At 47.2% G+C, this 138,800-nt stretch overlaps 7 protein-coding genes across 7 annotated transcripts; 5 read left to right on the forward strand and 2 right to left on the reverse strand.

Annotated features, from left to right (window-relative positions):
- Positions 1 to 4,430: 4,430 nt before the first annotated feature.
- On the reverse strand, positions 4,431 to 7,212 carry LOC119440114 (cuticle protein 14). Its single transcript, XM_037705053.1, has 3 exons — positions 7,195 to 7,212; positions 5,421 to 5,561; positions 4,431 to 4,802 (listed from the first exon to the last, which is right to left on the reverse strand). The coding sequence occupies exons 1-3, from the start codon at positions 7,210 to 7,212 to the stop codon at positions 4,431 to 4,433; spliced, it is 531 nt and encodes a 176-aa protein (XP_037560981.1).
- A 37,540-nt stretch (positions 7,213 to 44,752) lies between these two features.
- Positions 44,753 to 47,433, forward strand: LOC119440116 (adult-specific rigid cuticular protein 15.7). The gene is made up of 3 exons (XM_049663093.1): positions 44,753 to 44,807; positions 45,635 to 45,811; positions 47,075 to 47,433. The coding sequence occupies exons 1-3, from the start codon at positions 44,790 to 44,792 to the stop codon at positions 47,417 to 47,419; spliced, it is 540 nt and encodes a 179-aa protein (XP_049519050.1). The 5' UTR covers positions 44,753 to 44,789; the 3' UTR covers positions 47,420 to 47,433.
- A 12,228-nt stretch (positions 47,434 to 59,661) lies between these two features.
- On the forward strand, positions 59,662 to 62,342 carry LOC125943634 (adult-specific rigid cuticular protein 15.7-like). The gene is made up of 3 exons (XM_049663092.1): positions 59,662 to 59,782; positions 60,395 to 60,571; positions 61,906 to 62,342. The coding sequence occupies exons 1-3, from the start codon at positions 59,765 to 59,767 to the stop codon at positions 62,248 to 62,250; spliced, it is 540 nt and encodes a 179-aa protein (XP_049519049.1). The 5' UTR covers positions 59,662 to 59,764; the 3' UTR covers positions 62,251 to 62,342.
- A 9,154-nt stretch (positions 62,343 to 71,496) lies between these two features.
- LOC119440117 (cuticle protein 10.9) lies at positions 71,497 to 78,098 on the forward strand. Its single transcript, XM_037705055.1, has 3 exons — positions 71,497 to 71,538; positions 76,776 to 76,925; positions 77,793 to 78,098. Exons 1-3 carry the CDS (start codon positions 71,497 to 71,499, stop codon positions 78,096 to 78,098), a joined length of 498 nt encoding a protein of 165 aa, XP_037560983.1.
- A 7,764-nt stretch (positions 78,099 to 85,862) lies between these two features.
- On the forward strand, positions 85,863 to 87,619 carry LOC119440118 (cuticle protein 10.9). Its single transcript, XM_049662767.1, has 3 exons — positions 85,863 to 85,925; positions 86,531 to 86,680; positions 87,314 to 87,619. Exons 1-3 carry the CDS (start codon positions 85,914 to 85,916, stop codon positions 87,617 to 87,619), a joined length of 468 nt encoding a protein of 155 aa, XP_049518724.1. The 5' UTR covers positions 85,863 to 85,913.
- Positions 87,620 to 95,332: 7,713 nt separating this feature from the next.
- LOC125943445 (cuticle protein 10.9-like) lies at positions 95,333 to 102,453 on the reverse strand. Its single transcript, XM_049662768.1, has 3 exons — positions 102,415 to 102,453; positions 96,517 to 96,666; positions 95,333 to 95,638 (listed from the first exon to the last, which is right to left on the reverse strand). Exons 1-3 carry the CDS (start codon positions 102,451 to 102,453, stop codon positions 95,333 to 95,335), a joined length of 495 nt encoding a protein of 164 aa, XP_049518725.1.
- A 23,101-nt stretch (positions 102,454 to 125,554) lies between these two features.
- On the forward strand, positions 125,555 to 126,644 carry LOC119440119 (cuticle protein 10.9). The gene is made up of 2 exons (XM_037705058.1): positions 125,555 to 125,725; positions 126,339 to 126,644. The coding sequence occupies exons 1-2, from the start codon at positions 125,555 to 125,557 to the stop codon at positions 126,642 to 126,644; spliced, it is 477 nt and encodes a 158-aa protein (XP_037560986.1).
- The last annotated feature ends 12,156 nt before the right edge of the window (positions 126,645 to 138,800 follow it).

Here is a 138,800-nt window from a genome sequence, read left to right on the forward strand (position 1 = left end):
TCTTACTGGATAGCGGGTCTAAATATTAAGGGAGCTTACGACAACGGAGACAGGCAATTGCTATGGGATATTCTCAAGCAAGAAGGCATAGACGATTTATTGGAGTAGTTGAGGGATATATATTAAGGAGAAGCTTTGTATGTCTCACTAATTCGGCCGTGAGCGCCGAAAACGCACTGCACGGAAGCCCACTTACAAAATAGAACTATCGGCGCACACAATCGTAAAACACTACAGTTTACATTCGCAGTTGTACCGATAACAACAATGGGAACTGCAACGCCACGATACCCAGACGAACTGTATATATCTGCATTGCGTTACGCGCGTCAGGCAATGCATTGCCGGCCGTCACCATGGTTAACCCGCAGGTGCAGCGCACGGCAGAAGAGGCTACCATACGCGAACGTAAGCGCGAGCGCTATCGTGCCCGTAAGGCCGATCCCGTGTATCGGCAACGGAATGCAGTCCGGGAAAGTGTGAGTGTGTGCGTGTAATCAACGAATACATGATCTAAAATAAAGGCTATGCAACTTAACAAAATGGGTCTTCATTCAACTTCAAAGTAAAAAAAAAATGCAGTACTAAACAAGTAGTCAAATCACATATGCCTCGCGTCGGGTCGCTCAGCATTTCTCGGTGTCGTTGATAGGGGCTTTGATTTATATGGACAACCGAGTACAAATTGTATAGGAAAGGCTGCAATGCAATGGATTTGTAGAAATTTACCGAGGACTGAATCAAGGCTTTCCTCTGTTTCCATTGCTCTTCATGCTTTATGTTAAGGGCATTTAAAGGCGACTAGAAACATTGAATTCTTCTTCTTCTGTCTGGGGTTTTACGTGCCAAAACCAGTTATGATTATGAGGCACGTCGAAGCGGAGGGCTCCGGATAAATTTTGACCATCTGGGGTTCTTTAACGTGCACTACAACGCAAGTACACGGGCGTTTTTGCATTTCGCCTCCATCGAAATGCGGCTGCCAAGGCCGGGATTCGATCCCGCGATCTAGTGAATTAGACTTTGGTCTATCTCACATCCGTAATCGAAAAAATGAATAACACAAAGTGTCCGGGCTGATGTATTCGAACGACATAGTCCAGAGTACATTCAATTTACAGACGCGAATATAAGTGGCAATGCAGCGAATCTAGACTTTATGTTTAGCACAGACACATCGGAAATTTTTTTTGTTTGTGAAGAGACGAGTTATGACGTCGTATCAATTCAATAGGAAGTCATATCCATCGTCGAGAAATATAAATACCTTGGTGTATACAAGAACTAAAGAAAGACCTAATCAGGCATCCACCAAGATCATTTAAAATTGAAAGGAATGCAGCAATAATGAAAAGCAAAGCAGTTTCTAGCTACAATAAATATGAGGTGGTGCGAGACTCCTTGTCATAGAGTGGCTCCAGCGACATGCAGTGATAACTTCAGGTGTTGCGTAAGGCGGTCCTCTAGAGGCAAAACAATTAAGTTGCCACTGAGCTCTCTTGAGAGCGCTGTCGTCGCTGTTGCGGGCGGATAGCATTGTAAGTGCGAAGCACTTTAAGCACCCTGGCTGTCGGCGTCTGTCACGCGTGAAATGTCGTGATCACGCTCAAAAACAAGTGCTCAAAACAGGGTCAAAACAAGTGGAGAATTGATCAAAACCAGTTCAAAATAAACTAACATGATTAAGAATAAGTTAAAGAACAAGAATCAGGAAATTAACAGAAACTCGTTAAAATCGGTTCCGAAACGCCAGACTGTTATCAGCCCAGCACAAGAGAGGGCGCCAGCACTCCACAAACGCTCAATTGCGGCTCCCTTACGCGCTACTCCAGCACTGGCGCATCACTGCTTCGCACTTCTCCATGTTTCACGTTCGTGGCGGTGCATTAGCGCTGGATTTGAACTACACAAGCGAGGGAATTTTTGTGTTCTTTAGTATTTCACGGACTTTCTCTTAAACACAGAAAAAGGAGTTACGCAAACGATGTAGCGCACCGCAAGCAATTGAGATCGACATTTTTGATAGTGCTCTAACACGTAATGGTCAGTGCAGCAAGTGCAATAACTAAGAAGCTAGTTAAAGTAGTAATGCCAGCTAATTAGTTAGGAAGAAGACAAAACAAATACGCGACGGTTTTTCTTGCTCTTAACAACATACAATTATTTGGATCAGCATAGAAGGATTATTTTCTAATGCTCGATGCATAATAGCTGGAACACTACAATATGTAATTTAAGAAGACTAGAACATGTCGTATGTGTGTGTGTGTTTATTTTAAGTATATATAGCACGTATGTGGATGTCATAATTATTTATATGTCTGAATACAAAAGCGTACACTCTAAGAAAAATGCTGGGGTAAACGGGAGTAACTGGGCTCTTAGTCCGACAAACGGCGATTTCGTCCCTCGAAGGACTAACTGCAGGATTGTGCGTGTCGTGAGAAAGTTTTGGGGAGTAAGTGCTTAGTCCGTGGTCGAAAAGAGAGTAACGGCAGGACGAACAGCAACAGTTACTCCCCATGCACTTCGCTGTTTTCGTCCGTGTTGTTTAGTGGTGCGCCGGAAATGGTATTGTCTATAAATCGTGAATAATGTGAAGTTCGTGCACTGTCTATTGAACTACATGCAAAGCAGCACTTTGTCTCTTCGTGAGAAAATTGCGTGACATTTAAAATGTGGAGTTGTGGGGGAAAGAACCGTGCAAGCCATAAGTGAACGACACACCTTCAATGCGCAAGTCATTGATGGACTGCCACACGTTCTTGGTCAATAGTACCAAAGTTCCTTCCGTTCCAAGAAGGTTAGAAAATGAAGTGAAACAATATATTTAGCTCAAAAGGGGTACGCTAAGCTACAGATAAGTTCGCCTTCTCTGTCGTCTTGCGTGACCCGTATGCGCTCGCTACACGCACATACATCGCGTAATGTCTCATCGCGTAATGGGGCAACATTCTTTCTGCGGTCGCATGGTTCCAAGTATACGCAGCGTTAGACTCTCGCCGCATAGCATACACAAAATGCCGAGTATCTTCCATTGCCGGAATTGCATTTCGATGCTTAACCTTGTGTCAGTATCCTCATTGGACAAGCGAGCTCACGAGGTGTAGCGGGTAGGGTACCTGACTTGTTAGGGTACGTTCCGTGAGTTGGAATCCTACTTTCAAGCGCTTTTATTTCTATTTTTTGTCACCTCAATAGCTTTTTTCTTATCAGCGTATAAATGGCTAATTTCGTTAATTCCATCCTTGCGGAGCATCGGAAAAGAGCAACACTTAGTCTTTGATGCAGTAACCTCATGGGTGTGACAGTTCATGCCCTCGCAGCTACTCCCTAAAAGAACGAATGGTTGTGGCAGGTTAGCTACTCCCCAAAAGGACTAATCTCGATACCTCATTTCATCATTTTTTTCTTAGACTGTAGAAGAATAGCTCCTAAATAAAACAGAGTAGGCGGTGCCACATTTGTGCGACCTTTATTTTGATGCCAAAGCGTCATATGGCTCATTGAGCGAAAAAGCTGGCAGCTGTAGTCTGTAGCAGCGAAGCGGCACCTCAATTACCATTGACTGCGACGCCACGGCACGAGCGCGCCTCGACAGAGCAGGGCAGGCGAAAGGGTACACTTGCTGCACCAGTAGAGCGTCAGGTGTTGCGTGAGGGGAGAGGACATCGTCGCGACGGAATTCACCCTCACTCTCGGAAGCCTGTGTTATCCGCGCTTTCTTGTCCACGCAACCTCTCGCCTGCGTTCGAATTGCACCTAGTTCAGGCCAACTCATCACAGCGCCAAGCGTCTCGGAGCACTCGCTTGCCCGCGAGGAGTCCTATCACCCCCTTTCCTCTTTCCTCAAACAATTAATACATAGTGCGGAGCAGTGGCCGGCCGCCTTGCACTGCTCGAGGCCCGACCTTCAGAGGCCATCCTGGAGCGGGCTCAGATGGTAATGGAGGCCTACTTCAAGTAGTTCCTCCCCCACCCTCTATCCCATTGCCCCTACCCTTTCAAGAGAGAAAGCTAAAGTATTTCACTCATTCATTAACTCGAAGGACTGCTCAGCGGCGTTCAATTAGGCATTAATGCTTTCCAATTCACAACTCACAAGAGGTGCTTATGTGTCCTCGGATTTTTTTGGTCATGTTAATAAATATTGTTACGTACTCAGACATATAGGTTGGCCGTAACACGCACGCCGGCAAAAAATTCTTACTTTTCGATTAAGAACTTCTTTCTCATTCCCTCAGTGCGTAAATAACAAGTAGGCTTTGTGCACCAACAATGGACAGGCTCGAGTAAGTATTTTCTTTGAATTTCTTTTTTTTATTTTGCTGAATGTTTTCACGAGCACATTTCCTCCGTGGTATTTGTTTATTATTTCTTCTCGTTTTGTGCAGTGCAAAAGATTACGGGCGACTATTTCTAAAGTGCGTCTAGCCGGCCCAAGGTCCCCCAGCGGCACCAGCGGCACCAGCGGTGCCATATGCGCCACCAGGTCTGGCTCCGACGTAGCGGCCGGGTGTCACTTTCCCTGCTCCAGGTGCTGTTGCAGGCGCGGCGACAGGTTTAGCGTTGAACACAGCATCGGCGCTGGCTCCAGGCGCGGTGCCGGGCTCGTTAGTGTCCACGGTAGCACGGAAGCCATTCGCGTCAGCCACGTACGTCACGGTTCGGTAAAGGCCGTTGGCGTCTCGGTAGCCGTACGAACCGGTCTTAGCATTGCTGGCGTCGCCTTGTTCCTTGTGGAAGAGCTGGGTGCCAAACTCGTCCGTGCTGTCATAGCCGAAGCTGTATGGCTGAGGGGGCTGGTGAAATGAAAATAGAGACAACAATAATCGAAATTTTGTTAACCAGTATTATCTTATGACTAAGTGCACAATACGGCATATGATGAATCACTGGTTAATAATTCTTCTACGAGCACGAAATGTCGAGCAGGTGAGATGTGCTACGCTCGTAAAGTTACCACCGACGCACATGGTTTCAGACTGCTAAGTGATAGTGTCGTTTCTCCCAAGCGCTTCTTGAAGTGCGAGTATGCGGAAATATAAAACTACTAATACTGACTCGAGGCCAGTTCTAACTAAGCGTATTCCGACTATCGCAGGTGCAATACTACAAATTCCAAGTTAGCGCGGGAATTTTTGGAAGACCTAAAACAAAAGTAGGTGGTGTTGGCTTCTTGGGCTTGTCTTAAAAAATAATGTGCTACAAAGCTAAACATCGCAACTGTTTTGGCTGCACACGCTCACATAACAAATTACTGCTAGTTATTATTGTGTTTCAGCTTCTTCATTTACCGTAAAAAGCATACGTGACAACAGAGTTGACCTTATATTTACTGATGTTGCGAAGTGCGACTAGGAGTGCAGCTTTCTTTAACAGAAGTGACAGAGCAGGATTTTGCAAGACGAAGCACATACGAGTGAAAGGCCTCCAGCACCGCCTCCTGCTCCTGCACCTCCAGTGAACACAGGGCCACCAAAGGCTCCTCCGGCAGCTGCTTGGGCACCGTAGCGGTTCTCCGAGGAGACGCAAGCGGCGGCACCGAGGAGCACGAGGGCCTTGATTGCAGCAACAGAACCATAACATAACCATTTGAAGAAGAGCTCTCGACTGAGACTTCATACAGAACAGTAAAATGAAGTTCCAACGTTTCACTGCCATATCGCGCTTGCCTCACAGCACAAACTTGCAATTAGGGTACTCTTCGACAACTAGTCACGATTTGCTTTTCTGGTCACCTGCGACGCGCACTCCTCATGGCTCAACTGCTAGGTTGCCTAAGCGCATTTTTATTCCTCATCAATATTTGTTTTTATTTTACGTTTCATGCATTAACTACTCTGCACTCAGCATCTCACGGAAAGACGAAGCTACTAGACCTATATGTTCCTCGATTCTGTAGACATGAATGCTTTCGAATGAATTCACTTTTGTCGCTGCAGGATATGCTTTAGGGAAATGCTACAGAGAAATAAGGGTTACGGTAGTGAAGCAGGAACTACGTTTGGCAACCATAACGGGTCGGCGAAATAGCCAGCGCTTTAATCTTGCGTCGATGAACAGGGAATTTGTTGCAAAACGTACCCTAGCGTTCCGTATTATGTTTAACGCGGCTGAGCTCAGGCGTATAAGGTCATACAATGAAAGTCAAGGCCCAGTGAATTTTCAGACTTCGTCCCCAGTCAATAATTCTTCCCAGATATCACGTATACTGCGGAACTGGGCTATTACAGAAACGTGGACATATTTCATATGCATATGTCCCCTCCCTACGGTCCTCCCTGTTGCCCCACCCCCAATGATGTCTAATTGCCGAAGCGGGACTTATGGAATAAAGAATAAAGTGGACAAGGGCCCGATTGAATGACGAACGTTAACACGATATATACTCGGCAAGTCTCGCGTGCATTGGTAAGCGCAACGACAGCACCAAGGCAGTCATGCTACGGCCACTACGACACGGTGACAACGACGACAAATGCGATTTCACTGCATTGGGGCGACCGCAATGTCCATAAGGTGACAAGGACCGCACATTATGGGGGAACATGACCGTGGTACGACAATGACGACAACGTCGACTGCGTTATGACGACGATCGCAAAACAATGACAAAGTCCAGAAAATGGGACGATATAACGACGACGACGCAGGTGTCATCACGAAGGCCATTCCAAAATAATGATGACAGTGTTATGTAGGCGATGACAAAAATGCTTCATATAACGACATCCGGCTGCGAATAACTCAACTGGACGGATGCTGAGAAGGACAGCAGCGATCTGACCGCGGGGTCGACGGCTCCGCTGCGACCTGGCGAGGTGCTCCTCCCATTGTATATGCCAATTTCGGAAAGTAAAACCGATTTTGCCAATTTCACCGTGACCTAATGTTTTACGAATAGAATCTACAGTTGGACGCATCCGTCATCTTCTTTCTTCATTTCTCCTAGCCAGGTCATGATCACGATATAAAGGGTCGTTTTGAGCACTACACCACATCGTCAAGTTAGGGGCACTAAAACTTCATTTTCCTAGGACATTACATAACTAAGTGAACGAATGACCTTGGTACATTAACATTGCTTATCATCAGCGCATAAAACTACATTAGCGGTGTTAAAACTCCTACGCTCAGACGACCGCAATGAACGTTTGCTCTGCCTGCCTTGAGATCACCGTAAATACTTACCTTGATTGTCGTATCCATTATTTCAATACTATCTAGCCCTGCGAGGTGTTGTACACGCTGTGAAACGAGCGCCAGCAAGTGAGTGATTTCCGGAGAGCCGCTGTCCCTTTATATGCAGCTCGCGTAACTTGACGCAACCAGTGCTGTCAATGTAAAGAGCGAATGCGAGCCGCCGCTTCTTTCTCCTCCCTTCAGCGTGGCCATTCAGAAAGAACCGCAGTCAAAACGAGATATTCTTGCTCTTCGCTACTTGTGAGTCGTGCATTCTTACGTGATGACACGCTCTTTCGGTCAGCTAGCGCTTTCGGGAAAACAGGAGGCGTTCATTTGCCTGCAAGCTTCGAGCTCGACGGTACGAGAGTTTCAAAAACAGAATATATATCGAAGTTCGCACGTATTTATTTTTCTGAAAATGAGTCTTGCGAAAACTGCAAACGTTGAAAGGAAGTGAACTTTCAATTTACAACATCATTTACTTGGTCCGAGCTAGAAGCTAGAGAAAACGTCCCAGCCGGTTTCCGTTGTAAGCGTGTACCTGCTACCGTACGGACAGGGAATGTTATTTTTTCCCCGTGATGTTTCAACGATGTGTGACTTTTTATTTCAGGGCTACTCATAAGTGCGTGTGTTTAGATAATATAGTACTGAGAATCTAGGTCACTGTTGCGAGGAAAAGTTTCTGCGCATTGCATATTTGCGTTCGCAAACAAACAAAAAAAGCAATTATAACCAGAAGTCGAGATGAGCAGCATTAGAGCAGTTGATAGATGTGTTCAATCCTCCTTACTTACCGCGGGGCAGAGGTGTGTAGTATCGAAGGCGTAGCTTGCCTAAATGTGGTAGTAATTGAATGCGTCCTTCATTCGATATTCATTTGTTCCCGCACACATTAAAAGCTGCCTTTTCACTTCAGGCATCACCTATTAAGCAAGGATTAGAAAATGGTTGCAGGCATCACAAGCATATACGGTAATATTTTAAACAGCCAAATATATTTAAAAGACTGCAGAGGAATACAAACGGTCAGCACGTAAAAGATACCAAGGTGATAGAAAAGCTATTTTGCAAAAACTTAACGCAAACATCGGCTTTGAGGTAGTTTCGAATATTCACCGAACATGACATTATAGCTGACCGTTGGTTGCAGAGCGCTTGTTTGCACATCAGCTTTTTTGTTCATAAGTTCCTATATTCTAGAGATACGAATACTCACAGAGTTGATTGGTTGACATGCTACACACCGAAGGTGTAAATGCTCCGTTTCTCATACAAGACAAAACAAATCCCAGATGAACAAATCGCATTATTGAGCCGTAAAAGCTTGGCATTAGGCATATAAATTGATTTGTACGTCGTCGGTCCCTTCCCTAGAAACGTTCACCCACAGCATAATGCGGGCAGGCGAGCAGCTCGTGCCAGGACGATTTTAAAGACAACGGTCGGCATGGAAACCTTCGTGGGAGCTCAATATGGGCGCTCCGGTAAATTCGCGGTCATGGCGGTTAGCGAGAAGGGCGAGCTCCTATCTGCGGCCTCGGTAGGCGCTGTCACGGCCGGCGTGGCAGAGCAGGTGGCGGTTGCGCTGGCGATGCAGGATTCTAAAAGGCCGTATATCTACACTGACTCAGGCGCGGCCGTCAGGGCTTACGCTTCAGGAATGGTTGCGAGACAGGTAGAGACGCTTCTGAAGAGCAAGTCCAGAACTAATTCTGACCCCGTGCATTACATTACGTGGTTCCCCGCTCACGTGGGCGACAACGTGCTGCCGGGCCGCCCGAACCACAATGAGATTGCTCGCCGGCGTGCGCGAGAATTCACGCGCCGCGCCGGTGGTGGGGCTTCATTGGATCCGGAGGATATCGGCCACAGCGACCCCTTATTAACCTTCCATGAGATCGTCTCACACTATAAAGAGGAATGCAGGTGCTTCCCACCTCCACGCCCAAATCTATGTAGATCTCAATCGATCACGCTTAGGATGCTTCAGACGAGGTCATATCCCTCGCGAGGTTTCCTAAGCAGGATTAACACAGAAATTAGCCCACAGTGCCTGGATTGTGGGGAGGAGTTTAGCACTCTAGCTCATTTGCTCTGGCAGTGTCCTGCGTTACGGGATACGTCACTCACCAGCGAACAGGCCTGGGACGAGGCCATCTCTAGTACGGAACTCAAGCTCCAGTCCATGGCCGTCACGAGGGCCCGCGAAAGAGCGGAGAGGCTTGGCCTCGCGCTTCCGACATGCGAGCAGCCAGCGGCGAGTCGGGGGCCCCAACGGGTGTCCGCCGGCTAGTCCCTCAGGACCTTAATAAAAGTTAATTGTCTGTCTGTCGAAGGCTTTTGACTTAATTATTCATTCCATGCTTCTTAAAAACTCTGAAAATTACGGTGTGCGCGGAAGCACCCTTGGGCTTCTGAAACGCTATCTTTGAAACAGAACACAACATGTAGCTACGAATAATGCGACATCTACGAGGGAGCCAGTCATCGCTGGTGTGCTGCAAGGAAGCAATTTAGGCCCACTGCTGTTCTGGTTTACATAAATGACATTGTACTCTGCAGAGACAATGCTACAATTGTTTCTTTCGCTGATGACAAACTAGTTATAATCACAGGTAACTTAAAACAGATATAGAAAAAAATACTAAGACGACACTGTCCGATTTAGAAATCTGGGCCGCGGCACGCTGTTTAAAAATAATGCCTAAGAAAACGCATGATAATTTTGCGCACGCCTAAAGGTACAACGTTTACAAAGCTGATGAATATATTTCTGTTATCACACCAGTCAGATATGGTGGACTTTGTTAATATCCTTGGTGTACGTTTCTCAAAGCCCCTTACTGGAAATAAGCACGTAGACTACTTTCAATCTAAGATGTCATCTGCTATTGTTGTCATAGCTCAAATACGACGCATTCGCCTAAGATTCCATCCGAGGTGAAAATTACGCCATACAGAGCTTTAGCCGTATCTCGCATGCAGTACAGCAGGATGGTGTGGTGCACAGCTGGTGTGACAAGTGTGCGCTAGTTACATTTGCTACAGGTCAGAGCTGTACGTTACATAGCTGATGTACGTACAACTTATCCAACAAAACGTTTTTTTTCTTCAAAATATATAATTCCTCCGGTGTTTCGTTTTTACAGTTATACGTTGCATTGTGTTTCAAGGGCTTTGTTGAATTTGGTATTGGTTACATAATGGATCTTGCAAAACAACAAGTAAATAATAGTATTCGTCTGCATGGGCGCAAAGAAATCTGGTTCGTACCCACTGCTACAACTTCTTATGACAATCTATCTTTGTTTATCACCCTGCCTCCGCTCTAAACTCGTTAAATCGTTAAGACCTTCATGCCTTCAGTAATGCAAACTATATTAGCAGCTTCTTCCACCTTCGTTATATAGCAACCTATATTGTTTATATTTTTGTTGAACACGGATGCCATGTTTCTGGCTGAAAATGTTCATGCCAAATATTTCTTATTTAGCGTTATCTGCCCTTTTCTTCCGTATTACTCGATGCACGGTAATGCCACCCATGTACGCGTATTGCATATTTATTGTTGTAAGACTGGCCGGCATCTTGCTGTATTATCAACTTGTAAGGGGTCGTGACCTCGTCAAGCTTTATGTACTGTACTCCTGCTTATCAAATGAAATAAAATTGATTAATCGATTGATGGAGTGACGTTATTGAGATTAGCATTCAAAGCATTGTAACGATACACCGTTTTTCCACTACATAAACGCGTCACGTAAAAGCCGGGTACAGCATCGGGGCTTCTCCCTCGTGTTTCCTTGTGGACAGGCAGCGCCATATTGCGGCATAGTAGCGCGCGAAGTCCCCCTATATTTGAGAAGTCTGCGAGGTAGCGTCGGTGGCGCACCGGTGCGTGCTCTCCTCTGAGAATTACTGCTCTCTCACGCTTCCTCTGATGATGATGATTTATTGGCATCCCCTTCGAAACGGGGTGGTGACAAATAGTCATCTAGCCTGCTTAATTTATTCAGGTATGCTATACATATTTTTCCTGAGCATTTTTATACATCCTAATCTTTTTTTTTTCATTTCAAAATCTACTTTGTACCGCTACCTATGACTGCAACAGATCCGGTAGTATCAATTTCTTCCCTGCTTTTCATGCACCAATACTCTACACGTCTCTTGCTTATCTCCACTGCTGATCGGTTGATGATTTCGTCCACTTTAAACCCAAGCGCTTCCGGGAAGTATACATTACCCACGGTTCTCACTGGGTGAATCCGGTGGCATTCCATTGGGGTGTGCTTAGTGGTCTCCGGCTTTTTGCGGCAGCGTACACAGGTCTCACCTAGTTCCGAATATTTCCTCCGGTATGTACTTGTCCGTAGGCAACCATCTGAAGCTTCAAATATCAAGGCACTGCCCTTTGTTTTATCCTACATATTGTCTCTTCTAATTTCTTTTTTCTCATTCTTTTAAATCTCTATTCCATTTCTATCTATTCCATTTCTATCTCTATTCCAATTTCCATTCTTGGCATGCAATTCATTGTCTCTGTTTCTCTCACTTTCTTTCTGATGACTGCTGGTTGTGCATTTACACTTTTAATTACCATGCACTTGGTTGCCAGCTTTCTTGACCTTGTGCTCCATTCTGTATACACGCATTTCAGGTACAGATACTCGTGCATTTTAGCCGCCCTTTTTTTCATTCATGTTTTGGAGTCTTTCTTCAGAATTAATTTTGCTCTGTGCTTCTCTGACTTCAAAAGAGGCCCAACCCATGTCACCCTGCACTGCCTCATTTGAGGTTTTACCGCTTGCTCCCAAAGCCAACCGGCCTACTGATCTTTGGTTAACTTCCAACCCCTACAATATATCTGATTTTAAGCTTAGAATGGCATTTAAATGGCACACCTTTCCAGACTCCACGCACCACATCGTAGTTATTGTGGCCCCAGAGTGCTTTATGTTTCATTATTGCTGCATTCCGTTTGCCCTTTATTTTCTGATTATTTTGGTGGGTGCTTGAGCAAGTCTTTCCTTCGTTTATGTACACGCCGAGGTACTTACATTGCTTGACCATGGGTATGACTTGCTGTCGAAATGACACCATGTAAATACTTGTCTCTTCATTAAAGATCATTATTCCCGATTTCTCGGTGGTAAATTTATGGCCTAGATTTGTAGCTGCACAGTTACTCGCAAGTGTCTGTAAATCTCTTGTATCAGTCCAGGGAACTTCTGTTGCACCACTTGTCCATTACGCATGCAGAATTACGCATGCGTAATCCTGCATGCGTAATGGAGAAATGGTGTAAATGGACAAATGGTGCATCAAGGCCGTAATGCCACTACGCATGCCCCATGCGTGGTCCTCTGGACACAATGCGCCATCTAGAGACGCGCGCACGATGTCCCGCTGAAAGTTCCCCTATGCTGAGAATGAATGCATCAATAAACTTTATTTCACTTCTTTAAGAAAGGAGAGAGGCCAGGGAGGAGAGAGGCAGGTCTATGTGCTCCAGTCCCACCACCTTATGTGGCTAGACGTCAATGCTGAGAACTATTTTCTTAGCGGTACGCGGGCATTCTTGGTGCAGCGTTAAAGTGTCGGGCTGCTTTGATTCAGGAACGCGTGCGACGCGGGTTTCAATCCGCCCAGCGCCGCAGGAATTTGAAAGGCCCCGTGTCGCCGAAAATCCGGTGTCGGCGTCGAGAGAGAGAATAAGCATCTTTATTTTGTAAATGCTGCTTTGGAGAGGCGTCCTCATTCCAGAATACCTCGAACTCGGGCCGCATCCTGGGCCCTCGCAATCAGCCGATGTTGATCTTCGAGGTCGGAGCTGGCCAAGGCTCTCTCCCAAAGCTCGTTGGCGTGGTAAGGGTTCGGGGGATTGAGTGGTGCCTCTCTGTGACCCCCTACTATATGCCTGAGAGACCCGGGCTCTGCGCAGAAGCGGCATTGCGGAAAGAATTGTGTAGGGGCTATGAGGTGGTTTCTGGTTGGGTGGGGGAATGTATTAACCTATAGAGCTCGGAGGAATCGCACCTGCTGTCTAGGTAGGGACTTGTGTGGGGGTGCATAAGTTCTGCGGGCTAGCTTGTAGTGTTGTGTGATGTGTTGGTACGAGAATAGAGGGTGCATGCGCTCGGGTTCAGATTTCTCGGCGTCGGCTCGGTGGGTCAAATCTCGAGCCACGTGGTTGGCGACCCTGTTGCCAGGAATGCCGTGATGAGCTGGCGCCCAGATGATCATGACTGATCTGGTTGGCGGCTTTTGATTGATAATCTTGAGCGTATTGGCATGAATTATGCCGCTAGCGAAGTTGCGGCGCGCCTGTTGGGAGTCGGTCACTATAACTTCAACCTGTGTTTGGGAGAGCGCGAGGGCTATGGCCGCTTCCTCGGCTTGGAGGGGATTGTATCGGGTGAGCGAAATGCTGTTCCGATGTTCTTTGTTGACGATTACGGTGTCTGTTGTGGCTGCGCGTCTGGGGTAAGACCCCGCATCCGTGTAGGCTGTAGAGCGTAAAATCCCGTATCGCTTGTGTAGGGTCCGGGCCCGAGCCTCCCTTCGCTGTGCACCACGCACTGAGTGCATGTTGCGAGGTAGAGGAGGTACGGTGATGCTGCTCCGGATGGCATGGGGTAAGGTAACAGTCGGAGGCGGCGGATGGTTGAGAGGAGCAGATAGCCCCAGGCGTAAGAGGATGGACCTCCCCGCTTCCGTAACCACCAACCTTGCTCGCTGGCTGGATAAATGTGCCTCGATCAGCTCCTCGGCCGTGTTGTGCACGCCTATAGTCTTAGTAGGCGTTCTGTGGACGTACTGATCGGCAGGCCCATCGCCTGCTTATATGCCTTCCTGATCATTGTGTTGATTTTCGTGAATTCCATCGCGTCGAGCAGTGCGTATGGAATAGCGTAGGTTATTCGAGACACGACGAAGGCTTGGACAAGCCGAAGGGTGTCCGTCTCCCCCATGCTTCTTGTCTCGGTTGTTATTCGCCGAATCGTGTGGGTAACTTGGGCTGTTGTATTCTTAAGCTTGTTAATTAATATTGTGTTGGTGCGATCCGACTCGAAAACCATTCCCAATATCTTTACGCTGTGAGACGGAACGATCGTGTGTCCCTCCAGTTGTATGTTGATAGTGGGCGAGTCGGATGCGTGCTTCTTTCGCGGTGAGACCAGGCGTAGCTCTGACTTTTGGGGGGCGCAGCTGAGGCCACATCACTTAGCCTAGTCACTCACCACGTCTGCCGCTTCCTGCAAGCGGCTCTTCATTGCCCCGATGGACCCTGTGGACGACCAGATGGTAATGTCGTCGGCATATAGGCCATGCCGGATCCCTGGGATGTTATCGAGGAGCGGCGAAAGGCCTATTATGGCGATATCGAAAAGGAGAGGGGATAACACTTCGCCCTGTGGTGTGCCGCGTCCACCCAGTAGAAAGGGGTTTGTGGCTTGGTCTCCGACCTTTAGGACGGCTTTTCTATCTGAGAGGAAATCTCTGATAAAGGAATACGTCCTGGCCCCACAGCCCAACGTGTTTACCCTCTGTAAGATTGCTGTATGCTTGACGTTATCGACCGCCCCTTTAAGATCTAAGGCGAGGATAGCCGTGGGGGAGTTGCATGTCGCTGGTACAATCACCACTCTTTCAGCTGAAGTAGGATGTCTTGAGTTGAGAGGTGTGGACGGAATCCTGTCATCGTTGTTTGGGAGTTTCCATGAGTCCTCCAGGAATGGTTGTAGCCGGTTGAGAACGATGTGCTCTAGGAGCTTTCCTACACACGAAGTGAGGGAGATCGGTTGTAGGTTCTCAATGGCTGGTGGTTTGCCTGGCTTCGGTATCAGACGAACCTCGGCCATTTTCCAGTCGTCGGGAAGGTTACCTTCCCTCCATACTTCGTTAAGGTGAGCGGTAAGCTCTAGTAGCGAGGGGTTGTCAAGATTGACAAGTGCCTTATTGGTGATTTGGTTCATTCCCGGGGCTGTGTGGCGTCTCAAGCCCATTATCGCCGCTGCTACTTCATGTAGATGAATGTCCTCATCTAGGAGCTCGTTTTGGGTGCCCGTGTGGGGTGGCAGAGGCTCCGATGGCTGTGTGGGGAAGTACTGGGCTTTGAGAGTCAAAAGGAGGTCCGCCTCGTTTCCTGAAAATTGGTGGATTACTCGGGAATTATTGTGGTGGGATTCCGTTTTGCTGCTGGCCGGGTTCATTAAATGCCTAATAACTCCCACGTCTTGGAAGTGCTCAGTCTTCCTCTCAAGCTGTCGCAGAGGGATAGCCAATTTTCGCGGCATACTGTGTTAGCGTTTTCCTCAGCCTCTCGTGTGAGTAGTGCGATTCGCCTCTAGAGCTTGCGATTTAATCTTTGCCTTTTCCACCGCTTCAGCAGGCTACGCCGGGCTTCCCACATGTGGAGTAAGCGAGCGTCGATGCTCGGAGTGGTGGTGGACGTTTCAAGTATTTTAGTATGCGCCTTCACATCCTGGTGAAGCTGAGTGATCCAGTCCTTAATTGACTGAAACTGCTGGTTCTGTTCGTTTGTAGCTCTTTCTTTTCTTGTCTCCCGCAGCTTGGTCCAATCCGCGAGGCAAGCAGTGCCTATCCTGGCTTTGTATTCGAGGCCATGGATAGTGGTGGCTAGCAGCGCGTGGTCGCTGCCTAGGTACTCCTCCAGATTGGTCCAGCAAGCTTGGGGGATATTTCTGGTGAGGGTTAAGTCGGGGTTCGTGTCTTTGTAACACTTGTGCCGAGCCTCGTGCTACTCCTTGGATCGTTTACGAGTGTGAGGTCCGTGTCCTCAATAACTTTGTGACGCAGGTTTCCCCTGGGGTTGGTGTACTTATAACCCCAGAGGGGGTGGGCTGCATTGAAGTCGCCCGCTATTAGAAAAGGATGGTTGCCTGCTGCGTGCGTGGCTTGCTCCAAAACCTGTTTGAGGACCGATGCCGTGCTTTTCGGCCGACAGTAGGCGTTTAGAACGAACATGGAACCCTTCTTCTTTGTTGCCTGTGGGATAATTTCGAGCAGAATGGCAAGCGGTTCGGATTGCTGGAGATGGTGTTGAACGGCCACTAGCTTCTTATTAACCGGGGTGTGAAGGCTGTCACCCGTATCGGTTCCATACGTGACGTATCCGGGTAGGCGGGCGTGTGTGTTCGTCTCTTGCAGTGCCATGATTTCAGGTGGTTTTGTTAATGTGGCGATGTATTGTATCAGCGATCCATGCTTTTTCTTGTAGCCCCGGCAATTCCACTGCCACACCGTGGTTTCGCCTGGGGAGCCCCCGCGCTTACGGCATATATGTTGAGGAGGAGCCATCTTGGTTATTAAGGTGTGGTGATGCGTGCACTAGGTGGGGTTATGGTGAGCCTAGAGAATCTGGCAAATCTGGTAGGGTCTGATGAGCTGCTTTCTTGGAGCGCCGGCTTTGACGAGCTTCCAGTGCTAGTATGCGTTCCTCTAGTCTCATGATCCGTTCCGCCATCTGAGTGTCAGAGTGCTGTTGTTGAGTGGCGAATTGTTGTTGTTGTGCAGCTGACTATTGCATAGCTGTGAGTTGTTGTTGCATAGTAGCTTGTAGGGATGCCTGAAGGTTCTGATTGGCCTTTGCTACTATCTCCTCTAAATTCAGGGGAGTGGCATATTGGACGGGAATGACTCCCTATGGTGTAGTGGGTTGCGAGGTTCCTCGTTGCGGTGTCGGATTTGAAGTGACTGTATGCGCTGGTTGCTCTTCCCGTTTCCGCTTCTCCGGGGTGAGGTTGAAGTGCTTTGTGCAGGGGTAGTGCTGTTTGTTCCTAACAATTCATCTTTAAGTGCTACGAACTCTGCGTGTGTTACGAACTCTGCGGGCAGACGTCCTCTCTGTGGCCTGTCTCGTTGCAGGTTCGGCAATGTGACACGGTCCTCTTGTAGAGGTAGCACCGCAGAAGAAGTCCGGAAAATTCGATGTAATATACTGTTTTTCCCAGGAATGTGATCACCATGGTTGTTGCGTTTCCAAGTACATGTTAGCGCCTCTTATCCGGGAGATTCAATGCGTTTAAGTAGCATTTCGGGCATGGTGTCATGATCGATGTTGTATATCACCCCTTTGCACGAGTTATCGGGGGATATTCCTTATTATGCAATATCATACGTTGTTGCACCAATTGTAATTTTCTGCATCTTGCTTAGTGCTGAGGCCGTAGCTTCTGAGGCAGTGCTCAAAACAAGGATGTTTGGTCTTCGTCGATGCGTATTTCGAATCCGGTGGAGCCGATTTATAGCTTTGTCTCGTTTGTGATGGCGTCTACTAACTTCCCTCGGCTCACCTTGTTGAGCTGCAGGCCATTCCGTGGACGAACCGCCAACTTGTAATCGTCGGCAGGTAGGGGTCGAAGCCGGCTTGGGCACCGAAGAATATTCTATACTACACTGAAGTTCTTCTTATATTACTAAAGTTGCTCATGCCTTGTCTTACATTCCTTACAAAGTATTCTTCCGAATTTTAAGAATGACAGCCCACAAACAAATGCCATGAAACAAAGCATCAACAGCGCATGTCTTTCATGTTAAATATCCTCTGACTAAAATAATAAAATTCCGAAACGCTAAAAGAGATGGGCCCACAGAAGAGGCCGCGTTTCTACCAGAAAGCTCGCCTTCGTGCATACCGTTCGCCGCTAGCATTTTCCGGTAGACATAACGGTTACATAGGGTGCAGTTGCCGGGAAGCGTGAGAAGCAGTCAGGGATCATTGAATACTATCACGTACCACTCTTAAAGGCGAAGCTTAAACGTCGTTCATTTTTTTTATTGCGACAGCAATTGTACGGATGCTCGGGGTGTTAAAGCTCTGTCACCGTTCTTGTGCTGCCCCGCTTGACTATGCGCGACTCGCGCGGCGGCTGGAGGGCTTCCAGAGACGAAGAGTGCCTTTGGCTGCAACAACAACGAAGCGACGTCGGCGCACCGTCAGTGCTACTATCAAATGTTTCTGGCGCTGCTAGGGCAGCCTGCTGCGTTCTGCGCACATGAGGGTTGTGCGCACGCGATTATATAAACACTTTAGCGATCCTGCTGGTGTACTGTGTGTATGCGCTGCTGTGAGCGGACCGGCGAGGTAATGTGAGTATCTCTGGGCGCTGAGTAAGGCCGTCAGTCTCGTGTCGTGCAGACTCGAGGTGCGATGCCTGCAACGCCACTGGCGACGCTTCCCATAACACTAGCGTTATGAGGCGCCTGGTAGCAGCGAGGGCGCCGTTCCTTCTACACAGCAGGAGTTGTCTATCAGGAGTCGCGGCATCGCCCCAACATATCGCACGCGCGTATAGTTAGAACACTGTCCGAGGAGTTCAAGTGCAGCGCTAGACATTAGTATTGATGTCATTGTTTCCCCCTTTGGGCCAAAATGCCTCTATGTTATCCTCGGCACTCATGTACAACTGCGCTATCTACCGATGTAGTAAAAGTAAGCTTCTAACTTCAAATGCAAAGGTCTACGGTCAATAGCTGAAAAATCTATGAAACATAATACCCAGTAGAACAACAAATATCGTTCTCACATGTGGCGTCGCCCTATTTCTTGATCATTCAGATAACGCCCAAGTTGCTAACGGCGTAGGATGAGCAGAATATATCACCAGTTTTGTGACGCTCTTGCATTTATTGAGCTCTAACAGTTTCTTGCTACAGCCGAGGTGGGTAAAATTATTATTCCCTATCAAATTTTTTCAAGTGTCCGTCGCGCCACGCATATGCAGATGTATTCTTCTCAGATGTATAAGAGTTAAATAATACTTCTCGACCACATAAAGCGCCGTGGAGCCGCCCGGAGTGCGCATGACAAGTTGGCGTCCTTGAAGATAGTCCGTAATCCATGCCCAAAGCTGTACTGTAAGGCCAAGCGCGTCAAAGCGTCAAGTTTTTCTGTATGAAACACGGAGTCATACGCCGCTTTAATGTCCAAAAATATTGCACTACGTGTATTTCCACAAGCCAATTCTTCTTCAATTGATGAGACCAATGTGATGACACTATCAGTTGCGCACCTATGTTGATGTAAGCCATTCATTTACTCCGGTTAAACAGTTCTAGTTTCCAGGCACCAATTAAGTCTTTTATGAACCATTTTTTCCATATAGCTTCCCCATGCAACTAAGCAGAGTTAGGGCTGTGAAGGAGGCGTCAGTTGTTGTCTGCTTGCTTGGATTCAATATACGTTTCCACCTGGCCATGACGGTGCGAAATTGTAAGCCCTCGCCAATCTATCCCTCACATCTCGTCTGCCTCTTTTTTAAGTTATAACACGCCTCATTGATGAATGGAGATGTTCGTACATAATGGAAGCTTGGGAACGTAATTGGTATATTTCAGTCGAAAGGTACTTTTTTTACGGGTTACAGTCATACACATCGTTTTGATCGTGTTCATATGCTTACATCATTTGTTGCGCCAATTGACAGTGTTTTCCAGAGCCTTATACAGCTTTGTCTGCTCATCGACAGTTTTAACTAGAGCATAAATGACGCAGTCATCTCCAAAAAAAGTCACAGTTTTGCCCAAAAGTCGAAGCATCGATTGCAATAGCAAATTAGTCGACAGCTATAGGATGTTAGGATAGTGGTTTTATAGGCCGTATAAACATGTAAACATAGGCATACTTACTAGCTAAACGCCCACAAGCAAATCTGAACACATCTCTCTCGATGACCGCGGCAACTCGCTATCAAAATGCTGGAGTGAGAAAGCGCGGCTGCAGCATCGAGCGAATTTCACTTCGCGCTGCGGCTCGCATCAACGGGAACTCAGCCGCGAAAACACAGCGCACGGCGGACTGTGTCGTCTACGCAGATAGGTTTAAAAACACAGTGGCCGGGCCGGGCACGCGCGCTCGTCCAATGTAGAAGGCGTCCACCCCTCCCTACCCTCCCCCCGAAGTGTTGTGCGCGATGAAAGACGCTTGCTTCCTTCCCGCTGACTTCCTTTGCGTGCGCGAGATTTAGCCGCGATCTCTGGCTCACCCTGGCACGCTTTCACTTGCACATGCAGCATACGGTGGGCGGCGACAATTTTATCGCCCTGGATTTTACACGGAACCTCACGGTGACGGCGACGGCAAAAATTAGCCTGGAAGGTCCATATAATTGCTATCGCAATAAAAAGGCTAATTGTGATCCCTGGTTTTATACATGAGTAGATGCCGTTAATACATTACAGAAACAGTGGTGGATCAAGCACCGATCCCTGCGGTGCACCAGAAAGAACACCCCAATATGGTCTCATTCGGCATTATTTACGCCAACGCAATGATATTGATTGGAAAAATAGGATTCAATCTATGAAACATATTTGGAGTTATTACCAAGTGACCCGATTTTGAAGACTGGTAATATGTTTAGGACACGGTCTACAGACTTAGAAAAATGTCTAAAATTGCGTCAGCCTGAAATTTTGAGTCGAGTGTTATAGCAAAGTCCTGCACAATTTCCAGAAGTTGGGTGACGGTTGTAAGCCCGTGTCTGAGGCCGTGTTGTGTGAAATATAATAGCTTATGTTCTTTCAGTTAACTGATCACAGTATTATTTGTTACATGTTTTTTTAATATGCAACATTTTCTTGTCAGTGGTATTTGCATGTGTGTCTCTAGAAGCTGCTTGTTTCCAACTCACGATTAGCACGACTTTGGAGCGCAATCAGGCCGTGGGAAGCGCGGCCGTTTAAAATAATACAGTGGGGATTTTGTGATGGAAGGAGGATACCTTACCCGTGTATCGCTTGAGGAAAGTGGCAAGTCATCCAGGCCGGATGATTTTTAATCTCTATTTGTAGCAGAAGTTTCAAAATAGCGGGCTCAGTTACTTTCATTGTTTTCACAATGGCTGATTCATTTAACAATGCACACTTGAGTTGTTTTAATGCTAACCTTACATCGAGTACGAGGGTGTTTTGTAACCATGCCAAGGTTGCCAAACGTAAATTTTATGGTTAGACGCCCCCTTTTGTATGGTAACGTCAGAAGTTGAAGTGCACACAAAGGTAAGGTCTAGTATTAAGTACATTTGGCCTTGAAGGCCTTTTGGCTGATGCACGAGTTCTGCTAACGAGAAACTATGCATTTTATCAAAAAAGTCACAACGTTTCACTTCTTTATTTCAATGAACAAGATGTTACAATCAATTTACCCCAATGAAAGTCTCCTGCTAGAATTGCATTAGTTCAATTACATATGTACTTGTGCAAAAATGACACAGGTTACCTTTACTACTCACATTTAACTACTACACACATTAACTAGAGCGAAAAAGACATCGGTCGACAGCGAGGAGCACACATGTCTTGAAACCAATTTAGGCAAGCAATCACACAGCCCTCACTAGTACTGCACCTCTGGTGCAAATTGCAATCAACAGCCCTCATTAGGAAAGTGCACTATTGTATAATTTGTTTCAAATAAATGGGCACTGACTAGCCATAACTAAACCACGACAGTTACAGAGCATTGATATAACTGTTACATTCGACATGTCATATGGCAGATGTAGGTAGGTACAATTTTATTCGACAAAAGGTGTCTTTCAAGGGAACACTTATAGCTATGGGCTAAATATTGTTCTACCTAATTTTTTCGCAATCGTATTTCTAGTGATGTCATCCATATTTCCTTTGGATGCAAATAACGCATCGCAGAAATATGGACACGTGTTTTATTTTTTGTCGTGTTTTCTTTCTTGGATGTATGGTCAAATGTTTTGGTAAACAACAACAATCTACAACGTGAAAAAAACACCAACCAATGCTGATGCGCCCTGTGCTTTTAAGGCCACTTTCACTTCAGAGCCACATCAATCGCTGGTGATCAAACGGGCAGTACATCCATCTGTGAGATATAATTGGCGACGTTACAGCGATTACCAATACTTGCTATGATAGGTCTTTAATTCGTGATGATATGTTTTGTATGGCATGATGGTTATTACGATGATTAATTTGAGGAAGCAACGACGCACGACACAGAAACAGAGTTGTGATATTTATAAGTGCAGTGAATGAAGAAATACGGGCTTGACGTGCTATTTTATTTGTTCTATATAGAATTTTATTGTATAGCCATTCCAATTTACACATTTTATTTATCGACACCTATATACATACGCACTTTAAGATGGAGTGCTTTACGATCAAACGTTTAAAAGTAAGCGCCGGTGGTGCTGCGCTGGTACTCGCTCTGCGCTCTTGTTTCAAGCAGGCGGCTCTTCGTCCGTTTCGGTGGCGCAGCGTTGATAATTCTCGTCAGCATTTGTTCTGAGTGAGCGGCACGAGCCTCCGCCCAATAGTGGCGGGGAGCAGTTCGGGCACGACGGCGCTTGCGCTCTTCAAACTCCTCATCACTAAGCAACTTCTTAGGGCGAGGCATGCAGACGGCAAGATGCTTTACCGAACATGGCGCGTCTCTTCGTTTCCCTCTCTTGCTTCCCTTTGGACAGGCTGCGCCGTCTAGCAGCCCCGCCACAAGATGCGTGATGTGCGATATGACTCCGACATGCGTCGCTGATCTGCTTGGGGAAACCGTGTGACGCGTGTTTGATTGCCCCAGCACTAGAGAAATTTTAAACGATTTCTTTTTCTTCATTGAAGAGCGGTGACACAAGTTGGCCTGAAAGAGGTTCACTGAAGAACGGCACACACCCAGTGACCCAAGCTGACGTGAATAAATACACGTTATTTCAGAGACCAAGCTGTTATGACCTAAGGTCAAAAGGTAATCAACAGCTCGGCCTTGGATCAACAGCTTGGTCTTGGATCAACAGCTTGGTCATCCGAAATAACGAAAAACGAACTTTCTTCCAGGCAGCCGTGAAAGTGGGTTATTAACGAATAGCACATGCCCAGCCACCCAAGTTGGCGCAAGATATTTTTCACTGACGAGCGGCAAATGCCCAGTGCGATATTCCAAGTCACCCAAGTTGGTCCGATGGTTGGTGCGGAACCCGGTTCCCTAAGCACAGTAGCCCGGTGCACTCAATCCATTAAACCATAGCCCCAAGTTGGCGTGACAGAGATTAGCTACGGAGAAACAAACAAATAGACTAACAAACGTACGATAAAGGGGGGGGGGGGGGGGGGAGTTCTTCAATAATGCTTATCGCGCGAAAAAAAAAAACGGACAAGCACGATGGACAGGACAGGCCAAACTACCAACACAGAGTTTAGTTTTGCGAGCACAAAATAATTTTCTCTCTGAAAAATAAACGCTTTGCTGGTAGTCAGCGCCTGTCTAGCTCATCTTTTGTCTCGTTTTTTTTTTTTGTCGCACTGTTTCCTCCGTAACGAAGCCGTAGTAACTAGCTCAAGTTCAGACCCTTTTCATGTTAATCGCATTATTATCTGTACAGGTTCATCTATACGAAAAATATCGTTTGAAACCCTGCTTATTATCTTATGCATTGCAGAGTGCCTGTGGCAAGCACTACATGATAAACTAGAGCGGTGTATTATGCGTTTTTGAGATGTCAAGTATATATGCCAGTTTAGCCTCGAGAACAAGAAAATATGAGTAAAAGCTGTGCACTTCATATTACGTTTTTGAGGCGTACAGCATCATTTCACTGTTCTCCTGAGGACCATGTCAGAAACAAGTGCAAAGTGTTCCACGTAGCAGTAAGAAAAAGAATTTGCTTTCTCACAAGATAGCCTGGCAGTGAATATCACGTTCCCTGTGGTCCCTGTTGCATGAAGTTAGTTGTGCCTTCTTTCAAAACAGCTGAGCTACAGGGGCCGCATGAGTAAGAGACCGTAAGGTTACGTATAAAAACCCCATAACAAATAAATGTGGCAAATAGCTCCTCAAACAAACTCTTAAAGCATTTACACTGACGGCTGTTATAAAACAGTGCAAGAAGGTTCACTTCAAGATAATATACATAGATTGAGGCGAATGCCTTCTTGGCGGAGGTCTGGATAGTCTTCACCAGGAATAGGCAGCAGCGGGAGCCTTTGGCTTGGACAAAATGCTATTTTACAAACTGGCCCATACTGCGGGTACATCAAATGAAGTCATAATTACATAACAAACTTGCCTGCTAAGCTAGATTCACATGATCAACTTAAGTCACGTAGTCACATCTCAGAGGAGCTACAGCGGATAACTTCGCAACTTCCATTCACCGGACAATGGAGAAAAACAAATTTCAACGCATATGGCATGACCTCTACTGTGACTTTAATGCATAAGCGACATAAGCGACCTTATAAAGCCATCGAAAGGATACGCGCTTTCGGTTGTAGCCACCGAGCTAACAGTGCGAGCTACCCATCGCTTTTTCTCGTTTGAATTCAATGACCACTTTTTACTCGGTCGAAGATGGTTGCTGCCAGAGGGTCTGCCATCAGTATACGTATTTCTCGTCGAAAATTGAACGGTGATATGGCTTTTGTCCGTATTGTGAATCGCTTCACGGGGACCGAGTGAGCTCAGCGGGGACGGGTCACTAATGACCGCGTGATGCAAACCGCAAGGTTAAATCTTGATGTCGTCCATTGTGTGAATACAACTTGGTTAAGCTGCAAAAACCATTAGGTCAAGCTACAGCTCGAGCTGGAAAGTAGGCGACCAGCCATCGTCACCGAGTGCTGAGTGCTTAACCTTGGCCGCGGTGAGGCACATGCCTAACGCACACGCTCTTACTGCAATGGCCTGTAGCAACCGCTGCGCTGATTTTTAACGGAGCTGTTATACACTAGTTTCCAGCGGATCGCTGCGTGCGTAGACCGACCGCGTAGACCAAAAATGCCGTAGCCACGATAGAAAGCAAAAGCGTATCGCCGATGTGTGCCCCAGCTGCGCTTACTAGCCAATGCGTGTGTCTCTTTGGCTGGTGACGTCACGCACTGCATAGGCACGTTATATCAGTTGCGTTCCTGTCGCGTAATGGGTAGGCCGCGTATTGTGCGGACCGAGGAAGAACAGCACGCCCACGAAGAACCACGGCGCGAACAGAAGCGGGAATGGGCGCGAAGGTGGCGGGATGCTGCTAACACCTCGCACCGCCTTCGCGCCCATTCCTGCTCAAGCATCGTTTCAGAACCCATGACCGTATACCATAGCGGCCACAAAGCTATGGTTACCTTACTGACAAAATAATAAAGACGGTAGAAAATGACAATTCATGTGGTATGTGTCTTCATTTAAATCAGTATACTCTATCACCGTATATACAGCTCCGCTGGCCATCCACTTTCACAGAGTGGAATGGCACTGAGTTTTTTTTTTCTTGCGCAGAGTTCTTGAATACCTGGCCACGTTTGCTCACAGATTCACAGGCCCTTACTTGACCATGGGATATCGCTGCCGATGCAACACATCATGTGGCTCCGGCTGCTGACCGACCATTTCGGCAATCGACGGCACCTCAGCGATCCTGTCGCAGTGAAGAGGGACCATTATGGCAGGCATAGCATGAAACCCATGTCATAAATCTTCACCACATATTAGAACTAAACAACACAAAAATGAACATACAAGGCAGAGTAAAGGGTTGAGCACTTCAACTTTTCGTTCTTGGAGACATTGCTTGCATTGTTAATTCTTGTCCATAGTAATTGAGTGAAATCACTGTTCTTGTCCGTGATTATAAAACTCCTATGCCCATTTACCACAACTACCCATGAAAATGCAACGTAATATACATGAGGCCAAAACAAAGACAAATGGGTCCTAATGTTGCAGAAGAAAATGTAGAATCAAGAAATCTCACTTTTCGGTGGGAAAGAGAAGATATTTAGAAGTCATATTTGTCGGCACTAGTTAAATGTGAAAACAGTACTGTGGACGAAACATTAAATACCGTCATTACAAAAAGAAAGGAAAAAATCAAAGAAATAAAGATTATCAACACAGCATGCCACTCTTTGGAAAACCATGGATGCGTTAAAGTTCAGAGGTCTGTCAGTATAGTGCCACAGAGTAAAAAGTCACCCGGTTATTACAAAAATGCACGGACCATTTTTGCAGGCTTGTGCCTTGCACATGCCCGAAATTGTCATGCGCTGGACCACCTAAGCACGGCGCAGTTCAGTCCGGTAGCCCTTGAGCCTAAGCGAAGCATGGTGCAGTTCTCGCTTATTGTGAAGGGACCAGACGCACAGAGGTCCTTTGGAATAGAGACAAAATTGACTGTGTCAGGAATTTCACTGCAGCTAGCTGCTACTGACAAATAAACAGGTTAAAGAGAAACATACAATGACGCTATCGGTTCATTACATTCATGCAATACCATGTATTATGAGCGTCAGTACTACATTTGCCAAATATCTGTACGACTATTTTTAACGCAGAGGTGTCTACACTTGTACATCATAATCATCTTCATTATCAGCCTATATTTATGTCGACTGCAGGACGAAAGCCTCTACCTGCGATCTCCGATTACCCCTGTCTTGCGCTAGCGTATTCCATTTTGCGCCTGCAAATGTCCTAAATTCATCACCCCAGCTAGTTTGCTGGCGTCCTTGACTGCGTTTCCCTTCTCTTGGTATCCATTCTGTAACTCTAATGGTCCACGGTTATCCATTCCACGCATTACATGACCTGACCGGCTCCATTTCTAAGTGCGAAGCATTTCTTCGCTAATATTTGCCACTTTGAGAGTATATCTATCTATCTATCTATACCGCTATGTATATTTTAATTTCATTTACTATACCGTAGTGGGCAATTGCAATCATGTTTTAAACCTTCTGTTTCTGCTATACCACTGATTTTTTTTTACTTCTCAGTGCATTGTATACTTGAATTTTACTTTTGTCTTGCATTCAGTGTAATTGTAATTCTGCATTGTATACGGTTTCCTTGATTCATGATGTACGCGAAATTGTATTTTTTCCCTTCACTGCTGCCATTTTGTAAATGGACCCCGGACCCCGTCAAGCTGCTTCAAGGCAGCTTTTTGTCCCGGGCCTTTTTCCCTTGGAGAAATAAAATGAATATTCAATCTTGGAGTCTGTCTATCTATCTAGCCACCTACGTCTTGGTACTCTCATGGTCGTTTTGTTAACTTGGTATGTACCAAAATTGGCATAGTATGACGAGAGAATTATGTTGAACGTAAATGATAGGTCATGACATTAATCATGTTTGAAGATTTCTTCGCCAGAGTGCAAATGCCAGCGTGCTATCGACCAAAAAAGTTTACGATCCACGGGATCTCAGAAAGCGCTAAATATCCTAGCAGCATTTAAATGTAGCAAGTAAAACCGTAAATGACACTGTTGTTCGCATATACCAGTACAGGCTGGAAATGGGAATACCAGGCTGCGTTTTCAGGCTGCGGAGATGTTCACATTTTTGTCAGATCCCTTGGTCCTTAAACTTTTTGGGTCGATAGTTCGTTTTAACATACACCATACCACGTAGGCACCACGTAGGCACGTAGGTACGTACCACGTACGTACGATTGCATAACACGTAGTCACTGTTGACGTCACATTCCGTGTTTCTTTCGCATGCGCCCGTTGACTACCTATCTAGAGTCCAACAATTGCAATGTCGTAAGCTCGCGTTGAACAGCAGGCTAAAAATCGTGCCATATGAGGCCTAACGATCGTCTTCAACGTTATCGTCGTCGTGCTGCTCTCGTCAGAGACACGTACGTTCGCGACCCACACTGTACACACAGACCAACTATTCAATTAACAAAAACAGTGTGGTCCACCTGGTATTGCTTTGCGGAAGCACAAACAATGGTAGACAGCCAAGCACCTGCAAATGTTTGGCATAACATCGATTCCCAACAGTGCTTCAGATCTGCATACTTTTTTTTCTCTTAATGTCAATTAGAATATTGGCTATCCCTGTTTGCCCTCTGATCCACACCGCACTGTTCATGTCGCTTAAGGTTAGGCTTAACATTTTTCGTTCCATTTCACTTTGTGCTGTCCTTATCTTGTACTTGAGCTTCTTTCTTAACATCCAAGTTTCTGGCGCATGTGTTAGTACCGGTAGAATGCAATGGTTGTACACTTTTCTTTTCAACGACAGTGTTAAGCTCCCAGTCAGGATTTGGCAGTGTATGCCGTATGCACTACAACCCAATTTTATTCTTCTCTAAATTTTCTTCTAAAGATCAGGGTCTCCTGTGAATAAGTGACCTAGATAAACGTACTCCTTTGCAGACTCTAGCCGACTGGCGATGCTTAATTCTTGTTCCTTTGTCAGGCTATTGAACATTATAATACCATGTATTATGAGCGTCAGTACTACATTTGCCAAATAGCTGCACGACTATTTTAAACACAGAGATGTCTACACTTGTGCATCATAATCATCGTCATCATCAGCTTATATTTATGTCCACTGCAGGCCCACGTGTGACATGTGCAACAGTGATGAGAGAACTCGCACACATTATCTGTGTCTGCTCGAGCTATAATGCCGAAAGACAAGTTATACAAATTGGAGAATCATGCACTAACGGAACAAAAAGATTTCGGTCAGTGCTCCGACAGAACATCCGCGCTGAAGGCCTTACTCGCATTACTAAGGTTCCTGAGGTCTACGGGCCTTCACCATAGACTTTAAGAACGCCGCCCCCTACCGCTCTATAGTATCCGCGATTTGTTTGTGGGCGTCTCTGTTTCTCTCTCTCCCTCCTACCGGTATCTTTCTGTTTTTATCCCCCTACCCCTTCCCCCTGTGCAGGGTAGCCAACCGGAACTACATCTGGTTAACCTCCCTGCCTTTCTATGCATCCTTTCTCTCTCTCTCTCTCTCTGCATATTAATGTTCAACCCCACTTTTACACTTTCTCGGTTAAGGTCCTCAATCATTTGCTCTCATTCGTCCCCATTGTTGCTGAATAGGACAATGTCATCTGCCAACCGAAGGTTGCTGAGATATTCGCCGTTGATCCGCTGTTTAATCTCGAAGAACCATTGCAACGTACAATGCTAGAATCCGAGACGCGCTGCGGTAAGGCAGTGGCGAGCGCTTTATGCTGCCAATCTTGTTGTTGTTCAAGTAAGATGTAGGCGCTACAGTACTGTCTAAAAACTAGCTAATACTGTCTCCGTTGTGTGCAGTAGAAGAAGCATTGTTCAGGTATCTTAGTACGACTGCGTGTCACTGTTTAAGGAAGACGTAAAGTGCAGTAACCTACAGGCGGAGTCGGCCTAACTAATGTGACCAGCCAATAAATAAACGGAAAAGTCCCGCATGCTCGGTAACAGTGCTGATATCGGTTTATTTCCTTCCTTTTCATTACGTCAGATGTGCGAGCAGCACCCCGTTCAAACCACCATAAGAAATAAATATGATCGAGGGAAAATAATTGTGACACAGGTATTTTTCAAATGGGTGCGAACGCCGAGTAACGGGTGCCCATCTCGTAGGCTATGCTTGCAAGTGTTGCAAGTGTCTGAAGCAGATACCGGAGCCGGAAATACGTTAAGGATGCCATGTTTCGGACGCCACCAATAGGCTTAGAATGTAGCAATGCGAACAGGTGATTTTAAAGATCCGGGTGTACGACAGTCAGCTCAATTATCCCCAGAGCACTGCATTGCGTTACACTGCTGGTTTGCACAATTACGCTATGTGCCTTGAACCCATTGCGGTTGTATGATTTTACATGTTTCGCGCCTTTCGAAACCTTGAAACGGCCAGCAGACCTTGTAAAGCTTTTAAAACCGTTTCGACATAAGACATTAAAAACGCTAACAAAAAAGTGCCAGTGGAGGTTCCGACAGCGTCTCGACGGCAGCAACGAGCTCTTCATTGCTGAGACGTGCCCGCCACAGCAGTTGCCGTGGCGGGAGGAAGCGTCCTTCGCACCGGTTGCCGACACACACGCGGGCAGACAGCGGCGCAAATGGGCGGTTGCCCGAAAGAGGTCGTCGCGGGTGGCCCCATCCTGTCCGGAGGCGTAACGATGCCACGCGTCGAGGAAGAGGGCGCATTCTTCTTCCGCCCCCGCACGCTCGCGGAAGTAAACTAGACCAGCTGCCGGTGATGACGGCGGCCGACCTTGTTCGCTTTGCAAAAGCAGCGCTCGGAACCCCGTATACGCAAGGAGTGACAGCGCTGTAGACTTTTGTTTTGGAAACGACCTAACCCTTTTTCTAAAGCAATCGTGAGCGTCGTCTGACTCCGCGATGTCCGACTCGCCGCGGAGAAAGTAATCGAGAAGAAACGTTGGGACTGGATGGTTGGGCTTCAACCCACCTGTCTCTGTGCCAATTTCCGCGCCGGTGGTATTTTCGATTTACAACTGGTCATCAGCTTTTATTTTTTTTTTTTTTTTTGGCGTGAGCGGAGATTGCAAGTCCATGACGGTCTAATGGCACAGCTAAGAGCTTTGTACTTACGCTACTTTCCTTTGCTCCTCCGTTAGCAATGCAGAATGTAACGAGTGATGGCGGCAAGCTGGCTCTTACTTTCAGCTCGAAAATAAAATAGCAGCACGCTTCTCGAGGCACGTATTGGTGTTTTATTCTCAAGGAGCGAGAGACAGGAACAAAATAACAGCCATTACATGTGTCATCGACTGCAGCGGTGCAAAGCGGCAGTCTGTTGCAGTAATGTAACTGGGCAGCTTAAAATGGCAATCGATTATCGTAGCTGTGGACATTTGTGACAGGTGATGTTTATGCAATAAACGTTGTTGGCTACTCAAGAATACACGTAGATAATAGATTATCACGCTGTAGCTACGTGACCATGTTCCCCTGTCTGTGCTGGACATGCGCCATGCATCCATCGTCATATTGTATAACCTTGGGATGTTGAGGCGACAAGAAAATCCTGTGCACAGTTTCGTCCGCATGTCGTAATCTGAAAGCCATTACACTCTTCCTCTGGGTGTGGCGAAATGACGCCGCTGCCGTTACGAGAAAGGATGGTTGCAAAGAGTGTTCGACTTAGAGCAGTCATAAGCGGACTACGTCTACAACACCGCGAATTTCTTGCAGCAGTATATATTGAGCTAGCTCCACGTCACTGCTTTTAACTTCGTGCAAAAATTTAATTTATTTTTTTATTCTGATGATCTGCTCTGTATGGAACTATACCCGATTTGTTCTTTCCTAGTTCAATAAAAGCCATAAGTATTATCCACTGCCAGGACATTTTCGCAGAAAATCACATCGATCAAGCCTTAGCCATTACGGTATTGCATAAGCGATTTAGAGCCTAATTGCAAATGTAGTTATAAAAAATTCTCGCGATGCTTTGTATGTAGTCATCTTAAGGAAGAATTAAGGAAGTGCGGCTTCCTTTTTATGTTTACAGAAAAAAAAGAAGCGAAACCTAGCGAGTGAGTGAAAACCTGCTAAGTTATTATCAGCCGTGAAGCACACAGCATAAACGTAAAAGTTTTCAGTCTATAGGCACTTCACAACTTTTTCTGTCCACGTCTTTAAAGTATAAACGTCGCATCTTTCAACGTATTTTGCCCTCCGTAGGGCATGCCTGGCTCTGCCTTTCATCGAACCTGTTCTGTGTCGAAATTGTTTTGTTCTTCTCAGACAGACGCCTTGCAGTTCGTACCCCCTCACCTCTCCCGCATAGTGAGGTGGACAGACAACCGGATATTCAGAGAAATTCCTGAGAAACACTGTCCCACGCCGCTCGCTTTCAGAAGACACGGCCGGAGTTCTAATACACGCGGCTCATCCCGGCGGGCGTCGCCAAATTACAGGCACTCGTACCGTTACCACGCATCCCGTGACTGGGTCAGCATTGTTATTGCCGCTGCGATGCGGCGGACTGGGCGTTGTTGCCGCCGCGCCACTATAGAAGTAAAAGTCAGGGCGTGGTTGTCGGCGTCTCTTTCTGACACAGCTGGTAGAAAAAAAAAACAAATGAACTAAAGAAGACAAAGAAGACGGCGTCGTTGAATTACAAGGGGGTACTCGCCTTAGCTTCAAGGCATCTCACCCCGCTCGCGTGCGCAAGCACGCACGCACGAACACGCATACACATACAGAAACCCGCGCAGATAGAGAAAGAGACGGGGCACAAAACGAAACACCGTTTGCTAAGTCGAATGTCGCCGATAACACTCTTCATGCACTCTTACATGAAGCCCTCTAAGAAACACCTTTCATTAAAAGAAAAAGACGCAGGGCTTCAACATTTCTTTTTCTATGGCACGAGAAAACCGCCTATTTCAGTTTGGTCATTGTATTTTTTTAACAGTGAAGCTGTTTAAGCCAGCCGTAATTTGGGGTTCGTATCAAGAAACTATGATCATCAGCAATGAAGAAAAAATAAAGGATATAGACTTTCTTGCCGAGGTGGGATTCAAACCCGCGTACCCACGGTCCCAAGGCGAGCGTCGTAACCACTAGGCTATGCAGCCAGGCTTGCAGAACATGCTGATGGTGATGATGATGATGAACCTCTGTCATGGCTCGTACCCACTAAGGGTATAGGCTAAGAATCGGGCGGCAGTGGGAATGTGAAAGAAAATTCGTATTTGAAAACAAGAAACGCAAAGTAAAACATAAACGAAAAACAATAGCAGATGTTGCATTTATGCGACCCATATTATTGCGTTCGAGCTTCGTCGTCTTCTTCCACAGCGGGCGCGTTCGCACGCGCTCGTGCCAGTGCTCTGCGAGGTGAAGAAGAGGTTTTGCGCACTATGCTCGGGAGAGAGATGAAGAAAATGAGAGGGAGAGAGAGAGATGCATTCACGGAGCGGGTCTGCTCGAACGCTTTGTCGGCATTGCAACGCGTTGGAATGCGGTGTCGGCATTGGGACGCGGTGTCGGTGTTGCAGGCTGCGCTAAACAACGCGCGTAACGGCCGCAAGTCCGAGACGCGGGAAAACACATTATCATGATCATGAGTAATAAGATGAACGCGCGCACTTCCGGAAAATGCTGGGCTACGATCGCCCAGCCTCGCTGTTTCAAGCCTTGCGCGGCCGAGTGCAAGGTTTTTCTCACCGTCGGAATAGAACCACTTTTATTTTTAAACTGGTATAAAGAATAATCAGGATGTCTAAGTTATTGAATAGATATATCTCTATCTCAGATATTGAAGAGAGAGAGTCAGTCTCTTTAGGATGAGGAATACATCTATTGATTAAGCTGCCCAAGCACAGAAACAACGCAAGAATATAGGCTATCAGCACTAAAGATCACTATGAGCTATATGTTAGGCACTATGAGAAACAAGTGCCAAGCAGGAGACCGTGCGTCGTCTCCTGTAACCCGGCCATAGCTGCGCATGGCTGTCCATGCTGAGCGCAAACGGGGCATACGTGGCCCGCACGCCGTACGTTGGAGGTCATATGCGGCGGCCGCCAGGGGGCAAGGCTAAGGGTTGGCCGAGATGGGTGCTGGGTTCATGCGTGCTGCCTACTTGCGCGCTTCGTGTCAGAGTTCGATTAGCCAGAGTTTTCAAAACGTGGCACAGAGTCGAAAACTTGAAGCGAGCGGCACGACAGCGAGTGCTCGCGGTCATCAAGTCAGATTTGTTCATGCTTGTAGCTGCGCGCGTGAAGCCAGGACTGCTTAGAGTTAATACGCGAATACGTCCTGCAGTTTGTAAAGCCTACAAAACTGTGAACTTTACATACTGCAATTTGTCGAATTATATTGCTGCCGCTATCAATGCTTGTTCTTTAGGGCGAAACTACAACTGTATTTCACGTAGTATTGCTTTTCTTTTTTTTTTGCGCTCGCGCTTATGACCGTGTTGAATTTATGCGAGTCATGCAAGTAACGGTAAATGGTGGCAGCAATAATTTAAGTCATTTTTTGAGAAGAGACTTGGAAAACGACGTGCATATTACAAAATACAAGACTATTGCATATTACAAGAATATTACAAATTTATTTTTATACGACCGATTCCATGCCAAATTCCCCAGCCGTGCACCCAATCATCTTCCTTTTTTTCTTTTTTTTTAGAGTAAGATAATTAGTATATGCGGAGAAACCGTGCCCGAAAATTTGATAGGTGGAGTATGTCCGATGATTACGATACTCCCTAACGCGAAACATGGGCGTATCTTTATACGTGTTTCATTTCGTGATATATTGAGCCAAAGATTTTGATACAGAAATCACCACACCGACTGGCAGTGGGCCAGTGCCGTCAGCGCCTTTTCAGAGGGAGGGGCAGTACGGCCACGCTGGCATGATGAGCGGCACCGGAGCCAGCTGTGGAAGAAGACTGCGACGAACGCGCGAGCAGTGGCACGAGCATGTTCGCGCGATTACGCAGAGGGACGCCGACGCTCAGCCCAGGAACGGGCGCCTAAGAGCTGCGCTCTAAAGCATCTTTCGTACATTTTGCTTTGCACATGGTACATAACGAGGAAGAGCCGAGCGGAGTAGACGTGCTTCGCATGAGCTCTGTCGACTTCCCTTATTCTTGCAAGAAATTCACATCGGAGGACCAAAGTGTTTGTCAGAAGGCCTTCCTGAAGTCATCCGGAACCCCCATGAGAAGTTTGAAGACCGTGAGTGCATATTATTTTGCGCTTTTGGACTTTGAAGTTCTCCGGGGCGGCGCTGCCGTGTTAAGCCTGACGCCGCCGTACGTGGCAGCGAGGAGGTAGGCGAGGCGTTCCGCCGCCTTTGCCGCCGCTCGCTCGCTTGCTACGGTTTCTCGACGCTCACTATGGCGCACATCGCTGGATCCCAGCCGGTCGCTTCTACTTCTACCGGAGGGAGTGGAGATGGTGCTGTTATTACAGCCCCACCCGCCCCCGGCGCTATTGTCCAAGCTACCGCCGGGCCTTCGTCGCAAGAAACCACTGCCATGGACTTCCAAGACATCTCGGAAGATCGCCATGACGACTCTGCCATTATGGATGAGGACCTTTCGCAAGGGACGCCATCGGAATGTCCTTATTCCAATTGGTCTCTACACCTCAAGCGAAGAACGAAGAAGAAGCTCGCCAGAGGCGAGCAAGTACGCGTGGCAGGCAGGGTGATCTCTCCGGTATCACCCTCCTCAACCACCGCGTTTTCATCAACATCCTACGCAGCTGCAAGCGCTGGGGCATCAAAGAAGCCTTCTTTTAAGAAGAGGCGACGACTCCCCCCCCTGCCACGTAGCGACTTCAAAATCATCATCCGGCCCAAGAAAGGCCTTCAGGTGAAGAGCTTCACCAACCACCAAATCTCGAAAGCCGTCTCGGCCGCCTGCGGAGGAAAAGTTGACGATTCGCATTTCCTCGTGCGCTTGAGACCCGGTTCCAACATAATCATTGTTAGTACCCCAGATCAGGAGGTCGCCGATATTGCTTGCAAGATCACGCGGATTGTGTTAGGCGGCAACCTTTACGAAGTTAACTCTTACGTTGCGGCACCGGACGGAGTGGCCCGGGGCGTCATTCATGGAATCGACCCGGATACCCCGCCCGAGGAGCTTATGACCCATCTAAGGGTGAGGACCCAAGGCGTGGAAATCGTGCAAGCCCGCATGCTGGGAAAGACCAAGACGGCCGTGATCACGTTCAGCTCTCACGTAGTTCCACGATACGTCTACTACTACGGAGGGGAGACCGAGTGCCACCCCTACAAGCCCACAAAACAAATCTGCTACGTGTGCCAGCGCATGGGACACCGATCGGACGTTTGTCCTACCCCGAACATCAAGATATGTCTAGCTTGCGGGACGCACGACCCCACGGACGACCACGAGTGCTCGCTCAAGTGCGCAGTCTGCGGCGAAGCCCATGCCACGGGGTCTCGCGAGTGCAAGCAAAGGCTGAAAACAACAGTACTACCACCAAAAAGCATCCTCCGCCCGGAAGGTGGACGGAAGACTACGACAATGGTGGAGGAAGGACAAGGCGAAGCCACCTGCGGTGGTTCAGCTCGGAGTCGTCGGCGAGCCGTTCGAGGTCCCGGGCCCAGTCCAGGTCGAGGTCCCGGTCCAGGTCCCGGTCCAGGTCGCGATCCCAGTCCCAGTCCAGGTCCAGGCCCCGATTCCGCTCGGAGTGGCCAAAGCCAGGAGAGAAGCAAGGGCAGCGGCCGCCTTCTACCTCGTCATGCACGTCTAAGCAGAAAAACCATTCGGGCAAGAAGAAACAAGCCAACAACAAGGTGAGCCGGAATCAGTCTAGTACCTCCTCCGCTCAAAATACCAGTGACAATAGTAACTGCTCCCCAGAATGTACGCGCATTAGGGAAGAAAATAAAAAACTCAAAGCTCAGGTTAATGACCTAAATCAACGCATGCAACGCTTAGAAGCGATGCTAAGCAAAACAAACAACAACACACAGGCAGGGCCGCAAAGCGGAACGAAAGGCTACCAGCCCACCATTTCCATTCCTCCCCCCTCAAGAACCACCACGCCCTCCTCGCTCCCTGGTGCTGTCTCGGCAGCAGCAGGCCTGTCAAGTGTAGTCACCCTCGAAAGCATTTATGCTACGATGCAGCAGATGCTTTACCAGATGGGCGAATTGAACAATAAAGTCAAGGAGAACACACTAAGCAGTGAAGACCTTGAAAGAAGAATACGCAAGGTTGAGTTTGGCTCGCGCAAGCGGGTTGACGACGAGAACAACAACACACGGGTCAAGGCTTACAGGCGCATAAACAATACGGGTGACGTCAGCGACGCCGACAACTGCGACGGCATGAACGTCAGCAATGGCTAACACCACACTCAGCGCCCACGAACACCTCGAGATCTGGCAGTGGAATTGTCGCTCTTTCAACAAGAAGGCAAGTTCGCTCCAGCTCTTCATCCAAAACCACCCATACCCCCCCGACGTCATCTGCCTTCAAGAGGTCGGGAACCAGCCCATCAAGCTACGGGGTTACTACGTAATTAGACACGTGGGATCACCAAAGGTTGCGGTTTTAGTTCACAAAACGGTGACGGCCGTGGGTCAACATTATCAACATCATGACATTAACCACGTGCTAGTGGAAGTCCTCCCGCAAAAGAGGGGTAGACGTAGCACTTTCATCTTGAATTTGTACAGTCCGCCGAGGGCTCAAAAGGACGACTTCCGCAACATCATTTACGACAGCGCGAGAGCCGCTGGCTGCAACCAGCTGGTAGTGGTGGGCGATATGAACGCTAGACACACGGCTTGGGGCTACCAACAAGACACGCAGAAGGGGAGGTCGCTCATCGATGCGGTTGACCAGACGGGACTCGAATTGATAACCAACCTCCTCCAACCAACCCGTGTAGGCAACAGTGTTAGTCGGGACACGTTTCCGGACCTGTCATTTATCAAAAACGTAAGAGAATACTCATGGACGCACCTGGGCGAAACACTGGGCAGCGATCACTACATCCTCAGCATCTCGGTGTCCACCCCGAAACTCAAGAGAACAATTGGAGAAATTAGGCTCACGGACTGGGAGGCGTACAGGCAGTACCCCCCACCCGAAAGCGGTATAACGGACATAGCGGAATGGATGAAGCACCTCCGAGACGCCCACATCCAAACCACCAAAACCATCCAGCGCACGGTCGAGACACCCGAAGTCGACCGCCGGCTTTTACACCTGTGGGAAGCCCGTGAGGGCCTCCTCAAACGGTGGAAGCGACAGCGGTTAAACCGGAAACTCCGTCTACGAATCGCGCAAATAACAGAAGAAGCCAGAGATTACGCGACCGAGCTGACGCAGCAAAATTGGGTCCAGTTTTGCACCTCGCTCAAAGGTACCCTGAGTACGGCGAAGACGTGGGCCATCCTGCGTTGCCTGATCGAGCCCGACAAGGCCAAATCGACAACCAGTCGGACACTTCAAGAAATCGCTCACAAATTCCCCGGGAATGACCAGGATCTGATTGACACCCTAAAAACCAGATACCTGGGTAGCGACCCCATACGACCCTGCCTCCTAAAATACGAAGGGGAACCAAGACCAGAACTGGACGCTCCGATCACGGAGGAAGAGGTGTATGCCGCGGCACGAGCCTCACAGCGCAACACTGCTCCCGGGGCTGACAAAATCACCAATGCCATGATTAGAAACCTGAGCCCGAAGCACATCCTGGACTTGACCGAATACCTAAACGAGGAACTCTGGAGCAAGGGCCACGTACCGAACGAGTGGAAACACGCGGAAGTCGTGACGATTCCCAAGCCAGGCAAGAAGCCCGCGATCGACGCCCTACGTCCCATCTCGCTGACTTCGTGCCTCGGCAAGCTGTACGAGAGGGTCATCGGAGCTCGCCTCCAACACTACATAGAGGACGGTGACCTCTTCCCGCACACCATGCTTGGCTTCAGGCCGGGACTTTCTGCGCAAGATGCTTTCCTAATCCTGAAGGAAGAAGTTCTCAAGGGCATCCCGAAGGGAGGAGAACACCTCCTGCTCGCACTCGACCTGAAAGGGGCCTTCGATAACATCTCTCACGAGGCCATTCTCAAGGGACTGAACGACATCAGCTGCGGAGAGCGCATCTTTAATTACGTCAAATCGTTCCTGACGGGCCGGACGGCAACCATCGGAATAGGCCAGACTCGATCGGATACGATCGACGTGCCGAACAAAGGAACGCCGCAAGGGGCGATAGTCTCCCCGATTCTCTTCAACATCGCGATGCTAGCGCTGACCAAAGAGCTGCGGAAGATCCCGGACCTCGGTTACGCCCTATACGCGGACGACATCACGCTCTGGGCCACCAAGGGCCCCCTCGCGCAAAAAGAGGCGACCCTTCAGGAGGCCGCGACGGCCGTGGAGAGATTTGCGGCAGCGAGCGGGATGCGTTGCGCGCCCGAGAAGTCCGAGGTGATACGGGTGCACGGAGGAGGAATCTATAAGTCACCCGGCCCTATCGAACTCTATCTAGAGGACCACAAGATCACGGAAAGCAAAAAGACTAGGATTCTGGGTTTTTGGATCCAGAGCAACTTGAAAGCATCCCACACCATCCAAACCCTAAGGTCCACCACCAACCAGATCTCGCGGGTTATCAAACGAATAACAAGAAGCCGCAAGGCCATGCGAGAAGAGGACACGCTCCGCCTCGTCCAGGCTCTGGTGATCAGCAGAGTAACGTTTAGCATGCCGTATCACTACGACTCGCTAAACAAACGCGACCAAGAACAAGTCGATGCCATCATCAGAGGCGCGTACAAAACGGCCCTGGGTCTCCCTGTTACCACCTCAAACGAGAGGTTAGCGGCTCTCGGCATCCACAACACCTTCGCTGAGCTGTCGGACGCGGTTATGGCTTCGCAAAAAGCCAGACTACAGAACACGGCGGCGGGCAGAGCCATCCTCCACCGGACCGGCACGGCCACGGAGCTTCGTGCCCTCGATGGGCAACGATCACTCCCGCCCGAGGTCAGAAGCAAGATCACGGCGAACCCCATACCAAAGCACATGAGTCATGAACTCCACGAAGGACGACGCAAGGCGCGGGTCAACAGACAGCGCCGACAATTCAAGAGTGACCCGTACGTACAGTACGTGGACGTCGCGGCGTACCCCGCAGGGGGCCTCTTCGCGGTAGCCGCCGTGAACGGGAGAGACAACTCCTTAACCCTCGCGGCCTCCGTCAGGGCAGAGACCCCAGCTGCGGCTGAGACCATAGCCGCAGCGCTAGTAATAAAACAACATGACAGGGTGGGCAGGGAAGTTCATGTCGTTACCGACTCGCAACAGGCCTGCCGAAACTTTACCAACGGACGAACACCGGTGCTGGCGGCTCAAATTCTAGGCCCGAGGCTACAAGAAACCCATCAAATCACTTGGACGCCGGGTCACGCGGGACTGGAGGGGAACGAAAGGGCGAACGCCTTAGCTCTAGGGCTAATTAACCGAGCGGGGCAAAACCAATCGTCTTATCAATCCCCTCCCTTTACCTTTGTGCCCCTGCCATCAAATTACTGCGACCGACTCGAAATCCAGCGGCTCAACCGCAGGATTTATCCTCCCCCTCACAAAAATCTCAGCACTGAAGAGGCAATAGCCCTCAGACTTATCCAAACAAACACATTCCCAAACCTACACAGATACAGCAAAATATACCCACAAACATATCGCGGCATCTGCCCCTGGTGCGGCGACACACGCCCTACACTCTTTCACATCTCGTGGGGGTGCGGGGGCAAACCTCAACATTTAAAGACGCCTAACACGTCATTTGAGCGGTGGGAGGTACAGCTGACCGGCGATACCCTGGCGGGACAACAAGCTCTCGTCCAGCAAGTACGTCGAGCAGCCATGGCCAGTGGAGTCCTGGAATGAGGACACCACCCACTCGTCCTCAAGATCAACGATCTGAATGGTCTAAATAAATGTTTTTCTCTCTCTCTCTCTCTCTCTCTCTCTCACTTGCTTTGCACATAATTCACATTATTGTGCGTTTAATTGCTAGCTCCAATCATTTTAGTAGGTATGCCTCTGTGATAAAAGCAATACAGAGATAGTCGCGCGGTCTCATCACATCTTTACGCTAAGCGGGATTCGAACGCGTTGTCTATAACGTAGTGCACATCGAAAATTTAACGGGTTCACGGAACGTCAAGTGAAACGACATTATATGCTACACAAACGCATCCTTTAGGCCTTATTTCGGACGCAGCGAATACACATCCGACATTTCAGTGCCATGTGTGTCAGTGTGCTTGTATATCCAGCCACATGAAGGAAAGTGCAACAAACTTTTGCGATGTCAGGTTCAACTTCAGTTCTTTTTTCTTGGTTTAAAACAAAGATTGTTCCTTTAGAATTCTCGGTACAAATAGCTAATGCTTTCTCTATGATTCCCGTCATTTTCGAGATTTTTACGAGGACCAATACAGCCTTCTGTCGATGCGTAGACATTGGCCAAAATGCCGTGTTTCAAGTTCAGCTTTGCCTTGCGGGGCTGCTGCCGAACACTGTGGCACAACTTAAGTTTTGCGCATACAACGACATACTATCCGGACATTTATATAAAAGTAGTTTTTGGCTATTGCATATACGTATTGGATATAGTTTCTAGAATTCGCAATATTTTTGTCGTACGTAGGAGGCCATTACAGAAAGAAAAATAAGGTAATTAAGCCTAGAATATTTTATAATGAAGAACAGCTCTGTCTACCAGCTATATTAAGTAATTATTGTGACATTTGAGAAAACATTCGATTTCTGGAGTAAAAAAATGTCTCAGCTGATTTGGCGCCGTTTGAGTAAAATCCATTGGCCCTCAAATGTTTTGCTTTTTCTTTCACCAACAATATTTGGGGGAAACGTTTTGTCTTGTCCAGCTACTACTTCTTTACAAAGTGTGTAGTAAAACAAGGAAATGTTCTAGATCACGACTGGGACAGTTGGCATAGAATCACCCATACTGAAGGTGTTGTATCGGTAGTGGTCTCAATCCCACTACCAAAACAATGGTAGAAAACAACCTTCGCAATGCAGCGCCAGTTTCCGCAACGGTGTACCCATTTAGCTATAGAGACCGCAAGACAATTGAAGAAGTCGCAAGGATTACACAGTTCGAAGACGCAGCGTAAAGTCGAGACCTCTCTGGATGCCGCGGTCCCGATTCTCCTCGAGGTTAAACGTTTCGCTCGGAAAGCGCGTTGATTTGTGTGCGTGGAAGCACGACACCGAAGCTGTTGGCCCAGGAGAATCGGCGAAGCGCCGTACCGCCGACTTCCGCCTGGGGCGCAAGTGAAGAACAATGGAGCGACCCACCGCTTTTGCAGTATCAGGCGGAAGGCTGCACGCACCGCATCATCCAAGATCTCCACGAACAGCGTTTTTGATCTTTCTCGTCGCCAGTCAGTACGGGTGCGGCGACGGAAATGAGCGCAACTTCTTGGCTTAGATTCAAATATGCCGTTGAAAATTTTGTCACAGAAGACGTCACTTTACACAAGCAGCAGCGAGATGTTTCAAGTGCAGTTGTGTGTTTTGTTGTACAAGAATACCGGAAAGATAGGCGATACATGAGCAGCCATGCGAGAGTGCAATTAACATTGATTTCGATGGCAACAGGACACCAAATCGCGGCCACGCGCCATCGCCGCGACAGGGTGGACACACATAGAGGGACGCCTAAAGTAATAAAGCTGAACAACAAGGAGCAGACAATGAGGGAAAGAAACAAAAGAAATCAATAAAGGACACAATGCAAAATGAAGCTAGTCGCATTTATTAAAATTACCTCTTTCATGTGCTTTTTGTATACGCTCGTTAGGTGTCACTGGGATTCAAATATTATTTAGTGAGTGCGTTAAAGGAAGACTAAGAAGGCTACACATGGACGAATTAGAGGCACAGGACTTCAAAGATTGCTGAATAATACTTCGACCACTTTTTTATTATATCGTAATCAGAAAGGCCGTCCCTATGAGACGCTACCTCTCAGACCTGAGGATGGTTGGCCGGCAAGGCGACCACTCCAATTTTGTTAAAATATGTAAATTACGTATCAGCCTAGGTTAAGGACCAGATACATCAATACAATGTCAAAGCAAAAGGCCTTTAAAAAGAGCGGTCCCTAAGGAGGTTTTTTTCTAAAATTTATGATGTCAATGAAAGCTTATGATGGTCTTGTACTTCGCACTACATAATTTCTATGATTTCGTTTTGTTTTTATTCTCTTCACTACTGTCACTCGCATCTACAAGGGTAAGCTGAAGGACCAACCCGTATTATTCATTCACACCAGCGTACTTTACTGTTTAGAGGGAGGCTGAATATATAAATAATGTCTGTACAATGAATTTGAGTTCTTAATGTTGAAGAACTCAAAGCAAGCTTCACTCCTGGGTTAAAGAATTTTAACTGTGCCAAAAATTTCACTGGTCATTATGGTTTATCCTATCATCTTAATCTGCTATACGAACACCTATTGAAGGACAAGTCGAGGATGCATTTTGCAAAGATGCTCGTAATTCTTTCAAGCATAGAAGACTCTTTCGAACGAGAAAGTTGAACAAGTTTGGGTAAGTTTTTATACATAAAACGAAAAAACCGTCGAATAAAATCAATTTCGGGTATGTTCATATGCCCTCAATTCATAAAACAATTTTGGAAGTCAGGTGTATGTCATTACCAGCCTATAATGACTTCTACTCCCCTGTAGAGCATCGCAAAACCGTTGCGTGTTCTTAAGAGATAGCCACCCTTCAGTTCTGTGCTCATACTTCTTTGGAGGACCCATATTTCAGTACGAGGGTTTCTTTGCATGCCCTACCGGGCATGGCGTGCCAGTTGTCTGCTGCTTAGGTGTTCGGTATCTCAGTAGATGTATTTGAGGGTATATATATATATATATATATATATACGAAGCTTACGAGAGCACCGAAAGCATGCACCTGCAAAGGGGTTTATACCATGTCCCAGCAAATTTTAGGCAAAGTTAAAAAATATGCCAAAGCAGTGTAGGAAGGCGCGACCCAATGCATATTGCTGGCTATTGTACGGAGCAAAGTGGCACTATTTTTATTTCGAAGGATTCCGCGTATACTTTAGGCAAATTGAGTCTATGTAGCTTCTTACACCGATTCATTGACCTGAGTTCTCTACTAGATAGCGCCGCTGTATGTAGTCGTGATCCTTCATTATTTATCCATGTCATTATACATGACATGCATGCCTTACAATCACGCCATGACAATGACATGCGTGACAATAATACCATGACATGAATGACAGGACATGAATGAAACGATGGGATGCTTTGCGGAACACCAAGCAATGCTGAATAGCCAGCTACATGAATAATGTATCGCATAGCATTGAATCCACAGTGCATAACATATACGTATTTATTTTGTTAACTGATTAATTACATAATTATTAACCGACATCACAAGTAATAACTTGAAGTAAAAAATTCCAAAGAGAAAGTAGTTAGGCGTTATCGATGATTCTAAAGTGCTGCTCCACTTGCAACATGTGACTGCGATATGTCATACAAAACACACTGCAGAAACCTGTCACTTTAGTGGTGGCTAAGCATGAACATTTTATGAGACTACACGTTGCCTAGTATGCAGAGAAATAGAAGTATTTGTGTGGAATTTCATTACTCGCTTTGCTAAAGCTCTGCTTCTCATAGATTCGAACATATTCGTTGGATGTCCAATCTTTTTCCAGTGTTTTCACTTCACTTCCAGGAGACGAGGCGCTGCATGGCTGGTTTCAAAAGGTACGTTTTTATTAAAGACATCAAAGAACCATAACCGAGAATCTGCTGCATCGATTTGGGCGCATCAAGAAATAATGTAGTGCTCCCCATTGCAATGAAAGAAAACCAGCCAAGGAAAAAAAAACTGATTCCTATAATGTAGTTCATATCTCCTAGCTACGCTAGTTGAAAAAAGTTCACAGCGGTCAAGCTGAGAATATTATTACAATCACGCCTTGGCGTAAACGGATTAGGAGCCAGCAGTCGGTGTCATCACGCAGTGGCTTCGGTAACGTAAAGAACTTGAAACGAGCGGAATTGCTCATTTCGGCGACTTCGCCGGACAACTCGTCTAACGTTCCCTCTCCGTGACCGGATCAATTACGAAGCGGAGAGTGAAACCGCCTCTCTTCGCCCGTCACGGGAAAGTGTGGCGGTTGCACAGAGTTAGGTCAGGTGTATAAAAGCGAGGACCGTCCACCCAGAGCTACGAGAATCTTGCAGGTCTTCCGCCGTACACACCACAACGTGAATACTCCTCCCATGGATACGATACTTAAGGTACAAAAACAATGTAATACTGATTTATTTATTTCGCCGAAACTCTTTATTACAGCTATCTCTATTCGTCCCGGCATCTCCTTATTGTATAAGGGCAAATTCTGATAATGCTTATTTCAGAATGCTGGGCTGGTGACTGTGGATGTGTAAAGTTAGAGTTGGCTTTTTCATAGAACTGAGGATTCGAGAACCTATCGCAACAGTGTATTAAAGCTCACAATTCGGTAATATGTTCTTCGTAATTAGTAACCTATTGAATCCGGTGTTTAATTTCCCAATAACAAAATTCTAAGAGAAGCATAGTGTGTGATGAGCCCGCTATTAGGCACCGCTTCTGATGCGCTTAGTCACATGCGCAGTTCTTGCTGGTGTAGACTAGACTCTAATAGCGCAGGGAGGTCTCGTTTGGCTCGCTTCCTCTAAGTTATTATTTGTGTTTTATTTTGTCGGGATCTCCATAAAATCAATGAAAAGTCACGATGCCTCAATGTGCGGGATGTATGTACAACCCTGAGCAAAAGTATACGGACCACAGGGTCCCCGAAAAAGTGAATTTCTTCGAATTTCCAAGCATAAACTGGAATTGATGAGTACACTGAAAAGTCCGCAACGCCAAGTTTTGAGTGCAGTTCTCAATTTAAAGTTGCGTTCATAGGCAGAGGAAAAATACTGCCTTTTTCGCGCAACCCCTGGTCCGCGTACTTTTGCTCCGGGTGTACGTACACATGAAATTGTTCTGAGGATATCCATCGTAACTATCATTGCACTTTGCGCTCGTACAGTAATAATCTGCAGGTGACGATAATGTCTACCGTATTTCTCACCAGACTGTCCTCCTCCTGTCCTTCACCGCCTTGGCAAGAGCGGGAAATGTCTTCGGCGGCGGTTACCAAGGATTTCAGGGTGCCGGTTTCCGAGGCCCGGGATTGCAGTCTGGCGGCTACCGTGGTCCCCTCTTTACCGCGGCTGCTACTCCTGGACTGTCCGCCGGAGGTGCCTCTTACGTGAGTGTGCTGGCGTTCGTGAAGACGCAGTGGCTCACGGTTGTGAAATTGAGGTCAAGTTTAGAGCAGTGTTCTTTCGCCTTTGCAACTCATTCAGCATAAACAGTCATGTTGTGACAATTGCTCCAAAATAAAGTAATGATAAGCGCGAGATGATTCCTAATAAGAACTGTGCATCACTGCTAGTATCTCCTCGTCTCTTTCTTTTTTTTTGAGCACCTTAATCCTATCTCCCAGCTCCAGGACAACTGCTGGTCTGCTGCATGTACGCAGATGTGTTGTCGGTACGTGGTTAGAAAATGTACTGGATCAGATTTGATAAGATGTAAGTGCCAGCTCATTGGAAATAACGCATTGGCGTGGTAAATCACGCAACCATTTAAACAAGTGGACATCGATTTGTTAATGACGTCCAAACGGTTTCCTAAATTTCAAGCGCTACGGCAAAATGAGCCCTAATATTGCCCGATATCATTCTCTTGAGCATGAAAAACGGTTGCCGAAAGTATTAGAGTTTGCTTGTGGGAAGCCAGCTAAGCTGTCTAACCTGGAAGCAATTTCTTACGAGTGTTCTAATAAATTGATTAATAAATTGAGGTACAGTAAGAGCTGTTATCTCATGAAATGTTAAGGGCTCACTGCAGTGCACCTAATTTATCTGCCCTGCATTATTTCCTTCTGACGACATACAGTGTTAGCTCCCTTTTTATTTTTGCTTTCGACATCCTGTATTGTATAACTTTCTTCCTTTAATTGTACTCGGCCCACGTACGAAAACATGATTACACACATTTTATTTATCAAAGGGAAACGCTGTCATGCACACGCGAGTAGTAGGTATAAAAAGAAGGCACAAAGGTTCCTCAAAACAAAAGCTCCGAAGCTAAAATATTTTTTTGCTTGGAATAATTCTCTCTGAGTTGCGACGATTTATTTCCTAGCAAACTGCGCAGGTTTTCATTGTAGCTCTGTGCTTGCCTGGGGTGGAGGACTATTTCTCGCCTTTAAAAAAAGTACCTCCGTCTTGCGAATTGCCGCAAAACTGGTTTGAACGTTCAATTCTTCTACGCTCGTCTGGAATTAGGCTTAATTTTTCGAACGGGTGTTCACATATCTTGCTGTATATCTTTGTGAATGATGGTGGTGTGGCGTCTGCCGTAGCACTGTGGATCTCGCATAGATGATCAGTTATCTATCTGTTACCACAAATTGGATGGCATAGTTGTAAAGTTATTTTAACGACGTATGTGTAATTTTTTCCAGCCTCCTCAACCTTACAGCTTTGGTTACGACACGACCGACGAGTTCGGTACCCAGCTTTTTCACAAGGAGCAAGGCGATGCCAGCAACGCCAAGACCGGTTCGTACGGCTACCGCGATGCCAATGGGCTCTTCCGTACGGTGAAGTACGTAGCGGACGCCAACGGCTTCCGAGCTACAATTGACACCAACGAGCCGGGAACTGCTCCGGGAGCCAGTGCCGATGCCGTTTTCAACGCGAATCCTGTTGCCGCCCCAGCAGGCGCCGGAAAAGGTGGAGCAGGTCGTTATGGAGGAGCGAAGGCTGCCGCGTATGGCGCCGGTGCTGGAGGTCCTTGGGCCGGCTAGTCACCTGTTTTGTTATAGTGATGGACAAATACATTTAATTGTTTCGTGCAGTTATACCTAGGGGAAAGTAACGACAGTGATTGTGCTTGAAGAGTCTCTATGAAACCTGTATGCAATAAATGACTTACGTTATGAGCAAATGTTTCGTGCAGTGTTTAATATATGCGGCCTAGTAAGGTCACTCCGTCGCAATGATGTAGCTATTCATTTCGCACAATCTTATTTCTTTCTGTTCATCTACCGTTCATGGCAAACCGATCTCCGTGATAACGTCGGCGGAGGCCTGTTTTAAGCACGGACGAAGCGCAAGAAACTACCACATTGGAATAGAATCGTTATGTTATAACTAGCGGTTTATAATGTCTGTCAACTCTATTTACTCTTTATAGAGAATTCCTGAAAAGAGTCCAGCCATAGCTCATTTGTCACTCCTGCAGCCTTATCTTAAAGAAAGTGTTGAGGTATGCGAGCTTGCAGTTTTTGTATGGCGTACTCTTAAATCTACTTACATATGCCTCGAGAACCTTCAGACTAAACGTATGCATAATTGCGTTTGACAGTAAGTGAAAAGTAACTGAAAATAAATTTGTAGAAGTACAAAGATTCCCTGATGCTTAAAAGCTAGCATAGTGAAAACAGCGAAATGACCCTATTTATTTCATTAAAGAGGCTCAACGAATTTCTCACTTGTTCTGGCAGTGCATCAGTTCTAGTTAGACGACGCATCAACAATTGATAAGTAGTTTCACCAAGGCACCTCGAATGCTTCTATTCACTTTACTGATGAAATTAGTGTGGTATAATGTGCTAGTTTTACCTGTAGCGTAAAGTACACAATTGTCCAACACATTTGTTCGGGTACTTAGGATTTGGCCAAGCTCTTGAATTTTATTATATTCCATTTTCCATTTCAATGAATTTCATTTTGTGCTTGTTGTGCCATTTAAACTGGAATATTTCAAACAGTTCAGCCTATACATGGTAACGATAATTATTTGTAAAAAGTAGCAGACAAGAAATAAACTCATTAGCTCTAAATTTGTAAATACAAGGCTACAGGTCCGTCATTAGACAACATAGAAACTCGGAATGCACCATGCCTTTGCCAAGAAAACAGAATAAAGCCACGAAGAGCGTGAACATTTATTTCTTAATGTATTGGGTTGGGTCCCACCCGTGGATTTACGAGCAGCGTTCAATACAAATTTCCCCCGGCCCTCTACCTCGAGGCTGAGGAGCACGAAAATCGGAATATTTATTTCTCTTTATCAACATAGCTGCCACGGAGAAAGCAGAAGGCAGGCGATTGTCCAAACGCGCGGAGAGCTTTTGCATGTGCACGTCTTCATGAATAATATTTTCTAGAGAGCGTACAGCTATTGTTTGGTTTAGTTCTTAATCACCCGCGGAGCGCCTTGTTATTGAAAACCAACTAAGCGAAATGCTTGCGCGTGGAGTGGTTCAACCCTGTAATAGTCCCTGGGCGTCAACTACACTGTAGTACTGGTTAAGAAAACAGATGGCTCCGTTCGATTTTGCGTCGACTACCACCGTATTAATAAGATAACTTGCAAAGAGGTCTACCCTTTACCGCGCATCGACGATGCTCGGGATTCTTTGCAAGGCGCGGAGCATTTTTCTTCGCTCGATTTACCCTCAGGCTATTGGCAAGTGCCTATGACTCCCGCCGATTGCCCGAAGACAGCCCATGACCCCAGACCACCTATATGAATTTAATGTTATGCCGTTTGGGCTTTGAGATGCCCCTGCTACCTTCGAACGAATGATGGACAATGTCCTTCGTGGGCTAAAATAGAAGACATGCCTATGTTACCTTGGCGATGTCGTCGTCTTTTCTCCAGATTTGCCCACAAATATGTACCGTCTCGTACAAGTCCTGCAGTGCATCACCGAGGGAGGCCTCCAGCTCAATTTGAAGAAATGTCGCTTTGCAGCCGAGCAGCTTGCAATACTCGGCCACGTCGTATCGAAAGATGGCATGCTACCTGATGCTTCCAAACTTCGCGCCGTCGCCGAATTCCCGAAACCCACGTCCCTAAAAGAACTTCGCAGCTTTATCGGGCTCTGCTCCTACTTTCGTCGTTTTATCCGGAATTTCGCTTCTATCATTGCTCCGTTAACTCAGCTGCTTCGCGCCGACACACGACTTTCTACTTGGGCCAGAGCTTGCGACGATGCCTTTGAAACAATGCAGCGTTTGCTCACTTCGCCTCCCGTACTGCGCCATTTCTACACCACGGCACCCACGGAAGTACACACCAACGCCAGCGGCGTAGGACTTGGAGCCGTGCTTGCAAAGCGAAAAAGTGGGCATGATGAATACGTAGTAGCCTACGCAAGCCGAACACTAAGGAAAGCGGAATTCAAGTGCTCCGTCACCGAAAAGTAGTCCATGGCTATCATCTGGGCCCTTGGAAAATTCCGACCCTACCTTTACGGCTGCCCCTTCGACGTCGTTACAGATCACCATGCTCTGTGTTGGTTAGCGACTTTAAAATATCCGTCTGGCCGTCTTGCGCGATGGGCTCTACGGTTACAAGACTCGACATATGCGTCATTTACCGCTTTGGCCGTAAACACACCGACGCGGATGCCCTCTCTCGGTCGCCTACACCAAGTGACATGACTAGCATTTCCGTCATCGAATCGGTGTTTTTTTTCGCCTGTGCACGTCAACATGGCTGTGGAGCAACGCAAAGATCCATGGGTTGCGGCACTTATGGATTGCATTTCTGACGCTTCAACAACATGCCCTTCACGCTCTATCTGCCGCCAAGCTTCTCATTTCCAGTTGCGGGATGGTGTTCTCTATCGTCGAAATTATGCTTCCGACGGCCCCAAATGGTTGTTAGTCGTTCCCCGCCATCTGCGCACAGATGTATGCTCCGCTCTCTATTCAGAACCGCAATGCGCCCATGGCGGCCTCTTCAAGACTTACGCCATGCTTCGCTCCCGCTTTTATTGGCGTGGCATGTATACTTTTGTGAGAAAGTACATTCGCTCGTGCACCGCGTGCCAACAACGCATGCTTCCTGCTCCTCGCCCTTCTGGTCCTTTGCAGCCCATTCCTTGTCCGTCGCGACCATTCGACCGCGTCGGCATCGATCTCTACGGCCCTCTTCGCTGCACATCAGCTGGCAATTTCTGGATGAATGTCGCTGTCGACCACCTCACCCGCTATGCAGAAACTGCGGCACTGCGAACAGCGACAGCCCGCGACATTGCGTCCTTCCTCCTGCATCACTTCTCTGAGTGACAGAGGGCGTGCGTTTCTTTCCGAAGTTCTTAACGCCTTTATGACCGCGTGCCATACCATCCATCGCACCACCACAGCTTTTCATCCGCAAACGAACGGCATAACAGAATGGTTCAATCGTACTTTGGGCGACATGTTATCCATGTACATTACATCGGATCATACCAACTGGGACCTCGTTTAGCCATATGTTACGTACGCCTATAACACCGCTTCACAGGCCATAGCGGGATTTTCGCCACTCTTTCTCGTATATGGCCGTGAACCTACCTGTACGCTCGACACCATTCTCTCCTACCTGCCTGACCCATCAGAGGGCACGCCTCTGTCTGAAGCCTCCAAGTATGCCGAGGAATGCCGTCAGCTGGCCCATTCGTTCACGGCGGAAGACCAGAGTCTCCAAAAATTCCGTCGGGATGATGACCAACCTCCCTGCCCCTACCAGCCGGACTCACTAGTCTTGATGTGGATACCGTCAAGCACCCCTGCTCTCTCCTCTAAACTCCTCGCTCAATACCGCGGCTCCCACCGCGTCGTACAACAGACGACGCCAGTCAACTACGTCGTCAAGCCGCTAACGCCATCTACTGACTTGAGGCGTCGCGGACGCGAGACAGTGCACGTCCAGAGGCTTAAACCCTATTACGACCCCCTTGTCCTCTCCTCTCCATGAGTCGCCAGGATGGCTCCTTCTCCAGGAGGCAGTTGTAGCGAAGGAGACTGGCGCGCCCTATGGATGCACTATCATCGGACCGCCGACGAAGAGGGGCTCGCGCTCTCGGTGTCTGACGTTTGACTGAGACGGTAGCGTTTCTGAGTTATCAATAAAGCGCATTACAGTACTTCAGTTTGGGTGAGTTGGTTCGACAGATTACAAATTTACCGAACGCAAAAAAAAACGAGGACTCAAAAAACACAGGAAGGCGCTGGTCCGGGGTTTTGTGTGTTTTTTGCGTCCGCGTTTATGCACGCTCGTTAAGTTCCCTTTTTTGACTCTGTGCCCTACAATTGCCGAAAATGCTACATGAGAAATTTTTGCCGTTTTCACCGAGTTCCAATCACCACCGGGCGTGGCGTGCCAGCTGTCTGCTGCTTAGGTGTTCGGTATCTCAGAAGATGTATTTGTGGATATATATATATATATATATATATATATATATATATATATATACGAAGCTTACGAGAGCGCCGAAGGCATGCACCTGCCAAAGGGGTTTCTGCAATGTCCCAGCTCCGTTTAGGTAAAGTTACAAAAATATGTCAGAGCAGTGTAGGGAGACGCGACCAAATGCACATTGCTGGCTATTGTACGGTGCAAAGTGGCACTATTTTTATTTCGAAGGATTCCGTGTATACTTTAGGCACTTCGAGTCTACATAGCCTCTTACACATATCTGTTGACCCAAGTTGTCTCCTAAATAGCGCCAGTGTATGTAGTAGAGATCCTTTATTATTTATGTATGTCATCATACATGACATGCATGGCAATAATCCCATGACATTAATGAAACCAGGGGCCGTATTCTGTAATGCTTCGGTTTTCGAAGAATTCGGTTTGCGTGCCACCATTGGTCACCGCCTGGGTGACACCATCGCCTCAGGGCGCAAACGTATTTTTGAAGACGTCACGCACATGCTATGACGCGGAAACCGAATTTGTCGCCTGATACGAAGCGAAGCAGCACGCGCTGCATCAGAAGCGCGGTGTGCCGTCTGGAGAGCCTGTGCGTGCCGTGCGCACGGGCGAGATCGCGGCACACAGAGCTGTAGGGTCTCACACGTGATCTTGGGACAAAGGAACGACAACGCACTAGCGTAAACAATCAAAAGGGCATTTATTGCACCTTTCATACACTAATGCACGCTAGCCGAATAACTACGCATGAAAATTCAAATGGGCGCGCGACAAATCAAGGAAGTCCGACTCACCGGAACCGTATAGCGAGCGAATATGTTCGCCCCATGCTATGACACCATCGCCTAGTCATTCACGTGTACGATCACGCGAACGGTGGCGACTTTGAACGATCCGTGTTCGTCCATACCGGTGTTCTGCTCCTAGCCTCGCGAGACGGTCTCGCCAAGCGATCCGGCGCACGCGCGAAGCGTCCGTGCTGCTTGCCGACCCCAATGTCAAAGAGGAAGCGCCTTCTTCATTTTGCGCCCAAGTAACCCCGCCACTAGGTGGCGTTAGCAGCGCAACACGAGCGTCATCTCTCGTAGGATGCTGCCGCCGTAAAGCCACGCGGCGAAGCCGCATTACAGTAGACGGGAGCCATGCGGGGAAAACACCATGAGGGTGCGGGTGAGAGTCGCGCTTCCCCACATCCCCACAACCTTAATTCAATACACATACTGCTGCGTATTCGGATCCTCCACGCATTCGGATCACGATAATTCGGAGTAGGGCAATGGCGTTGGATAGGGATGAAGCCGGCCGAAGGGTAAATGTCAGGACGGCTTACAGAGCAGATGTTTTGAAGGCCCACATTTGCCAGTTCTTGACGAAGAACGGATTGTATCAATGAAATGGTCGACTGGGTATCATTGGGCTCCCCTCGCATGAAATGTGCAGGCGATGCGGCTTCGATTTCGCGTCGAACGATTCGGATGATAGTCTCCGACGTGGAAGGCTGAGGCGTCATACGAACGTCCTCACAGGTTGATGTCGCTGCCGTGTTAGGGAGGTGGGCGAAGTGGTGGGGAGCATGTCGGCTTTGAGCTTCTTCCAAGTGTCGGCATTCAGTCAGATCCTCGGTGACTGTCGAAGAGTTTTTAAACACGAACAGCTGAAACGCATCGTCCGCGAATCCTTTCAGCACATGCGCAGCCTTATTGGCTTCTGTCATGTTGGCGTCAACATTCCGGCAAACGGCCAGCAAGCAGATCCTGAATGTACCTCAGGTACGACTCAGTAGACGTCTGCGCACGCGAGGCAAGTTCTTTTAGGGGCGAAGCTCCTTAGGGTGTGGGTCTGTCCCTCCTCTGTAGTATGTACTAGCAGTAGTCGTCGTAGTAGGTAGCCACGTCTACTTCTATGAAAAAAAAATCACAGCATATCCACGAGGTGAATGTTGATGAGTGGGCGAAGCTCCGGAGGGAATCATCGGATCTCCCGCTTAAGGGAACGCTAGCACAAACGCGTTAGAAACGTGCAGTACTCTCTAGTAAGGGGGAGCGGCCACAGCGTCTTACGCAGCCATTTACACATGCCGGAACGCGCACCGCGTTTGCCGACGCCATCGTAAGACTGCTGAGAGAGTATACCCTCCGTATTCGAAACGCGTTGAAGGTAAGGCGGAGAGCCCACAGCGTCTTACACCAGCTTCTTACACGGGCCGTAACGCGCTAGCACAAACGCGTTAGAAACGCGGCCTTTCGTTAATGTTGGGTATTTATTGCCATCGTGGTGCGTGTGTCTATGTGCGCTTCCTGGCGTAGTGGTTAGCGCCGCGCGTTCGGAAGCGAGGGGTCCCTGGTTCGATTCCGCGCTACGGACACAACTTTCGGAATTTTTTTTTTCATAAAACGCCGGAAGCGTTCTCCGGAAGCCGGAAGCTGGCTTCCGGAACCGGAAGCGGAAGTCGGCTTCCGGTTATACTATACGTATACATATATATGTATATACATACATATACGGACACACGACGCCACCTATTGAGCAAATCATAAAACTAGACGTGGCTACCTACTACGACGGGGACGAACGGGTGCCGCTATAAGGAGCTTCGCCCCTAAAAATTCCGAAAGTTGTGTCCGTAGCACGGAATCGAACCAGGGACCCCTCGCTTCCAAACGCGCGGCGCTAACCACTACGCCACGAAGCGCACATGGACACACGCACCCCGATGACAATAAATACCCAACATTAACGAAAGACTGCGCGTTTCTAACGCGTTAGTGCTAGCGCGTTACGGCCCGTGTAAGAAGCTGGTGTAAGACGCTGTGGCCTCTCCGCCTTAACCCCGTATTCATAAACGCTGATGGCGTCGGCAAACGCAGTGCACGTTCCGGCATGTGTAAACGGCTGCGTAAGACGCTGTGGCCTCTCCCCCTTACTAAGGAGTACTGCACGTTTCTAACGCGTTTGTGCTAGCGTCCCCTTAAGCGGGAGATGGTGCATTTATAATGAAGGGCGCTGTTATAAAATAGGAATGACGTCACATATGGCGCGTGTCATTGGTGGAAGTCAATCGTTCGATTAAGTGCGGCGAGACTGGGCGAATTACACGGAAGATTCACGGTTTACCGATGATTCTCTCCGGAGCTTCGCCCACTCATCATCATTCACCCCGTGGATATGCGGTGTTTGTTTTTTTGGCGGCACGCTGGCAGCCTGCAGGTCGGCCACACAACTCCCAAAGTTGAGTCTTACATAAGCTGCAGCTCGTGATGACCTCTTCGTTGTTATGAAACCAGGCGTTCGCAGTTCCCTTCAAATAAAATAAGGTGTTCGCAGTATCAAGGGAGGGTCCCACCTGTAATATGCGCTGATGCATTCATACAGGCGAATCCACTCGTTGACGTCCTCCCCATCAGTACCAGAAAAGGTGCCAGGGTCGCAGTACGGTGGGTAGATGGGTAGGTGTGCCGACCGGCGCGTCTGGAGCGTAGTTCACCGCTTCTCCGCGTCATGACGCAAAATTGGCGCTGTGGTCAGTAGAACGGTTCCGAAGCGCGCGTCGTCTGCTACAGGGGGCTGGCGGCGAGCAAAATAAATAAATAATAAAGAAATAATAAATAAAGCCCGTATTGGAATAGTTGTCTGTCGTCTGTTAGTAGCAGTTACAAAGGTGAAGAGCTCGGCGTCTCTCGTACTGTTTCCAAGTTCCTAAGCGATGTGGAATGTTTCAGGTCGTAAAAATGACCGGCGAGATTAGCGGCGGCATTGCCCCACCAAATACCACCACCAAGGAGACTTACTGCTTCGCTCCAAACTGCAAGTCGGGCTCTAAATTTGTGAGAAAGACAGCGGAAATGTTCCGCTGTCTGACAGCGGAAATGTTCACCCCGGGCTGCTCAGTAGCTTGCTCAGTATCGGCGACGTTAATGAGCAAGCCGTACATCGAAAAGCGTACGTCGATGAGCTCCTCGACATTCGAAATTTGCAAGCCGCACATGAGGTGCTCAGCGCCTGCGACATCGAGCACCGCTGCGCTGCTACAGGGAAAAGAAACTGACTCTAGGCTTATATTCTATATAGCAGGCTATGTAGCAAGGAAGTCCCTGCAAAGAACCAAGTGCTCCGATTGCTCAGGGACATTACTGAATTCAACAGAATGAGTAGGTCAGGGCTGTTGCTCCCTTCTGAAGCACTAAAAAAACTGGTAGCATCGTAGCATCGCTCGAAGACGCCTTCAAGCTGTGCTTCAGCTTAAATGAGTTACGAAGGAACAGTATTGCCGATTTTGCATCCTTTCTGCTGCTGAATCCTTCGAATTTGATCGGCTGTGGTCGGCACAAGAAACAGATTGTTGGGACGCGAGTACGCGAGGAGGAGAGAGAGAGACGACTCGACGGCGTCAATCCCAACTGTCAACTGGTTTTATTTTTCTTTTACTTCAGCCGCTCTTGGGGCTGCTCGCCCTTTCCACTCGTCACCATTGGTGGAGAGTGGGGGACAAGGGCGCGGGGTGCAACCGGTATGGTGGCTAGAAAGGTTTCGGAGCTGCGCTCACTGCTCGCCCTTTCCTGCACGTTGTGGCCCTCTCGCGGTGGCTACGAGCTCACAAAAGATGTTCTGAAGTTCTATGCAGCTACACTCATTTACTTTCTTGTCAAGGCAAATTGCAAGAACATGGCGCGCGAAAGCAACAGCTAGGGAGAAGAGGAACCACCTGAAGCGGAGGCGTGTGCTGTGAATAATGTTACGATGTGGTGGACCAACGTTGCGACCTTGCTGGCGCTAGGCTATTTATGTTGGTGGGTCTGCTCACTCAAGTTATGAGAGCGTTCCTTGTATTTTAAATATATTCATGAATCTAGCCCAAGACGTATTGCTTTATTTTATTGCAACCAAACAGTGAACCATGTGCACTTACCAACAGAATTCGTCTCGCAACTATTTAAATACCGTAACTGAGGCAGCAATAAACACAATAGCTGGATTTATCGAAACTGAAACATTAGAAGTAACTAAATATCACGTAAACACGTTTCCATATACCGTATAAAACCACTGCAGTATTGTTTTATGCATGGAAAAAATGCATCTACGTATTTATTGCAATGGGCTGAGCGCCGCGTTTATACCAGTAAATGTGACCAATCGCCAAGCTAGAAAATTGACTTGAGCATATCGTGTCGTCTGAGTAGACGACAGTAGCAAATTATCCATTCTAGCTTTGCTTACACTGCTCAAAACGGCATTGTATAATGTGTACTTCAAAGCTAGAGCAGAGGCACCGATACTACCAAAAACGCTGCTCGTCTACACAGTGCAGCCGACGTTGCGCGCAGCTCAGAAGTTATACTGTCCACAGCGCCACTTCTGCGTCATGATGCGGAAAGTGGGGAACTACGCTCGGTCGGCACACCTACCCATCTAGCCTGCGTAGTCACGGGGTGGAGCCAGGATGACGGCTGGCTAGGCGGCCGCCGGTGACGCAGTTTCACCGCCAGTAGACATGCCGAGCGTGGCGACTTGGCGGCCGCTGCGGAGCTCCGTCTTGCGTTATACCCAGCACCTCCACCAAGATGTTACGGGGAGGCAGACACAACCGTAAAACGTATTTACAATATATTTACAAGGCAAAGAAGCGCTGAACCATATCGGCGAGAGCGCGCCAGATCAAAAACGTCTTCTTCATCGACGCTCCTCTTGAGGAATAGTCCCGTGACCATATCGCACGATCTAAGAACGCGTGCGACGCCAACAAAGGGCAGTGGCCGCGCCGACGAAATGTCAACCGGTTGTCCACAACCTGCGCGCCGATAATGTCTCTGGGGCACACCGCTGCCGTTTGTTGGTCACAGGAGCAGCTCTGCAGACTCGACGGCACGACTCCAGGCCAACATCCGGAAACAGCGGCGCAGAAGTTGGCACGAGCAAGTGTCGCTCGCGCCGACGCGCTCTGTTGGCGATAGCCGCAGTAGCCGTTGGTGACTGCCGGCTCTTTTCCCAGGCGCCGAGGGTTGCGAGCCGGACACAGGCGGCCGCCGAAGTCGCTGCGCCGAATTGGCCACAGGCATGTCCACCGCCTGGGGTTGTTCGATCGTAGTCCGAGGCAGAAGCGCAGACAATGTGCGAGTGACAGAAAACCAGGGGTGACTCCGCTCACGCTGCGTACACTCAACGCACTCGACAAACACCAAAGTAATGCAAGGGGGAAGAATTCTGCATGCGCATCACCCACCTGGTACGATGTTCACTTCGGCAAGCAAAATTTCGGGCGGCATTTCAGATGCTAAGTTTACGTGAACAAAGCTTGCTTTCTTGAGCCGAACGAGTAATTTCAATTCGTGCGAGGCTAACTAGAATTAGGGAAGCAAATTGCGACACGTGAACACATCAAAATGGCGGCGTATTGCGGTGCCTTTGGCTATAGTGCCTACAATACTTTGGCGCCTGTTCTCGTGCTATGAGCGAGCCTCCGTGATAGACAGCGACGACCTCCACATCGAAAGACGCCTTTAAGATGACCGACTAGGAATTCTGGCGACAATTCAGACTCTCAAAAGAGACAGTGTACCGCTCTTTCGAGGAATTTCTGGGAGCAGCGGAAAGCCATGTTATTGTACGACGTTCCACCCTGCGTCATAAATGGGTCAACCGAAGTAAACAAAATTCACTAAGTCACTCACCGCCAGTACAACACACACGCGTTTCATAATAAAAAATATAAACCTCATCAATGCCATCACCAAATTATTTTTTATTTACCAAGAAGCGTTCGTAATTTGCTATATTTTGAATCGGTTTGTGACGTGCACTTCCACAAAAGAAAGCTGCGCGCTGATTGGCCTCTGTCCTTCCACACGTTTTCAGTGAGTCAACGGTCCGCCCCAATGGGACGCCTTCGCCAAACCGAATTCTTCGAACACGGAAGCGTTACAGATTACGGCCCCAAGTGATGCTTTGCGGAACACCAAGCTATGCTGGATAGCCAGCTACGTGAAAAATGTATCGCATGGCATTGAATCCACAGTGCATAAGATATACCTAATTTATTTTGTTAATCATAAATTACATCAATATTAATGGTCTTCGCAAGTAATAATTTGAACGCAAAACTTCCAATGAGAAATAGTTGGGCGTTATGGGTGATTGTGAAGTGCTGCTCAAGTTGCAACATGTGAGTGCGATATATCATACAGGACACACTGCAGAAGTCTATCGCTATAAGGTTGGATAAGTATGAACATTTTATGAGGTTACACATTGCCTAGTATGTAGACAAAACAAGTATTTCTGTGGAACTTTATTACTCACTGTGCTAAAGCTCTGCTTCTCATGGATTCGAACGATATTCGTTGGATGTCCAATTTTTTCCAGCGTTTTCACTTCACTTCCAGGACACGAGGCGCTGCATGGCTGGTTCCAAAAGGTACGTTTTTAATAAAGGCCTCAAAGAACCATGACCGAGAATCTGCTTCATCGATTTGGGCGCATCAAGAAATAATGTAGTGCTCCCCATGGCAATGAAAGAAAACCAACCAAGGAACAAAAAACTGAATCGTAAAATGTAGTTCATATCTCCTAGCCACGCTAGTTGAAAAAAGTTCACAGCGGTCAAGCTGAGAATATTATTACAATCACGCCTCGGCGTAAACGGATTAGGAGCCAGCAGTCGGTGTCATCACGCAGTGGCTTCGGTAACGTAAAGAACTTGAAACGAGCGGAATTGCTCATTTCGGCGACTTCGCCGGACAACTCGTCTAACGTTCCCTCTCCGTGACCGGATCAATTACGAAGCGGAGAGTGAAACCGCCTCTCTTCGCCCGCCACGGGAAAGTGTGGCGGTTGCACAGAGTTAGGTCAGGTGTATAAAAGCGAGGACCGTCCTCCCAGAGCTACGAGAATCTTGCAGGTCTTCCGCCGGACACACCACAACGTGAATACTCCTCCCATGGATACGATACTTAAGGTACAGAAATAACGTAATATTGATTTATTTATTTTGCCGAAAATATTTATTACAGCTATCTCTATTCGTCCCGGCATCTCCTAGATATATAAAGGCCAATTCTTATAATATTTATTTCAGGGTGCTGGCCTGATGACTGTGGATGTGTAAAGTTAGAGTTGGCTTTTTCATAGAACTAAGGATTCGAGAACCTAGCACAGCAGTGTATTAAAGCTCACAATTCGGTATTATGTTCTTCGTAATTAGTAACCTAATGAATGCCGTATTTAATTTCCCAATAACAAATTTCTAAGAGAAGCATAGTGTGTGATGAGCCCAGTATTAGGCACCGCTTCTGATGGCTTATTCAGATGCGCAGTTTTTGCTGGTGTAGACTAGTCTCTAATAGCGCAGAAACGTCTCGTTTGGCTCGCTTCCTCTGAGTTATTATTTGTGCTTTATTTTGCCGGAACTTTTCAAAATGAATGAAAAGTCACGATGCCTCAATGTGCGGGATGTACGTACGTGCACATGAAATTGTTCTGAGGATATCCACCGTAACTATCATTGCACTCTGCGCTCGTACAGTAATAATCTGCAGGTGACGATAATGTCTACCGTATTTCTCACCAGACTGTCCTCCTCCTGTCCTTCGCCACCTTGGCAAGAGCGGGAAATGTCTTCGGCGGCGGTTACCAAGGATTTCAGGGTGCCGGTTTCCGAGGCCCGGGATTGCAGTCTGGCGGCTACCGTGGTCCCCTCTTTGCCGCGGCTGCTACTCCTGGACTCTCCGCCGGAGGTGCCTCTTACGTGAGTGTGCTGGCGTTCGTGAAGACGCAGTGGCTCACGGTTGTGAATTTGAGATCAAGTTTAGAGCAGTGTTCTTTCGCCTTTGCAACTTTATCTTCAGGTTATTGAGCAACCGATTGCCCTAATGTAATGCACAATTTACATCCCATTATTCAGGATAATCCGATTGTTCTGTGCAAAGATGAATAAAGAGTCATGTTGTGACACTTGCTCCAAAATAATGATAAGCGCTACATGATTCCTAATAAGAACTGTGCGTCACTGCTAGTCTCTCCTCGCGTCTTTTTTTTTTTTGAGCAACTTAATCGTATCTTTCAGCTCCAGTACAACTGCTGGTCTGCTGCATGTACGCAGATGTCTTGTCGGTACGCGGTTAAAAAATGTACTGGATCAGATTGGATAGGATAGCTCATTCGAAACAACGCATTGCTGCGGTAAATCACGCAACCGGATAAACAAGTGTACATCGATTTGTTAAGGACGTCCAAACGGTTTCCTAAATTTCAAGCACTACGTCAAAATGACCCCTAATATTACCCGATATCATTCTGTTGAGCATGAAAAACGGTTGCCGAAAGTATTAGAGTTTGCTTGTGGGAAACCAGCTAAGCTGTCTAACCTGGAGGCAATATATCTTAAGAGTGTTCTAATGCATTTATTCATATAGTGAGGTACAGCAACAGCTGTTATCTCATGAAATGTTAAGGGCTCACTGCAGTGCACCTAATTTATATGCCCTGTATTATTTCCTTCTGACGACATACAGTTAAGCTACCTTTTTATTTTTGCTTTCGGCATCCTGTATTGCTTAACTTTCTACCTTCAGTCGTACTCCATGTACGTGCGAAAACATGATTATACACACTTAATTTATAAAAGGCAAGCACTGTCATCCACACGCGGATAGAATAAAAAAGAAAGGCACAATCCTTCCTCAAAACAAATGCTCCGAAGTTAAGTAATGTTTTTGTTTTTTTGCTTAGAACAATTCTCCCTGAGTTGCGACGATTTATTTCCTAACAAACTGTACAAGTGTTCCTTGTAGCTCTGTGCTTGCACAGGGTGGAGGACCATTTTTCGCCTTTGAAAAAAGTTCCCCCGTCTTGCAAATTGCCGCAAAACTGGTTTGAACGTTCAATTCTTCTACGCTCGTCTGGAATTAGGCTTAATTTTTCGAACGGGTCTTCACATATCATGCTCTTTGTCTTTATGAACAATGGTATTGTGGCGTACACCGTACTACTGTGGATCTCGCATAGATGATCAGTTCGGTACACAGTTTCGATGGCATAGTTGCAAGGTTATTTTAACGACGTATGTGTAATTTTTTCCAGCCTCCTCAACCTTACAGCTTTGGCTACGACACGACCGACGAGTTCGGTACCCAGCTTTTTCACAAGGAGCAAGGCGATGCCAGCAACGCCAAGACCGGTTCGTACGGCTACCGTGATGCCAATGGGCTCTTCCGTACGGTGAAGTACGTAGCGGACGCCAACGGCTTCCGAGCTACGATTGACACCAACGAGCCGGGAACTGCTCCGGGAGCCAGTGCCGATGCCGTTTTCAACGCGAATCCTGTTGCCGCCCCAGCAGGCGCCGGAAAAGGTGGAGCAGGTCGTTATGGAGGAGCGAAGGCTGCCGCGTATGGCGCCGGTGCTGGAGGTCCTTGGGCCGGCTAGTCACCTGTATTGTTATAGTGATGGACAAATAATTTTAATTGTTTCGTGCAGTTATACCTAGGGGAAAGTAACAACAGTGATTGTGCTTGAAGTGTCTCTATGAAATCTGTATGCAATAAATGACTTACGTCATGAGCAAATGTTTCGTGCAGTGTTTAATATGTGCGGCCAAGTAAGGTCACTCGGTCGCAATGATGTACCTATTCCTTTCGCACAATCTTATTTCTTTCGGTTCATCTACCGTTCATGGCAAACCGATCTCCGTGATAACGTGGGCGGAGTCCCGTTTTAAGCACGGACGAAGGGTAAGAGAGTATCACATTGGAACAGAATCGTTATGTTATAACTAGCAGTTTGCAATGTCTGTGAACTCTATTCACTCTTTATGGAGAATTCCTGAAAAGAGTCCAGCCATAGCTCATTAGTCACTCCTTCTCTTTAAAAACGTTTTGAAGTATTTGAACTGGCAGTTTTTGCATCGCGTACTATACATACATATGCCTCATGAACGTTCAAACTAAACATATGCATAATTTCGCTTGATATTAAGTGAAGGGCAACTGAAAATAAATTTGTAGAAGTACAAAGCTTCAACAAAAAATATTTCCTGTTGCTTAAAAGCTAGCAATAGTCCGGGTTCACGCGCACTTTCTGTCTGCTTTTCCCTGCTTTCACACCACCCCTGTGGAAGCAGGGAAGCTTCCACAGGGGTGGTGTGATGCCTGTGGCAAGAGCGTAGCAGACGAAACTTGCGCTTCGAGTGAACTTTGTGCGCATGCGCTACTATTGCTGATCTCGTTGATTCGAGCCGTTAGAAGGCGCTGACCGGCTGGCCAGGGAACGCTCGCCCGGTACTGTTAAAGAATCGGTTGACTGTACATTAGACATCTCGAATGGGATGCCGAAGAACGTCTTTTGAATGGCCACATAGCACGAAGCACAGATGGGACACCCCTTAAATGTTCATAAAACGCCGTTTTTTGTCTTGGACATTTCTACCTTACCATTTCGTCTTATGGACATTCGTGGTTTACTGGGACACTATATAATTAATTGAAGTATATTCACCCTTAGATGAGATTTTGGGCGACCGGTGATTGCTTGCCGTTATTGTTGTGCTTGAATGCTACTTGCTTTCTGGGGACAACTTCAGCCAATAACGAGGTATTTTTGTGACTCGACATTGTGCCACTGTTGTTCTCTACCATCACTACAACGGGACAGTATTCTTTTTTATAAAAATAAGGAGGCAGGAACTAAAAGTTATGGTTCCGTTTGGCTGACGTTCTGAGCTGCTGTTGCGGCAACATTGCAGCAGGAAGGCAATCAATACATTTTAACGCATAGGGTAGCACGAAAAACACGTACATTATATGTGATATTCCCACTAGGGCTAACTATTCAAACTGAGATTGTGAAGTAAATAAGACGTTTATAATAGTTTGACATGTGTTCGCGCCGGTGGCTCCGAATAGCCAAGGCCGGGCGATGTTCTAGCCCTCGTTTTCTATTTCTATTATTATTATTGGGCGCTACGGCTCCAAGAATATTTATTTGTTGTCTTATACAAGTCAGGCCGTTTCCCCAAGGATGCCGACTGCCTCCCGTCATGCTGTCGACCGCCCGTAATATGATGAGCATGACACGGACACTTGCGTCCTGGCCATTTCTGATGTGCGTGACATTCTAACTGAACACCGCCGTCATCATTGCCTACGTTTTCTCATCGATCGTCTCAATTCTGGCCATTCGGAGGCCGCCCTGCGCATGTTTGTACTCCGCGACAACGTTCTCTAATGTCGTCGCTTACGCCCTGAAGTACCAGAATTTTTACGCGTTGTACCAAGCCATCTCTGCACATCAGTTCTTGATGCTGATATAATCTCGACCGGGTGAGGTGGGTCGTCACCGCAGGAATCAGGAGACGACGATGAAGGCGGGCATCATGATGATGAAAAAATAGAAAAGATTGTATTCACTTCATTGGTACATGGTTTTGACTCTATCCGAGTCTCGAGCGGTTCTGATTAACACGGTGGCCAGGACGGCCTTAAATCCCCTCGTGGTGGCCGATGTTCCCTTCGGGGAAGTCCTCTCTCCGGTGGTCAAGTTGACGACCTCCTCTCCCTCGGGTCCTCCTTCTTGGTAGCTCGCCGTTTTCGTCTGCTCCGTAGAGGTGAGACGCTCTCTCGGGGATGAAAGGGATTATCTCGTCACGGGAAAAGTGCTGGGGCTTGCTTCCCACATTGGAGAGATACAGATTCCAGGAAGATCATAACCTGCCGATGACTCCTGCGGGGAACTTGTGGAAGTGTCGGAACTTTGTCGGGCGGTCAAGTTGACGACCTCCTCCCCCTCGGGTCCTCCTTCTTGGTAGCTCGCCGTTTTCGTCTGCTCCGTAGAGGTCAGAGGCTCTCTCGGGGGTGAAAGAGGATTATCTCGTCATGGGAAAGGCGCTCGAGCTTGATTCCCACATTTGACAGGTGCAGTTCCAAGCCGATCATAACAGCCCGTCCACCGCCACAGGAGGTCTCGAAGGGGTTGCAGCATCCAAGCACCTCGAAGAGACCGTAGACCCCGTGCCTCTGCTTTGTTTCGCCGTTCGTTCCAAGGCAGGCCGGTCGACACCCTCTGGAAATAGACCACGCCAAGCCCAAGGCACAACAAACGGAGAGCACCCAACTAACCATGAGAACTGCCAGGTTCACACATTCTTCACGCAAAACCTTATCAGAATTAAACCTGCAGCCCTCGTTCGAGCTTCCCGAAAATTAACAAAAGGAAAAAACCAGACTTAAGTGCATTTTTCAATGAACCTAATACCTAACGTTTTTGTTTCTCCTGCCCGGGAAAGCCACATTTATTCAGAGACCGAGAGTGCATTGAAAATGATCAGACGGATAAATGCTGCGCAGTGAGTTAGTTACTCGTTGGGTCAATAGTATCTGCCAGTATCAGCGCTTCTAAGGCAAAATGTACTGCGCTCTGATGACCGCCTGAACTCCTAATTAAGCTGATTTATAAAGTGGCATTTAAAGCCAGAAAACAAAAAGCCATACTCTATCTGCACTGGTAGCCGATAAACGCACCTACGCTGTAAGCATTGAATTACCCAAAATGGTTTGTTTCTACAAACCTCCATATCAATGCCCATCTACAAAACAGCGCGTTCACGAGCCACCACCGTCGCAAAACCTGCTTCGCAGTTTTATTCGCGTAACTGGCGCGCATAACAATCATCACAACGAATCACCGAGATTAACGCGGAACCTTTGAAATTAAAAGAAATAAGGTCTTAATAACTAACAAATGAAAAAGAAAATGCAACGTGCTCTATTTACAAATTTACAAACGGGAACCTTATGGAGGCGCCCAATTCGACAATTACTATCTCCTAATGCGCACTCGACTAGGTCGCGATCTCAAAGTCATTGGGCCTCGCCATGGGCAATAAAGGGTGCCAGGCATACACTGCCCCCTCCCGTCACCTGTCAATTCGTGTGGCCGCAGCTTTCTTTTGCGTCTCAGGGAGGGAGGCCGTAAACGCGAGGAGAATCGCCATTCTTCCTTTGTCCTCGCTCTCGCGTCGCATTCCCCCTCATTGACTGTTTGACTGGCCCTGTGCTTGCGCGCGTACCTCATCCAGGTTGCCCCTTTCAGCCGCATTCCTACTCGCGGAGACGCACCCTGTTCTATTGTCAGCCGCCTTTGGCAACGTCTCCGTTTTCTCAACCACCATAACGAGCCCTTTGAAGTTCTGCATGGTGGCCTCTTCCCTTCGCTTACGGGCTGTGGTGTGTCTGTCTCGAATTTGCGCTGTGCTAAATACTTCGCTCGTTTGCGCTCTCTGAAAAATTTTTGCCTTGCCAGGCGGCCACTGAATGTGTCTCTGCTATCCCCGAGTGTCATGTTCCTGCTCTGCTTGGCCACCATGTCAGTCTCCTCTCCTTTGCGCGGTTCAGGCCTGTCGCTCAAATGCGGAAGTACAAGGGAGTTTTTCAGCGCCTCCTTGACATTTTAGGGCTGCTGAAACAAGTCTTGTCTTCGCAAGGAACGGCCTCCGGAAGAGCCACTGTTTCCACTTTCGTGGCGCAATCGTTCTCTGCTGCCGCGATTTCCTGAGCCGTGTTACGCGGAAGAGCTTGGACCGTAGGGTCGCCAAAACTGAGTCCCTTCTTCTTTAACAGCATCTCCGAGCGATTTGAAAATAAGTAGGGGTATTGCTTGGACAGATTTTGTGATACTGCGGCTTCAGTCAGCAATATTCCGAATGGCCCCTCGATCTTTACGCTAGCTATGGGCAAACAAACACTATCCTCCTCAACTACCTGCCGGATCCACGCATGTTCCCCGGTAAAATCCTCAGGTTGCACATACGCAGGGTGGACGATGTCCATTGTCGCAGCCGAGTCCCTAAGTACCCTACATGGCGTTCCATTCACTCTGAGGTCGCGAAGGTAGGGTTCTAGGAGCGCTAAGTTGTCGTCATTCACGAAAGAAAAAACAATCCTAGGCTTTCTACAGCCGATCGCAAGGTGTCCAGGCTCCTGGCAACGGAAACAGACGACCGGTTTTCTAGCCTCAAACGCCTTTGTTGTTTTCTTTTCATCTTTCGCTGCGCTGTTATTTTGGCCTAAATTATTGGTCGGCACGTCTTTGGTCCCACTTCCAGCTTTCTCGTTGTGAAAAGGGCGCCTGTTTTCCTCTTTGCTGAATTTCGTTAATGGCCTGACGCGCGTTTTCTCGGATTCGCGACGTGCGGCGAATTCATCTGCTAGTACTGCAGCACGTTCTAAGTCCTTTTCGCCCGACCTATCTTGAATCCACAAGCGCATCTCTTCGCTCAAGGACCCATAGAACTGCTCCTTGCAGATTAGCTCCACAACCTTGTTGTGACAACCGAACGCATCTACCCCTTTTAGCCACTCAATTAAATTGGCTTTCAGCTTATAACTGAAATCTTGAAAAGACTCGCCCGGTGTCCTAACTGCCTCCCGAAAACGGCGGCGGAAAGCCTCCGCTGAGAGCCGATATTTTCTTAGCAGCGCAGCTTTTACTTTCTGATAGTCCTCTGACTCGTCCTTCGTTAGCCTCGCAATTATTTCGGTTGCTTCGCCAGGAAGAACGGTCAGAATCTGTTGTGGCCAACTCTCTAGTGCCAACCCGTTTCTCTCGCAGGTTCGTTCAAAAGTAACGAGAAACAAACCCATGTCATCGTTCACCTTGTACGACGGCATGAGATCCCTTATCTTCACTCCTACTTCACCTGAACGTCTTTCATCTATTGAGAGGTTATTTGCTGATTGCCTGGCCAGATCCCGCTGCACGTCCAGTTCTTTTAGCTTTAGTTCGTGAGCTCTCTGTTCCTCGCGTTCCTTTCTTTCTGCAGCTTCCCTTTGTTTAGCTTTCTCAGCTCTTTGTCTTTCCTCTGCAGCGCTTTGCTCAGCTTTCTCAGCTCGTTTCTCTATCTCTTCCCACGCTTCTGAAATTTCGTCCTCAAGAGCCCCGCACTTCTCAATCGCCTCAACAAGCTGCGGCTTTCTCTGACTTTTCCCGACCACAATTCCCAGCTCTTCACAAAGTAATAACAACTCTGGCTTTTTCCGTTTGCCCAATATCCATGGTCAATCCCGAACGAGGACTTTCTTACTCTACTGTGACGTGAGGAAGCTTTCAACAGGAGCCTGCACGTACAGAAACTAATTCACCGTTTTAGAAAACACACAAGCTAAAACCTGGCAAATTCTCAAAGAAAGTCAAGCGCTCACCATTCTGCTGAAGCCAGGACGAAGGGTGGAGTATCCCATTGCTGCCAACCAGCTGATATAATCTCGACCGGGTCAGGTGGGTCGTCACCGCAGGAATCAGGAGACGACGATGAAGGCGATGATTTCATCATGATGATGAAAAAATAGAAAAGATTGTATTCACTTCATTGGTACATGGTTTTGACTCTATCCGAGTCTCGAGTGGTTCTGATTAACACGGGGGCCAGGACGGCCTTAAATCCCCTCGTGGTGGCCGATGTTCCCTTCGGGGAAGTCCTCTCTCCGGTGGTCAAGTTGACGACCTCCTCTCCCTCGGGTCCTCCTTCTTGGTAGCTCGCCGTTTTCGTCTGCTCCGTAGAGGTGAGACGCTCTCTCGGGGATGAAAGGGATTATCTCGTCACGGGAAAAGCGCTGGGGCTTGCTTCCCACATTGGAGAGATACAGATTCCAGGAAGATCATAACCTGCCGATGACTCCTGCGGGGAACTTGTGGAAGTGTCGGAACTTTGTCGGGCGGTCAAGTTGACGACCTCCTCTCCCTCGGGTCCTCCTTCTTGGTAGCTCGCCGTTTTCGTCTGCTCCGTAGAGGTCAGAGGCTCTCTCGGGGATGAAAGAGGATTATCTCGTCATGGGAAAGGCGCTCGAGCTTGATTCCCACATTTGACAGGTGCAGTTCCAAGCCGATCATAACAACGCCCCTACTACAGGCCACCTCGGCGTTTCGCGTACTTACGGCCACGTACGGCGCGGCTTCTACTGGCCAGGCCTGTAGCACTCTGTGCACCGCTACGTTGTAGCCTGTGCGCTCTGCCAGTGCCGCTGGATGCCTTCACCCCAACGATGAGCCCTTAGAATTATTCTTTCGAGTCGGTCTCAATCTTCTTTGCCCTTTTCCGATTACAAAAACTGGAAATAAGTGAGTCGTTGTCACGCCTGACTACGTGACCTGTTACGCGATCACTCGAGCTTTGTGCACAAGCTCTCCAACTGAGGTGGCGGATTTTTTTTACATGACGTCATCCTCCATCACGGCGCACCCCGGCAGCTCCTCACTGATCGCCGCCGCACATTCTTGTCCCGAGTTGTTGAAGACTTACTTCATGCCTGTTCTGCCGAGCACAAGATTTCCGCCGCCTACCACCTGCAGATAAACGGACTCACGGAGCGGATCAATCGTACGTTAACAAAAATTCTGTCCAATGTACGTTTCTGTTTACCATAGTGATAAGGACGAGTTACCGTTCGTGACCTTCGCTTACAATTCGTCCCGTCACCAGACCACTGGCATTTCTCTCTATTACCTTCTGCTCGGCCATCCTACTTTGCCCTTCGATACACTGCTTCCTTCGTCGACAAACACTCCCACTGAATATGCTCAAGACGTCTTCGCCAGCGCTTACACGGCGCGCCAGATTGTCGGCTCCCGCCTTACCGAGTCTCTGGCCGCGCAGAAGATCCGGTACAATAGCTGACAACGGGACGTTCAGTTTCTCCCTGGCTCTGTTTTCCTCCTATGGACGCCATGTCGCCGCATCGGCATATCTGAAAATCTGCTTCCGCGCTAACCAGGGCCCTGCACGACATTGCGGTAGCTTGGCGATGTTAACTACGAGATCGCTCAGCTGGAGGACTGGCGTGTCCCCACTGACATTCAGCATGTGCCTCGGCCGAAGCCTTACTATACCGCTAGTTCACCTCCATTATAGGTGACGCCGAGACGGTGCCTTTACAGGCCTGGGTTATGTTACGGCGCAACTACGAGTGGCGCCAAAGTTAGAGAAATACGGTTTGACGTGTCGAGGTGAAATCGTTCTCGGCAGCCATCTTGTTTGTACATCGTGTCCTTTCTTGTTAATCTTGTAAATACATATTTATATGCTACTTCCGCAACGTAACAATATCGAGCAAAATGCATAATTATATACATTAGCTGGAGTGTAATGAGGTCTGGAACTAATAGAAAACGCGGGCTAGAACATCGCCCGGCCTTGGCTATTCGGAGCCAAAGGCGCGAACACAAGTCGAACTACTGTAAACGTGTTATTTACTTCACAATCTCCATTTGAATAGTTTGCCCTAGTGTGAATATCACATATAATGTACGTGTTTTTCGTGCTACCATATTCGTTAAAATGTATAGATTTGGCCCAATCGTCCAGTGGGGTCTTTAATTGACGAAAGCTAGCACAAGGCATGGTGATCGGTAACCACGCAAAATATGCGCCCGTACAAGTAGGCGCGGAATTTCGCTACTGGCCAAACTAACGCTGCGGACTCCCGTTATGTGATTGAAATGTTGCAAAAAGTGCCCGCAGCCACGCACCCCGAGCATCGCGTTTCAATCGCTGAGTACTGTACATATGCATTCGAGGGATAACGTCTATGCAGAAAAATAACGATGACATAACCGAGACAAAAAAATGAGATTTATCTTGAAACATTTCTCTCCGCGGGTGAGAGGACGCAGCTGGCGTATGCAATTACGCGCTTTGCGTTACGATGCGATTGAACGTATACAGCCCCAGTTTTATGGCCTGGCAGTGGCATCGGTGGCAAGTTCAGTGGCAGCAGATGGGTCATAATTAGCCAGCGATGGGGGAGCCGTTAGAAAGCGTACGAAGGCTGAGAAGACTTCGGTTTGAGCAGAGCTCTACATGAAGAAAACGTCCTTCATAAGTAAGTCAGTGAGGGCGCGAGCGGTGTCGGCGAAATTCTTGATAAAACGGCGGTAGCATGAGCATAGCCCAACAAAGCTTCTTACGTCTGCGGTAGAAGACAGAACAGGAAAGTTCTGGACAAAGCGAATCTTGTCCGGGACCCCTTGAACACGTGCGGCATTGACAAGATGGCCAAGAACGGTAATTTGACGACGTCCAAAGTGGCACTAGCCTGAGTTCAATAGCAGACCGGTGCGTCGGAAAACAGCAAGAACGGCCAACAGACGCGTTAGATGACTCGCAAGGGTTGGTGAAAAGACTATCACGTCGTCCAGATAACACAGACATGTAGACCACTTATTGCCGAGAAGTTAGAAGTCCATCATTCCTTCGAAGGTTGCGGGAGCATTACAAAGTGCTGACGGCATAACGTCGAATTTTTAGAGGCCGTCAGGTGGTAATACGAAGGCAGTTTTCTCGCGGTCCATATGATCTACCGAGTTTTCCCAATAGCCTGATCGAATGTGTATGGACGAGAAGTACTTGGCTCCGTGGAAGAAGTTCAAAGTGTCATCAATACGAGGCAAGGGGTAGACATCTTTGAGTGCGATTTTATTGATGTGCCGGTAATCGACATACAAGCGCCAACTGTCGTCCTTCTTCTTCACAAGGACAATAGGGGACGCCCACGGACTTGAAGATGGCTCGATAACGCCTTCAGTCAAGATCTTATGGGCTTATCGTTGTATGACTTGTCGTTCGGCATGTGAAACACGATACGGACGGCTTCGTATCGGATTTGCGTCTCTGGTGTAAATACGATGGGTGACCAGAGACATCTGGGGCAAAGGGCGGCCGTCAAGGTAAAAAATGTCGCGGTAAGGTGGCAGATGTCAACAGATTGTGCAGGAAAGAGGTCCGGAGGTTAGGTTCCCCGCGATTTCAATGCGACAGAGCACATGCCAAGCACGGTAGGCGCTCCTCCATCGGTGACGCAGAGGATGCATGATGAATTGGTTGCGAGGACTTTGTTCAGCCGTCGGGGCAATTTGGCACTCGTTACGGATATGTGCACGCAAGTGTCAATGAGTGCTCGGACACTGACGCCATCGACAACAACGTCCATCAAGTTCTCGTTGGCCAGCAAAGTAATCAGAGGGTATTGCGGTCGAGTCGTCAACGCAACATCACCTCCGGGAGCTGCATCACTGAGTTTTCCGGAGACGGACGTCGGGGCTGGATCGGGGACAGTGGGCGACGAGCCTGCGGCGAGAGGGACCATAACCGACGAGCTGGTGATGAACGGGACTGGTGACGTCGGAATGACGACGAGGGACATGAGCATGAGCGTCATTGTTTGGCTGTTGCACTTGAAATGGAGGCTGGTTACGACGAGGGCTCCGTTCCGGGCGATAATAACTGGTGAATGGCGGTCGCTTAGGAATAAGACAGTACGGGTTGTTACAAGGGCAAGAAACGTGACCAATACGCTGGCAGGCTAAACAGATTGGCCGATCGTCTGCGGCTTCCCGCTCGGCTTGACTTCGGTAGCGTGCAGGATATCGCTCACATTACCAGGAATTGGGGACATTGCCGAACAGCGCCTCTAGCGGCCCCCTCTGAAATCATGCGCGTTTTCTATGGGAGAGCTTCGTTTTTCTCAAATAACTAATCATATAAGTCATCTTTCAAAATATTCCCCGTGGAAATAGGTATAGGCGCTCAGCCCGACATCTCATGCAAGCGGTACCATTACTTACGGCAGAAAAACCGTTCGAAATTGCGAATTAAATTTGAAGTATGGGAGTCCATGGAAAAGGCCAAATTTTGGAGGCTTTTTTGGCCGGTAAAAAGCAATTTGCGATGAACCTATTGCATCGATCGACGTATTCCCGAGTACTTATCAACTTCAATGACTCAGCTTTCAACTAGCAGCAGCAGCAGCAGCAGCAGCTCTTGAAATGGAAAAAAGTCGTTCCAAAGTCGCAGTTTTCATAACAAGGTCACAAAATTTATTCTGGTAGATATATAAACCTAATTTTTGCCTACAGAAGCGTGTCGAAGTGACAGCCGAGCGTTCTGAGCGACTATAGATGAAGATCACTGATACCACGGTCGTGAGTTCGCAGCTGCGCCGCGCTTTCTTTTTATCACTTTGTCGCTGCTTAGTTTGGCGGTTTTTCGCCAGATGGCGTATTCCGACATGCAGGTCGTTTAGCTACGGTTCTCGTTACGTTTCTTTCTACTGTACCAACGTCTTCGTAAAAAATAACTGGCTGGTTTCGTGAACATGCGAACGTGCTTCCAAACTTCTTTTGCACTTTAGGTGTAAAGTATTTTAGACAATAAACCTAAATAACGCGTTTTAAAAGTTCATTTCTTTCTTAAGGCGAATATTTATGAAGACATTACTAAGAAATATTTTTGTCACTCCAGCTATGCCATGGTAAAGGCGTGCGTGTGCGACTCTTGTGCAGCTTGAACCTTAGCACAAAATAAATAGTGTCCAGTGTGTGCAATTGAAAGACACAGAAGTAGAAAAGTTGGCTGCAGCCCAAGACGTAGTATTCCTACAGAGAAATACCGTTGAAGCTATTTGACTTAGTATATTTGCAATATATCAAAGCAGAATTTTTGCGTACCTGATCTTCAGTGCAAATGAAGGCTGTCCGAATTATTTCCCAAGCTTGTTTGCTTAGAACAAACCGGTACCTCGAAACATAAACATTCTTTCCTCAATACGTAGCGCGGGTGTCTTATCATTTGAACCATTCACATATACCTTCACGAAATTCCAGAAATACTAAAGGTCTTCATATCCTTTTCCCACGACGCACGCAGAGGGGTATTGGAAATTCTGCAAAAAGACACCGGGACGTGTTAATGTAGCCTGTCGTGTGAAAATAGAGAGCGATTCCAATCACAGACCACACCCTTTTTGAGTTATGCCCACAAATTTGTGCAAGAAGACATTGTTTTCGGCTACCACCACCAAAGTTGCTATAGCATTGTGCTGTTTTGTTCTTGACTAACTCTATTGCTCAATGAGGTCGCAGCACCATGGTGTAATTATTGGTGCAATTCTTCAGTAAATCTGTGAGAATATTCTCCTTCTTATTTCTGGGATTTTTCGTTCCAAAACCAGTTGTGAATATAAGAACGCCGTAGTGGAGGGCTCCGCCTTAATTTTGACCACCTGGGGTTCTTTAACGTGCACTACAACGCAAGCACACGGGCGTTTTTGCATATCGCCTCCATCGACCAATATGCTGTAGAAGATAAAAAAAGCAAACAGGTTTACGTGTGAGCTCTTACAACAAATGTGAAGCTTCTACAAAGGATGACTTGCATACAGTCATTTCTAATGTGTTTAATATTTAATGAACAATAATTAAAATATTTACCAGTGAACAGCGCTAACTGTTAAAGTGGAGTATTAAACGTGCGTTTTAGCTAAAATAGGTGTCTAGAAAAGAAGAGGTCCTTTAAGATATTACCGCTTTATTATTTTGCTGTACAGAGCTGCGGTGCAACAATTTCAAGATGACAACCTCATTGTGATCGAAAATCTCTGAGAATGCACACTATGAGTGTGCACTAAGGCAACTACGGAAATGATGAAAAAGGCAGAACTGTCCAGCGAATGAATAACAGCTGCAGAGATTAATTGTCGGCAGAGGGATATAAGTGGGACTTATTATAGACTTATAGTCAACATTGAGGCCAATCAACATAACATTTAAGCCAGTCGGCTGTAGAGGTAAATTGAATACGTAACTTTAAATTACTATCTAACTTCCTGTTTAGTATTAAACCATGTCGTGATTGATATATCACCGTTAGTGAGGTTCGGTTATGAACCCAAGTAACTCTGCGCAGCGACACGGTTTTGGCTGGCCCCTTTGACAAAATATTCAAGCACGTTATTTACTCGTGTAGTGACAGGACTCTTTGATGAAGTCTCCTAAGACAAGCACTTGCACTCCTTAGTTTATACTAGTCTTCATATTTTAATTCCGAAAAGAGATAACCCAGTTAAACTTAGATGAGTGTTCTGGGTAGACCCAATAGGTAAAAACAAGAAAGGTTTGGTGAAAACAGTTTGTTCGGCAATAATATTGTGGGACCCCACCAGACTTAGGCAGTTGAAGGAATAATAATTACAGCTAGCATGCTAACAACAAAATGCAGTATAGAAATGCTGTGATGCACTGCGAGAAAGCGTATGCGACGTTTTATAACGTGGCGTATGATATGCTATTTCATATTTCAATTAAATAATGCACGTCGTGCAATTAGGGCACCTTAGGTAATGGCGTATGTGGGCTGCAGGACACGTATACAAGTGAATAGTTTGTCGAAAAACTTACTAAAATGCAGTGGCCCGTGCCCCCGGTATGCACGCTTTCTCCGGTACTCTTGTAACTTTGCACTGAATCCTGTTTTTAAAGGTTCTGAGATAAGAAACTTTGAAATGAAGTCAGCATGTTGGCATTTGCTAGTAACTTCTCTGTATGTTGCGTAGGCTCATGGATAGGGCCAGTGGATGATATAGCAAGCTTTCGTGCAAGCGAAGCGATAAACTAAGTAAGCTAGGGCAGATGCCTAGGTCGGAGGCATGGAAATTGGGACACGACCTCAGTAGCGCGTTCGCCGACTTTTCCCTTGAGACAACTTCATTGTCATATTGCGATTTGCCACAGGGGGGTAATATTGAAGTCTACAAGACACGTGGTTTGGTTGTACTTTCCTCCTTGAACGGATTAAAAATAAATCAATAATTCTGTGTATAATACCCAGAAACCGTTATGCCATAGTTAACACTGCCGCGATTTCATCGGGTATAATTTAGGCTGGGAGAGAAAAATCGAATATCGAGGCAGAAAAAGAAGAACATTTCATTTTCATCAATGCAAGTCGCTACGAATGCTAGCCGTGCTAGTTGGGGCAGCAGCATTTTATCCAGTAATACAAATCAGTTAGCAATCAACCTAGAGAGGTTTATCGAACAGATAATTAGTGAAAGAGTGCGAAAAATTAGACTAATTTCATTAAAGTGGATGAAAAGACAAGTTGACCCAGAACCCACATTTTCCACCTTCTTTTATTTTTGCCGGTACACAGCCGCACAAGGCCAGTGATGTAAACTTATTCCGCATGGTCCTCGATGTCAAAGAGCAACAGTGAGAAATGTTGCCCCAGAGAGTTTAAAGCAACTCAGCGAGGGTAACGGGCGCTGAGTCAGGGCGTGTTTTTCACGATTTCGCCTCCTTGCAAATTCATTGTGCATGGCCCAATAATGAGACAGAATCTGGGGCGAGCCCTCCCTCACTCGCCGTGATGAGGGAGGGAGATAGTTGCGTGGAGTTAGGTGAGATGTATAAAAGCGCGATTCGACGTGTTATATCATGCACTCACAACTCATCTCTCGGGTTAGACGCTGTACAAAGTAGTCATCAATCCTTCGATATGATATTTAGGGTAACGGCTGAAGAATACACCTTGAACATATGCGGACGCAATACTAGGAACCAGTATCTGCGCTTCCTATTTCGTTTGTGAAGAGAATGGTTTAAGAAAGCTTTAGCTGTTGCACACTTTGTGATGACGTGACTGTAGATTAAATATTTTTTCGTTGTACTTTAGTTAAATCTATTGTCCTCGTGGATTGCTCTAGCTGCATGCATCGTTTATTGCTCGAGCATTTTACCGAAAATACTCATTGCTCTCATTCATGCCGCTGAACATTCTCCTTCCATATAACCGCCAGCCAACTATGCCGCTCACAATACGGGCAGAACGGAAACGTAGCTGGTCTGGCTAATAACAAAATGTTGTGCTTAGGCCTCATGATATCAATTAGCAATATGGATTTATCGCGTTCGAGCTGCATCGCCAGTCTAATAAACCTCAAGCCACAGTTAAAATATATATTTGTATGTATGATGCCTCGGGAGGTTAGACACTCGAGGAAAAGAAGGTTTACATAAAAAATAATCTCAGGACAGACGGGAAACATACTGCACCATAACTTTGGAAGTATAAGGCCATCTCTAAATGGTGTATAAGATGGTCTTGATGCCGCATCTGCCCCCCACAGGCTCCTGTCCTCCTTGCGATAGTCGCAATTGCGAGAGCGGGAAACATCTACGGCGGTGGCCAGCAGTATGGTTTTCAAGGCGCAGGTTTCCAAGGTCCACTTTACGCGGCGGCTGCTACTCCTGGTTCCTCCGCTGCTGGTACCTCCTACGTAAGTAATTACCTTTCCAAGTGTCAGGTATCAATTTGTTAGAATTGTTTACGTATATTATAAAGAACAAAGTAGCACAGCTTTTAAAAAATAAAAAAAGGTAGCCCGTGCTTTTAGACCTACGAGAAAGACAGATTTTCGTACCTCTTTAAATCACTCTAAGAGAACAAAACACATAATTGTCACCTGACGACAGACGTTCTCGCCTATTTCCTAATTCAAGGCATTGGTAAATTTGCGAATGTTTTGTATTAAGGTGGGCTCAGATAAAGAACTTCACACAGCTATAATATGTTACAGCAAATATGCTCTACAACGTGAGCCTTTGGAGGCAGGATTTTTCGCTTATTCTCTCAATCAGTGCGTAGTTGTAATGTAGCATTCTCAATATTTCTAACAACAATCAACCAATACCGCAAACATCCCAACACGCCGTGGAGAGCGTGAAACGTAGGCATGCCTTCACGTAATATTCGTTTTGTCCTAAGCACTAGCTCCTAATACTGCCTAGTCGACAACCTCTTGTTACAATGCGCGTATATTGGTTATACAGGCCCCCTGATGGAGCCCAGCTCTTTCTACCAGAAACAACGTGTCCTTAGCTGGGATTTGCCCAACCAGAGAAAACGCGGGTTTTCTTCCGTTGTTAGCTTGCTCACTGTACATAAAAGCAGCTTCGCTATACCGTCAAGATATATCTGGTTATTTTACAAGCAGGAAGATCAACGGCGTCATAGGCCGGAGAGAAAGTCAGGCTCAATTGCATCTGCGCTTCCTCAATTTGAGCTATGTTCACTTATGTTCAGCCTCAACATATCAGATCACCGAGCCACCTCTTTTGATAATTCTTGGTTGCTTCATCATCAGCCTCCCCAACCGTACAACTTCGGCTACGACAGCACCGACGAGTTTGGTACCCAGCTTTTTCACAAGGAACAAGGGGATGCCAGCAACGCAAAGACTGGTTCCTATGGCTACCGGGATGCCAGTGGCCTGTTCCGCACAGTGAAATACGTGGCCGATGCCAACGGATTCCGTGCCACCGTCGACACCAATGAGCCTGGTACTGCTCCGGGTGCTAGCGCAGACGCTGTGTTCAACGCTAATCCTGTTGCTGCTCCTGCCGGCACTGGTGGGGGCTACGCGGGAGCAGGTGGTCCCTGGTCTGGCTAGCCAGCGTACCTGTTGTATTTCGGGACATATTGCTTACCAAATGCTAATAAACACATTTATCTCAGTAAAGATTGTAAAAACGTGTTGTGAATTAAATCGTTCCAAGGACAGCGCTATAGCGAAATGTAACGTGTATCACGTGAAAACAGGGTTATGGTGCGACATTGGACTAGTCATAGTTCATTATTCAGTGTGTGGGAAAAACACTGAAAACATGGCGAGAGACCAGCGGCTCTCGGTTGGCACGTTTTTCGTCCAACCGTAGGTATTGAAGAACGACGCTTTCAAGATATACGCTCATACTCCTACTATGACATTAACTTTTGATATCAAGGGGGGCGGCTTGTCTACTTGCACTGCCGCGACGATTCTAGGAGGACTTTACCGATGACCACGGCTTTGATGACTTTCGTCTACAAGCGCCGCAGAACGTCAATATCCGAAGTTTTTTGGATGTCTATACATCTCGACTCTCTCAGACTACCGCTCGCGGTTACGTGATTAGTATCATTAGTTTTCTTTATTAGGGATTATTTCCCTTAAATTATGTGCAGGCGCTCTCGAAAGGCTCAGGCTTCGTGCTGTAATTATGGAGTTCATCACTACCCTGAAACATAAGGCACAATACTTTTATCATCGCGACCTCTGTGAGCCGGATCCCAGAAAGAGGGATTTATTTATTTACCGAAAGGTAGAGTGAACGGCCTGAGCTGTAGCTTGCTCTGGCTGCTACTCTACACTGGAGACAATGGACGGGGATGAGAAGGAACGATTATAATGATCACGGGGGAAGGAGGTGGGTATTTTCAAATCCACAGCGTTTCAACGTCACTAAAGGCCAGTGTCTAGCCGAGTTTCTTGTAGAAAGGCTATAGCTGCACTTGTAATGAAGGCTGCTCATTCGCATCAGTCCAAGGGCCCACAAGAAGCCCGCATGATAGCGGCTATTATCAACGTGCGCGAGGGAAGAGGTCAGTTTCTGTCGTTCTTGTTCGTACTCGGGACAATTGTAAAATATGTGAGCAAATGTTTCTGGCACCTGCCAGGCGTTCACAATTTAGACTAGTGTCACCGCAACCTACGAGGTGCGTGTAACGCCTCTTGGATGCGATACCAAGGCGAATCAGATGCACCGTACTTGTCTGGCTTCCTTTTAGCTTGTGAGGCATACGGGGAGAAATTTCACTTCTGGGTCCCACTTATGTAATCGCCTGTTTCGTAGATCTGGTTGCATCCATTGCTCAAACGAAGAGTTGTGTATTACAAGACGAAGAAGCGCGTTTGTTACTGCTAGGGAGAATGCAATTCGTATTTCTGAAACAGTATTTGAAGCTGTTTTTGCTTCAGCATACACCTGTTCGTTCCCAGTCAGACCACAGTGTGCAGCTATCCACTGTAATGTGATTATGTGACCATTTCTATATGAAAAGTCCAGAAGCTCTGTGATTTATAGATTTAAGGTATAATGCTGGCCCAACCTTAGGGCGCAGTCAATAGTTTGAAGAGCTGGCTTAGCATCCCAGATTATCGTCGATGCGCGAGGAGGTCCTCGGAAAGAAATGGAAATGCTTTCCGGATTGCAACAAGTTCTGCGACAGTTGACGTTGACCTATGGAGTGTAAACGCAGGTATCTGTTTTCTGTTAACGATTATCGGATACCCTCTCATTAGTTTCCTCGTGATGTGAATCAGGCAACATTTTTCTGTTGATAGGTGGGGGCCCTGACTGGAATGAATAAATAAATAACTTATTGAATAAATAAATATATCTAGAAATAATGAATAGTAATAGATGAAAATAATGAAATTAAACAGTGAAAGCCACACTCCTGCACAGAATGTCTAAATGTTTGGATCGATCTGATCTGAATAAAGTAACGCTTGATCATTCAACGTTACGCGTGCTTTCTATAATGCGGAGTACGGAATGAGTATTACGTACTGCCCCTGTTTGTTCATACCTGCAGCCCATGGGTTAGTGCACGTATCCCCATGTCTGCGGGCCTGAACTAACGGCGCTGATTTTGGTCTCTCGACTACAGTCTAGCTCACTTCTGCCTATAGGGACACGAAATGGACCGGTATTGAGTTCGTAGAGTTCGCACACAAGCGCGACGCGGACGACGCGACACGAAAAGCGACAACCTGTTACTAAAATCAGCAGCAGAAGCCGTTTTCCAAGCCCGGGCGCTCATATCATATCATCTCTGTGTGATCCGACGCTGATTGTAAGCGCAAAACCTTATGTTTTGCCACCGTTTGGTCTGTATTTAGGTCAGCGCTGCATGGTTCCCACAAGAACGTTGGTTTCTAAACTATTTGATGCAAACCCCCGAGCCGCCACAAACATAAAGAAATGGCGCCTTTTGGCGCCATCTACGGAGCAAACAAACAAGCAAGCATTCATAATGTATGGCCTCTGAGAGCTTACAGCCCCATAGTATCTCAAAACCTATGTCCAGCTTTTATAGCTGCCTTTGTTATGCCTGACGGGCATAGAAACCGAGAATGGATCTCGAAAACAGCGGTCAGTTGTCGCTAATAGTATTTAGCTAAAATTTGAATTGCTTTTGTGCACATCTTGTAAAACACGAATTGAAGGCAGTGATTTCACAAGGTATATTCACTTGGAACATAGTTTGAAAGTCATATCAGCTTTGAAAAAACGTACTGCGAGAATTGCTGTAAAAATGCACTGTTCTTTCGCTTTCTTTTTTTAAAATAACCGCCTGGTCATACATTGAAGCTGGAAAATTTCTGAAACACCAACGCACTATGTCGCAAACTTTGAGAACACATTTCTCGAAACTGGTGTCATGGTAAGAATTATTTATTAGTGGATATGACGTGTGTTGGTAAGTTAAATTGCGAACAGAAGTTCAAATTCGCAAATCTTTTTCCTGCCTACCTGGGTCTCTGGGTAGTCTGCTGTGCTGAGGGAACAGGTTCGAAAACAACCATCGGACCAACTTGGGTCTCTGAGCATGTGGCAATATGTACAGCTGCACTCAGAAGATTTCGGAGCACGGAAAATTAAGATAAGTAATATTTTCTTGCGACTTCGCCACACAGTGTGAAATGTATGTCAGGAATGTAATGATTGTACGGAGACGTATCAACTCTACCTTTCGGTTGAAGGACCTGTGCCTAGGCTGCGATGGAATTTAGATTTTAGTTGGATCCCGTGTTCCGAAAACTTTTCAGGGAGGGGGTACAAGCATACGGCACTACAACGAACCTCTTTCACGCCGACATTGGCCACTGTAGATGCAGGTCATGCCTTTAGAGCAAGTACCGCGAGAATCTACGTTCTCATTTATTTTGTGGTGAATGGGGTAACAAGCAGGCGCAAGTAGCAGGCTTGCAACTTACGCCTGCTAATTCCAGTTTGCCACGATTTGAATAAAGACAAGAATAATTTTATGGCCGATTTTTACAGTACGTTCCAAGAAACTTGTTGCGAGGGGTCGCTATATGAACGTTTCGCACAGAATAAAGAGAAATAATTTTATGTAATTATCTTCGTTACCACCGCCTTTACTAATTATGCCTACCAATATTCACTCATTGCGCCTGCCAATTCTGTGGCAATACATGCCATACCGCGATCTGAAGAGGGAGGGACGTGAAATTCATTTTGACCAGCTGGGTTTCTTCAAAGTGCACCCAAATGTAAGTACAAGGCCAAAAGAAGATGCGCAGAAAATTATATAGTGTAATAGCTTTTCCGACTAGGATGTGGTCCAATGCAAGAAGGGGACTGTCTAGGTCAGCCACATGCCTAATAAATACAGACATTTCCAAGAAAACTATATATATATATATATTGAACAATACACAGTGTATTCTAAAAGCAAGAGTATGGACAGTTATTTTGATGAAATAATTTCTGATGCTTAACTACCGAACTGAACGGCGTTTCCAAGGAAGCTCAAAGTAACCGGTAATGTTTATTTTAGTGGGAAGAGAATTCCAGCTTAATGCACCAAAAAGATCCAGAAGCACACGAGCGTTTTTGGGTTTCGCCCCCATCGAATTGCGTCCGCCGCGGCCGTGATCAAACACACGACCTCGAGACCAGCAGCGCAATGCCATAGCCACTGGGCTTCCGCGGCTGGTAAGCAATGCGAAACACTTCTAAGTAAACTTTAGCTTGTGAGCAAACCCTCTTCGAGGTCTAACCCACAGCAACGGTGAATCTCGATGGCCAAACAAAGGAACGGCGCCAGAAACACCGCCAGAGAAACTTCGATTTTCCAGCACACTGTACGACTGCACTGCAAAAGTTCATCACTTGAAGTATAAATAAATATCGTTGGTGGCTACTTCTGGCCCCTTGGGCGGGGTCTGACTGGTTGGCAGCGTTCATATTTTATTTTTGTTTTGTTTTAATATTACATTACCTTTCTCCAAAATTTATCCTATTTTGTTATTTATCGCAAATTATACTAAATGGAGCGCTTCCTTTCTTTCTTTCTTTCTTTCATTCTTCTTATCCCCCCACCTAAAATTTTCGACCTAAGTAGCGACGTTCTTTCCTGCAGAATTTAAAAGCAGCGACGTCTCTTCCGCATGCGTGTAGATTTCCAAGCACTGCTGTAGCGTTTGCTTGGGTGCCTCCGGTAAATCCCGCGATTAAGGTTTTTCGTGGTTCGGTGTGCGCATTCATGCCATGGCATCTTCCCACTATTGACAGCACATGCGCCGTTGACGTTTGGGTAGACAGAGGGTCCTCTGAAACGCGAAGCGCGTTTGAATGCACAAAAAGGGCGAAGCGGAGCGGACTCACTGTCGGCGCTCAGCTAAAACGGCTCGTTAGGCGAGCCACGACCGAGTTGTGCCTTCTATGGCTAGCACGAGCGTTTGGCGCACGCACACTGCAAGCACACTTGCGTACTTTCTGAGCTGCTGTGTGTACGCACTGGTGTAGCAAGACAGCCAATAAATGTCAAGCTGACGTTATCCCACACTCCACTGGACACCGACTTGCGCAGACGCTTTCCATACATAAATACAGAAGTCAACCGATTACTTCTTAATCAGCAAACGTTGAATCACCAAGGAGAATATATTTCCACGGAATGCGCTACATTGTATTGTTATGAAAAAAAAAACTACCGCATTATAGCTGTCGCAATTTGCAGATTATAATGCGGAGTTATGCGAAGTCCGAGCGGTGCTATGAGAAGTATGGAGACGATTCAAATGCAAATAACATCTGTGCAACAGAAATCATTGTTTTTTTAAATGTGTGATGCTACCGTGGCAGTTAAAATGCCTGCTTCTTATAATTCTTCTTTTGTTTCTGAATATTTCAATGCTCTTCAATAGGATCGCGATAATTCAGTCGCCTGCTCAGATAAGTATACTTATGTGTAAATAGGATGTTATTGTTAGCACGTTTTCTTTTCTTTTTTTTAGAGGTTGGGTTTACGCAAGCCACCGTTGCGATATTACACTCCGTTATTGAGGCAATGCAAGGCAAGGTCAACTGAAAAGAATGTCGTTGTTGCACAAGGGGGATAAACGAAATACCAGCAGGCAACGACGTGCTGACATTTTGTTTTGTTTGTGATATGCGGTTTAGAAAGCGCGCACTCCAGAGAGAGCGAGCGTGAAAATCTCGTAGAGAGACGACGCAAGATTTGCACGCCCATAGCGCTATGACTGCAGTGTCTGCGGCGTAGAAAGGCGGCACGAATCTATCTGCGCACTTCCGCATGTAGCACAAGTGAAGCACGATGCGGCCTCGTGCTCACTTGCACTGTCACGCTTCAGACAGTATGCGAACGAAACGCTCGTCTTCGTACGCTGTGCCTGCGACCGAATCAACTGCTTCCGGTCAGACGCGGACGTGGCGCGAAGCGTCTGGGCAGACCAAGGTCTGCTGCATGCGAGCGTGACTAAAAGAGAGAACAGCTTGTTTCTCTATACACTGTAACGTCATATGCAATATTGGTAACAAAATATGACCTTTTTAATGTATGAACGCAGTACCATGCCATCATACTGTGCCATTTATTTAGCGTATAACTCGTACAACTGAATTGAGCAAACGTAACTTCACAAAAGTTCGCCTGTGAAAAGCCGAGTGTCATGACAGTAATTGCACAGTGAATCGCGCAAGTGAACACGCTTTTATTTAGAGTGGCAGCAAAAAAAGCCACTGACTGATGTTCAAAACCTGTAGAGAAGAGCTAGAAAAATTCACGTATATTCCAACGCAATTGAACAAGTACTATGAAATTATAGAGCTCACCTGTTGGTTAAAAATGCCTTCCCCCCAAGTGGGAGCGTAATTAAAAAGCATTGCTTCAGAAAATGTTGAATTGCTCGCTTCGATCAGCTGAGAAGTATGGAGACGTTCTCTTGTTAAGACCAGCTGAGAAAACTGTGCATATCATGGCTTTTTTAGCAGAAATAGCAATAGCAGCGATAACTATTTCTTTCAAGGATCCTATACTTTTTGATGCAGTGACCCAAACGAGAACGATGAAATACTAAATAGGCATAGGAGCACCGGTAGTAATTACAATGAATGTAAAATCTAATATGAGGTGATGTCACCTAGGGGAAAAGCCGGAAAGCTTGTAGCAACCCGTCACATGTACGAGTATTAGCATAACTATTTCACTACGATCAACCATACTCACCATCCATCCGGATATTAAAAAAAGCATAAACAAGATACGCATTACGGCATTTTACACTGGTTAACCTTAAAACTCAGTGAAGGGTTGAGACAGGGTCTCATATAATTAACAAAAATAACAGTAAAAACAGCCGTGACCAGGAGACATTGATATCATATCAATAAATGGTGCATAAATGAATCTGATCATTTAGGCTTTATTGTAAGAATTCAAGAAATATAAAATGAACGGGCAATAAAGTGTCTTAAAATTATAATCAACAAGCATGACCAAAAAAAGGTAGCAAGGCGAATTCGACAGGTGAGCTAACGCGTGCAGCAGATAAACGCTTATCCGTTCGAGTAATGGAACGGCAGCCAAGGCAAGAAAACCTCAGAAGATAGTTGGGCGCAGTGAATAGATAATGAAATTTCCAAGCATAATATGAAGCTGGCTCACGCAGTACACATAAAGGGTGATCGGTGAGTGAGACTATTTTCCTGTAGTAGGCCTAAATAGACTGATGATAAATTAAAATGGCTTAAACTTATTCCTATTCATTTCAATGCGAAACCAGACTTCCTTTTTACCGCTAGGGTAGAAAAGAAAATGTAACAATCACTTTTGGTTGTTGGACTGTACTGTCCTACTAAACAACTTTACGCAGCAAGCAGCAAATAGATCTTCAGTACATTTTTTGCCATATGGAAAACAGCGAAAAATATTAGCCATCAAAGGTGTTTAAGGGAAGTTATAACATCAGTTGTTTCTGTGGTCATCGTACGGCAGTCCACCAAATCATTTCAGGTGTCTTTCTCAGGGATACAGTGGTAAGTCAGTAAAAATGCAAGCACTTTAACTTTCTTCCTGTTTGTCGTTGACATCTGCAAGCAACAAAAACAAAATCAGTCATGGCATCATAATATAACACAGCGGGTCGTTGTGGTGTGAAGCCTGAGCCGCATCTCATGACGATTATTCCTCCTCGCAGCATGGTTCTCTATGGCCCAATCATTCAAGAGACGTCAGGACGAACCCTCTCTGGTTCGCCGTCACGGAAGAGAGTGATGGTTGCGTGACGTCAGGTCAGGCGTATAAAAGTAAGGAGCGGATTTCTCCAATCCACAAGCATCTCCTAGCTCCAGTGCCCGACGCATCACGAGGTGAACTCCCACCCGCGGATATGATATCTAAGGTAACCGTGGAGAAATAGTCGACGTTCTACGTGCCATCATTATTGCTTGAGTGATCGTAATATTGGTAGGCCTAATGAGGGAAGGTGCTGGTAATGAAGATAATTACATCCAATTCTTTCTATTGGTTGTGCGCAAAACGTTCACATAGCGGCTCCTAGCAACAAGTTTCTTGAAACGTGCTGCAAAGATTGTGCAGAAAATTATTTCTGTATTTATTCAAATCGTTGCAAACTGTTACCTGCAACCTATGCATGCTACTTCACCCTCATTCACCAGGAAATCAATGAGAACGTGCGCACTCGCGGTGCTTGCTCTAAAGCATGAACTTTTCTCAGGCATGCTCGTTTGACTGTGAACGATCTCCTCAGTTCTATGCTAGTATTCGACATTTATTTAGCTGAACCTTGTTGCAGCATTATCTAAGGCACGGAGCAGCGACACACACTCCTTATGCCATTTAGGCACAAAATAGGCGGGAAAGAATAAGTTTTGCATCTACATATTCTGACTGTAACAAGAGGATTATGCAGCTCAATAAATTAAATAGAATACAGCCAAAGAAAGGCGCATGAAATGTCTCTGATGTCAGCAACTCCCGGTACAGGCCCCTGTCTTCCTCGCCCTTGTGACTTTCTTGAGAACGGGTAACGTGTTCGGTGGTGGCCGGCAGTATGGTTTCCAAGGTGCCGGGTTCCAAGGACCACTGTTCGCTGCGGCTGCTACGCCTGGCTTCTCCGCTGCTGGTGCCTCCTACGTATGTAGTATATTATTTGTAACGAGGCACTCGTTGCTTTCATTTGGCAATTGTTTTTAAACGGACTCGAAGCAACCGTGTATTAATATTTTATTACGATACGACTAGCATGGGTTTTCTCTCTGTACGCATAGTCCGACTTAAGCGCAGGTTTGGGAATATCAATATTGAAATAAAAAATCTGAAATAGCTTTCCGGGCTTAGGTAATTCGGGTCCAATGTTCTAAATGCCTTTGGTGAGAACTGGAGGGCGTGCTATAGGACGAAAAAAATTCCTTGTCGAAGTTTTCTATGTGGCACGTAGACCCATTGCTTGCAGAAAAGCCTATTACGCCGCAGAAAAACAAAGATGGCACTGCAAGAATACTTCTACAGAATGCCACAGAGACCATGAATTTTTCTATTTTTAGGTAACTCAGTGAAGATCTGTGGAGCTCCATATTGAAAAGAATGCGCGGTTGTATTGAGCAAGTACTATATAGCTATGACTCTCATGAACAAACATTGGAAGAAAACGTAAACATGAAACATGATTCCACATTTTAATGGTTTCGAGATATTGTACTATTCTTTGCCATAATTAGCGTATGCGCTTATGTCTAGCTATCTGTTTATTTATTTCTATTCTATCAGCCTCCCCAACCGTACAGCTTCGGCTACGACAGCACCGACGAGTTTGGCACCCAGCTTTTTCACAAGGAACAAGGCGATTCCAGCAATGCGAAGACCGGTTCCTACGGCTACCGGGACGCCAACGGCCTCTTCCGCAAAGTGAAGTACGTCGCCGATGCCAATGGCTTCCGTGCCACTGTCGACACCAATGAGCCGGGCACCGCTCCGGGTGCTAGCGCAGATGCCGTGTTCAACGCTAACCCTGTTGCTGCACCTGCAGGAGCAGGTGGTCGCTATGCGGGATCTGGTGGTCCCTGGGCTGGCTAGTCACCTAACCTATTGTATATCTTTGCGCATTGTGCAGCATAGTAAGCTAAGGTTCTGTGCACAAAGTGATGTGACTCGGTGCGAAATAAACCTTTCAACCTGACTTATTTCCTCTTCCTAATTTAGATTGCTCATTTGGTAAATTTATTAATCAACACAGTTGTTTGACCAGCATTCTTGGGTTTTGAGTAAGCCGGTCTGCCAGTGGGTCGATGATCGCGTTTTCATCGCACGAACGTTTTCTTACTTTGAAAATCAGGCAGAACCCATCTCACGATGACTGAGGACGGTAATGCGTTCAGCATTGAATCAATAGAGCGACACAATGTATTTCCACAGACGGAACGCGTTATGCATGAGGGGTGTACCGCTGCGGATGGATGGATGGATGGTACGAGTGTCCGCTATGAAACGGGGCGGTGGGTTGCACTACCAAGCTTTTGTTCTTATTTTATCCAACGTCCTCCCTATCTTAAAAATATGAAAAATTCCCAGCTTTAAACTTTCTGAACCAGTATGGGGAACGTTGTTGTTGCACGCCTCCGTTGCTTGTGGTCTCCCTACTTTTCTGCCGCCAAACCTCCAATCGCCTTTTACGTGTCGTTCCCTAAGCAAAGTCGGCACCATCTAGCGGAGTAGCCGCGAAGCCTGTGCGTGCCTCCGAAATGCACGGCACGCCGGTGCGTACGACCGCTGAGAAAAGCGTAATACGGCAACTGGGCTTCTCTATCGTGCTTCTCTCTCGACACACCTGCCGTGGTGGCATAGTGGCTAAGGCGTCGCGCTACTAAGCCGGAGCGCGCGGGAACGAATCCCGGCCGCGGCGGCCGCATTTCGATGGGGGTGAAGTACAAAAACGCCCCTGTACCGTGCATTGCGTGCACATTAAAGAACCCCAGGTGGTCACAATTACTCCGGGGTCCCTGACTAAGGCGTGCCTCATAGTGAAATCGTGGTTTTGGCACGTGAAAACCGAGAATTTAATTTGAAATTTTTGTCTGACGACTCCGCGCCATCTGGTGACGCTGCCGAGAAGCCCGTGTGAGGCCTCCGAGACGAGAAGCGTGACGCGACGGTGCGTGTAAATGCTGAGAATTGCCCCCTGGCTTGCGCACACCGAGTGTCACATACTCAGGGACACAAGTGGGCGAGATAAACACTGAAGAGTGGCACATACACAGTGCAGTTATGGCGCAGCTCGCTTTAGCGTTGGCGTGAAAAACGCCAGCGCTAAAGCCAACGCCAACGCGTGAAAAACGTTTATTGAAAAGCGGCACGTACCCATTGTATTTGTGGCGCGGCCTGATAAAGCGTCTGGCTGTTCTTTTTGAGGAACCCTTGAGACGTGTGTACGATTCCGCCGAGCATACAATAAAATTAAGGGATCTTTTCTGTCATTACAGAGTGGCACATTCCTAGTGGTAATTACCTAGTTACCCAAGTGGGCGTCAATGGCGTCCATTGAAGAACGACACACACCTACAGGCACGTACCCTGTGCTCCAAGTGGGCGTCAAAGGGTTTCCTCGAGCAGCGGTACCTGCCGAGTGCCGCACCAACAGCGACCAATATCGGCATGATAGAGGTTCGTTGAAGAGCCTCACAAATCCACACATTGACACATACTCAGTGACCCAAGCTGGTCCGATCGTCGGCTTCGAACCCTATTCCCTCCGTACAGCAGCCGTAGGCGTTAGCCACTCGAGCACAGCCTACGCATGCACGCAGGAAAAGGGTTTGCGAATTCTAGCCACTGAGTACACAAGTCATATCCACTTAGAGATAATTCCGCCGATGGCACCAGTTTCGAGAAATGTGTTCCCAAAGTTTGCGACAAAGTCCATTGCTGTTTCAGAAATTTTTTAGCTTCAGTGTATGAGCCGGCGCTTTCTTAAAAAAAGGAAGGTAAAACTGTGCATATTACCGCAATTTTTGCAGTGCGTACATTCAAAGCTGGTGCGAGTTTCGAAATACGTCCCAAGTGAATGTGCCTTGCGAAATCTCTGGCTTCAATTCGATTTTTACAAGATGTGTACTAAAGCAGTTAGTTAAAAATTAAGTTAAAAATGATAAGCGACAAGGGAGCGCTGTTCCCGAGATCATTCTCAGTTTTTGTGCCCATCAGGCCTCATAAAGGCAACCGCATAAACTGGACATAGCCTTTAAGATTGTATGCGCTGCAAGACCTAAGAGATCATACATTACGAATGTATGCTCGTTTTTTGCTCGATAGACGGCGCCGCAAGGCGCATTTATAGGGCAGTGCCTTGCTATTTGAGGCTCGAGCCGGTTGCCTAAGGACGAAAACATATCGGAACAAATATTCGGAACTAGATGAGACATGTGTATGCTGCAGTAAAGATCCAGAGACCACTCAGCACATCCTAATGGAATGCGACGGGATCCACCCAGCGAGAACCGTAGGTAACGTGCAACTCCCAGAAGCGCTTGGGTTTAAAGTGGAAGGAAACATAAACAGATCAGCCGTAGAGATCAGCAAGAGACGATTAGAGTACTGGTGCAAAAAAAGCAGGGAAAGGATGGATACGACCTGATCTCTTAAAATCATAGGCAGCGGTACAAGGTAAATTTTTCAAAATAATAATAATGAGAGGTATACAAAAATGCTAGATAAAGAACATGTATAGTATACCTGATTAAATCAAGCAGGCTAGGTGACTATTTGTCGCCGCCCCGTTTCAAAGGGGATGCCAATAAATCATGATCATCATCATCATCATTTATATTCATCGCCGCTTCTGGTTGGCTTCGAATACAGTGGAAACCAACGTCCTTGTCGGAATCGCGTACCGCTGACCTGTAACGCTGACCAAATTCTGCAAAACACACATACGCGTATTTACGCTTACCGTCAGCATCGCATCTCACAGAGACGAGATGATATGAGCAGTCGGGTTTCACAAACGGCTCCCACTGCTGATTTGGGTAGCAGGTTGTCGCTTTTCGTGCCGGGTCGTTCGCATCCCGCTTTTGGTGGGCGAACTATACGAACTCAAGAGCGGTCAATTTCATGTCAGAATGGGCAGAAGTGAACTGCATTAACTCGCAAGACCAAAATCAGCGTTGTATCGACGTAGCGTGATCGGGCCGTTAGTTCCGGCCTGCAGTCATGGGTATACTCGCAAGAACCCCGCGGCTGCAGGTAGGTTCTCCGCTGAACGAATTTGTCATCCGTCTCTAGCTCGACACAGACTGCTGACAAGGGCTGACGATCATGCATTTCAACTTCGGAAGTATATTTCGGTTCGTTTTCAGCACGATTACGTACATACATGGAAGCGAAGCTGCTGCAGAAATCGCGTTGTCGGTACAACGTTCTTGCTGTGCGGCAGATTTCACGTAAACTGGCTGAATGGCAGTCTGCAGACTGGTTTTGTCGCTGTCGGCATCACGAAAACATGTCACACGGCGGCGACTCACTGTCGTCGGTTGCGTCGGCGTCGTTGTCCTGTCGTTCCTTAGTCGGCGTCGGGCCGGCCTAGTGTGAACGGGCCTTCAGCATTGAATTCGAAATTCTCAAGAACTACCCAGCACTTATTTCGTTTCTGTCGACTGAATGGAGCCGTTATCATGCATTAACCAGAAAGCGTACCAGTGAGCCATTGCTGCATTTAGTGGTCGAGGTTTCATAAATTTTCTGGTGCTTAGATCACAGATTCGACACGGGTTGCTGCCACTTCGTTTATAAAAAAGCGATGAGCAACGATTGGGAACTTTCCTCCCTTGTCCTAACCTCATTCATGCCACAACTCGCGAGACTGAGTATGCGGCAATCGGTCTGTCCTAGAATGGAGAACAAAATGGGTTACTGGGCTTGTGCAACTAGGTATGTCACACAGGTTATGTAACAATTCCTGGTCAATCTGAAGAACTGAAGAGTAAGTCTGGTAATGGGAAGAGCAGATAACCGGAAACTCATAACATTCACAGAATGTATTCAGTAGTGGGAAGAGCGTACATGAGCGATGGCAGATGAGATTATAACATTTGCAGACATAGAATCAATGTCAGCACACTTGAGTTCGCCGCGATAAGAATTTGTTGTGAATCGAGTCCCTACAACGGCTGTTGCTGCTGACCATAGTGATGTAAAATGCTTGTGATTACCCACCCAATAGCACAGCCACACAGCTCTGACATGGAGTACGGTCTTATAGCTATTTGTAAGTAAGCTTCTTCATAAACTTCACGGTAAGATGAATAATTTTTTGTTGGCGTGGTGTTGTGGACAAAACATGTATGGCCTGGAGTGTACCTTTTGCGGATGGTTTGTTGTAATGAGCATATCCTCCAAACAGGATTACTGTAAACAGGGGATGCTAGACAGGTGACTTGTCACTAGTTTCTTTGATCAGCGTTGCACAAACGTGGAAGCAGGAGCCAGACATAATTTTTCTATGACTGCAAGATTTTACTTGAAATGTAGACGTTCCACATATGCATGATGAGTTTTTGTTTTCAGCAGTTTGCTATGTATTTTTTTCGGTTAATTGAAAAAGTTGAACAAGCAGGTTCAATCCTCCGTAGTACTCATCCCGTTGCAGTATCTCCGCATAAGAGAAACCATGCGTAATGTCGAATGGAATAGCGTTACTTTATTCCGATATGGCAGATCGGCAGTTTGACATTCTGTGGAGGAGTGTGGCGCTTTATTTATCTATTTATTTATGAAGCGGATGGAATAGCGTTACTTTATTCCGATATGGCAGATCGGCAGTTTGACATTCTGTGGAGGAGTGTGGCGCTTTATTTATCTATTTATTTATGAAGCGGTTTATTTATTCATTACACTCCGGTTTCCCAGCGATCAAGAAAAAAAAATCACCGACAATTACAATACTCCCTAATGGGAAATTTGAGCGCAGCTGTATACGACTTTTCATTTCGCGATATATCTGCTGCCGCGAACAATCACTGTCATGCGGCATGTTGCAAACGGGGCGAAGTGTTGTGCGACTGCCTCGCTGATCGGGAGGTAGCGAGAGCCAGCGCCTGGGCGACGCGTGGGCGACCTCCGAGACGACGCGCGCTACTCTGGCGCCATCTGGTAGCCATTGTCGCCGCACTACGCTTTTCTTCTCATCCATTCACCTACCCTATTCCTCCGCTTTCCGCCTCATGGTTCCGCTGCACCCTCCTCCCTCGATTTTCCTTCTCGCGCGTCCATCCCCGCTGCGCTCCGCTTTCGCTTAGACATTTCGCTGTGCTCGTTCGCTCGGTTGCGCCGCCGGTTGCCGTAGGAACGGGCGCCTAAGAGCTGCGCTGTAAACATGTTCCCTGATTGCATTCACCTCGGAACGAATGAGAGGGTATCCGATAATCGTTAGTAGAAAACAGATACCTGCTATTACCCACGACAGATTCCTTGGCGTAGTCATAGACCCTGGACTACCTTGATCAAGACACGTCACCGCATTGCACTCAAAGTTGAGGAGTTTTGTTCGCGTCCTTCGCATCGTTGCAGGAACAGGGCGGGGCTTCTCGGAGTCATCTGTACTCCAATTGAACCAGAACTATTTGCAGGCTATATACGGTACAATATACCGGTACTCTGAAGCATATGTCGGAGCTGTGTACACACGCTGGAAAGCCTTAACGCTCAAGCATCGCGCACATGCTTGTGGCTACCGCGCTGGAATTCAACCAATGGTACAGTAGCAGAAGCTCGTGCTTCTCCTGTCGGGGTGTACACGCTCTGCGAGCATCTTCAAGAGCACCGTCGCTTGGTGACTCGACACAGACAACATCCGTTGTCACCAGTACGTGCCACCCACACAGGTTGTAGCTTTTCAAGGGTTGTATCATGCCATCACAATATTATACCCTCGACATTTTCTCCCTCCAGCATTTCGACAACACCTCCATGGGTCCTGCCTCAACCGTTCCTTAGACTTCAGATTGCCGGGATTACAAAGCAATCATCCGTTCCATCAATTGGCCTCAAGCAACTTATATTGTTTCACATTGATGCAGAGCACGGATGTACGGCGCACGTTTATACGGATGGGTCTGTGACGCCATATGCTTCTACTGCAGCATTCGTCATCCCAGAAATGGTAATCCTTCCGCTGTTTATACCAGACCATAGGTCAACGTTCACTGCCGCAGAACTTGTTATCCGGAAGGCACTTCCATTTCTCTCCGAGGGCCTCCTCGCTCATAGACGATCATCTGCGATGCTAAGCCAGCTCTTCAAACTAGTGATTGCGCCCTAAGGCTGAACCCGCATTATACCTATAACTCTAGAATTCACACAGCTTCTGGACCTTTCATATAGAAATGGCCACATAATCACATTACAGTGGATAGCTGCACACTGTGGCGTGATCGGGAATGAACAGGTAGGCGCTGAAGCAAAAACAGCTTTTAATAATTCCTCATAAATACGAATGTCGCTCTCCCGAACGCGCTTCTTGGTTGTGTATTACACAAGTGTTCCTTTGAGGAATGGACACAACCCGATCTACGAAACAGGCGACTGCATAAGTGGGACCCAGAAATGAAATTTCGTATGCTTCACAAGCTCGAAGCAAGCCAAAACAAGTACGGTGCATCAGATTCGCCTTGATATCGCATCCAAGAGGCGTTGCACGCCCCTCATAGGTTGCGGTGACACTAGCCAAAATTGTGAACACCTGTCAGGTGCCAGAAACACTTGCTCACATATTTTACAACTGTCCCTAGTACGCACAATACCGACAGAAACTGGTCTCTTCCACCGCACCCGTATTGGGAGGAGCCGATTACACTACCTTCTTTTGGGTTCTTGGCCTGATGAAAATTGTGCAACCTTGATTACAAGTGCTGCTACAGCCTTCCTACAAGTAACTCGACTAGACAGTGTGGAATTGCGTATACTCACCTCCTTCTCCTGTGTCATTATCATCATTCCTTTTCCTCCGCGTTCATTGTTTCCGGTGAGAAGCAGCAGCCAGAGCAATCTATAGCTTAGGTCGTGCTCTCTGCCTTGACCTAAATAAATGTATCCCTGTTTCTGGGATCCAGTTCATAGAGGTCGCGATGATAAAGTGTTGTGCCTTACTTTTCAGGATTGCCATCGTCTCCATAATTACAACACGAACCCTCAACCTTTCTAGAGCGCGACAAAAGATTTAAGGAGAATAATCAGTAAAAAAGAACACTAATGATACTAATCACGTAACCAAAAACGGAAGTCAGAGGAAGTCGAGATGGGTAGCTACAGGCTGGGCAATCCCAGTAAACAGTCAGCCATTCCCATAGGCATCCAAAAAACGTGTAAGATTTTCTTAATTCTGCGCTTGTAGACGAAACTCTTTAAAGCCGTGGACATCGGAAAAGCCCCCTTGAATAGTCGCGCGAGCGCAAGCAGACAATCGGTGTTAATCAAGACTTAATACCATAGTAGGATTATGAGTGTGCTTCTTGGGAGCGTCTCTCTTGAATACACAAGCGTCAACGAGAAACTTGACAACCGAGAGCCGCTGGTCTTTCTCCACGTATTCAACTTTTTTTCCCACACACTAAATGATGAACCATCGGTAGCCCAACGTCGCACCATTTTCCGGTTTTTACGTGATACACGCTACATTTCACTACAGCACTGTTCTTTGAACGATTTAATTCACAACACGTTTTTACAATCTTTACTCACACGAATGTATTTATTAGCATTTGGTGATCAATATGTCCAGAATTACATCAGGTGAGGTAACTAGCCAGCCCAGGGACCACCTGCTCCCGCGTAGCCCCCACCAGCGCCGGCAGGAGCAGCAACAGGATTAGCGTTGAACACAGCGTCGGCGCTGGCACCTGGAGCAGTACCAGGCTCATTGGTGTCAACGGTGGCGCGGAATCCATTGGCATCGGCCACGTACTTTACGGTGCGGAAGAGGCCGTTTGCGTCGCGGTAACCGTAGGAGCCGGTCTTTGCGTTGCTGGCATCACCTTGTTCCTTGTGAAAAAGCTGGGTGCCAAACTCGTCGGTGCTGTCGTAGCCGAAGCTGTACGGTTGGGGAGGCTGATGAATTGAAAGGAAGCAACCAAGAATTATCAAAGTGGCGACTAGGGGATACGATATGTTGAGGCAGAACATAGCTGAACATACCTCAAAGAGAGGAAATGTGCAGGCAATTTAGTGTTACGTTCTCTCGGCCTTATGACGCTGTTGCCCTTCCTGTTGAGTGCTTGTAATATAACGAGATATATCTTCACTGTGTAGCGAAGCTGCTTTTATGTAAAGTGAGCAAGATAACAACGGTAGAAAACCCACGTTTTCTATGCTTGGGCAAATCCCAGCGAAGGATACGCTGTTTCTGTTAGAAAGAGCTGGGCCCCATCAGGGGGCCTGTACGAGTATGAGCAATATGTGGTAACAAGAAGTTGTCGACTGGGCAATATTAGTAGTTAGTGCTTCGGAGAAAACGAACAATACGGAAAGGCATGGCTACGTTTCACGCTCTCCATGGGTTGCTGTAATGTGGACGTTATTGGTTGATTCTTGTTAGAAATATAGAAATGCTACATTACAACTAACCACTGATTGAGTGAATAAGCGATAAATTCTCGCTCCAAGGGCTCACGTTCTAGAGCATATTTGCTGTAACATATTAAAGCTGTGTGAAGTTCTTCATCTGAGCCTACCTTAATACAAAACATTCGTAAATTTATCAATGCCTTGAATTAGAAAATAAGCGAGAACTTCTGTCGTCAGGTGACAATTATGTGTTTTTTTCCCTAAAAGAGATTTAAAGAGGTACGGAAATCTGTCTTTCTCGTAGGTCTAAAAGCACGGGCTACCTTATTTATTTTTAAAAAGCTGGGCTACTTTGTTCTTTATAATATATGTAAACAATTGTAACAAATTGATACCTGACACTTGGGAAGTTAATTACTTACGTAGGAGGCACCAGCAGCGGAGGAACCAGGAGTAGCAGCCGCCGCGTAAAGTGGACCTTGGAAACCTGCGCCTTGAAAACCATACTGCTGGCCACCGCCGTAGATGTTTCCCGCTCTCGCAATTGCGACTATCGCAAGGAGGACAGGAGCCTGTGGGGGGCAGATGCGGCATCAAGACCATCTTATACACCATTTAGAGATGGCCTTATACTTCCAAAGTTATGCTCAAGTATGTTTCCCGTCTGTCCTGAGATGATTTTTTATGCAAACCTTCTTTTCCTCGAGTGTCTAATCTCCTGAGGCATCATACATACAAACACATATTTTAACTATGCCTTGAGATTTATTAAACTGGTGAGGCAATCGAACGTGACAAATACTTACTGATAACTGATATCATGGGTTTAAAGAGAACATTTCATGATTAGCCAGAGAAGCTACGTTTCCGTTCTGCCCGTAGTGTGAGAGGTATAGCTGGCTGGCGGTTATATGGAAGGAGAATGTTCAGCGGCATGAATGAGAGCAATGAGTATTTTCGATAAAATACTCGAGCAATAAACGATGCATGCAGCTAGAGCAATCCACGAGGACAATATATTTAACTAAAGTACAACCAAAAAATATTTAATCTACAGTCACGTGTTCACGATGTGTGCGTCTAAATCTTTCATAAACCATTCTCTTCACAAACGACATAGGAAGCGCAGTTACGGTTTCGTAGATATGCCTCCGCATATTTTCAAGGTATGTTACTCAGCCGTTACCTTAGATATCATATCGAAAGACTGATGACTACTTTGCACTACGTCCACCACGAAAGATAAGCTCTGAATGTGCTATGGAAAACGTCGCTTCTCATTTTTATACACCTCACCTAACGCGACGCAACTATTGTCGTCCGCGTGACGGCCAATGAGGGAGGGCTTCGCCCAGCCTCTGCCTCATGATTGGGCCACGTATAACAAAGTGGCGAGGAGGTGAAATCGTGAAGAACGCGTCCTGACTCTGCGCCTGTTGCCCTCACTGGGCTGCTTTCTGTGGCAAATTTCACACTGTGGCTCTTGGCGCCAAGGTTCGTAAGTAATATGTCTACATCACCGGCCTTTTTCGATTGTGTAACGGCAAACATAAAGGAAGGTGGGAAATGTGGGTTCGTGGTCAAGTTGTCTTTTCTTGCGCTGTAATACGTGCCCTCCTTAAAACCAGATTCTTCTTCAGCCTCCATGTTCTCACAACACTATACTACGCCTTTATACACAGTCATATAAGCTACTGTATCTCATCATGGGGTCACACATACTCCGTTCACCTCTCCCCATTGATTAAACTCCAGAAACAAGCACTTCGCATTATTAATTTCGCTTCACGGTGTTCACCTTCCTTTCCCATTTTTGTTCAGCTTAATATTTTGCCTTTGTCTAGCCTTTATTTTTATAATATAGGCATTATATTCTTTAAAATTTATAACCATGACCTTACTTTAGACATTTTTCCACAACATGTGCTCTCTAATCCCAATTCTACTCGCTTCGCTACTCATCGTAACTTGCTCTTGCCTAATATCCGTACTAATTATGGTAGATCCACTTTGCTTTTTTCTTCAGTAACATTTTGGAATAGTTTACCTACGCATATGAAATCTGTTACTTGTTTGCAAATATTTAAGAAAAACCTAAAACAATTTCTATTTTTAAACTATAAATAATCCCATCTACCAGTGAATGTTATTGATTATTTTGCCTTTGTAATATTTATGTTCTCTCTTTTGCTTGCTTTTTTTACTTTGTAGTTTTGCTCGTTATACTTGCACAGGAGGTCCCGCCAACGGTGATTAAAACCTTGGGACCTCCTTCTGTATATACACAACTATGTAACCTCTTAAGTATGTATAATAAACTTGAAACTTGAAACTTGAAATAAGATTATGCTAGCTTCTCGTATCTCCAATTTTCACTAGTTCTCCGCTCCATCTGCTTCTCTTGGTACAGAACATACACATACATATTTTGGCCCGAGGTAGCTCAATAATGTTTATTACTGGATAAAATGCTGCTGCCCTTACTCGAAAAAGTAGCATTCGTAGCGACTTGAATTGGTAAAAATGAAATAATGTTTTGCCTTGAAATTGATTACTTTCCTATCTTTATCATACACGACAAAATATCGGTACTGTTAACTATCACCAAATAATTATTAGGGATATTATACACGGTTTTCTTATTTATTTTTAATGAGGTAAAGCAGTAAAAAAATGAATCCGTGTCTTTTGTACACGCCACAATTATCCTCTTGTTACACTTCAAAATATGAAATTGGAGTTGTCCCTCCGAAAATGTCGGCGAATGCGCTGTGAGGTCATGGCCCAATTTCTATGTCTCTGACCTAGGCATCTTCCCTAGCTTATTATTTTATCGCTTCGCCTACACGAAAGTTTTTCATCTCTATCTTATCGACTGACCCTGTCTATTAGCCTGCGCAACATACAGAGAAGTTAATAGCAAACGCCAACATGCTTACTTTATTCTGATGTTTCCTATCTCAGAACGTTTAAAAACAGCATTCACCTCAATGTTACAAGAGTACCGCAGAAAGGGTGCATGCCTGGGTCACGGGCCCCTGCATTTTAGTAAGTTTTTCGAGAAATTATTCACTTGTATATGTGTCCTGCAGCCCACATACTCCATTACCAAGTTGCCTTCGTTTCATGACGTGCACTGTTTAAGTGAGACTACGAAATAGCATATCGTACGCCACATTATAAAAGGAAAACGTTTGGAGAGAGCATGACGTCACGCAGCCAGCCTCGCCAAGCGAGCGCTCTGTTAGGCTAGCCCTTTGCTTAGAGTCGGCTTAACAAGTGACCTTTTGCGTCGAGATCACGGAGCAAGAATCGAGATTTCTCGAGCCGTTTGGAGTCCGGTGTACTGTTTTTAATCAATGCCCACTTGTTCTGGGGCCCTGCCACTGCGCTGCATGCTCAGCGAGAGCCCCAAATTTACCACGCGTACAGGTGTGACTATCTCGTGTTGGGCCGACACGTTTGGCTTCAATCGCGTTTCGCGATGCTCCCTACTAACTTTTTTCTTCCTCGATGCTTTCTCGTATTTCGTTACAGCATTTCAATACTGCCTTGTGTTTGAGCGTGTTAGCTGTAATTGTTAATCCTTCAACAGCCCAAGTCTGATGGTGTCCAACAATCTCTTTTATTAGAGAGTAAACTGTTTTCACGAAACCTTCCTTGTTTTTAGCAATCGGGTCGACCATGAACACTCATCTAAGCGCTACTAGATTATATCTTTCAGGAATTACAATATGAAGGCTGGTACAAACTTAGGAGTGCAAGTTCTTGGCTTAGAAGACTTCATAAATTTGATTACCGGGGTTTTTGCGTGCTTTATTATTTTGTAAAAGGGGCAATCCAAAACAATATCCCTGCGTATAGTTGCTTGGGATCATCTCTTCAGTAGCGTAACGAACCTCACTAACGGTCATAGATCTTTCAATCACGATATGGTTGAATATGAACGAGGAAGCTAGATAGCAGTTTCAAGTTAGGTATTCACTTTATCTCTACATCCGACCGCCTTAAAAGTTGCGTTGATTAACTTCACTGTTGACTACCACTCTATATTCAACCGCACTTACACCCCCTGCTGACAATTCTCTGCAGCGGTTATTTTTTCTCTGGGAATTTTGGTATTTTCCAACATTTCTACAGTGCCCTGCGTGCACACTCATAGTGTGCATTTTCAGAGCTTTTCGATCACACTACGGTTGCCATTTTGAAATTGGCGCGCAGCGCCTTTTCACAGTATATAATATAATAAAGCAATACTAATTTACACCACCTCTTCTTTTCTGTATTCCCATTATAGCTAACGGGAATGTATGTTCTGTACCGGTTATTTTGATATTGCACTTGAACAGTTGACGATGTTCCGTGTTAACAATATTTTTATTATTCTTCATTCAATCTCTAAACTTATTAGCGGTAAACAAGTCATCCTTTGTAGAAGTTTCACATTTGTTGAAAGAGCTTACACGTAAACCTGTTTACTTTTTTCTTGTTCTGCAGCATATTGGTCACTAAAACTCTGGTTTTACATGAGTGTGCGAGAAAACATGCACTAAACGTGCTGTCAATACGGCACAGCTGGAATTCTCAAAGCGCTTGTAGCAGACAGAGTTTTAATTATCGAGGAAGTCCGCAGCAACCTCGAAAGAGGCATTATCGTTTGCTTGAGAAAATGTCGGTATGCTTGAGCGCCTGTGGTGCGCTTTATTTCTGCTACAAAAGGCATCGCAAACGCACATTTCAAATGACCCATCAAAATTATGCACATTTCTTACCAGAAATACAGGTTCAGGCATTAGTGAAGTGAAGTGAATTTTTCTTCAAAAGGAAGGAGCCGAGGCAAAAAGCTGGCAAGCTTGCGGGGCAGTGGCTGCAACTTCATATTTGAGACAGTGCAATATTGCATACAACATAACGCATAATATGAACTGCAACAGTGGATATCGGAAGATAATATTGTGTGTAGGTCATACGTTATACACAGTTACAACAAGTGATACATACAGGTACACTGCAAGAAGGAAGCTGCATTACTATATATTTAAACAAAAAAAAGTTGAAAACCAGTAATTGTCAGAGTCAGCACATGAACGGCGTAATGTTTGTAAGAGCGACACCATAGTAAGAGTTAAGCGTACACTCAAAAGAAAACATAATGAACTATAAAATTCAGTAACAGTCAAATCACATGCAAACAAATGCTGTTTAACTTTCTTTTTTAAAGTGATCGCGGAGAGAGCGAAATTATTATCGTATGAAAATAAATTAAGATTACTTGCTAATATAGGTTTTGTTTACCGTAGTTTGTTCTTGTAAAAAGAACCACAGAACGTGAACGTGCTGCAACGTGCAGGTTGTCTTTTGTAAATTTCAGTAAGGTTGAATACATGTAACGGTTTCCAGTAAAATGTTGCATTAGACAGAATGAGTAAACTTGGTCTGCTCCGAGAAACCGGTATTGAGTAAATAACGTTTCAGTAGAAATGCCCCGCGATCATGCTTGATTGCTCGTAAGGCCTGTTTTTTGAAGAGGAAGGAGGAGAGAGCGGAAGGTACCTCCCCACCTTCCGCTCTCTCCCCCTTCCTCTTTTCTTGCGATGGACCTTTTAAAAGCAGCACACGGCCACCTCCGAAGAATACCCCCTGAAGAAGGACCCAAATTGGCTCCGAAACGTCAGGCTAATAAATTTCCTTATTTGGTTGGAGTCACTCTATAAGTCTTAAAAGTACCTCTCCATTAGCCGAAGTTGTTACCAGGAAACCAGCAACACTCAAGCACAACGATAACACCAAGCACATTCATCGGTTGCCGAAAATCTCATTTACGGGTGAATATACTTCTACTATTTATCTACTGATTCATAACTCTTATTCAATGACGAGTCAAGTACGAGCAACTAAATCTGCAGAGCCGTGATTCCTGTAACACAACACTGATGCCATCCTGCACCGAACACTCAGGTGTATGGGGTGATCAATTATCATTTACAGAATAATGCAACAATCCGACAACCACTTCAGGGTTCAGTGACCGGATGCAGCGACACACCGAGTCTGGTCATCCGCTCCAGAAAGCACAGAAACTGAGGCAAGGGTGGCCGGTATGGAGACATTTTTTGTCGCCTTAGCTTTAAAGGGATACGGACAAAAAAGTTGGCGGGTGGTTCTTTGCGTTGGAACAAACGTTGAACTGTTGAAAATGACAAATAAAACAAGCTGCTTTGAAAAAAGGAATCAGAAACATTTTTTTTTGCGATTCTATGTTGCACCTTGCCTCCAAGCAGCCGCCGGGAGACGCTGAAATTTGACGTCATAACACCCACCCGTGCGCGCACGCCCCGGCCAAGGTCGGCCACAGCCATCGCAGTTTTTCCGGGGGTGTTGGTCCCTTGCAGCGTTTGTTTAACCCCTTTCGGCGATCTTCGCACTTGGTCCGTCCGGAACAATATCTCCGTCGGCGCTCCACGCAGGTGGTGCGTCTTACATGCGCGTTGCCGCAGTCCTCACTCGGTATTGACGCGTTCGTCGCGGCGAAAGGAAATGCCCAGACATTGCTGTTATAACAACATCGTCTGTCGTGACACGCTGTCGCACATGTTTCCCAGAGACGAGAACGTGCGTAAACTTTGGATACCTGCCTGTCAGCCACCACGCACAGCCAGGATAACTCTAAAATATGACTTCATTTGCGCGGACTACTTCGTCGGCGATGATTATGTGAACAGCCCGGCTGTGCTGAAAAGCCTTGGCATGCCGCTCAAAAGGCCATGCTTAAAGCCTGACGCTGCGCCATCGGCCTTCCCACGAAAACTCAAGGCAGAAATGATCAGCGGCGCGTTGGAATAGAGGAGGCGAAAAGATGTCGGTACTGTTTTCGTTCACTTGCAGCCTTCTTGATCAGTGTGAGGGCGAGGCCGGGGCGAGATGCCCGAGGCTAGGCACGAAGGCAATAATGTCTTTAAAGATGTTGGCAAAGCATAGTAAAACAATACAATGCTAGCAAGCGCGACTCACGAGATCAGACACACACACAGCTCTGCTTCTCCGCACGCTAAACGCAGAAGAAACTGGGCAGAACGCCAGACACTTACTGCCATCTGTCGGTCCGCTGGCGGAGTGGACGTGAGAGTCTCGGAGGTACTGATACCTCACAGCAGTTGCTCACGCCGACGGCATAAACTACATTCAGTCATTCACGCAGTGCTGAAATACCCCGCAGCTGCCTGGCCTGCGTGCGCTCTTGAAAAAGCAAGTTTACAGAGGAAATGACAAATCTTGCACAAGTGTCTGGTGCAGAGCGATATCTTCGCGCTACGGTTCGCGAAAACCTGACCGGCACTTCCACGGCCGCCTGCTCTTCTACGTCGCTTGACGCAGAAGGCTCCTAACCGTAAGCGGTAATATTTCTTGACAAGTTGGAATGGTCCTCGTCTTCAGACGTGTAGTCATCGCTGCTAGAGGCACCAGAACTTGATTGCATGCTCGCGATGGCGGCGTCGGCGCGCTTCAAATGACTGCGGCCGGCCGGCTGGCTATCCGACGAGGGTATCGTGACGTCACGCCTTCCAACTCCCGCGGGTCGGGCGGCGAGGCGCGCTCACAAAAACGCCAAAAATAAAGCCATCGGCTGAAAAATGAGGTAAGTGGCTACTTACTTTCGGTGTAATCACACACTGACGATTCATTTTCAGCATTTTCGTAAAATTTTCAGATTTCGTGTCCGTATGCCTTTAAGAAAACAGCTGCAGTTGATTCTGTTCCTGTCCTAACCCATATGTGGTCCGACCATCACTTCATTTAATCACCTCGTTGTTACGGATGTGTTCAGGAATGGATTTTCACGTATACTGTGAGTCAGAAAAAGATACTACTACTGCTTTTTTTACTATGGCCCTGATTCGGTCTCTGGAACGCAGGGAAGCAATTCTGAGGTGTTTCGTGAAAGAATAACAATGTACTTGGCAATAAAAGCACCGAAAAGACGCAGAGCAGCCTGTTGATTTGCTTATGCTTGAGCTTCGCATCCACAATATTTGCTACTAAGCTATCTGTGCACAATGTCATATTCGCAACAAACATACCACAAAGATCACAGTCAATGTCATATTTGGCACAGAATGATGCCCGTGGAAAGCACGCATTCGTAATTCTGATATGTGCAAGATTTGTAATCATGTAATCAATTCGTGGAATCATTGAAGGTTTCGGTCTATCTGTACACTTCTATTCTACAGTTAGGACACTCTAAAGAGCTGTCAGAAGCTAACTAATGCCTATGGGCTAAGCGTCCGGCTTTGCGACGTGAACTTCTCGGCTGTCATATTCAGTAGAACAAAGGACTCTATCTTTCAGAGAACACACGAAACATTGCAATGAAAACGAGAAAACGTGTCGCATACGCACGCGTCACTGAACGATTTGCATAATCAGCTGCTTTTATGAGATGACACACAAGAAAACGCTTGATGACGCTATCAAACAGCAGCCTACAACTGTGCGGTTCGGCGAAAAATGTTTCTATCTGACGTGACTCAAAGGCCAGGATTCTCGAAGCGCTAGTTTTCTCAAGGTTTATGACCATGGGAAGCGCTAAACCACGAGAACTGAGAAACAATATAAACAGGTCGAACTTTGAATTTAAAAAAAAAAAGAATCGTTTACGAGAATGCTTGGCTTATACAAACAGAAAACACAACAGCTTTGTTGACACTACATGAAGGCTGTAGAAATTCGAATATTTCGGGAGTAAAGCAGAATTGGAAAACCCCCGATGAAAACTACCATCAACATTACACCACGACACAATCGTTTGAATGTACGCCATAACAAAAATTACCGCCCAAGTAGACCCTTTTAAGGCAAGTTATATTGCTTTCTAACAGCGAAATTCATTACCGGCTTACGAAAATGGACCATCTTTTGTTTATATGCCACCCTTGAACTCTCTGCATGTTGTGCTGGAAAAAATAAAGCGTAACTATTGAAGGGCGCGCAATGCGAGACGTGAAATGTAATACTGAGTAGGAATGTGCTACAGATTTCATTTAGATATGACGCTCGCTTAGCCTTATACTGACGCATCTTCCAGTATGGACTTTATATACGCACCTGCAGGAAATGGATGAGATACCAATTGGCAAGGAGCAAACAGACTGTCCTGGTTTACATCGGAAGCGCGTTATTCTTGGCCACTGCTGTCACTAGGTGCTCCCTCTGAAATGTTCCAAATTTGTACCTTGACCGAAACAACACGTCTCTTACAATTGCGGGAAACCTTGTTCAACCGATGTGACAGTTCATGTGAGTGTGGAAGTGCTGTTCCTTGCGCGCAATTGTCCCAATGTTTTCTTCTTTGTTCTGGTCCGGGATGTGTCTGAAATCTCTAAAAAATTTACCGCATGCCAGGCACATCACTCTGTCTGAATAACCGACGTCTCTCAGCTTTTCAGCTTGAAAGGCACGGCTAGCTTGCATTGCCCGAACTAAAAACTTATTTGAAGAAGACCGCAGGCAGCCGGTAATTACACCATTCTTAACCAGTTTAAAATGGCTGGGTCTACATTCAAAAAGTGGCTTTGAAAAGAGGAGAATAAACGGCCAGCAAACATGAATCAAGCCTCAAATGAAGGCGCCGAACTTGCCTTTTGTGGCTTTTACTGCATATTGTGGTCTCAAGCTTATTTCATGTAACCAGTAGAAAGTGTCGACAATCATTCACTTAAAACAGTCGTTAACCAAAAAAGAAACATCATTCACCTTCCCAAAAACACTTTTCCACTGAAACACGCATGTTTGTAATAATCAACAAAGAATGATCGTGTCCGATTGTATCACGATAACATTATCGGCTGAAGTTCTTCAGTAGTAATCTAGCCGCAGCTACACGTGAACCTGGCATGTTTGTCTGCTTGTTAAGGACATTACCAACCATCTACAATAAGAATGCAGAATAACAGCTACCTTAAGGCCTAAAGTAATATCCATTGTAGAAGAGGCAATATTGCCTGAAGAGAAATTACATTACATTAGTATCGTTTCTAAAGCGGCCTAGGTTAGCAACGTTTCAATATTGCATTAAGTCTGTGAGATAATGCAAGGGCAAATGGTCAAATGAAATAATGTACCATTTTCAGAAGCAGAAGAAACGAATGACGAGGTGCCACCGAAACGCTGGCATTTGCTCTTTTTCGTTGTGGTAAGCAACGCCCTCACTGTAACCGCACTGCCAATTTGCCTGTCGAAAAAAACTCCGAGCCGTTTCACTACTGTGAAGATGAAAGCCAGCGAAGCTCTGACTATGGTGCATCGTTTGTATTGAATATTGCTATATAGTGAATTTAAGTATTATCATTATTGATAGTATTTAGCGTCTTTGGCATGTTCGTCAAAGAGCACGGACACCGAAATCTTGTTTTCGCCCGGCGCGATGGCCAAGTAGTGCGTTTGCTGCGCCATGACCGCCTATCGTCATAAACTAGCGTATGAGCCACAGCGTTCATAGCCATGGTACACTGCGCGGCAGCGTCAGGATACGATGGTATTTCTTCCGCTCCTGCTCTCCGCGCCTTATACCCACATTTCAAGCGCGGGTATGAGCCACATGTCATTGCTTTCTTACCTTCCTTCTTTCATTCTTTCGTTCTCGCCTTCTTTCTCTCTCCTTCTTTCCTTCCTTCCTTCCTTCTTTCTTGTCCCTGGCTCATACCCGCGTATCCAATGCGGGTGTGCGCCACGCGTGATTTTATTATCCTTAATCGTGACGTAGGTGACGAGCATGTGTTGTTGATGTTATGAGCTATCAGTCATGTTAGTCATCTGTTTTAACACCTGTGCTAACACACTACAGGTGGGAAACCGCCACGCACATGGAAGTGAAATGCTGATGATGGTAGTTTTTTCTACGTGCGGACACGATCCGTGTGGAAGTATCCCTTAACAGCTTCGCTGTAATATACTGCGTCCAAAGGTGAGAAACAAAGTTCTGACGTAAGTTCTGCGCTATTATAATGCACCACTGCTCGGTAAACGGCTTGGTAATTCGGCTAGGTGTCCGTTTCCTGACTTCCGGATGTTGGACATGTGAAACACGATGTAGCCTCGTTTTCATTTACACGGTCACGCGTTCTATGCAAGACCCAGTAAGTGAACCACGCGCTCACCTTCGCCGAAAGCGCGTGCGACCCAGTCGTGTGCTTCCGGCCGCTCATGGATGGGGCAAGAGGAATGTGCGCCAGCAACGTGTGCTATACTAAGGTATATGTAAAAACAAAAAAAAAAACAGAACGCAGGCTCTTTATTTCTAGTTTTTTTTTTCATCGGCGATAACTTGCAAAATATAAAACATTATGCAAACCCGCGTCTCAATCATTAGAACCAAATTATCCACTTCCAATAAATCCATGGAAAATGTTGCCACAGCACTCTAGAATCTTCACAGAATATGTGTTTTTGGTGAGCCACCCGACTTAGTTTGTGAGACCTCACAGAATTCGCTCACTCTGACAGGTGCTGCACCTGTGACCAATAGCTCGTACACGTTTATGGCGTTTATAGAGTGCGTCTTGTCGAACTGTTCTCAATATATGCACGCCAACGACTTTGATGCTCTATCAGTTTCAGTTACTTCAGGTGTGCCCCAGAGATTCTGTTTAGGACTGCTGCTATTTCTTGTACAAGTGAATGATTTGCCGGTTGAAATTAAGTGTTCGATGAAACTTCTAGCTGATTACTGCATTTTATATCAGCTAATCAATGAGCCTAACAGTGTTTTTAATTTGCAAAGTGACATAAGTTAGCTCTCGTCTTGCTGTGACTAATGGCTGATGAGTATTAACATTTCAAAGAGTAAAACAATGAGACTATCGCGCATGCTTAAGTCAGCCTCCCACTTTCAACCTCAACAACGCCCCACTAGCAGCTGTCTCCTTTTATAAATACCTCGGGATACACATTACACACGATCTATGTTGGAAAATACATGTTGATCTTTTAATTGGGAACGACAGTGGTAAGCTTAGCCATTGGCGCCGAAATTTCCGTCCGCCCGTCCGCCCCTCCCCATGTGAAACTGTTACTTTATAAATCCCTGGTAAATCTAAACTCGAGTATGCCAGTTATGCCTCGGATGTTTCAAGAGCCCTCTAGAAACAGCCCGCTTTCGAGAGCATGCGAAAAGGTAGCAGTGGATGCACTGCTACCTTATCGCATGCTCTCAAAAGCGTGTAAAACTTTGCCACCTGTTTCGTTGTATCCAATTCCCCACGTGAAGCCATTGTATCTTTTATCAAATCAATGTTTACTCTGATTAGCCTTGAATCGCGCCGCACGTCTTCTTGTTCGTGGCTGTTTCATAATAATTATTTTACTATTCCTTTCCCTAAAGAACCGTTTTTTTCTGCATCACATCTAAGTTTCTTCTCGCAGCGACAGCGAGTTCAAAGTTGCAGTTCCACCACAGGGCTGTACCAAGCTTTTCAAGCGAAGATTGTATACGATAGCCTGCGCCGGCCATGTAACGCTAAAAAAACCAGCTGCTCTCAGAGCTGCACAGGTGGTCGGCACGCGCTCGTGCTCGGCACGCGTTTGTGCCACTGCTCCCGGGTTTGTCGTCATCGTCTGGTTCCACAGCTGGCGGTGTTGCCGCTAATCATTCCATCGTAGAATTTCACACTTCACACAGATTTAATTTTGAAGCAAAATTATTTCGAAGAATCTCAAGCGGCAATGGCGGATGGATGCTGCTAACCACGCCGCCGAGCTGACTCCAAACTTCGAACGCAGGGCGATAACGGCGGACTGCGGGCATACCGTCAGTGACGTTTATCTCTCTGTCGCAGCCGAACGTGTTTGTAACCTCATAATTGAGAAATACTTTAATGAACCCTCGGGATTAAACTAGTGATAAACACCAGGGCCGCACTTTTCAGCTTCGGTGGTTAACCATCCTCACGGAAGGGAAGGGCCAACGAATTTTTTTATTACACAAATCTTATTTTTTCTTCGTTAACCCTTTTTAGACATATAGAGAGACGACATCAAAGCGGAGTCCATGGATGTTCTCAGATTCTATGCAATGTCTAATTTTGCAGGTAGCAGTGTGAGAGTTTTGTTTACAGTGATAAACAATAGTCAGTGGAGCGGGGGCGGTTATTTGAAGGTAGAACCAGATGTAAGTGCCTTATTAAAGTAGTGATGTGTGTCGAGAATGGGTAGCACGATTGAGGGTTGTAGAGAAGCGCGCGATAAAGTTGAGTTAGGAATTGTGCAGCCAAAAGATCAAGCCTGATAACGCATTGCCAGAGAACTAAATTGTTTATACATAGCATCCTCGAAAATTGTATCCATATGTGTGTGTGTGTGTGTGTGTGTGCGTGTGTGTGCGCGTGTGTGCGTGCGTGTGTGTGTGCGTGTGTGTGTGTGCCTGCGTGTGTGTGCGTGCGTGTGTGTGTTTGTGTGTGTGTGTGCGTGATAGCGTGGTTGGGTACGTGAGTACGTCCAGGAGCATCTGGTGAACACAGACTAATTCCCAGTAGAACACATTTTTGGCAAGCAGTGTAGCAGGAAGCAGAGTGATATAGCGAGACGGTAGGTATTACATAATTTTACGCATTTTGTGTACAGTAACATTTATATCTTTTGTGCCATTTATTGTGCACTTCTCTTCCTCAACGGAGCAGCGATAATTTGATAGAAGATACTTCGTATTCCCGGCGACAACGGCAATTGAATCTATGAGGCCATAAAAAAACTCACATTAAGAACTTTCAAATCATTCTAGGGTGTCCGGCGAAAAAATATTTGCACGGTACATTGTCCTTACAAGTGTTGGGCGTTAAGAAAGCACGGAATGTGTATAACATTTTTTCATTATGTCATTGTTGCCAGAGACCAACAGGAAAGGAAAAATAACTACAGCTGCAACTGGCAGCTCAGCGCATCTCGGCGGGTCTAAAGTGTGCACGCGCATGCAAAACATGAGGCGCCTTTCACCACGACCGGACCTCCTCGCCACTTGTTTGTCCATAGCCCAATCACGCCAGAGAAGCTGGCACAAGCGTTTCTCTCATTCTCCGTAACTGGAGAGGGTGGTGGTTACGTTGCGTTATTCGAGGCGTATAATACATGAAGAGCGGCATTTCCCTAGCCAAAATCGCGGCGCAACTATCGTGGTTTCAGACTACCAAGCGATCGCCCATCCTAGGATATGCTATCTAAGGTAACGGCACAGTAAGGCAAACGGACAGTCACAACGAATTAGGCATAGTATATTTGCAAATGTTCGTTTCAGGGGTGGAAATAACGTTCTGAATGGGGCTGTGCTCAGACGCTTTTACAGGGGGCGTATTTCAGGTTACAACCATGAATTTTTTTTCTGCAGTTATACGTTGAATATTCTCTTAAGGGCCGCTAGCAATGCGCGTAGCCCTAATGTGTTCCCTTAATGTGTGAAAAATCCGCCCACCTTCATTATCGTTGTTCTTTCAAAAAAGTATACAAATAAAAACAAAGCTACCACTCTTACTTAATCATCAGACGTAAATTAACATGCATGCTGGAAGAGGTCGCGTTTTTTCTTTGACAACATTTTGAATTCGTTATATTTCGGTAGTTTAGAAGCCTGATTAAGGCACATGACCGTCTGACTCTTTCGTTATGATTATTCAACGCGGTAGAGGGAAAACAATAACACCAGTTCATGTAAAATAATATGCAACTGCAATCGTGATGCAGTCTAAGAAAGAGAACGTGCAATTCAATCTGACCTCTACGGTGATATTGGTGTTAACCATACCAATGCAGGAACCCGTGTTATTCGCCTTTGTCACCTTTGTGAGAGCTGGAAACATCTTTGGCGGCGGCCAGCAGTACGGTTTCCAAGGTACGCTGCGGCTGCTACTCCTGGCGTCTCCGCTGCTGGTGCCTCCTACGTGCGTAACGCATTTTTTTTTTAAGCGAGACTGCTTGCGTGATATTTCATTGCAAGTTCTTATGATTTAAACAATAAACGACGTCGTACTGTTACTTTACGTGAATTTTATTCGCATCTGTTTTGTTTAGGAAGGCTTGCAACATGCTGCGGTGCAGGCTGTAGAATATGTTGAGCGATATAAAAACAGCGCAGAAATTATGCTGTCGGCAATAGTTGTGATATCACGTTCCGCCATGCGGCGGTAACAACAGAACTGCCTTTTAAACCAAAGAAAGAAAATGTGGACAAAGCTAAAATAATGTTTGTGTGCGACATAGACGACGACAGATAGGGCCAGCTCTCTGTTAAGAAGTACCTATTGTCCTTCGCAACAATATCCGCATTTAGAGAAAGCGCAAGTTTTCCTTTGTTAAGTAACTCAACACACAAAGAAATTCGGTATAGCGACAAGAAAGTACGTCGTAATTTTTACACGCACTCGACAGTGCAATGAACAACGTCATTGGCCAGAGATAAACACAAACCTGCCTTGCATGACGTCCCCTCACTAAAAACTAATGAGCTTCATCATATTACATGACCTAGTCGCCTGTTTTAAAGCTCCCAAATGCTTCTTTCTAATCCATCAGCCTCCCCAACCATACAGCTTTGGCTACGACACTACGGATGAATTTGGCACCCAACTCTTCCACAAGGAGCAAGGCGACGCCAGCAACGCAAAGACTGGTTCGTACGGTTACCGCGACGCAAACGGCCTCTTCCGCAGAGTGAAGTACGTGGCCGATGCCAACGGATTCCGTGCAACTGTGGACACGAATGAGCCCGGCACGGCTCCCGGTGCCAGCGCAGACGCGGTGTTCAACGCTAATCCTGTGGCGGCACCTGCCGGAGCGGGTAGTGGCAATGCTGGAGCAGGTGGTCCCTGGGCTGGCTAGCCAAGTCACCTGCTGTATTCATGGACATATAAAATGTATAGAAAGCGTCCTCTGTGCACATTAAGTTTCTAATATACCTTCTGAAATAAATGACCCAACCGGCAGCGCTCTTCAAGTACTTGTTCAATGACAAGGATTAAAATACTGTCGTAGACAGATTTCGCCATGTTATAGTGTACTAGAAGGGGGTTGAAATCTGTTGCTCTAACTCAATCACTTTTTTCACACAAAGCGAGACTTGTTTCTCCAGGTTTCCTAATTTTCTAGCTTCTTTTCAATAGCGTTAAGCTTCTGATTGGTTACGGTTTTCCCTTTCTTCATATCTTTAACGTCTGTCGCAATTAATTTCAATTGTTCCGCAATTGAAGGATCTGGTCCAGGATTTGGCTCTATTTCGCCTCCTCTTAGCAACAAGAACCGCAGTGAAACACTCAGACTACACAACATATCAAACACGGGCCATGGTCACGACAGCAAAAGGAGGCATATATTGTTACTACGCAGGCATTTGCCGTAGCATTTGCTCACCTGGGTGAAGAAAACAAATGGGTTTGTAGGCCTCATATTGGCATTGCCGCCATGCCCACTGCCGAGTGCTTCTTCGCATGCCTTTTGATACTGGCTGGTGTCGCTGTTGCTGATGCTCGTGCTGGTTCTGTTGATCAAACTGTGGCGCCGCTAGGAAGGCTGTGGTAGATTTCGTGGTGGATTGCAGGATGACTCGACGTGCTGGGCGCAAAGATGGGACTTATGGCAGCAGCCGGTATTTGAGATAGCTTGATGTCGTGCGTCAATGACTGTCCCACCGGTAAAGGCAGCAATCCGAGCAAAATCTGTATGATAAAAACGAATAGGTTTGTAGGCCTCATCTTGGCATTGCCGCCGTGCCCACCTACCTGATTTAGTTTCATTACTTCAAGTAAATTCAAACAGCGTCACTTGTAAACATCACAATTACTCTACTATGCCACTGGATGACACTGGATTTCTTAACAATGTGATGGTTGCGAACGAGCCTGGAGTCGCGTGCATTTCTCCGTGCGAAAACCCCAAGCAGGTTTTTCCTATTCATTAAGCTGGCGCTTCCTGCAGGAAAACGCTTTTATAACTCAACGGCTTCCACTAACCTTCCGTGAAACCAAAATGCACTGATATCACCCGTAAATGCCAGCATTATTTGTGCATTTGATGTGCCATATGTCATAGTTCTTAAGCAAAATGAACTCAGTTTAAAGATTGCATTCAATTCTTGGTGTTTACCCCCAACAACCACGATTTGATTATGAGGCACGCCGTAGTTGGGGACTCCGCATTAATTTTGACCACCAAGGGATCTGTACCGTGCCCGCAATGGACTGAATACGGGCATTCTTGCATTTCGCCCCCACTGAAATGTGGCCGCCACGGCCGGAGTTTGTTCCCGTGACCTAGCTTGTGCTTAGCAGCGAACACCGCAGCCGTTAAGTCATCGCGCCGGGTAAGGTGAAAGGGGAAAGGGAAGAGTAAGGGGAAAAGACAAACTATAGGAGCACCTATAAGCAATCCTTATCACATGTAAATGTGAGAGCATGACTTGTCGCGGAGTGTGTCGCTGAGTTATGTCGCAGTGTTTAGGGCTGCTGCCTTGAACGTGCGTCCTGATTGAGGTCTCTAACGACAAGCATGGACGTTCCGCAGCGTAGAGCCTAAAGCAGATTCCTGCACACGAACGCTGCCACGTCAGTTTGAAATTAATTTGAGACAGATCACTTTTAGAAACTAAAAATATGATCGCAAGCACAAAGAAAGGAGTTAATTCTTCATTTATACTTTAGCATACCGTACTTGACTCACCGTAACAGACAACTCTTACGATATCATTGAAGGTGAGGAAGACACTTACATATTCATTTTTGAGCTTTACCTGTACAGTCAACCGACGTAAAGGTCCTTGTTATCTTAGTAACCTTTCAGCGCATGTTCAGTTATCATAGTTTCACTGGCGTTTACTCCTTTACATTCGATCACAGATAATCAAACAGCCGAGAATTCTTCTCTGCCGCTCTTATTTCGCTAAGCGCATCTCGACAGCGGGCATTACCAACATACCTACATTTCTTAGAACAAGCGCATCTTTGTATTTCTGAGAGTAAATTTGCTGGAGCTCTTCGCTGAGACTGCGGTTGTCATTTTTACGTTGCACAATGACTCATCCACACGCAATTCTTAGCTGTCATTGCAAAGTCATGTTAGCAACGTCATATAGCAAATACAAAGAAGTGCGAGGTACTTAGGTTTTTTGTTTCGGGGGCTTTCTTCAGGCTTGGAAATACTTTTATGAAGCAAGTATTGACCAACAGAAAGCTGGCTTAGGAATAATACAGTATCAGCTGCAATTTTCCCATGTACACTTTTGCTCGCAATATTGTATTTGGGAAATTCAGTAATAGCAACGACTCATTATGCAATTAGGAGAAATACTAAAATAATGTTTCACTTGCTTCAAGCAGCGGCAAACAAAGACTAACTTGCTTCTGTTCAGCTACGTGGCACTTCGATATTCTTGAATGTTTTCCCAAGTTACATGGACGCATGGGACACACGACTGCATGAAATCGATTGCAAATGCCGATTGCCAGGGACCGAACAGAATGTGATGCTTCAGACTGAAAGCGTCTAGTTCTGTGGAACTGTTGACAGCACGTGCTATCAGTGCAAAATAAGTTCTCCCAAAGTAACTCCTCGGCGAAAACACTACGTAGACTTTATAAAATTAAGCCAACTTTCTTCGAGAGATGTAACCGCGCATGAATGAACAAAATCGCTTTCACTTTTTTGAGATCGTGCTACTGCTCTTCCTTTTTCCGTTCTGATCCGAGCTGTATTTAAACTACTATAATATTTATCGCTTGCCAGTGAGATGACCTAATCTGAATAATCAATATCAATCAGTTTTTTCATTCGAAACGCAACGGTGACTTGATTCGCCAGGACGGAGAAATTATTAAAAGAAGCGCGCAGGCAGGAAGTACTTATGTCAATCTTAAACAGGTTAGAATAACTATACCGGAAATTAAGAGGTGATTTCGGAAACCAAAGAAGAAACTGCCAGAAGGAAAGATCAGCATAAGTAAAATCGGGCCTTAAATGGAATTACGAAACATTTCTTTCGCTACTTCAGCTGCTTAGTGCATACTCAAGCTGAGCTTGTTAAACGCCTTGAAAGCGTTGGCAACGTTACGGTAATAACCTTTGTTCTTCACAAAAGCAAGAAATTCATCTGTTTACTGGAAAATCGTTTTCTACTGCAATGTACATGTTTGTAATGTGCAAGAAACACTGATCGCATATATATATATATATATATATATATATATATATATATATGAAGATAGTATTCACGGAGGTAAGTATTCAGTGTAATCTGGCCGCTTCTCCAAAATACACGAATATATTGTCACAGTATGTACTGTGGGAAGAAGAGGACATGGCTTGGTGCCCGGCGAGACGACAAAGAACATTCTGGGTTTCGCTTCTTTAACTAAGCAGCCATTAAAACCCATCTGTAAATACCAGTACGCTTCTTCCTTCCCGTAACATTATTGGTGGAGGTGCGGGGTACTCACTTGCGCAAGACGGAGCTCCGCAGCGGACGTAACCTGGCCGCCATGTCATCCGAAGGGGAGTCTTCAACCGCAGCCCCGTCGACGCCACCGACGGTCATCCTAACCCAGCCCCGCGACCCTGGCATGTTTTCTGGGATTCACAACGTTAACGTCGATGACCGGTTGGTAAATTACGAACGGGTCTGCGCCAACAACAGGTGGGATAACACGCTTATGCTAGGCAACGTAATATACTACCACAAAAAAAAAACGGCATGGGTCTGGTTCGAGACACATGAAGAAGAGATTACAAGTTGGGAGAAGTTCAAACAGAAGCTTCGTGATTTGTTCGGCAAGCCTATCGGCCACCAACGTGCTGCTCAGAAGGACCTTGGGACCCGTGCACAGACGTCCACTGAATCTTACGTGGCGTACAACCAGGACGTCGTGGCTCTTTGCCGCAAGGTGGATAAAAACATGACAGAGGCAGATAAAGTCAGCCACGTTTTAAAAGGCATAGCGCCCGACGCGTGCAACCTTGTCGTGATAAGAACATTACAACAATCAATGAGATCATTGAAGAATGTCGCCGCCTTGAAGAAGCGAAAAGCCGCCGCACAGTTCAGCAGTTCACCCGTCTACCCAACACCGCTGCTTCATCGACGTGTGAAGACTTTTGTCTTACGCGCGAGCCCACCCCCTCCGAGAACGTCGTGCGTATAGTCTGGCGAGAAATTGATGCACCGTCTCCTGTCCCACAAGTGACGCAGTGCTTTGACGATTCCCGGCCGCTCTTGTCCCTCATTCAATCGGTCGTTCGCCAAGAACTTTCCAATGTGGGTCTTCAATCCATCTGCTGCGCCAACCGTCCTGACTTCGTGTCGTCTGCTGCCTCTGCCCCTGTTCACCGGAACCAGTGCGGTCCTTACCCGAGCTATCGCAACCCGGCCGAATGGCGCACACATGATGATCGACCCATCTGCTTCTATTGTGGATGTGTGGGCCCCATCTCTCGCCACTGCCGAAGTTCCTGGCCGGCCCTCTCTCGACTAAGCTTTCCCGCCTACCGCCGCTCCCCACTGAATCCTCGCCCGCCTGCGCCCTCCACCGAGTTCGAAGATGCACCTGACAACGCTCGAGTCACTGCGTCTAACCGCTCACGATCACCACACAGTAGCCGCTCCCGTTCACCCCAGCTGCGTCGTTCCCCATCCCCTGCTTACCGTCCCCGCTCTCCTACGGGAAACTGACTGGGGCAATTCCGGGTGGTGACGCTGCTCTAGCACCCCAGCCTGAAATTCCTCCGTTGACCCTGCCTACTGATCGGAACCTTCTGGACGTGGATGTGGATGGTTTGCCTGTTACAGCACTCATCGGCACTGGGGCGCAAGTTTCTATCATGAGTGCTGACCTGCGCCTGAAGAAAGTCCTTACTCCTGCTCCGACTCGACTGCTACAGGTTGCCGGTGGTGGAACTCCAGCTGTGCTCGGAATGTGTGCTGCACGTGTCAGTGTCGCCGGCCGCCACATGTCCGTTTTGTTTAGTGTGCTCGAACGCTGCCTCCACGATGTGATCCTCGGCCTCGACTTTTTGATCGCCCATTCTGCTCTGATTGACTGCTCAGCCGGTGTTGTCCAACTTGACCTAACCCTTTCCATTGACCTTCCTGCTCAAGCCCCACCTCAGCTTTGTTCTGCGGATTTTATTTGTCTTCTTCCCCAAGCAGCAACCTGCATCACCGTTTTCGCCTTACCACCTGTTCCTGGCGGTGACTATGTCCTCAATCCCGCGACTTCAGACCTGCTTTCCCACAATGTCTCCTTCCCACACACCGTAATTTCTGTAGCGGCCAATCAGACCTGTCTTCCCATCCGCACTGGCCGTCTTCCTCGAGGGATGTCGCTTGCCACGTTGTCACCATCCCGCGAGTGCCATATTTCAGATCGATCTGTTGCGACATCTTTGACCAGTGATCGTTCTGCGCCTTCTGCATCTGCCCCGGCCGACGACATTGCAAACATGATTGCGCCGGACCTCGACCCCCAATCCACCACAGAGCTCCATGACCTCGTCGTGTCCTACGCCGACATTTTCGAGCTCAACAATCACTCTTTGGGTCAAACTACGGTTGTGAAGCATCGTATATATACCGGCGATGCGGCACCTGTTCGCCGTCGCCCATACCGGGTGTCGCCCTCTGAGCGACAAGTTATCCAGAGCGAAGTTGACAAAATCTTTGCCAAAGGGATTATTGAACACTCTTCCAGCCCGTGGGCTTCCCCTGTTGTTCTCGTCAAAAAGGACAACAGCTGGCGATTCTGCGTGGACTATCATCATCTAAACCAGATGACCAAGAAAGATGTCTACCCGCTTCCACGGATCGACGACGCTCTGGCTTGTCTTCACGGTGCCACTTATTTTCATCAATAGACATTCGCTCCGGATATTGGCGAATTGCCGTGGATGAAATCGACCGTAAAAGACCGCATTCGTTACACCTGAAGGCCTCTATCAGTATAGGGTAATGCCTTTCGGCTTGTTCAATGCCCCGGCGACTTTTCAACGTATGATGGACATGCTCTTGCGTGGATTGAAATGGTCCATGTGCTTCTGTTACTTGGATGACGTCATCGTATTCTCTTCAACTTTTACGGCCCATCTTGAACGACTTTCATCTGTGCTTTCTGTTTTTTGCGCCGCTGGCCTGCAGCTCAACTCGTCCAAGTGCCACTTCGGTCACCGACAAATAACCATGATCGGACATCTCCTGGATTCGTCAGGCATTCGCCCCGATCTCACTAAAGTTCGTGCAGTGCAAATTTCTTGTTCCAACCTCTGCCAAAGATGTTCGCAGCTTTATCGCTCTTTGCTCTTACTTCCACCGGCTTGTGAGAAATTTCGCGCATGCTGCTCGTCCCCTGACTGACCTCCTCAAGAAAGACGTTCCTTTCTGCTGGGGCTCTGAACAAGCGACTTCTTTCTCGCGGCTCATCACGCTACTCACCACACCTCCTGTTCTCGTCCATTTTGACGCCTCCACTCCGACCGAAATTCGCACTGACGCCAGTGAATATGGCATCGGCGCAATTTTAGCCCAACGCCAACGTGGGCGACACCGCGTTATCGCCTACGCCAGCCACCTCCTCTCCCCATCCGAGCGCAATTATTCGATTACTGAGCGAGAATGTCTCGCCGTCATTTGGGCTGTGAGCCAGTTCCAACCTTACATATATGGTCGACCATCTACGGTTACAACCGATCACCACGCCCTTTGCTGGCTTTCTTCCCTCAAGGATCCCACCGGACGCCTCGGTCGCTGGGCCCTATGCCTTGAGGAATACACATACACTGTGGTCTACAAGTCGGGTCGTTTACATCAGGACGCCGACTGCCTGTCTCGTCACCCCGTCGATGCACCGAACGATTAAGTGGATGCCGCACCGATCTGCGTCCTCTCGCTTTCCGCCTTGAGAGACATTGGGGCTGAACAACGACGCGATGAATCGTTACGGTAGCTTTTCGAACGCCTGCTCTCTGACCCGTCTTACCCATCCCTTCACATGTTCGTACTACAAAATGACACCCTGTATCGCCGCAACATGCACCCAGACGGGCCCGAGCTCTTAATCGTCATTCCGTCTCATCTTCAGCAGACTGTACTCTAGCAACTGCACGACGTTCCCACTGCTGGACACCTTGGCGTCTCTCGGACCTATGACCGAATTCGACGACGATTTTTGTGGCCCCGTCTCAACCGCTTCGTCCGTCGCTATGTCGCCGCGTGTGAGTCGTGTCAATGCCGAAAACGACCAGCTGTACATCCTGCTGGTCTGCTGCAGCCTCTGGATGTACCAACCGACCCTTTTTTTCGCGTTGGGGTTGGTCTTCTCGGACAATTCTCTATATCGAACGACGGAAATAAATGGATTGCCGTCGCTACGGACTATACCACCCGTTATGCCATTACAAGAGCCCTTCCCACCAGTGGCGCTATAGACGTGGCTGACTTCTTGCTTCACGACGTTATCTTACACCATGGCGCACCTCGTCAACATCTCACCGATTGCGGACGATACTTTCTTGGCAAAGTCATCTACGACTTACTTGGATCCTGTGCTACTAAACACAAGCTTACTACAGCCTACCATCCTCAAACTAACAGTCTTACTGAACGCCTGAACCGGACAATAACTGACATGCTCGCGATGTATGTTTCCTCCGATCATCGCGACTGGGACTCTGCTTTACCATTTGTCACGTTGGCGTACAATTCCTCTCGCCACGACACAGCTGGCTATTCACCCTTCTACCTTCTATATGGCCGTGAACAGACCTTGCCTTTTGAGACTCTTCTTTCGACCACACTCGACTCGCCGAGAGAGTACGCTTGTGATGTCATAACCACAGCGACCCAGGCATGCCAGATTGCCGTCTTCGTCTCTCTGCTTCACAGACACGTCAGAAGTGCCGTTACGATCAGCGCCAACGCGACGTCGTAAATGAACCAGGTGCTCTTGTGCTAGTTTGGTCTCCATCTTGACGTGTCGGTCTTTCGGAGAAACTCCTCTCGCGATAATACGGCCCTTATCGCATCCTCCGCCAGTTGACGCCTGTAACATACGAAGTGTCTCCACTGGATGCTACCGTGAGTAAAGCTCTATCTGACATCGTCCACGTCAGCCGCCTCAAACCGTTCCTTTCTGGAACCAGTGAGTCGCACCAGTAAGGTGCTTCTTCCGACGGGGGTAATGTCACAATATGTACTGTGGGAAGAAGAGGACATGGTTGGTGCCCGGCGAGACGACAAAGAAGATTCTGGGTTTCGCTTCTCTAAGCAGCCATTAAAACCCATCTGTAAATTCCAGTACATTTCTTCCTTCCCGTAACAATATGAATAGCTTATTGTCTGTTAGAAACATCACCTAACACTACCAACTTTAAAACCGAACGTTGGTTATTTTAAGGCTATATGTAACATCCAATATAAAAGAAATGATCTTGCATCAATAGAAGTTAGAATAAAGTAGTGTCCTTTGTTATCTTCTTTTTGGTAACAATATTTGCAACATTACATTGGGTCAGTCAGAAAATGCGAGATTATATGGTCAAATGAAAGATCGCAGAAAAACAAAAAATACTACGCCAGCGATCTGCCAGCATTTGCTGTTTTTCGATGTAGTAAATAATACACCGCTATGGCACTGTCATATCGCCCATGGCCAGTACACTGGTGCGAAGGTGAGACAGAACGTTTTACATGCTCATAATGCACAACTGATTGGTAGTAGGCGTGAAAATGCCGCTAAGAGTCCGTTCCACGAACTCTTACGAGTTCTACTCTCGAGCCAGTAAGCGAACAACGCAACAGTCATCGCAGAAAGCCTCTGCGACTAAATCATGTGCTTCCGGCCGCACTTAGATTTTGTGCGAGTAGTGTGCGCCTAACTACGCGCGCTAGGGGCAACACTATAAGTAAAAAAAAACACCGCTTATTTTTCCATCTGCGGTAAGTGACAAAATACAAGTCTTTATACAAACACCCGTTTTGTTTATTTCAAACAAACAATTCGCTTCTGATTCGCGACGCCTGTTTCGGTATTCCAAACTAACCCTATCACATTTGCCGAGGGCAAGTAACATAACTGTGATGCGGGGATCAGGGTGACACCACGCACATGGTAAATTACGTACTTTTAAGAAGATTGTTTTCCGAAGGAGGGCGAGTGTCCCGGTGACACCTTTTTAACTTTCATACACTTTGCCCTGCTAGTTACGTTGTATTTACACAAAGTCAGATCATTAATGTGCAAAATCTGAAATCTTAGCTCAAATACTAAATGGTGGACAGCAAGGACAGAGAAAAGAACGCACAAAATATCATCTTGACTAATAGAATACTTTCTCCGAAACAATCGCAGATAGTGCACAGTGTTCGGAAATGCTGCAGGTGTCTGCGTAATTGCTTTTATTATAGTTTAACGAATGTTTCGACACTGCCCGCGAAGCAATTCCAAGATTTTATTTTTCAAATAATCCAAGTAGATTTTCCTTCAGGAAGCATTAATACATACCAGTTCTAAATTTCGCTGGTTGCTGCTGTTCCTGTCTTGCTGATAGCAACAGCATGTGTTTATAGAAACCGATGTTTTATATGAATTACTCATATAAAGCATCGGTTTCTATAAACACGTACGACTCCTACAGCGGTACCAGTGTCCGGCTCTCATCTCTCCGGAATTACGCAGTTAAACTACAAATGGCAACTAAATGTCCGCACTCCAACAAATATGCACTTCAAAGCTGACAATTCTTTAAAAAAAGCAAATACTTTTATGCCTTCCTAACCAGGATTTCCGCGACTGTTTGGTTGCTTTCTCGTCAAGTAATCTGGGACTGATCCCACAGATGGTGCAAAAACAGCTGAGCTAGTCCTGGAAGCCATGTAAAGTGTAGTACCGAAGGAATGGGGTGGAGTGTGCCTCTGGACGTTGCGCCAGGCCGGCGCATAAGTGCTGTGCTGAAGAACGCGGGGGGAATAGAAAATCAGTTTTATAACGCTAAATTAAAAGAACCCGGAAAGCTTTCCTTTTGATTGGTGACAACATGTGAGTTCCCTTCGCAAATATTTTACAGATAATCTCGTTTATTCTCCTATACATCTTTCTAATACTAATAAGAGCCGACAACGAGGCAAAGAATACCAAAGTTCGCAGATATGATGCAACGTACAATTATGGAGCTAGCAGTGCGTCGATTTCTTTGGCACACAATAAATAGAGAACGTAGAGCAGGTATTGGCACTTAAGACGCAGTGTCAATTATGAGCGGCATATTAATGTGGTGATATTGTCACGACCTCGCAGGAGACGTGGAAGCAGGCGTACAGCACGTATACAAGTACTTTATATGAGCAGCAAACGCAACGTCGTTGTCGTCTCTGTTTTTCTACCCGCGCGCTACTTCAGCGTCGTTTCCATGGCCGGGCACATACCCGCGGCGACGATATAGCATGTGGCATTTGCCCCTCCTTTGAAAGAAGCATCGTCCCGATGCGCCAAGCGCCCAAGAAAGTGCAGTGATGGTGCAAAAGTGAGGTCATAATGCAAAATGTGGCTTCATACGAAGCACGTGCACAACCTCGGGCAGATGCTGCCGGCGTTTGGAGCAGTAAGGACTGTCGGGCACAACTTCATAATTCACGTCACTGATGCGGCGTAGAACTGTGTACGGCCCGAATATCTTCGCAGGAGCTTCTCAGATAGCCCCCGCCTACGAATAGGAGTCCAAACCCACACCTGGTCGCCGACGTTGTACGTGACGGGTCTGTGTCGAAGATTGTAGTGTATGGCATCGTAGTTCTGTTGCGCTTGGATGCGCAAGCCTGCAAGCTACGTTGCTTCCTCGGCGCGATGCGTAAACTCCTCGGCACCAGTCTCGTGATCACCACACTCGTGTGGCAGGATCGCGTCCAACAGTGTTGTTACTTCCCGGCCATAGACGAGGCTGAAAGGTGTCACGCGTGTTGTCTCCTGGCGAGCCGTGTTGTACGCAAATGTAACATATGGTAAAATCTCGTCCCAGTTCTTGTGGTCGACGTCGATGTACATACTCATCATGTCTGCCAGAGTCTTATTCAAACGTTCTGTCAGCCCATTGGTTTGGGGGTGATAAGCGGTTGTCTTGCGGTGAGTTGTACCACTTAATCGCAACACGGTATCCAGAAGCGCGGCCGTGAAAGCAGAACCTCTGTCGGTAATGACCACTGCGGGAGCGCCATGCGTTAGGACGAAGGCTTCGATGAAAATCGTGCTGCTTCGGCTGCTGTTCCCCGCTGGAGAGCACCTGTTTCGGCGTATCGGGTAAGATAATCAGTGACGACGATTATCCATCTATTGTCGGCAGAAGACACTGAAAATGGACCTAAAAGGTCCATGCCAACTTGTGCAAACGGCGCTTGTGGTATCTGAACAGAATGCAGCAGTCCAGCAGGCTTGACGGGTGGGGTTTTGCGGCGCTGGCAATCCAGGCATCTCTGGACATAACATTTCACGACCGGCGCAAGTCTTGGCCAGTAATACTTTAGCCTAATTCTGGATAATGTGCGGGAGTAGCCCAAGTGACCAGCGGTCGGCTCGTTGTGACAGGCGTGTAGGACTTCGTTCCGTAGAGATGCGGGAACGACAAGTAGGTAGCTGCTGCCATTGGGTGAAAAGTTCTTTTTGTAGAGAACGTCGTGACGCAAGCAAAATGAAGGCAGCGCTCTGGCGAATAACCTCGGCACGCAGCTTGTTTTTCCCTCTAAGTAATCAATAAGAGGAACCAGTTCTGCGTCCTCGCGTTGCAGGCGTGAAACGGCGACAGCGTCTACCATGCCTAGAAAAGCCGCGTTGTCATCGTCGTGCAATGCAGTCTCAACAGGCGACCGAGACAGGCAGTCGGCGTCGGCACCTCCACCCCGCACCTCCACCAGTGTCACGACCTCGCAGGAGACGTGGAAGCAGGCGTACAACACGTATACAAGTACTTTATATGAGCAGCAAACGCAACGTCGTTGTCGTCTCTGTTTTTCTACCCGCGCGCAACTTCAGCGTCGTTTCCATGGCCTGGCACATACCCGCGGCGACGATATAGCATGTGGCAATATGTATCAACAAAGGGTAGCATGATTGAGGACGGTAGCCAAGCTGGCCATTGCGTTATGCCAGAAATTTGACTAACTTTAACTTGTTAGAATAATGTTTTAAGAAAGACCAGCAGGTGTGTGCAACTGCCGGTGGAAAAAGATTTTTTTTTTGCAGTAAGCGATCGCACATGGCACAGAAATAGTCAGAGGATAAGAACGACATTTTAATAGGCAAATAAAAACTACCTTCGTTTTGATTTAGCCCTATAAATCGAGCAGCAGTAAATTGATCGCAGAGCGTACCCGGTAATTCCGGCCACCGAAGTGATGAAGTTACACAAAGAACAAAGACAGCACAAAAACAGCTCGCAAATCTCTCGAAAGTAGCTTGCAAAACAAATATTTCTAATCTCCTTTGCCCTTTCCTGTGTCAGGCGGTATACTACGCACAATAGGCAGGCGATCTAAAAATATGGAATTTTTCACTTGGCCCTGAGAATCAACATAAAGAACAAATCTGCTGCAGGAAGCTCAGCGTATCTCGGCGTGACCAAAGGGTGGAAATTCTGTGGCGCTTTTCTTCACGTCTATACCTCCTTGGCACATCGTTGTCCACACCGCGATTGTGGGAGACAAGCTCGCAAAACTCCTTCTTTCCTTCTCCATCCCGGGGAGGACGATGGTTACGTAACGTCAGGCGAGGTGTATAAAACACGAGGAGCGTCATTTTTTGAGCCACAGTCGCAGCGTAACTGTCGTGGTGTACGGAACAGCCAGCGGTCACCCATCCATGGATATGATGTCTAAGGTAGCAGCGTAGTGACCAAATCCTATGCTCATCTAAAAACAAGAACGGCCTCTTTGCCAGTGTCTTTATTGCGGGTTCAAATATAAATGTAAAGCAGGATGGCCTGAGACGCTCTCTGAGGGCAAATGTTACAGATTACAAGCATTATTTTCGCATATACAGTTACATGTACAATATTTTTTAAGAGCCGCTATCAATTTGTGTCTTCAAGTGATCCGTTTGTCTGGAAGATTTACTTGTTTTCAATCAAGTTCTTCTTTTAAATATAACAAAGCAAGTACTCAGGTAGCACGCCAGCTTATACTCAGCTTTGTCATCAAACATGAACTTAGACACATGCTACATGTCGTCGTCGTGTTACTTTGATAGCTTTCTGAAATTATTACAATTAAGGAGCTTCCAAGCACTTTATTAGATCGCAAGGTAGGCTGACGGTTTCATTACTGCTCTACAACGCAAGAGGGATAACGATAACATGCGTTCTTGTAAAAGAATGGAGAAGTGTAATCGGGTTGCAGTCTAACCAACAAAATGTGCAATTCAGTAGTGGCCTATGCGACGATATTCATGTTAATCATACGCAATGCAGGTCCCTGCGTTCCTTGCCTTTCTCACCCTTGTGAGAGCTGGAAACATCTTCGGCGGCGGCCAGCAATATGGTTTCCAAGGCGCTGGTTTTCAAGGCGGGGGTTTCGGAGGCCCACTGTACGCTGCGGCTGCAACTCCTGACGTCTCCGCTGCTGGGGCCTCCAACGTGCGTAATGTATTAGTTGTGATGCAGTAATGCTTGCATCCTATTGCATTGCCAATTGTTTTACTAACACTATAAACGTTGACGTACTGTTATACAACTACGGCTTTAGCTGCATATATTTCGTTTAGGAAGGTGCAGAACATTTTGCAGTGCAGACTGAATAATATGTTAATTGCAATAAGAACCGAGCAGAATTTATGCTACAGACAGTAATGCTGATATTTTATTCCTCAAAACGATGGTAACAACACTGCTGTGCGTTGTAGCAAGCTCGAAATGCGTTACTTCTGTGGCACATTGACAACGCCTTATTATACAGTTAGCACTTCTGTAAGGACGTAACAATTTTTTTGCCATAGTTTTATCAAGTTGACACAATGCGGTTGTTTTGGTTTTCTTGATTATATAATGAAATCTCAAGGACCTTCAGGCGTTATAAAACACGTGGTAATATTATTGGGCACTAACTGGTACCATGAACACTCTCATAGGCCGGTAATATAAACACAAAAGTGCTTTCGTTTTTCCGAAGTTTGGGCTAATCAGCCTCGACAAAGCATATCGCTTGGTGGCCTGTTTTTATATTATCACTTGCTTCTTTTCAATCCATCAGACTGCCCAACCATACAGCTTTGGCTATGACACTACGGATGAATTTGGCACCCAACTCTTCCACAAGGAGCAAGGCGACGCCAGCAGCGCAAAGACTGGTTCCTACGGTTACCGCGACGCAAACGGCCTCTTCCGCACAGTGAAGTACGTGGCCGATGCCAACGGATTCCGTGCAACTGTGGACACCAATGAGCCCGGCACCGCTCCCGGTGCCAGCGCAGATGCCGTGTTCAACGCTAATCCTGTGGCGGCACCTGCCGGAGCGGGTAGTGGCAATGCTGGAGCGGGTGGTCCCTGGGCTGGGTAGTCTGTGGTGTTTAGGGGCATGCCTAATAATTGAAAATGTTGTTTGTAGCCAAAAGTCTTCAAAAGATGCTTTCTGGAATAAATGAGCTAACCATCAACACTGTTGCATATAAATATGATCGTGGGCATATTATTTTACGCCCACCTGCTACGCCAAACTTCTTGCGGTTATACATTGCAGGAGTTGCACGCTGCGACCACAAAAGGTCGTAAATCCTGTAATGGTGGCATTAGCACTTAATACTGCTACGGTACAGTATTTTCCATGATTAAGTGGCGAGTAGTGTGAAGACGACGACGACAATTAGAGGCTAGTGCGGGTTGTTGCCTCTTGGCCAAGTGCGGCGCAGTTGCTTGTAAATATACTTGTATATAACTTTTCGTCTGCGTATTCCTGCGTAACATGTATGGGGGAGGTTGGCGTTCCCTGTACCTCGTCACGGGGTGTATTCTCGGGCAAAGATAGGGAAGACGTCGATGACTGGATGAGCCTGTACGTGCACGTCAGCCGCAATAACCGGTGGGAGCCTAGTATCATACTCGCCAACGTAGTCTTTTAACTCGATGGCACACCTCGAGTTTGGTTTCGGACACACGAACATGAGCTCACCAGTTGGGATTCGCTTAAGCAAAAGCTCCGAGACTTGTTCGGCAACCCCTACGGTCACCAACTTGCCGCGCAGAGGGCGTTATCCGACCGTGTGCAGAGGCCGTGTGTGTGACGTCCTTAATGTACGTCAAGTACATTAAGTACGTCTTGGCTCTGTGCCGCAACACGTCTTGGCTCTGTGCCGCAACACATGACTGAGCCAGACAAGGTTTCCAACATCCTCGAATGCATTGCCGATGACGCCTTCAACTTGTTTACAACAACGTGGCGACGTTGGATGCAGTTATAAAAGAGTGCCTCCGCCTGGAATTCGCTAAAAGCTGACGTATCGACCAGGAGTTTGCCCGTCTGCCCAACACCCCAGCGACATCTCCCTGTGGCGACGCTCCTAGTCCCAACAACACTGGCGATGTTACCAGGATCGTCCGGCATGAGATTGAGGCCGCCTATTCGGCTGCCTTCGACTCCAGCTCCTCAAACGCACCTGCAGTCACGGTTTCCCTGATCCAGGCATTTGTCCGCCAGAAGTTCGCAAACATGGGTCTTCACACCATCTGACTCGGCTTCTTCGATTCGGGCCCATCCCACATCTTATTACCCACCACGTTTCCACAACCCATCTGAGTGGCGCACTGCTGACGACAAGCCCATTTGTTTACACTGCCGTCGAATCAGGCACATTTCTCGCCACTGTCGCAGTCGCTGGAGTTCCCCGACCCGGTATACTTATACTGCCAACTCTCGCCCAGGTGGCCCTTCACGACCTTATACCACGCACTCCGATAATACCACCACTGACTCTCCTGCACCGAACCGCCCCTATTCTCGTTCGCCTTCGCCCGAGCGACGACAATCTGACTCTCCCCAGCCCCGTCGCTCCTATCCGCCGACTCCCTTCGGACGCCGCTCCCAGCCGGAAAAACTACACGATGCAGCGCCTCGAGGTGACGCTCCATTGCTGAAGAACCGGCTGAAGAAAATAATCACACCTGTTGTCCGTGTCGCCGATGGCGGAACAGCCCCCGTAATTGGTAGGTGTGTCGCCCGCGCCTCCTTCGCCGATCGCTCCACTACCGTGCTATTCACAGTCATCGCCCACTCTCCCCACGACATCATCCTCGGCTTGGACTTCCTCTCCGCGCGTTCTGCTCTCATCGACTGTTCCGCCAGTACTCTTCGCCTTGAGCTGCCTGTTCTGGATCCCGCTGAACCACACCCCAGTCGCCTCAGTTCCGTCGACTTCGTTCGCTTGCCACCTTCGGCACTGACTTACGTTGACTTAGTGTCATCCCCACCAGTGCCCGACGGTCACTACATCACGGCTCCCATGCAAGACGTCCTCCTTACACACGGGATCACAGTACCTCATACAGTTTTATCTATTACGGCGAATTGCGTCTGCCTGCCAGTGGTCAGTTTTTGCTTAACGACACAACTGCTGCCACGCGGGCTGTCTCTGGCCCAGATTTGACTATTCGAGGATCACTCTGTAGCATCTATTGCAGTAGGTGACAATTCAGCCGATCCTCCTCTACCATCGCAGTCGGCAACTTGTGCCATCGCCGACTTAAAGAAAATGATTGCGCCAGACATGCCGACCGAGCACGCTCGTGAGCTCTACCACGTTCTGTTTACCTACCACGATAATTTTTACTTTAACGATCGTCCCTTTGCCAAACAACAGCTGTTAAACATCGCATAATACCAGCGATGCCCCTCCTATTCATGGCCGCCCGTATCGAGTGTCACCGGCTGACCGTGAAGTTATTCACGCAGAAATTCGCAAAATGCTTGCCAAGAACATTATTGAACCGTCGTATAGTCCAGGGCGTCACCTGTTGTACTGGTAAAAAAAGTTGTCGCAGTTTCACCTGAAAGGTGAAGCATCAATTGCGATAGCAAATTTGTAGAGAGCAATACAGAGTAATGATGTTAGCTTTATCAGCTGTATAAACTTGGACATGCAGCAGCACCGGCAACGCGCAGAACTGTTGTCGACGCCGTCGGCGTTTTGCCCGCGTTCGCTCAAAATGCGTGCGGCGTTGGTGACTGTTGCCGGAGCCTCTGATATAAATAGGCACTTGGTGCCGCAGCTAAACGTCGCCTCCCTTCCCTCCCCCTTCCCCCCCTCCCCCACGGCCTCTCGCGCATCGGAAGAAGGCGCGTTTGCTCTACATATATGGTGATTGTAAAGGAGGAAAGAGACGCCTACTTTTGCAGCCCTTAAGGAAGCACGGCGCAGAACGCGCGTTTGTTCTCCGCCGTGCGTTCACTCCCCGTGAAAGAGCGCGTCCCTCGCGCCCTTTCACTCGCACATACAGCGTTCTGCGGCGCGCGGTCACGATTTCATCTCCATTGACGTCATACGGAACCTCACGGCGACGGCGACGGCGACGCCAGAAATCTGCTTTTGAGTGTCCATATAATTGCTATCGCAATAAAAGAAGGATGGCTCATGGCGCTTTTGCGTGGATGATCGGCATCTTAAAAGGGTTAACAAAAAAAGTTGTCGCAGTTTCACCTGAAAGGCGAAGCATCAATTGCGATAGCAAATTTGTAGAGAGCTATACGGAGTAATGATAGTAGCTTTATCAGCTGTATAAACTTGGACATGCAGCAGCACCGGCAACACGCAGAACTGTTGTCGACGCCCTCGGCGTTTTGCCCGCGTTCGCACAAAATGCGTGCGGCGTTGGTGACTGTTGCCGGAGCCTCTGATATAAATAGGCACTTGGTGCCGCAGCTAAACGTCGCCTCCCTTCCCTCCCCCTCCCCCCCACGGCCTTTCGTGCGTCAGAAGAAGGCGCGTTTGCTCTACATATATGGTGTTGGTAAAGTAGGAAAGAGACGCCTACTTCTGCAGCCCTTAAGGGAGCACAGCACAGAACGCGCGTTTGTTCTCCGCCGTGCGTTCACTCCCCGTGAAAGCGCGCGTCCCTCGTGCCCTTTCACTCGCACATACAGCGTTCGGCGGCGACGATTTCATCTCCATTGACGTCATACGGAACCTCACGGCGACGGCGACGGCGACGGCGACGCCGACGGCAGAAATCTGCTTTTGAGTGTCCATATAATTGCTATCGCAATAAAAGGACGTGTATCCCCTACCTCAGATTGATGACGCTCTTGACTGCCTCCACGGTACTCGCTATTTCTCCCTATTGACCTTCGCTCCGGCTACTGGTACATTGCCGTGGACGATCTAGGCCGCGAGAAGACTGTTTTTTAACACCCGACGGTCTTTGTCAATCCAAAGTAATGCCGTTCGGTCTATGTAACGCTCCTGCCACTTTTGAACGCATGATGGACTCCCTTCTTCATGGTATCAAATGGTCCACGTGCCTGTGCTACTTGGACGACGGTGTAGTATTCCCCCAACGTTCCCTACGCACCTCGAGCGCCTCTCAGCAGTCCTGGACATTTTTCGTCGAGCCGGTCTGCAACTCAACGCATCGAAGTGCCAATTCGGCCGTCGCCAGATTACTGTACTTGGACATCTCGTTGCCGCGAACGGAGTGCAACCGGACCCAGGCAAGATCCATGCTGTTACGCACTCCCCTGTTCCGAAGTTTGTCAAAGATGTGCGCAGATTTATCGGCCTTTGTTCGTACTTCCAACGTTTCGTGAAAAATTTCCCGGCCATAGCCTGACCACTAACCGAGTTTTTGAAAATAGACGACCCGTCCGCCGCCGCTTCTATTGGCCCTTTCCAGTGGGGCGATAATGAGGCCTCTGCGTTCTCGCCTCTAATCGACCTTCCGTTCTTTCCCATTTCGTTCTTTCTGCGCATACCGAAGTCCGTACTGATGCCAGTGGCCACGAAATTGGCGCAGTACTGGCACAACGCCAGCGCGGCAACGACCGTGTTATCGATTACGCCAGTAGGCTCCTTTCACCCTCGGCGCGCAACTATTCCATCACTGAGAATGAGTGTCTGGCCCAATTTGGGCGGTTGCGAAGTTCCGCCCATACTTATATGGCCGACCCTTTTCCGTTGTCACAGACCATCACGCGCTTTGCTGGTTATGCTCACTGAAAGATCCTACAGCAAGACTTGGTCGCTGGCCTAACGCCTCCAACAATATTGGTGTTCTGTCACCTATAAATCTGGCCGACTACACAAGGATGCTGACTGCCTGTCTCGTTACCCGGTAGACGAGCCTGACGACGCCGACAGTAGTATCGCCAACGGTATTTTCTCTGTGTCTGCCTTCGCTAACATCGTCGAAGCGCAGCACCGGGATCTATCGCTGCGAGCACTCATCGAGCATCTGCGCTCTACTCCTACCGACGCCTCTGTTCTCCGATATGTCCTCCAGGGTGGCATTCTGTACCGAAGGAACTTCCTCTCTGACGGATGTGATCTTCTTCTTGTCGTGCCAAAACATCTACGATGGGCTGTGCTCTTTGAGATGCATGACGCACCCACTGCAGGACATCTTGGTGTAACCCGCACGTACGACCGCGTCCGCCGCCGCTTCTATTGGCCCTTTCCAGTGGGGCGATAATGAGGCCTCTGCGTTCTCGCCTCTAATCGACCTTCTGTTCTTTCCCATTTCGTTCCTTCTGCGCCTACCGAAGTCCGTACAGATGCCAGGTCTCGCTCGCTCCGTCCGACGCTATGTTGCCGCCTGTGATCCCTGCCAGCGTCGGAAAACACCTTAGGTTCTATCTGCCGGTCGTCTCCAGCAGATCACCATCCCTGTGGAACCGTTCTTTCTTGTTGTGTTAGACCTCCTCGGCCCCTTTCCCACATCATCCTCTGGGAACAAATGGGTAGCCGTCGCAATTGATCACGCGGGCTCCCCCTACCAGTTGCGCCACTGACGTCGCGGACTTTCTCTTGCGTGACATTATCTTGGTTCATGGCGCCCCGCGACAGCTGCTTACTGACCGTCGTCGCAACTTCCTGTCGAAAGTTATCGCCGACATTGTGTGTTCCTGCTCCACTCAACACAGGTTATCTCATACCGTTCTCAAAACAACAGCCTGACGGAGCGGTTAAACCATACCCTTACCGATATGCTGTCCAAGTACGTTTCCAAGGACCACCACGACTGGGACATTGCCCCCCATTACGTCACATTTGCATATATATCTTCACGGCACGATACCGCCGGATTTTCTCCATTTTATCTACTTTACAGTGGCGAACCGGCCTTGTCCCTTGATACGGCACTTCCTCCTGCTGCGATCTCAACAAGCGAGTATGCGCGTGACGCCATCGCTCTCGCCGACCATGCACGCCAGCTTGCCCGTACTCGACTGACGGCCTCGCTAATCACTCAGCAGCGTCAGTACAACGCCCGCCACCGCAACGTACAGTTTTCGCCTGGTGCGCTCGTGCTCCTGTGGTCGGCCTCTCGTCACCTCAGACTTTCAGAGAAGCTCCTTTCGCGATACACAGGGCCTTACCGCGTGCTGCGCCAGGTGACGCCTGTGACGTACGAAATTGAACCTGTCAGTTTGACCTCGCCGTCTACTCTGGCATCTAGTGATGTCGTGCACGTCAGTAGGCTCAAGGCCTACTACACTACTTCCGAGTCCGGCCTTTTCTCGCTCCGGGACGGCGCTTTTTCCGCCGGGGTTGGTGCTACGGAACAGTATTTGCCATGGTGAAGAGGAGATCAGTGTGAAGACGATGGCGACGATTAGAGGCTAGTGCGGGCTGTTGCCTCTTGGCCAAGAGCAGCGCATTTGCTTGTAAATAAGCTTGTATATAGCTTTTCGTCTGCGTCTTCCTGCGTAGCAATATTTTCAGCCGCTTAACGCTTTTGACCTGGAGCACGTCAAGAGACAAAAAAAAATTCAGATAAAGAAAACACATCCAGAAGCAAAGTTTCGCGTGTGGGATGGCATAAGTCATACGTCCAAGATAAAAGTGCTTAGTAAGCTCGTTGTGGGTGGACGGCACGTCCCGATTCTCAACTTAGTCGTGTGTGGAGCGTGTCGCAGCCGTGCGGTAGGCAAGTTCTCGCGCAGCTCCGTGAGCCGAACCGTTCAGATCGGGGGGAGCAGCCTCAATCCGACTCAGATGTGCAGGAAAAATAGATAAAATGATGCGTAATCGCTTTGCTCTAAAGCAGTTTGAGGATCTGCTTCGAGATGGTGCTTGAGATGATGCTCTCGTCAAATGCCCTGACCGCAGAACGGGAGTCGCTGTAAGTAGCATCTCTCGAGTCATCTAATAAAGCTAAAGCAATTGCCATTGGCTCAGCCAGTGCAGAATTTTCTGCCCGAACCGAGGCATCATTAGACACCCTTTGTTTACCCTCAACCAAAACAATTGTAAATGCACGCTGACCTGTGTATGCAGCGGCATCCACAAACTGACCTGTCGCTCATCACTATGTATCTGCTTGAGGAGGTTGGTCCCTCTCACCCTACGCCGAGCCTGTTATGTTCGGGATGCATATTCCTGGGAATAGAAGCCACAGTAATATTCTCCCGTACATAGTGGGGAAGACTTGAGTATAGCTGCGTAAGCGCGTCGGGATGGTAAATACAACGCGCAAAATAAAGCTCCCCACCTTGGACGCGGAAAGACGAGACGAATTGCGCGCGCTCCTGCGTATCCGCAGTCTCCCTTAGGGTATTATGTATATAAGTGATCCGTGCGGGCATACAACGGTATACCCAGAACTCGTTTGGCAATCTCACTGAGTTGTGTGTTCACTTTGTCCCTTTCAGCCCTTTTCCACTGGGGCATAGCCTCCACATACGTGAAGTGGCACAAGATGAAAGCTGGCATCAGCCGAATGAGGTTCAGTTCATGGTGCCGATTCCACACTCTCCGAACCAGCCGAACGGCATTGTCCGTCTTCGCACTTAGCTTATTCACAGTCTGCCCATTCGTGCCTCCCTATTCTATAATGATGCCCAAAACCTTGATCCAGTCGACCCAAGGTATGCGGCCTCTGTCCTTTATACGTAACGTGGTGTGCGTAGTCTATAAAATGACCAAGTACTTAGGTTTCGGGCCTCGCTTTTTAGGACAGTATAACAGGAGTTCCGAGTTCGATGCGGAACATTTCAAACCAGTAGGTTCTAAATGAGCCGCCTGCTAAGTCCTACGATGTCTATGTTGAATACAGAAGGGGAAATGACAGAGCCTTGCGGCGTGCCTTCGCCACCAAGTTCGAGTAATGGCGATTGCAATTGAGCTACCCGGATGTAGCCATCCTGCCCGTTAGAAATGACATGGCATAATTGTTAAATCGTTCGCCCAAATTTAGACGAGAAATCGACTTTAGAATGTGCGAGTAGAGAATGTCATCTAAAGCCTTTTTGGGGTCCAAACCTGTAATGGCCCGGACATCACCGGAGCAACCCTCCAAGACTTGAAGCTTAATCAGCTTCATAGCATCCTGTGTGGGCAATCCGGCCCGAAATCCTATCATCGTGTGGGGATAGGTATCTCATCCTTCAGGAAAGGGTGAGACGGTTGAGGACCGCATGCTCAGAAACCTTGCCCACACAGGACGTGAGCGAGATGGGCCCCAGGTTGTCAATACTGGGTGCTATGCCCTGTATGGGAATGAGAAGGGGTAGGGCAGTCTTCCCTGGAGTCGGAACGATTCCGTGGCGCCAAATTTGATTCATCTCATCTGTGAGATACTCAATTGACCTATCTTCAAGACTGCGAAGTGTCTTGTTACCAATGCCATCCGGTCCCGGAGCGAACCTGCCATTAAGTCCGTGCAAAGCTATGCGCATCTCCTCTGCACCAGACTAGTTTCAGTTGTGTTAATGCAAGGCTAAATAACACCACCCAAAAAAAGGAATGTCGCTGGGACCACTCGACTAGGCGTAGCGGTAATGCTTCAGTAGCTTTACAACTACCTGCCACGGTAATGCCCGAACCGCTAGTCTGCTAGCAGCAACTGTTCGGAATTTAACTCACGGAATCAACCTGTTGGGGTCGCACTCTTAATAAATCAAGGCGCTGCTGTTTAGAAACGGCCTCATCATCATTTAAGAGGGCTTCGGCATTTTAGAATCTCAGTCATTGCGCCACTAGAGGACGTTCAAATGTGACTACAGTTGTTTCAATAAGACCTTATAATTATTCGCCCCACCCTTCTCCGCGATAAAAATTCATGGCGTGCGCAGTGAAATCTGGAAGTATGCCTTTTAAAGGGCCCCGGTAAACTTTGGTTAGACACTGGAAGGTGTATGGAACGTCTGGCCGAAAAAATCGAATTGGGTCATTATTAAAACAGAAAGGAGAAATGTAAAGGTCGTGTTGTCATGCCGCCAGGAGGAGAGCGTCGCGGTCGGCAAACAGAGTTTCATTTTTTTTCAAAAAATGAAACTCTGTTTCATTTTTCATCGTCTTATAGCGTCAGCTAGACGCCTCCCTTTACAGCTTGCTTCCACACAGAAGCTCAGAGTCTGCTTGAAGTTCACGTGACGAGCCTCACCTCAACGTTTTTCTTTTATATTCTCTTGGTTCATTGATGCGCGGTGCATTTTCAATGGCTGCATTGCGCGTTCGGCATTGGATGCTGAGTCATTGCTGACGTTTGTGGTATGGATCCAAAACTAGCCACATAGGCTAAGGATCCATATGATACTCTTAATTATTTTGCATTATGTTATGCTTGAATAAATATTTTCTTGTTGTCCTTCTTAACTCTGATAATATTTTATGTAAACCGCATTTTTCTTTTTTTGCCTTAGGCTTCATGCACACAGAAAAATGTATCCTACTGTGGCCTAAGATGTACTAGATTGGTGAGAAAGCTGCAGTACCATAAATTCTTCATCGCAATGATATTGTTACGGTGAAGGGAAAGAAGAAGGTGACGCGAACGAGAGGAAGACGAAGTCTGTGGCCGTTGCCTGAACGCCATATTTCTTCGCTTGTAAATATACATCCTTCTACACTCGTGGGCCTGCTTTCTTCCTGCAACATTTTGGTGGAGGTGCTGGGTACAATCACGGAACTTCGCAGTGGATGTCATCTACCTGCCGCCACAATGGCAGATCAACCGACACACCCGACAACGCCTCAGCAGTCCACGCCAACGGTCATCCTCACTCATCTGCGGGACCCGGGGACATTTTGTGGCACGGACAACACCGACGTCGAGGACTGGCTTGCGATGTACGAACGAGTGTGCGACAACAACAGGTGGGGTCCAACAATGATGCTAGCAAACCTCATGTTTTATCTGAACGGAACTGCGAAGCAATGGTACGATACGCATGAAGCTGACCTAACAAGCTGGGATGTCTGCAAAGAAAAAATGCGTGACCTGTTTTGCAGACCTGTCGGTCGTCAGTTGGCAGCAAAAAAAGAACTTGCATGCCGCGCTCAGACGTCCACAGAATCCTATGTCGTGTACATACAGGATGTGCTGGCTCTCTGCCGCAAGGCTGATAACACCATGACCGAGGCGGACAAGATTGGTGACATACTAAAAGGTATTGCAGACGACGCCTTCAATCTCCTGATGTGTAAGGATTGTGCCACTGTGGATGCAATTATAAAGGAGTGCCGGCGCTTCGAACAAGCGAAAGGCCGCCGCGTCCCTCAACATTTCGACAGGCTGCCCAATACCGCCGCGACATCTTCGTGCGCAGACCCGCCGCGGTTCGTTCAGCCGACAGGATCAGAAGATCTAACGCGTATCGTTCGCCGTGAGCTTGAGGCCATGGCTCCGGCTCCAATTCGTTCCGACTGTCGGGAAACTGTGCCCGCTATCTCGCTTATACAAGCGGTCGTTCGGGAAGAAATAGCGAGTTTGGGCATTCCATCTCTCTGCTCGGTCCGTCATACGAACACCTACCAGATTTCTCCGGCTGCTCGCTCCCAGACGCAAAGCTTCCCGCCACTCCGCCGCAACCCCGCTGACTGGCGCACACCGGATGACAGACCCATCTGTTTTAATTGTTCCGGTATTGGACACATCGCCCGTCATTGCCGTAATCGCTGGTCGTCGTCTCCTCGGTGGTCGTCTCCGAGTCACTACCGCCAAGTGCCAGACAATCGCACTTTCTCGCCCTACACGCCGCCTCGGAACATCAACGCCGACAGTGCTCCACCAAGATCCAGCCGCTCCCCGTCTCCGCAAGGCCGTCGGTCCCGTTCGCCTCTCGTTCATCGCTCTTCGTCCCCATCTGCAACCGGTCGCTTCCCTTCGGGAAACTAGGTGGTGCAGCTCCCGGAGGTGAAGCTGCAACTCCGACCCGGCCCACAAATCCTCTGTTGACCCTGCCTACACGTGGAAACCTACTGGACATTGAAGTTGATGGTGATGGAGCTAACCCCACCGGGAGGGTGATGTTACGGTGAAGGGAAAGAAGAAGGTGACGCGAACGAGAGGAAGACGAAGTCTCTGGCCGTTGCCTGAACGCCATATTTCTTCGCTTGTAAATATACATCCTTCTACACTCGTGGACCTGCTTTCTTCCTGCAACAATATCATGGGCCTAAACATGACATTTTTATAATAGCTCCATCAGCTACGTTTTCGTTATACTTGTGTTAGAAAAGGCGTAACTGTCCGGTCTCTGTAGATAAAAGCAATGTACAGTGGTAGAAAACAAAACATTAAGAATTTCCGATATAATAGTACAACAAACAACGATGCATTCAGCAAGAGCTATACACGAGAACGATAGATTTGTAACTGAAGAAGCAAAGTACATGAATATACATATACATACAACCGTCCTGTATGTGATCAATAAGTGCGCATCAACTAACGCCGTCTTAGAATAATGTCTTCTTGCACGAAATAATAAGAGGCAAATAAGCTAATTCTCAGATGCATAATGTGATATGTACTCAGCCATGACGTTTGAGATCATATTGTTACGGTGCAACTGAGAGTGGCGCTAGTCAGATGAAGGGGATTTGACGTGTACAGGTGAAATCGGTCTCTACAGCCATCTTGGTCATGCGTCGTTGCCGCTCTTGTATACTGTGTATTGTAAGTACATCCTTATCAGCGACTTGCGCGTCATAACAAACTGATGGAGGTGCCGGCGTCGCAGATAAAGATTTATTCACATTATATACAAGAGCGGCAACGACACATAAACAAGATGGCTGTCGAGACAGATTCCACCTCTGTAGACGTCAAAACGTCTTCTTCGGAATGACGCCACTCTCGGTTGTGCCGTAACAATATCGTCGAGTTTACGCCTAACACAAAATGTACATTATGAATCTAGTGTGTAAAAGGCCGGTCTGCACTCTTATAGGCCTCCAATAACGTCACGTAATAAGCGCCCCCTCCCACGCCATGGAAAATGAGGGAGGGCTTGTCCCAGCTTCTTTCTCATGAATGGAACTTTTTTTATTTTTTTTATTTGATATAACGAGCTTAAAATTGACATAAGTACTGTTTCTCTGTGACTTCAAATTTTACATCACCAGGATTTCGTGTTTGCGTACCAGCCAGAATAAATACAAGCAGAATGTGTGTTCGACTCCCACCTGTGGACAGTCGCTTTTCCTTTCATCTCAATAAAAGGCTATCAATTTCTCGTATTATTTACTTCCACTAAGTACCAGTCTGCTCCATATTGTCTCGC

The sequence above is a fragment of the Dermacentor silvarum genome, chromosome 2 (genome assembly GCF_013339745.2).
Source record: "Dermacentor silvarum isolate Dsil-2018 chromosome 2, BIME_Dsil_1.4, whole genome shotgun sequence".
NCBI lineage: Eukaryota > Metazoa > Arthropoda > Arachnida > Ixodida > Ixodidae > Dermacentor > Dermacentor silvarum.

Bases quoted from the DNA above. Each gene is read 5' to 3' on its own strand.
- LOC119440114 (XM_037705053.1), bottom strand. The intron at 4,803-5,420 runs GTATGTGCTTCG...TCATTTCACCAG, and splicing joins GTGCTGGAGGCCTTTCACTC to CCCCCTCAGCCATACAGCTT.
- LOC119440116 (XM_049663093.1), top strand. The intron at 45,812-47,074 runs GTGAGTGTGCTG...AATTTTTTCCAG, and splicing joins CCGCCGGAGGTGCCTCTTAC to CCTCCTCAACCTTACAGCTT.
- LOC125943634 (XM_049663092.1), top strand. The intron at 60,572-61,905 runs GTGAGTGTGCTG...AATTTTTTCCAG, and splicing joins CCGCCGGAGGTGCCTCTTAC to CCTCCTCAACCTTACAGCTT.
- LOC119440117 (XM_037705055.1), top strand. From the start codon at position 71,497: ATGGGTGACCAGAGACATCTGGGGCAAAGGGCGGCCGTCAAG. The intron at 71,539-76,775 runs GTAAAAAATGTC...TGCCCCCCACAG, and splicing joins GGCAAAGGGCGGCCGTCAAG to GCTCCTGTCCTCCTTGCGAT. The intron at 76,926-77,792 runs GTAAGTAATTAC...CTTCATCATCAG, and splicing joins CCGCTGCTGGTACCTCCTAC to CCTCCCCAACCGTACAACTT.
- LOC119440118 (XM_049662767.1), top strand. The intron at 86,681-87,313 runs GTATGTAGTATA...CTATTCTATCAG, and splicing joins CCGCTGCTGGTGCCTCCTAC to CCTCCCCAACCGTACAGCTT.
- LOC125943445 (XM_049662768.1), bottom strand. From the start codon at position 102,453: ATGGCTGTGGCCGACCTTGGCCGGGGCGTGCGCGCACGG. The intron at 96,667-102,414 runs GTGGGTGTTATG...TGCCCCCCACAG, and splicing joins GCCGGGGCGTGCGCGCACGG to GCTCCTGTCCTCCTTGCGAT. The intron at 95,639-96,516 runs GTAAGTAATTAA...TCAATTCATCAG, and splicing joins CCGCTGCTGGTGCCTCCTAC to CCTCCCCAACCGTACAGCTT.
- LOC119440119 (XM_037705058.1), top strand. From the start codon at position 125,555: ATGCAGGTCCCTGCGTTCCTTGCCTTTCTCACCCTTGTGAGAGCTGGA. The intron at 125,726-126,338 runs GTGCGTAATGTA...TCAATCCATCAG, and splicing joins CCGCTGCTGGGGCCTCCAAC to ACTGCCCAACCATACAGCTT.